The following is a 137,540-nucleotide window of genomic DNA, read 5'->3' as shown; positions in this document are numbered from 1 at the left end:
AAGGGTGTAACATTTACAATGCTCCAGTCCATTCCACCAGCCTGGCTATGTCCTCTTGAATTCAACACTATCCTCCTCACAGTTCACTATACTTCCAAGTTTTGTGTCATCTGCAAATTTTGAAATTGTGTATCTAGGGCAGATTGGAAGATTATGGCAAGCCCTTCCACTATCTGCACCCCCACTTCACTTGGCAACCTGGGATGCAAGACATCCGGACCAGATGACTTATCCACTCTAAACGTAGCCAGCCTTTACAGTATCTCCTATCTATCAATTTTCACCCCATCCATTACCTACACCATCTCCGCTTCTACAGATATTTTGACAGCATCCTCGTCCAATACAAAGTACTCATTAAGTATTCAAGCCTTGCCCTGCACCTCTCAACTTATATCATCCTCTCTAATACCTCCCTAATAGCCTCCACCCTGTCTCTTACGACCCCCTTACTTTTTACATACCGGTAGAAAATTTGGGGGTTCTGTTTTATGTTAACTGCCATTCTATTCTCATATTCTCTCTTTGCCAGCCTCGTTTTCCTCTTCACTTCCCCTCTCAACTTATTGTATTTGGCCTGGTTTTCACTTGGAGATTTCATCTGACATGCATCATAAACCCTCTTTTTTTGTTTCATCATATTCTCTATCTCCCTCGTCATCCAAGGAGTCCTGGGAGTGTGATTCTCCTACCTTTTCCTCATGTTGTAATGTACCTAGCCTTTACCTGAAGTATCGCCGCCGTAAAGATCACCCATTGTTCCATTACAGTTTTCCTGCCAGTCTTTGATTCCATTTTGCCCTGGCTAGATCTTCTCTCATCTGATTGAAGTTAGCCCTCTTCCAATTTAGAAGTTCTGCTTTAGATTGTTCCTTGCTCTTCTCCATTACCAATTTATCCTTATGATACGATGATCACACTTACCCAAGTGTTCTCCCACAGACACTTGGTCCACTTGGTCCACTTGGCCCACCTCATTTCCCAGCACCTGATCCAGCAATGCCTCCTTCCTAGTTCGACTGAGAACATACTGTTCAAAGAAGTTCTCCTGAAGTAATTTTAGAAATTTGTCTCCCTCTTTAACCTTTACGCTAATACTATCCTACTCGATATTTGGGTAATTAAAGTCCCCCACGTGGAAGAATGTTCAGGGTTACGGGGAGAAGGCAGGGGAATGGCACTAAATGAATTGCTCATTCGGAGAGCCGGGAAAGGCATGATAGGCCAAAAGGCCTCCTTCTGTGCTGTAACAATTCTGTGATCTCTGTGATTTCCCTGCAGATTTGCTCCTCTATCTCTCTCTCCCTCTCTCCCTATTTGGAGGCCTATAGAATACCCCCGGTAACCTGTTTATGAGCTTTTTGCTTCTCACTCTAACCAAATAGATTATGTCCTTGCCCCCAAAAGGGCATCCTTTCTTTCCAATACTACGATGCCTTCCTGATCAGTACTGCCACCTCACCTACCTTTTGTCCTTCCCTATCTTCTCTGAATGCTTTGTATCCTAGAATATTAAGCACACAGTCCTCACCATTTCGAAGCCATATTTCCATTATTGCCCCATCATATTCGCACACAACTATTTTCACTTGTAGCTCACCAGCCTTATACACCATACTGTGTGTGTTTACATACATGCATTCTCAATCTGTCTTTGTATCCCTCATAGTCCTTCTTAGTCTGCTCCTATCTAATTATGGTACTACTCACTTCTCTACTGGTCGTACTATCCAAGTAATAATCCAGGTAATTATAGACCGGTGAGCCTGACGTCAGTGGTAGGGAAGCTGCTGGAGAAGATACTGAGGGATAGGATCTATTCCCATTTGGAAGAAAATGGGCTTATCAGTGATAGGCAACATGGTTTTGTGCAGGGAAGGTCATGTCTTACCAACTTAATAGAATTCTTTGAGGAAGTGACAAAGTTGATTGATGACGGAAGGGCTGTAGATGTCATATACATGGACTTCAGTAAGGCGTTTGATAAGGTTCCCCATGGCAGGTTGATGGAGAAAGTGAAGTCGCATGGGATCCAGAGTGTACTAGCTAGATGGATAAAGAACTGGCTGGGCAACAGGAGACAGAGAGTAGCAGTGGAAGGGGGTTTCTCAAAATGGAGACGTGTGACCAGTGGTGTTCCACAGGGATCCGTGCTGGGACCACTGTTGTTTGTGATATACATAAATGATTTGGAGGAAAGTATAAGTGGTCTGATTAGTAAGTTTGCAGATGACACTAAGATTGGTGGAGTAGCAGATAGTGAAGGGGACTGTCAGAGAATACAGCAGAATATAGATAGATTGGAGATTTGGGCAGAGAAATGGCAGATGGAGTTCAATCCGGGCAAATGCGAGGTGATGCATTTTGGAAGATCCAATTCAAGAGTGAACTATACAGTAAATGGAAAAGTCCTGGGGAAAATTGATGTACAGAGAGATTTGGCTGTTCAGGTCCATTGTTCCCTGAAGGTGGCAACGCAGGTCAATAGAGTGGTCAAGAAGGCATACGGCATGCTTTCCTTCATCGGATGGGGTATTGAGTACAAGAGTTGGCAGGTCATGTTACAGTTGTATAAGACTTTGGTTCGGCCACATTTGGAATACTGCGTGCAGTTCTGGTCGCCACATTACCAAAAGGATGTAGATGCTTTGGAGAGGGTGCAGAGGAGGTTCACCAGGATGTTGCCTGGTATGGAGGGCGCTAGCTATGAAGAGAGGTTGAGTAGATTAGGATTATTTTCATTGGAAAGACGGAGGTTGAGGGGGGACCTGATTGAGGTGTACAAAATCATGAGAGGTGTAGACAGGGTGGATAGCAAGAAGCTTTTTCCCAGAGTGGGGGATTCAATTACTAGGGGTCACGAGTTCAAAGTGAGAGGGGAAAAGTTTAGGGGGGATATGCGTGGAAAGTTCTTTATTCAGAGGGTGGTGGGTGCCTGGAACGCATTGCCAGCGGAGGTGGTAGACGCGGGCACGATAGCATCTTTTAAGATGTATCTAGACAGATACATGAATGTGCAGGAAGCAAAGAGATACAGACCCTTAGAAAATAGGCGACAGGTTTAGATAGAGGATCTGGATTGGCGCAGGCTTGGAGGGCCGAAGGGCCTGTTCCTGTGCTGTAATTTTCTTTGTTCTTTGTTCTTTGTTCAATATTCTCACTCCTTTATATACCTTATTACTCTTTTCTACTTCAATATGCTGGTGCTCTCCCCTCTGCCAATTTAGTTTAAACCACAAGCACACTAGTGGACCTCCCTGTGAGGACATTGGCCCCAGTCCTGTTGAGGTGCAGCTTGTCCCTTTTGAATAGATGCCTCCTGCCCCAGAATTGGTCTCAATGCCCCAAGAATCTGCAGTCTTCCCTCCTGCACCATGCCTCAAGCCACGCATTGATCCTCCCTATTTCTACACTCGCTCACGTGGTACTGGGAGTAACCCAGAGATTACTACCTTTGAGGTAGGGTTTTTTTTGCTGAGGATGTTTGTTGCTGAGGCAGGGTTTTATTGAGGGGTTAGTTATTGAGGGGAGGGTTTTAATGAGGTTTCTTTTTTTGCTGAGGCAGAGGTTTTATTCAGGGGGTTCAGTGCTAAATTTGGGAATCTTTTGGACATGAACAGGCATTGCAAGATGGTACCAGTGAAGGAGAAGGAAAGTCAGCGGCTGTTGCTGTGTGCGGCTTGTGTCACCGAGCGACACCGCCACCCCCCCTCCCCCCCAACGGCCCCAGCTACCCCCAAAACTCAAAACGCAGCAGGGCCTGTGCTTTACTCCATCAGCTAGCAGCTAGAAGTCAGTACTCGGACTGTTTCGGTTAGCTGATGGGTTCAATGACCACAGCAAAGCGACTTTCCACGTCTCAGGGGGTGTCGGCTCAAGCATTAAGGAAGCTGATGGCTGGAAACCCAGCTATGGGCAAATAACCCCTCTGTGTTGAGGATAGGCTCTCAAGCTAAAGACTAGGAGAAGGACACTCTGACATTACACCTACAGCTCTGCAGTTACTGCAGCCATCTCAGCCTGCTGAGCCGCTGTGGAGAAACACTTAGCCTAAAGAGCGGGGATTAGTCTGTACGAGCTGATTTCCACTTTAAACAGACTTAGCATCGGTGGGAAGAAAAGTCCTACAGCGATGGGGGAGAGGTGAAAATGGGGGCTGCAGCTGCAGCTTCAATCCTGCATGTAGGTGGCTCAGTAGTATGGCTTATTCGACTGTTGACCTTAGACAACAACATCATCCAACAGATCCTGAGTCACCAAACAGCCTTCCACAGGGGTAGCACTGCTTTCTCTGAATGGAGATGGGCTGAGAAAATGGGGCCCAAGCATTGCATGTCTCAACGCACCTAGTTGGCTTACCGTAGCCAACAGGCATCTCCTACAGTGGTGCAAAAGACAGAAAACAAAAACAAAAAGAGACAAAACATCTTGAAACTTGCATGCTGGAATGTTCACACAATGTCAGATTCAGATGACCACAGGCACCCTGAAAGACTCATAGCCAGAGAGCTTGCCTGGCTGGATAGTGACATTGCAGAGCTCAGTGAAGTTTGTTTCACACTGCAGGGATCATTGACAGAGCATGGAGCAGGTTATACACTTTTCTGGTCAGGGAAAGGTAAAGATGAATGATGCCTCTCAGGTGTTGGATTTGTGATTAAGAACTCCATTGACAGCAGGTTTCAAAACCTCCCCATTGGTATTTCTGATTGATTCATAAACCCTATGATTACCAATCCAGGACAACGAGTTCACCACCATTATCAGCAAACATACCCCTTACCCTACAAGCCAAAATAGTGACTGATGAAGGCTTCTACAAAGACCTTCACATCTTTCCACTGAAGGTTGACTCCAAGAATATGCTTACCCTACTTGGAGATTTCAACACAAGAGTTGGGTATGACCCAGAGCATTGGCAATGTGTCTTGGGCAGACACGGCATTGGCAATTGTAATGACGATGGACGATTTCTGTTGGAATTCTGCACGGAGCATGAGTTGATATCACTAATTCTCTATTCCAGCAGAAAGCCAAATTTAAGACCACCTGGAGGCATCCATGCTCAAAGGACTGGCACCTTTTGGATTATATTCTGATGTGCAACAAGATGTACAGGATGTTCTACACACCAGAGTTCTGCTCAGGGCTGACTGTTATACCGGCCACAGGCTGGTTTGAGCTAACGCTGCCTTCAGAATCAAGCCATCACCCCAAAAAGAAAGACCCACAAACAAGGAAACTACAAGTCCATGGAGTCTATTGACGAGACATAAAAGTAGTTTACCAGAGAAAGCTTGTAGACAGACTCCACAGTGACCCAACACTGGGCAGTGAAATTAACCCAGCAGAACAATGGGCACAGTTGAAAAATCCATCCTATAAGAAACAACTGCAGAAGTGGTTGGCTTTTCAACCAGAGGAAACCAAAATTGGTTTGATAAAAATGATAAAAATGGAAATGCAAGAGCTTCTTCAAAAGAATCGCTCCTGCCACAATAGATTACTTCCATGCCCTGATGACCAGGCTACAAAAGCTGCATGTCGGGAAGCCTGCGGCACTCTACAAACCAACTTCCGAGTCATCCAAAACAACTGGTGGACAATGCTTGCTGTGAGGATACAAATGTATGCAGATATGGGAGATATGAGATCCTTCTATGAAGCCTTGAGATCTGTATATGGACATTTCCACTGGGTGCAGCACCACTAAAATCTTCAGATGCTTCAACTCTGCTCATAAATAGAGTCCATCTTGCACCCATGGTCAGAACACTTTGAGAGCTTATTTGGTGACCAGCGGATGGTGCGGGAGACGTCCATTGCAAAGATCTCCAAGAGGGAAGTGAAGTCTGAGCTGGATGACACAACAACCTGTGAAGCGATCAGCCCCACAACAGCACAATTAAAATCACACAAAGCCCCGGGATGGATGGGATTCCAGCCAAGGTCTATAAACAGGGAGAGATGTGATCCTTGATAGGCTTACAGATCTGCCTATAGCAAGCTGGAAGAAAGGGACAGTGCCTCTTCAGGATGACCTTCTAGTGATTGTCTCCCTCTACAAAAAAAAGGGAGAGAAGTCTGACTGTTCAAACTACAAAGGCATCACCTTACTCTTCATTGCAGGCAAAATCTTGGCCAGAGTGCTTCTAAGTGCTTCGTTGGGCGGCACAGTGGCGCAATGGTTAACACCGCAGCCTCACAGCTCCAGGGACCCGGGTTCAATTCTGGGTACTGCCTGTGTGGAGATTGCAAGTTCTCCCTGTGACCACGTGGGTTTTCGTCGGGTGCTCCGGTTTCCTCCCACCACCAAAGACTTGCAGGTGATAGGTAAATTGGCCATTGTAAATTACCCCTAGTGTAGGTAGGTGGTAGGGAATATGGGATTACTGTAGGGTTAGTATAAATGGGTGGTTCTTGGTCGGCACAGACTCAGTGGGCCAAAGGGCCTGTTTCAGTGCTGTATCTCTAAATAAAATAAATAGATTTGTTCCGACAAGCTGAAGAAAGCCTCCCTGAAAGTCAGTGCAGATTCAGACTCAATAGGGGAACTACAGACATGATTTTTATGATGAAACAGATCCAGGAGAAACAGAACACAAACATGGGCCTGTATGCTACTTTTGTAGATCTCACCAAGGCATTTGATACAGTCAGCCTTTGGCAGATATTATCTAGATTGAGGTACCCTCCAAGATTCCTCATCATTTTCCATCAACTGCACGAAGGCTAGAAAGGTCAGGTGAAGCAGAATGGAGCGCTCTCAGACAGCTTCCCTATCGCCAATGGTGTTGAGCAACGGTGTGTTCTGCCACTGACCCTTTTCTCTATTTCAAGAGGCAAAGGCAGGCTTGACAGAGGGCATATACATCCACTTCCAAACAGATGGCAGTGTCTTCAACCTGTGACGACTACTGGCACATACCAAAACCACAGAAGAGCATATCATGGAGTTTCTGTTTGCTGCTGATTGTGCCCTTCTGGTACACACAGAGGAGACAATGCTGCTCATTGTAAACTGTTTCTCTGAGGTAGCAAATGCCTTTGGCCTTACAATTAGACTAAAGAAAACAGAAGTGCTGTACCAACCACAGCCCCAAGGACGTTTCAATCCACCACAGATCAGCATTGACAGTAGCAACCTGAATGCAGTACAGCAGTTTACTTATCTAGGTAGCATTAGCTCAAATGATGCCGCTGTAAACAAGGACATAGACAATCAACTATCCAAGACCAGCAGCTCCTTCATCATCAGATGGCAGAACTACATCACAAACAATGAAGTCCTCATCATAGCTATATGCCCAGCATTGAGTTCATTCGCTTACAATGCCAATTGCACTGGGCAGGACATGTGTCATGTTCGGAGGATTCCAGAATGCCAAAAGCACTGCTTTATGGTGAGCTATGCTCTGGAAAGTGAGGTTAAGGTACACCTTACAAACAGTTCAAAGGCTAACTGAAAAGACAGCTCTCTCAGGCTGACATTGAACAATAGCGGGTGTGGGGGCAGGAAGCTGCCAACAGAGACAGCTGGTGTACAACAACCAGGAAAGCTGCCTATAAGTTCAAAACACACAGATGCGAGACTGCTGAAGAAATGGAAGGAATTTTCTTATACCAGAGCCCCTCCAAACCAGGAGTTCTTGTGCCCCAACTGCTCAAGAGCCTGCAGATCAAGAATTGGCCTCTTCAGTCACCAATGATCATTCCGACTACCATAGAGACAAGCCTTCCCATAATCTTTGCCTGCGAAGAATCTGCCATCATCATCACTAACTTCGAGGTCATACTTTTTAACTTCCTCCCTCGCTCTAGAAAGTCTGACCGTAGGACCTCAATACCTGCCTTTTCTATTTCTTTGGAGTGGGATAAGGGAATCTAAGCTCAATGGCTCCCTGGATCAGGGCAGGGTAGTTGTCAACAACAAAAACAAGAAATGCTGGATTCACTCAGCAGGTCTGGCAGCATCTGTGGAAAGAGAAGCAGAGTTAACGTTTCGGGTCAGTGACCCTTCTTCGGAACTGACAAATATTAGAAAAGTCACAGATTATAAACAAGTGAGGTGGGGGTTGGGCAAGAGATAACAAAGGAGAAGGTGCAGATTGGACCAGGCCACATAGCTGACCAAAAGGTCACGGAGCAAAGGCAAACAATATGTTAATGGTGTGTTGAAAGACAAAGCATTAGTACAGATTAGGTGTGAATATACTGAATATTGAACATCAGCAAGTGCAAACCTGAAGAAAAACAACCTGAAAAAAACAGTGGGTGAGCAAACTGAACAAACTAAGATGAACTGAAATAAATACAAAAAAAGATTGTAAAAAATGTAAAAAGGAATGCCAAAAAAAAAAAGGAAGAAAAAATAACTAAAAATGAAAGTAAAGTGGGGGGCTGTCATGCTCTGAAAGCAAGCCGATGGAGCAGCTGTGTCATAGTGAGGGGAGGGTGAAAGGAACAGCAAGAGATACATCCATTTCTAAAACTACCAGTAAAACACCGTACCCCCTGCTCCCACTCCTTCATAGTGTGACAAGATTATTGTGGACCTACCTATCTGAGAGATCCTAGGCTTAATGGGTTGAATCTTCTATGAGGTGTGATATCTAGTATATGATTAAGGAGATGCTGTTAAGGCACTGGAGTATACCTAAATGTTGGAGAATCCATGCAAAGGAAAAAATCGACAGTTTATATATGAAAACCTTGTCATGCAAGTTTTTAATCCTAATTCCTGTGGAACAGCAACAGCTAGATTGATTATGAACACAGGTCATGAAGTTGTTTGCAACCTTAGGGACAACTGGGATTAACAAAAAAAATCAAGCACAGCTAAAAAGCGTATTCATGACATTTAGAAATGTGACCTTCGAAGACATATGAGTCATAGGTTTCTCTATCCACCCCCTGGTGAATTATCACACGTTTAAAGTTTATCAGCAGTATTGTGATTTTGGAAGTAAATATTATATCTGTAAGGAGAACATGAACCCGTAGTTAACAATGGAACTAGAGAATCTTTTAGCTAGTTGTATTAAGACACAGATCCACTTTAAAGATGAGGCATTCGCAGCATTGAAGGGAAGGAACAACACGGCAGCTGCTCATGATAGTGATTCAATGCTGGCGATCAATAAGACTGCTCAAGAGGATTGGCAACGGGACGCAACCTAAGAATAACTGATATGGGTAAGATAAAGGATTAAATGCAATCAGACAAAGGAGACCATCAGATGTGAAAATTGGTTGAAGGGACAGGTCTGTGATTATTGATCACGTCCAGCCTTAGCAATAGAGGAGTTGGAAGTGACAAAACCCATCAGATTGTTAGGTAATAGGACATGGCTTGATTTAAATTCAACATTAGATGGGAAATAGTCCGATTGCATCATCTGTATCCAGGGTTTAATACCTGGACCTGTTAGATATGAGTTTATTTTTCATAGGATAACATAGAGTCATAATGGCACAGAAGGAGGCCATTTGGCCCATTGAGTTTTTTAACATGTTGCATCTAAAAGTGTGAAACTATCCAAATCGTTCATTCACTCATTCATTTACTTCAGTCGTACCCGATCCTGAGTCACAGAAACAAGCTTTGATTGACCTATTCACTCTCAGTCTAGCAAGGCATAACAGTGCATGGTGAAAACCCACATCATGAGGTAAAGATGAGGCCATGCAAAACTCTGCTCCCTGTGTCTGAACTTGCACCAAGTCCCATTCATCCATCACCCCTGTGCTGCTGACCATAGGATCATAGGAAATAGGAGTAGGAGTTGGCCATTCGGCCCATCGAATCTGCTCCACCATTGAAACAGATCATGGCTGATCATCTCCCGCTATGCCATTTCTCCCCCACTATCGCCATATTCCTTGATGTCATTAGTATCCAGAAATCTATTGATTTATGTCTTGAACATGCTCAGTGATTGAGCTTCCACAGCCCCCTGGGGTAGAGAATTCCACAGATTCACCACCCTCTGAGTGAAGAAATTCCTCCTCATCTCAGTCTTAAATGACCTGCCCCTTATTCTGAGACTATGACCGGAATTATACACCACCCCAGTGAGCTGGATGGTGGCGGGGTGGTGGCATAAAATTGGGTGGGACACTCCGGGAGGCCTTCCCAGCCCGCTCTTGCCTCCACCCCGCTTTACGTGGGCCGCCGGTGGGAGGGGCGGGGGAGGGCAGGAGAAATAGGCTGCCCGCCCCAGGCCAAACAAGGCCCTTATGTGGGTATTCAGTAGACGTGAAAGGCCACCCAGTGATACCTGGCGGCCTCTCAGCACACCGGGGGGTTGGCGGGGGGCCTGACAATCGGGCACAGCATGCCCGATTGAGGGCCGCCTCTGCTTCCCCACAAATAGCCACCCTTGCCTCGCCAGGTCGCATCCGATTCCCACGGTGAGGCAAACGCCAACTTACCTTCAGTCCTGCCTCCATGTCCTCGGCTGGGCTGCAGTCCCAGCAGTGGCCACCGCTCCCGGTGGTGCTGCTGGGATTAAGAGCTGCCGACCCAATGATTGGCCGGCCGCTCAATGAGGCAGGACTTCCTCCCTCAAGTGGGTGGAAGTCCCACCCTGGAACAATTAAAGCCTGAGGACCCGTAAAATATGTGATGGATCACCGGGCTGAGCGGAAGCGGGTTCTCCATCAACTTTTATGTCGGTGGCTAGCTCCCATTTGCCCGACATAAAATCCAGCCCAATGTCCCCTGGTTCTGGACTCATCAGCCAGAGGAAACATCCTATCTACATCCACCCTGTTATGCCCTGTAAGAATTTTGTAAGTTTCAATGAGATCACCTCTGATTCTTTGAAACTCTGGAGAATACAGGACATGTTCCTGCAACCTCTCCTCATAAAACAATCCCGCCATCCCAGGGATTAGTCTGGTGAACCTCCATTGCACTCCCTCTATGGTAAGTATATCCTCCCTTAGATAAGGAGACCAAAACTGTGCACAATACTCCAGGTGCAGTCTCACCAAGGCTTTATACAATTGCAGCAAGACATCTTTACTCCTGCATCATCTCAATTTTAAAATTCTCATCCTTATTTTCAAATTCTTCCATGAAGTTTCCCCTGCCTATCTCTGTAACCTCAACTAACTCTACAACTCTCTGAGATATCTACACTCCTCAATTTCTAGCCTCTTGAGCATCCCTGATTTTAATCAGTCCACGATTGGCAGCCATGCCTTCAACTGCCGGGGCCCAAAGCTCTGGAATTCCCTTCCTAACCCTCTCCACCTCTCTTCCTCTCTTTCTTCCTTGAAGACGCTTTTTAAAACCTGCCTTTTTGTTAAGCTTTTGATCACCTCTGCTAATTCATCTTACATGGCTTGCTGTTAAATTCTGTTTGATAACGCTCCTGTGAAGTGCCTTGGGACATTTTACTGCTTTAAAGGTGCTATATAAATGGAAGTTGTTGTTTTTGTTATTGTTGTAACTGGATCAAAAGCTTTTAGACATTTAACTTAATGAGAAGATAGCTCTGGTGAGAAAAAAGTAATTTGATTGCCTCCAACAAAAATGCATTGTAGGTTGCAAGTAGAATTACAAGTATTTTTCCTCCACCCTTGCACTGGAAAATAATAAGAAATGCCTCTTTGCCAGAACCATGATGCAAAATGGAACTTCACTGCTTATGTGTTATGCAAACAGTTCATATGTACATATCCTATGGAAACCTGATTTGTCTCCTTCACAAATTTTGACCAAAGTCAATATATTTTTTCTGGAATTCAGTTTCCTTTTCAGCCTTAAACTCACTGGCACCAGATTATCTGGCACACATTTTAAATTTAAATAATTTATTATTGAAGCACTAAAAAGGAGACTCCAATTAGCTCGAAGCAAAAGAACCTAAATTACATCTTGGACTGAAAAGAAATTGCTCATTTATACTCTATTAAAGAAATTACTTCCAATCTGGCAGTACCTGGAAGTAGCATTTATGACAGCCAGCATATAAAATAATCAACATCATCTCTACGAGAACAATTCTATTGAAATGTGGATTATCATAACATTTTCTTTGACTGTTTTTGAAAAAGTTTGATCTTCATTCAAATTGATTATTTGGAACAACATGGTATAAAATGCAACCAAAGGAAAGCTGAGCATAATTAGATGACTTTAAAACAAAGTTCAAACAGATCTCCAAAAGGGACATCACCCATAATGGATTTGAGACTGGCTTCGTGCCATGATCATGTTGTGTGGGACTAGCAACGCCAAAGTAAGTTTGCTGAATTCGCTGAGGCCAGCCACCAGGAAGTCTGAGTAAAAATACAAGCAAATCTGCCAAGATTACTTTGGGGTTGTCACTGGCTGTGTCAGACTTGCACACTAACACTGCTCAAAACAATGCAAAAACAGTTTATATGGAACTCTACACATTGGAAATCATTAGAATCATACACACACCATTTGGCCTATCTGGTTTAAATTTCACAAAAAAGCTCTCTGCCCAAATCCCATCTCACTGATCACCCCCATACCTTTTAATATTTTTCATCAAGTATTTATATAACTTGCCCTTAATTGTTGCTTTTGAAGCAGATACAATAGTCACGTGCAGTAACACATTTCATATTCTAATAACCCTTATTTTGAAAAACTCTCCTAAATTCCTCTTTTATGTTTCTAGGATTAATGCTAAATTTATGACTCCTGGTAGTCAATTCAGCAATCGATTGAAATAATCTTTCACTATTTACCTTCTCAAACCCTTATAAAATTTTGAACATTTTCTTTAAATTCCCCTTAACATTCTCTGCTAAAGTAAATTCAGGCTGGTTATTTTAAGTTCTTAACATAATTACATTCTCTCATCTCAAGGGTCATCCTAGTGAATCTAAGTTGTGTCTTTCCATGGTTCCAAAATCCAATTTAGAATGGAACGTTACTAACTCCAAATAGTACTCCATCTGTGACATAATCATTGCATTCAGTGCTTTACATATAAAACACACAACTCCATTTACTCATTTCATGGTTTTTCTCATCTCTAATCCTACTTTTACAGAGTTATGTATCTATACACCTAGGTAACTATTGCGGGATATTACCACTTTGGGATATTTTCACAATTAGCTAAGAGGAGAGGTTGGAAAAACTTGTATTGTTTTCACTGGAACGACGGAGGTGGAGGGGCGACATGATAGAGGTTTACAAAGTTATGAGCGGCATGGACAGAGTGGATAGTCAAGCTTTTTCTCAGGGTGAAAGAGTCAGTTACTAGGGGACATAGGTTTAAGGTGCGAGGGGCAAAGTTTAGAGGGGATGTGCAAGGCAAGTTTTTTACACAGAGGGTGGTGAGTGCCTGGAACCTGCTGCCAGGGGAGATGGTGGAAGCAGATACGATAGCGACGTTTAAGAGACATCTTGACAAATACATGAATAGGAAGGGAATAGAGGGATATGGGCCCCGGAAGTGCAGAAGGTGTTAGTTTAGGCAGGCATCAAGATCGGCGCAGGCTTGGAGGGCTGAATGGCCTCTTCCTGTGCTGTACTGTTCTTTGTTCTTTGTTCTTTATTTGCCTTTTTCTCAAAACATGCTTCTTCACATTTAATTGTGTTGAATTGTAATTGCCATATATCATCCTAACTTCATAACCTCGGTCCTTCTGCAGTCTCTCATGTTCTTCCTACCTTGCTACCCTGCCCCCCAGTTTGATACCAACAGCAAAATTTGGTGCAATTGCTTCTGCAGTATATCCACTGACCACCTCCAGGCGCGTATCCATTATCTCTCGAGATAAGGAGGCCAAAGAAAGAATGTCCAAATCATAGAGAACAAGAAAAGTCGCGATGCTGATGAGCCATTAGCTGCTTCTTGCTGATCCAAGAAGCAACCATCCTTCAGTGCATGCCATCATTTTAATACAGTAGACTTAATCTGTGGACACTTGTTACCCACCTGTCATTGATGCAAAAAACAAAGCCTACATGATGTACAATGTAAACCCAACAGCCAAGACACTGCATAACCCAAAAGTAGCCAAGACAGCCATGCCACAGAGAGGGAGATACTGCGCAAACAAAGCTTGGATCAGCTTATGTCAAGAAATCCAAACTGCATGTGGCAAAGGAAATCTATGAGCTATGTATGAAGGGATCACGAGGGCACTTGGCCAAAGTTGTTCCACTGAAGTCGTCAGATGGTGAAGTACTCACCGACAGATGTAAACAGATGTCTCGCTGGGCTGAACACTACTGTGAGCTGTACTCCTGTGAGTTGGACATCTCTCAGTCTGCGCTCGATGGTCACCCGCAGCTTCCTGTCATGGATGAGTTCGATGAAGAGCCCTCATCATTTGAGCGCAAGAAGGCCATAGACTCCCAACGAACAGAAGGGCACCCGATAAGGACGGAATCCCAGCCAAACTGCTCAAGCATGGAAAGTCCCATTTATTGCCACACCTTTATGACCTTCTCCTTCTCTGCTGGAAAGTAGGCTCTGTTCCACAGGAGATGGGTGATGCCAAAATCATCATACTATACAAAAACATAGGTGACAGAGGAGACTGCAACAGTTACAGGGGTATCTCACTCCTTAGCATCACAGGGAAGGCCTTTGCAAGGGTCACACTCAAAAGACTCCATTTACCTGCAGAACGAGTGTACTTGGAAGCGTGGTGCGATTTCCATGCCAGCAGATCTACTGTGAATATGATCTTCTCCATACACTAGCTACAAGAGAAGTGTAGGAACAGAGTATATCCGTTTACCTTACTTTTGTAGATCTCACTAAGGCATTCAACACTGTCAGCAGAGCAGGGCTATACAAGATTTTAGGAAAAATTGGCTGTCCACTGAATCTCCTCAGTCTCACCCGCTCCTGCCATGACAACATGCACTCACTGTAAAGTTTGATGGCTCCACTTCCGACAGTTTTGGAGTGAAGAATGGAGTGAAACAGGGTTGTGTCCTAGCCCCCCTCTCTGTTTGGCATCTTTTTCTCCATGCTCCTCACTACAGATCTTCCCGACAGATATGGAAGGAGTCTACTTGCACACTAGGTCAGACGGCAAGCTCCACAATCTATCAAGGCTGAAAGCAAAGACAAAAAAAATCATAAGATCATAGGAAATAGGAGCAGAAGTAGGCTATTCAGCTTCTTGAGCCTGATTCACCATTCAAACAGATCATGGCTGATCATCTACCTCTACGCCATTTTTCCCCACTACCCCCATATCCCTTGATGTCGTTAGTATTCAGAAATATATCGATTTCTGTCTTGAACATGCTCAATGATTGAGCTTCCACAGTTCTGATCAGAGAACTCCTCAATGCTGATGATGCTGTACTAGTTGCTCCCACGGAAACTCAGCTACAAAGACTCATGGACAGGCACTCCCATGCCGTTAACTTGTTCTCCTTGACTATAAGCATCAAGAAACCCGTAGTCATGGGACAAGGTGTTGCATCTCTGCCCCTGATCACACCAAATAATACCCCAGTGGAAGTGGTTGGCAAATTCTGCTACCTTGGTTCCACTGTGACAGACAATCTGTCCCTTGATACAGAGCTCAATACATGCATAGGGAAAGCAGCTACCACCTTTGGTTGACTTGCGAAATTTGGTGTTAACACCAAGCTGAGCCTCAGGACCAAGCTGATGGCTTATAAGGCCTATTGTTGTAGGGTATTCCCAAGCGCAGAGGCACCTGCAGTAAATATCATACTGTTTAAATATTATTTGAGTAACCAGTAACATATAATATTATTGAACAGTGAGGAGGTTGCAAAGCACCATGGGGCTCAGTGAACTTGACCACATTCCACAGGAGCTGAGTAATCCAATCTCAAACAAAAGGCTAATTAAAATGAAAAGCAGGCACCCTTGTGGAATGCTGACAAAGGTGCTAGCCTGTAACGAGGTGAAAACATCATGGGTAGTCCCCTATCTGTGTATGGGCCGGTAACGAGGTGAAGATAAGGGGGTATGGAAAACATCATGAGTAATTCCCTATCTGTGTATGGGCCGGTCATGCAGCCCCTCTATGCCTAGTAACCGCTTCTATTGACTCTAATAATCAATGTATATAATCGATAATCATTGTGATTGGACCATGTCCGGCCGGGATGGGCTGAGTAACTGTTTGAAAATGTATAAGTATGGATGATTTTCCTTTGTTCAGTGGAGAGGCTTCTGGACAGCCCAGTGACCTGCTCCCCGCTGACATAACTAAATAAACTGTTTGGCATTGGAGCAGACCTGAGTGTCGAGTGATTCTTCTAGATTCATTCCCGCTAACACCTGTGTTCTCAGCACCTTGCTGAATGGCTGTGAAACATGGGCAACTTACAGCTACCAGGAAAAGAAGCTTAATAATTTCCGTGTTCACTGTCTGCGGTCCATTATGGGTATAGCCTGGCAGCACAAAATCAGAAATGCAGCAGTCCTCTCAAAGGCAGAGCTCCCAAGTGTGTTGGCACTAATCAAACAGAGGCAGCTTTGGTGGATCAAACATGTCCACAGGATGGAAAACGGTCACATACCCAAGGATCTTCTGTATGGTGAGGTAGCCGGGGCCAGACGACGAGAGAGGCGCTCAAAACTCCGCTTCAAGGATGCTTGCAAATGTGACATGAAGGCCCTAAATGTTGAGTATTGTACCTGGGACACACTAGCTGGTGAAAGAGGGAAATGGCGACACATGCTGTGGTCTGGTCTGCACAGCCATGACGACCAGTTGCTACAGCAATTTGGCAAAAGGCACCAACGCCGAAAGCAATAACTCACAGCGTCACTTGGCAGCGCTTCGTGTGCGGCACTTGTGGCAGAACTTGCCTCTCAAGGATTGGCCTTCACAGCCATCAGCAAAGGTGCACCAAGAGAAGACACCCCACCTACATGGATTGTTTGCTGCGTGTCCATCAACTTTAATAGATAGAAGGATGCCAACCAATCATCACAAGCCACTTGTTTGGCGTGTTTTTGTGAGTCACATAAAAAAAGAAGAACTGGTATTTATGTAAAGCTTTTCATGACCACTGGATTTTTTATTTCCAAAATATACTATATTCATAAAAATCTGTAAAAAATACATTACCAAACAGTTTGAAACACCGAGTCAAAAAATACAAACAGTGCAAAGGAGGTCAGTTTCTTTCAATACAATCATGAGTTGCCTCACAACCCTTCCATTTTATTTGTCATGCCAGATACATTTTTACATTTTACAGCAAACGAAAATTTTCCCGATACAGTTCGAGGGGTTTCCCATGGATCCAGCCCCTCAGTTCAGCTTGGTGGGGGGACCTTACACTGTGGTCTTTCTCCATTGAGCCTTTGCTGCGACTGCCCCAAGCTTTAGTGCATCCCTCAGCACGTAGTCCTGGACTTTTGAATGTGCCAGTCTGCAACATTCGGTCGTAGACAACTCTTTGCGCTGGAAGACCAGCAAGTTTCGGGCAGACCAAAGGGCATCTTTCACCAAATTGATAGTCCTCCAGCAGCAGTTGATGTTTGTCTCGGTGTGCGTCCCTGGGAACAGCCCGTAGAGCACAGACTCCTGTGTTACAGAGCTGCTTGGGATGAACCTCGACAAAAACCATTGCATCTCTTTCCACGCCTGCTTTGCAAAGACACATTCCAGAAGGAGGTGGGCAACCGTCTCTTCCCCACCACAGCCACCGCGAGGGCATTGTGCGGAGGGGGTGAGACTTCAGGCGTGCAGAAAGGATCTGACGGGGAGGGCTCTTCTCACCACCAGCCAAGCTACATCTTGGTGCTTGTTTGAAAGTTCTGGTGATGAGGCATTCCGCCAAATGACTTTGGCTCGGGGAACCATCCGACAGGATCCACCGTCTCCTTTTCCCGTAGGGCCTTGAGGACATTCCGTGCAGACCACTGCCTGATGGATCGGTGGTTAAAAGTGTTTTCCGACAGATACTACTCCACCAGGTGGTACGGCACGGTCCAACTGGATGCAGCGTTCCACGGCAATGTGACCAGGCCCAAGGATCGCAACACCGGGGACAGATAGAACCTCAGCATGTAGTGACACTTGGAGTTTGCGTACTGGAAGTCTACACACAGCTTGATGCAGCCGCACACGAAGGTAGTCATCAGGATGAGGGCAATGTTGGGTACGTTTTTCCCGCCCTTATCCAGAGGTTTGAACATCGTGTCCCTCCGGACCCGGTCCATTTTGGATCCCCAGATGAAGCGGAAAATGGCTCGGGTGACCGCCACAGTGCAGGAGTGGAGTATTGGCCAGACCTGCACCACGTACAGCAGCAACGTGAGAGCCTCGCACCTGATGACCAGGTTCTTACCCACAATGGAGAGAGATCGCTGCTCCTACATGCTCAGCTTGTGTTGTACCTTGGCGACTCGCTCCTCCCAGGTTTTGGTGCATGCCCCGGCCCTTCCGAACCATATCCCCAGCACCTTCAGGTAGTCTGACCTGACGGTGAAGGGGACAAAGGATCGGTCAGCCCAGTTTCCAAAGAACATGGCCTCACTCTTGCTCCCGAGGCCTGTTCGAACTGGTCGCAGATGCTCATCAGTCTGCGCACAGACAGCGGATCCGAGCAGAAGATGGTGACGTCATCCAGGTACAGGGAGGTTTTAACCTGAGTGCCTCCACTACCTGGGATTGTCACCCTATCTTATGCTCGCATCCTTCCTGATAGACTCAGCAAAGGGTTCAATACAGCAAACAAACATGACCGGGGAGAGAGGACAGCCCTGAATGACTCCAGATTGGATCAGGAAAATTTCCGATTCCCACCCATTGATTGAGATTGCGCTACTGATGTTTGTGTAGAGCAGTTTGATCCAATTGCAGATTCCCTCCCCAAACCCTATTTTGGAAAGCACGTCCATCATGTAGGTGTGTGATATCCTGTCAAAAGGCTTCTCCTGGTCCAGGCTGATGAAGCAGGTGTCCACCCTCCTGTCCCGTACATAGGCGATCGTATCCCTGAGTAGCACGAGGCTATCGGAGATCTTCCTGCCGGGTACAGTACAGGTCTGATCCGGATGGATCACCAACTCCAGAGCAGACTTGACTCGACTGACTATGACTTTGGACAGAATCTTGTAGTCAACATTAAGCAGTGAGATGGGCCGCCAATTTCTGATTTCTGCCCTCTCCTCCTTCCACTTGTAGATAAGGGTGATGCTGCCTTTCCTCATGGATTCTGGGAGGCTCTGCTGTCCGTGGGCTTCGCGTCATACAGCCCAGCATGGAAGGATTTGCTGATCTTTAGTATGTCGGACTGCAAAGACGTTACCGAGCCTTCCTCTTCCTTCAGGCTGCTGATCACAGAGCTCTCTCTGTGTACATTTTGGAAGAAGTAACGCGAGCACGTCTCATCCTGCTCAATGGAGCGGACTCTGGACTGGAAGAGGATCTTGGAGGCTTCCGTGGAAAGAGCGAGGCCTGCTGGCTCTTCACCTCTTGGAGGTGCTTTACAGTGAATGAAGTAAAGGCCTGCTCAGGTCTACAAAAAAAAACCCGACCTGAGCCCGACAGAACCACATCTGACCCGACCCAGCCCGACTATCAGTTAACTTACCTTCTGTTTTTCACTTTGTTGCTGATCTGCACAAGCTTAAAATAACTCTAGCAAAACCACCTTTCTAGTGCAAGAATTAAATTAACATTGGAGCCACTTACCTGTGATAGAGCATGTCTAACCCGACCCGAACCGAGTCCGAATGCTGGACCCGGAAGTGCAACCCGATCTGACACGAACCCAACACGTCGTCAGGTCCCGTCGGGTTTGGGTCAGGTAGCAGGCCTTTAAAATTAAGTACTTTTGAAATGTAGTCACTGTTGTAATGCAGAAAACACATATCTACAACATTCTCATTGTGTATGAGGTCTTGACACATTGAGCAAATTAATCAGCATAATTTTCCAGATAGAAATCCATCTTAACAATGCTTGATCAGCACACACCTTTTTAAGTTCTCACTGATGTTATCTTTTATTACGGTCTCTAGAACTTTTTCTGCACTAAACAGGATGCTAACTAATGTATGTTTACCACAGCCTTTCCATTATTTGAAGAGATTTGCAAGTGACTTCAAATAGCAAAGTTGTGTGCAACTTTCTCACCAATTCTGGAGAAGAAAATATAACTTCAGTCTCCATAAAACTAAACAAAGACTCCAATTTCTGTAACAGACACACAGACAAGTACTGACTGTAATAGTACCTTTCAATCACCCACAGAATAAAATTGTGCTTGTGTTTTGGAGGACAGGTTTATAAGATCAAGTAAGTATTTTAATGAAAAGGCATTAAAAATTATCTTAATTTTTTACTGTTTGTGGAAAATACGTTTTCAGGCAGTAGAAAATCATTGTCAAAGGTTTTCTGTTTCACCTCCCATTACAATAAGGTCATTCAGAACAGGATTCAGTCGAAAATGTGATTGACGGCTAATCACCTCTGACAATTGACCTAGTCAAATAACAGTGGCCAGGGTTTCATGCTGGTTCAATTCACAATAGCGCTTGACTCAATTCCCCTCCCCCTCACTTTCCACCTCTACTTTGATTGATGAATAGAGGCAATCCTCACAATGAAGTGAAAATATGCTGGTTGTTATCTCAAATAGAAATCAAAGGGTTTTTTTTCTATATATATATGTCTTTTAAAGTGACACACTACAACTCTAAAGCTACCTTTAGACAAAATTTGAATTTCTTTAAGCAAATAGTTAATGGCGAAACTGAAGAAATGTGAAAAATGAATTTAAACACATACATGAATGGAATGTAATAGGTGTTGGTCACACTTTACGAAGTTAGTACTGGATCACATGCAACAGTATTACAGAATGTCAATTATTTTGATTTCTGTGTCATTGCTATCTATCCCTCTGCTGTCAACTCTTTCCCTGTTCACACTGATCAATATTCCCGATGAGAACAGATACTTTCAAAGTGCAATTTTTTGTAACCACCATCTATAAAAAAATTATTTTCTTAATCATTAGGATTGAGCGAGCCAATGTGTAACAGCCCTGACAACCAATTTTATCTGCAGCGCCTGTGGAAGAGTCTGCCACTCTAAAATTGGCCTTTATAGCCACTCCAGGCGCTGCTCCACAAACTACTGACCACCTCAAGGCACTTAACCATTGTCTCTCGAGACAAGGAGACCAAAGAAGAATCATTAGGAGCACAATTGCTTCCTATTGTATTGGACATTCTTGTAAGCAACTGTACTTTTTGCATCAGGCATTTAAATCCCAACAAGTCATGCTGTTGCCAAGAACATTTGTTTTAATTGCCTTCCCTTTCTCTCCTGAAGATGTTGAGTCCTACTGCGGTAGGATATTGTGGACACAGAGAACTAACTTTCTGGTACCTTATCCATCTTTCATGCAGGATTCTTGACACTGACCATGGGCTGACCACTCAGTCGCTGAAGCCATTGTAACCAAGCCCAACACTGATGTCAATGCACATGATCTTTCCATATTAGGTCAATGCATGGCAATCAAGAATAGTAACTCTGGCATTTCAGCTCCCAATGGTGACAAGCAGGCCAATCACCATCCTAGTTAAAATTACCTAACACCACAGATCTGGGGTAAATAATAGGGTGTCTTGTCTGTAGTTAGTATAGCCAAGTACCACAGTAAGCAATGCACTTGGCCACTATATTAGCTGTGCTAGTCATAGCTTACTGTAAAGCACTCTTGTCTCTGTGACAAACTTTTATTTATTTTATATTTAGAGATACAGAACTGTAACAGGCCCTTCGGCCCACCGAGTCTGTGCCGACCAAGAACCACCCATTTATACTAACCCTACAGTAATCCCATATTCCCTACCAACTACCAACACTAGGGGCAGTTTACAATGGCCAATTTACCTATCACCTGCAAGTCTTTGGCAGTGGGAGGAAACCGGAGCACCCGGCGAAAACCCACGCGGTCACAGGGAGAACTTGCAAACTCCACACAGGCAGTACCCAGAATTGAACCCGGGTCCCTGGAGCTGTGAGGCTGCGGTGCTAACCACTGCGCCACTGTGCTGCCCTTTTGTGGGTTCAAACCCCACTCCAGAGGGAAAAAATCCAGGCTGACATATCAGTGCAGTACTGATGGAGAGCTGCACTGTTGTAAGTATTGTCTTTCAGGTGAGCTTTAAACTGAGGTTCCATCTGTCCTCTCAGCTGGACATAAGAGATCCCACAGCACTATTTTGAAGAAGAGCAAAGGAGTTCTCCTGAGTGTCGTGGCCAATGTTTATCCCTAAACCACTATCACTAAAACAGATTATCTGGTCATTTCCACAGTGCTGTTTGTGGGAGCTTGCTGTGTGCAATTTGGCTGCCACATTGCCTATATTATAACAGTGACTACTGTCATGCTAGACCCCCACCTGCCAAGAATGAGGCACATTAATTTTGTCATGAACATTGATTTTAAACTGTTACTGGAGTGAAGAAAGGACTTGTTAAATAGATCAGCCGTGGCTGGAAAAGGCATTTGCATATTAACAGACAGTGCTTGGAAGGACAAAGGACCATTCGCTGACACGTTCAACCCACAATGGACCTTGATCACCGGGTATTCTGTGTAAGAGGAGGATTCCAGAGATTGCTAAGGCGATACAATCCAAGACATGGTCAGACCAGTTAGTCACATGACTAACCTGCTTGGCAACCTGGGTTTTTCTGAATTGTACAAACAGTTTGAAGAGAGTGTCTGTTTGCTCCTGGACTGAGAAGATCTCTCCTGCCTGCTCCTATCTCTTTCTCACAAGCCTCTGAATTCACTGAAGACACAAGAACCCCAAGACAGAAGAGCCTCCTACAGCGAATAAGGTTTAAGAAGAATACTGGGCCCCAACGAAAAGCAAGATCTACCTACAATCAAGGACTCTACAGTGAGCTCGAAGAACCGTAACAAAAACTCTTCAAATATTGCCTCAAGCTTTTTCTACTTTATTTCTTCTGCTCTTTTCTGTCTCTATTTGCATGTGTGTATCGCATATGCATACTAGTGTGGGCACATCGTGTATCCGTAGACATCAACCGAATTAGAGTTTAAGTTTAATGAATTTCAACTTCTTTAAACCTAAGAAAACCTGTTTGTGCTGGTTTCTTTGCCTTATAATTGGAAAGCGGTGAACAAGGATTCACTAAGGGGGAGCTAACAACATGGTGTGTTTAAAATTACAGCCTGTTACGGTAAAACCAGGTGAGAGCTGAGAGGGACCCCTAAACACCTTTCTCACCTGGTCATAACACTACACTTCAAAAAGTATTCAATTGGCTTTGAAGCACTTTGAGATACCCTGAGGTTTTGAAAGGAGTTATACAAATTGAAGCCTTTCTTTCTTAAGTCTCTAGAGAGTTGACAAACGATATTTCTGATGGATAAATAAATGAAGATACAGTAGCACGGCTTGGCAACTTTGCAACTGAGCTTCAGTAACAGTACACTGCAACATCATATCCCTTTTATAAACTTTTATAAAAAATGTTACATTGCTGTTATACCCTCAATGGCATTACTGCCTTTAGTATTCCATAACCCCTCACCCCCATCGATAGTGACAAAATAATGAACAGCCTTTTCAATACATTAATGATTATGAAAAAGGAGTCTCAAAGGGGGTCATTATGAGTAGGTTTCCTCATCTGAACATGGACCATGCATTTGGCATGGCTATAGTAGTAATGAGTCTTAAGGGAATAGTTTGATACTCTAAGGGACCATGGGGAGACTTTGGATCACACTTTCTGTTTCTATGCACCCAAATCAGTCTTTGACAGGTGCTTGGGTTATAGATTTTACAGCTTAATGGTCCACAGATTCATCAAAATAATTGCTAACCTTATACAACCAGTAATGTTTGGCCAGCAAATTATTGCAAATTATAAAACCTTTCCACACTGCTTTACACATAAGAAGCAGACATGTTTGTGATGTCAAATACTGAAGTATATTATGAAATGTAATCTTTTCATTGCAGATGAATCAGTAAGATCCAACTTGGTTTCAAAGAAAGAACAGCGATTGCTTGCAGAACTAGAGCACAATATGTAAGAGCAAGTCATGGGATGATGCTTGCTGCTTTTGAAAGTAACTGTTAAATGCTGCTGGGTGAAAATCTGGCGAGTTGCATATTTCAGTTATAAATGCTACAGTTAATGAGACTGCTGAGTGAAGGATTTCTCAGTGGGCCTCCTCATTTTAATTGTTTGTGAGATAATCCTGTTTGTAAACAGAAGGACTGAATACTGGAATACTGATGCTGCAAATTAATTTCCATTTTCTTACCAATTGTCTTTAACCTTCACCCCTCACCCATACACTGCATCATCCCCTTACCAACCACTAATTCTCTCCTGAAGGCATTAACTCTTTGCTTTCATTCATCTCTTTGTTACCTCTAGAATTGACTATGCCAATGCACTCCTGATTGAAAACGCGACCGCCCGTGTCTTAACATGCACCAAGTCCCTTCATTCACCTATCAACCCTGTGCTTGCTGACCTACATTGTCTCCCAGCTAAGCAACATCTTGATTTTAAAATTCTCATCCTTGTTTTCACATCCCTCTGTGGTCTCGCCCCTCCCGATCTCTGTAATCTCCTCCAGTCCTCCGAGATATCCGCACTCATCTATTTCTGGCCTCTTGAGCATCCCCGATTTTAATTGCTCCACCATTGGTGGTCGCACCTTCAGTTGCCTAGGCCCTAAACTCTGGAATTCCCTCTCTACACGTCTCTGCCTCTCTGCCTTGCTTTTGTCCTTTAAGACACTCCTTAACACCTACCTCATTGGCCAAGCCTTGGGTCATCTGACCTAATATCTCCTTATATGTGGCTTGGTATCATATTTTGTTTTATAATGCTCCTGTGAAGCGACTTTTATGACATTATGACATTTTCTGACCTTAAAGGCACTATATAAATATAGGCTGTTGTTGTTGTTATTGGAGTATCCTCTTCCCCTTCTTAAACTCTCTGTTCCTCAGGACCCATCAAAGTGCTGCACAGGCAACTACATTTATTTTTAGTTCTGTAGCCAGTGTTGTTATGTAGGCAAATGCAGCAGCAAAATGAATGACCAGTTAATTTGTTTTCAGTGGGGTTTCTTGAGGGATGATTGAATACAAAAGTAGGGAGGTTATGCTTCAGTTACACAGGGCATTGGCGAGACCACATCTGGAGTACTGCGTACAGTATTGGTCTCCTTAGTTAAGGAAAGATATAAATGCGCTGGAAGCAGTTCAGAGAAGGGGGACTAGACTAATACTGGAATGGGCTCATTGTTTTATGAGGAAAAGATGGACAGGCGAGTCTTGTATCCGCTGGAGATTAGAAGAGTAAGAGGCAACTTGATTGAGGGGTCTTGACAGGGTATATTTAGAAAGGATGTTTCCTCTTGTGGGAGAATCTAGAACTAGGGGTCACTGTTTAAAAATAAGGGGTCGCCCATTTATGACAGAGATGAAGAGAATTCTTTTCTCTCAGAAGGACGTGAGTCTTTGGAATTCTCTTCCTCGAAAGGCAGTGGAGGCAGAGTCTTTGAATATTTTTAAGGCAGAGGTAGATAGATTCTTGCTAAGGGAGGGAATCAGCAAGGCAGGAAGTGAGCAGCCGAGAGGGAAACGGCATGAGCGGGAGCAAGAGCTGAGGGGGGAAGCGGCGAGGGCGGGACTGAGTAGCTGAGGGAAGGCAGTGGGAAATTGAAAGCGGGGATGGTGGGAGGTGGCAGGGTACCATTAGGGGGGTTGGAGGCAGCGATTGCAGCTATTGAGGATGAAGACGTCATTGCATGGTGATGTCAGCGTGCATTCATACTGTCAAGCTGGCAAATGTTCGCATGCACTGATGACATCCGCGATCGCCCTGCGCATGCTCTGCGTTGTCAGGAGTCACTGTGTTCTTGCTAAGCAAGGGGGTGAAAGGTTATTGGGGTAGACAGCAGTGTGGAGTCGAGGTTACAATCAAATCAGCCGTGATCTTATTGAATGGCAGAGCAGGCTGGAGGGGCAAAATGGCCTACTCCTGTTCCTAATTCATACGTTCAAGTATGGCTCTTGACTTGATGATGTTCTAAAATGGAAGACCTTAGTGCAGATACATGCTGCGTTTTTTTTAAAAACTGGTTCTTCGCCTTTGTGAGTGTGTTTTGTATGTGTTTTATATCATAATCCTGTGTTGCCTCTAGGTGGTTCTCCATACATGCAAGCAAATTAGGTGGCGGATGGATAACAGTTGATCCTCTGGGATTGAAATAGTTCTGTAGCTCCTTGTGAAGGGTCATAATGGATGGACAACAAATGGTGGTGGCATTCACGTCCCGTGAATGAACAAAACAAAAGACAATGCTGTAACTGGTTCTGCCATGTCCAATGTTGTGGTCGTTGACTGCTGATTGATCCTGTTTGCTCTCGAGTACATCTGTTGTCATTTGAGGTGAGATGGTTGCTGCATGGGTCGGATATGACGTCATCATGAGGAACAGCAGCTTCATCCGTCCTTATGCCAGCCATGCCCCTAATTGTGCCCATTGATCTGCAGGGGAGCAGACGTGGCCGGTGAAGCACAATTAAATGATTTTCTCAACCTGAACTCCCAGCGTGCTGAAGCAGACCAAGATCCCCTGTTGTTGGTTCTTTCAAGAAATGCTGTGATTTGAAACTAAGTATGTGAGGATTGTGGCTTTTTTCATTTTCCATCATAATTTATTCAGTTGTTTGTTGAGGACAACCCACCAGCTGAAACACCTTCGGAAGGGACGTGGAGGAGTTGCCATAATTTCAAGATTCCTGTTACAATGGCTTCAATGATCAGTTTGGAGCTGGCTACAGTCGTGTCAACTCACTACTGGTGATAATTGTACCAGGTCCAAAACCAAAGTAATATGCAGGAGAACCTGGAATTTTTAAATTTATTTCCAAAATATACTTTATTCATAAAAATCTGTAAAAAATACATAACCAAACCATTCCAAACAGCATCAAGTCAAAAATTACAAACAGTGCAAAGGAGGTCAGTTTCCTTCAATATAATCATGAGTTGCCTCACAACCCTTCCATTTCATTTGTCATGCCAGATACATTTTTACATTTTACAGCACACAAAAGTTTCCCGATACAGTTCGAGGGGTTTCCCATGGATCCAGCCCCTCAGTTCAGCTTGGTGGGGGGACCTTACACAGTGGTCTTTCCCCATTGAGCCTTTGCTGCAGCTGCCCCAAGCTTTAGTGCGTCCCTCAGCACGTAGTCCTGGACCTTGGAATGTGCCAGTCTGCAACATACGGTCGTGGACAACTCTTTGCGCTGGAAGACCAGCATGTTTCGGACAGACCAAAGGGCGTCTTTCACCGAATTGATAGTCCTCCAGCAGCAGTTGATGTTTATCTCAGTGTGCGTCCCTGGAAACAGCCCGGAGAGCACAGACTCCTGTGTTACCGAGCTGCTTGGGATGAACCTCGACAAAAACCACTGCATCTCTTTCCACACCTACTTTGCAAAGACACATTCCAGAAGGAGGTGGGCAACCGTCTCTTCCCCACCACAGCCACCTCGAGGGCATTGTGCGGAGGGGGTGAGACTTCGGGCATGCAGGAAGGATCTGACGGGGAGGGCTCTTCTCACCACCAGCCAAGCTACATCTTGGTGCTTGTTTGAAAGTTCTGGTGATGAGGCATTCCGCCAAATGACTTTAGCAGTCTGCTCGGGGAACCATCCGACAGGATCCACCGTCTCCTTTTCCCGTAGAGCCTTGAGGACATTCCATGCAGACCACTGCCTGATGTATCGGTGGTCAAAGGTGTTTTCCCGCAGAAACTGCTCCACGAAGGAAAGGTGGTGCGGCACGGTCCAACTGGATGCAGCGTTCCGCGGCAACGAAACCAGGCCCATCCTTCGCAACACCGGGGACAGACAGAACCTCAGCACGTAGTGACACTTGGAGTTTGCGTATTGGAGGTCTCCACACAGCTTGATGCAGCTGCACACAAAGGTAGTCATCAGGATGAGGGTGACGTTGGGTACATTTTTCCCGCCCTTATCCAGAGGTTTGAACATCGTGTCCCTCCGGACCCGGTCCATTTTGGATCCCCAGATGAAGCGGAAAATGGCTCGGGTGACCGCCACAGTGCAGGAGTGGGGTATGGGCCAGACCTGCGCCACGTACAGCAACAACGTGAGAGCCTCGCACCTGATGACCAGGTTCTTACCCACAATGGAGAGAGATCGCTGCTCCCACATGCTCAGCTTGTGTTGTACATTGGCTACTCGCTCCTCCCAGGTTTTGGTGCACGCCCCGGCCCTTCCGAACCATATCCCCAGCACCTTCAGGTAGTCTGACCTGACGGTGAAGGGGACAAAGGATCGGCCAGTCCAGTTCCCAAAGAATATGGCCTCGCTCTTGCTGTGGTTAACTTTGGCTCCCGAGGCCAGTTCGAACTGGTCGCAGATGCTCATCAGTCTGCGCACAGACAGCGGATCCGAACAGAAAACGGCGATGTCATCCATGTACAGGGAGGTTTTAACCTGAGTGCCTCCACTACCTGGGATTGTCACCCTATCTTATGCTCGCATCCTTCCTGATAGACTCAGCAAAGGGTTCAATACAGCAAACAAACAAGACCGGGGAGAGAGGACAGCCCTGTCTGACTCCAGATTGGATCAGGAAAATTTCCGATTCCCACCCATTGATTGAGACTGCGCTACTGATGTTTGTGTAGAGCAATTTGGTCCAATTGCAGATTCCCTCCCCAAACCCCATTTTGGAAAGCACGTCCATCATGTAGGGGTGCGATATTCTGTCAAAAGCTTTCTCCTGGTCCAGGCTGATGAGGCAGGCGTCCACCCTCCTGTCCCGTACATAGGCGATCGTATCCCTGAGTAGCGCGAGGCTATCGGAGATCTTCCTGCTGGGTACAGTACAAGTCTGGTCCGGGTGGATCACCGACTCCGGAGCAGACTTGACGTGACTGGCTATGACTTTGGATAGAATCTTGTAGTCAACATTAAGCAGTGAGATGGGCCGCCAATTTCTAATTTCTGCCCTCCGCCCTTTCCGCTTGTAAATGAGGGTGATGATGCCTTTCCTCATGGATTCTGTCATGCTGCCGGCCAGGAGCATACTCTCGTATACTTCCAGCAGGTCCGGGCCGACCCAGTCCCACAGGGCCGAGTACAACTCGACCGGTAAGCCGTCGCTTCCGGGAGTTTTACTCGTCTCGAAGGACTCCACGGCCTTTGTCAGCTCGTCCAGAGTTAGCGGCTTGTCCAGTCTCTCCTTCGTGCTGTCATCTAAGACCTCTGTGATAGATGACAGGAAGGACTGGGAGGCTCTGCTGTCGGTGGGCTTCGCGTCATACAGCCCAGCATAAAAGGATTTGCTGATCCTTAGTATGTCGGACTGCGAAGACGTTACCGAGCCATCGTCTTCCTTCAGGCTGCTGATAACAGAGCTCTCTGTGTGTACCTTTTGGAAGAAGTAACGCGAGCACGTCTCATCCTGCTCGATGGAGTGGACTCTGGACCGGAAGATGATCTTGGAGGCCTCCGTGGCAAAGAGCGAGGCCTGCTGGCTCCTCACCTCTTGGTGGTCCTCCTTGACCTCGACCCCCATCGACTGCAGCCGGAGCAGAATTTGCATTCTTTTGGATTCCACACCAATGGTGGCATTATTTTTATTTATTCAGGGGATGTGAGCATTGCTGGTAAGGTCAACATTTATTGCCCTTGTTAAAGTGATGGTGAGCCACCTTCTTAAATACAATGGAGTACCTTTTTTAACCATTTCAGTTGCCAGTTAAAAGTCACCCTCACTGCTGGGGGTCTAATCACATATAAGCCAGACTGGGAAAGGACAGCAGATTCCCTTCTCGAAAGGATATTAGTGAATCAAATGGGTTTTTGCTACAATCCAGTAGTTTCACAGGCACCCTTAGTGATAGTTTTTATTTTCGCTGTGGCTTGGTGCAATTCAGTGCTGTTAATACTTATGCCTTGAATTGCATTCTATAAATTCATACATAAAAGGAAATCATAGAAGAATATAGCACAGAAAGAGGCTTTTCAGCCCATTGAGTCTGTGCTGGCTCTTTCAAAGAGCAGTCCAATCAGTCCCACTCCCCGGCTCTTTCCCCATATCCCTGCATTTTTTTTCTCTTGTCCAATTCCCTTTTGAAAGCTATTATTAAATATGTATCAACCACCCTTTCAGGCAGTGCATTCCAAATCCTAACCACGCGTTGCATACAGAAGGCTTTCCTTATGTTGCCTCTTGTCTTTTGCCAATCAGCTTAAATCTGTAGCCTTTGGTTAGCAACCCTTCAGCCATTGGAAATGATTTTCCTTTATTTACTCTATCTCAAGACTTCATGATTTTAAACACCGCTCTCAAATCTCCTCTTGACCTTCTGTGCTCTACAGAGAACAATCCCAGCTTCTCCAGTCTATCCACGTAACAGTAATCCCTCATCCCAGTTGCTTCTGCACTCTCTCCAAAACCTTGAGATCCTTCCTAATGTGTCATAAAATGTCAGAATTGGACACAATACTCCAGCTGGGGGCGAACTTGTGTTTTATATAGATTTAGCACAACTTCCTTGCTTTTGTACTTTGTGCCTCTATTTATAAAGCGCAGGATCCCATATGCTTTCTTAATGGCTGTGTTAACAGATTACAAAACCATTTTGTTGCTGAAAGTGACCAGAAACAATTGTGGGGAGTGCAGAAATCCTGTTACCATGATCAAAATGCCATGTCGTAACAGGATTTCACCTAATTAGATCAGATCAGGTGGGGATTGTCTTGAATTTAGCAGGATTTTGACAGCAGCAATCAATCAAACTAAAGCAAATGTCATCAAAATAATCCCATTGTTAATGTCATGCAACTATCTGTACTTCCAGATCATCTGCTCGTGGCATGTCAGGCACAGCAGACATGCCTTCTTCAGACCTGAAGTTATCTTATTTTACTTAACGGCCTCAGGCAGCCATGCACGTACCACATTCATGTCATAACAGCACCGAATGCATTTGATAAATTAAGTGGCACAGTTTTTAAAATCTTGTAGTTACGTTAGAATTAGAATTAGAACATTACAGCGCAGTGCAGGCCCTTCGGCCCTCGATGTTGCGCCGACCTGTGAAACCATCTGACCTACACTATTCCATTTTCATCCATATGTCTATCCAATGACCACTTAAATGCCCTTAAAGTTGGCTAGTCTACTACTGTTGCAGGCAGGGCGTTCCACGCCCCTACTACTCTCTGAGTAAAGAAACTACCTCTGACATCTGTCCTATATCTATCACCCCTCAACTTAAAGCTATGTCCCCTCGTGTTTGCCATCACCATCCGAAGAAAAAGACTCTCACTATCCACCCTATCTAACCCTCTGATTATCTTATATGTCTCTATTAAGTCACCTCTCCTCCTCCTTCTCTCCAACGAAAACAACCTCAAGTCCCTCAGCCTTTCCTCGTAAGACCTTCCCTCCATACCAGGCAACATCCTAGTAAATCTCCTCTGCACCCTTTCCAAAGCTTCCACATCCTTCCTATAATGCGGTGACCAGAACTGCACGCAATACTCCAGGTGCGGTCTCACCAGAGTTTTGTACAGCTGCAGCATGACGTCGTGGCTCCGAAACTCGATCCCCCTACTAATAAAAGCTAACACACCATATGCCTTCTTAGCCCTATTAACCTGAGTAGCAACCTTCAGGGATTTATGTACCTGGACACCAAGATCTCTCTGCTCATCTACACTACCAAGAATCTTCCCATTCGCCCAGTACTCTGCATTCCTGTTACTCCTTCCAAAGTGAATCACCTCACACATTTCCGCATTAAACTCCATTTGCCATCTCTCAGCCCAGCTCTGCAGCCTATCTATGTCCCTCTGTACCCTACAACATCCTTCGGCACTATCCACAACTCCACCGACCTTAGTGTCATCCGCAAATTTACTAACCCACCCTTCTACACCCTCTTCCAGGTCATTTATAAAAATGACAAACAGCAGTGGCCCCAAAACAGATCCTTGCGGTACACCACTAGTAACTAAACTCCAGGATGAACATTTGCCATCAACCACCACCCTCTGTCTTCTTTCAGCTAGCCAATTTCTGATCCAAAGCTCTAAATCACCTTCAACCCCATACTTCCGTATTTTCTGCAAAAGCCTACCATGGGGAACCTTATCAAACGCCTTACTGAAATCCATATACACCACATCCACTGCTTTACCCTCATCCACCTGTTTGGTCACCTTCTCGAAAAACTCAATAAGGTTTGTGAGGCACGACCTACCCGTCACAAAACCGTGCTGACTATCGCTAATTAACTTATTCTTTTCAAGATGATTATAAATCCTGTCTCTTATAACCTTTTCCAACATTTTACCCACAACCAAAGTAAGGCTCACAGGTCTATAATTACCAGGACTGTCTCTACTCCTCTTCTTGAACAAGGGGACAACATTTGCTATCCTCCAGTCTTCCGGCACTATTCCTGTCGACAATGACGACATAAAGATCAAGGACAAAGGCTCTGCAATCACCTCCCTAGCTTCCCAGAGAATCCTAGGATAAATCCCATCTGGCCCAGGGGACTTATCTATTTTCACACTTTCCAAAATTGCTAACACCTCCTCCTTGTGAACCTCAATCCCATCTAGCCTAGTAGCCTGAATCTCAGTATTCTCCTCGACAACATTTTCTTTCTCTACTGTAAATACTGATGCAAAATATTCATTTAACACTTCCCCTATCTCCTCTGATTCCACACACAACTTCCCACTACTATCCTTGATTGGCCCTAATCTAACTCTAGTCAGTCTTTTATTCCTGATATACCTATAGAAAGCCTTAGGGTTTTCCCTGATCCTATCCGCCAATGACTTCTCGTGTCCTCTCCTTGCTCTTCTTAGCTCTCCCTTTAGATCCTTCCTGGCTAGCTTGTAACTCTCAAGCGCCCTAACTGAGCCTTCATGTCTCATCCTAACATAAGCCTTCTTCTTCCTCTTGACAAGCGCTTCAACTTCTTTAGTAAACCACGGCTCCCTCGCTCGACAACTTCCTCCCTGCCTGACAGGTACATACTTATCAAGGACACGCAGTAGCTGCTCCTTGAATACGCTCCACATTTCGATTGTTCCCATCCCCTGCAGTTTCCTTCCCCATCCTACGCATCCTAAATCTTGCCTAATCGCATCATAATTTCCTTTTCCCCAGCTATAATTCTTGCCCTGCGGTATATACCTGTCCCTGCCCATCGCTAAGGTAAACCTAACCGAATTGTGATCACTATCACCAAAGTGCTCACCTACATCTAAATCTAACACCTGGCCAGGTTCATTACCCAGTACCAAATCCAATGTGGCATCGCCCCTGGTTGGCCTGTCTACATACTGTGTCAGAAAACCCTCCTGCACACACTGGACAAAAACTGACCCATCTAAAGTACTCGAACTATAGTATTTCCAGTCGATATTTGGAAAGTTAAAGTCCCCCATAACAACTACCCTGTTACTCTCGCCCCTGTCGAGAATCATCTTCGCTATCCTTTCCTCTACATCTCTGGAACTATTCGGAGGTCTATAAAAGACTCCCAACAGGGTGACCTCACCTCTCCTGTTTCTAACCTTGGCCCATACTACCTCAGTAGACGAGTCCTCAAATGTCCTTTCTGTCGCTGTAATACTCTCCTTGATTAACAATGCCACACCCCCCCCTCTTTTACCATCTTCTCTGTTCTTACTGAAACATCTAAATCCCGGAACCTGCAACATCCATTCCTGCCCCTGCTCTACCCATGTCTCTGAAATGGCCACTACATCGAGATCCCAGGTACCAACCCATGCTGCAAGCTCACCCACCTTATTCCGGATGCTCCTGGCGTTGAAGTAGACACACTTTAAACCAGGTTCTTGCTTGCCAGTGCCCTCTTGCGTCCTTGTAACCTTATCCCTGACCTCACTACTCTCAACATCCTGTACACTGGCACTACAATTTAGGTTCCCATTCCCCTGCTGAATTAGTTTAAACCCCCCCGAAGAGCACTAGCAAATCTCCCCCCCCCAGGATATTGGTACCCCTCTGGTTCAGGTGAAGACCATCCTGTTTGTAGAGGTCCCACCTACCCCAGAAAGAGCCCCAATTATCCAGGAAACCAAAACCCTCCCTCCTGCACCATCCCTGCAGCCACGTGTTCAACTCCTCTCTCTCCCTATTCCTCGCTTCGCTATCACGTGGCACGGGCAACAACCCAGAGATAACAACTCTGTTTGTTCTCGCTCTAAGCTTCCATCCTAGCTCCCTGAATTTCTGTCTTAAATCCCCATCTCTCTTCCTACCTATGTCGTTGGTGCCTATGTGGACCACGACTTGGGGCTGCTCCCCCTCCCCACTAAGGATCCCAAAAACACAATCCGAGACATCACGAACCCTGGCACCTAGGAGGCAACACACCAACCGTGAGTCTCTCTCGTTCCCACAGAACCTCCTATCTGTTCCCCTAACTATGGAGTCCCCAATGACTAATGCTCTGCTCCTCTTCCCCCTTCCCTTCTGAGCAACAGGGACAGACTCTGTGCCAGAGACCTGTACCCCATTGCTTACCCCTGGTAAGTCGTCCCCCGCAACAGTATCCAAAACGGTATACCTGTTGTTGAGGGAAACGGCCACAGGGGATCCCTGCACTGCCTGCTGGTTCCCTCTCCTTCCCCTGACGGTAACCCATCTACCTACTTCTTTTACCTGAGGTGTGACTACCTCCCCAAAACTCCTCTCAATAACCCCCTCCGCTTCCCGAATGACCCGAAGTTCATCCAGCTCCAGTTCCCTAACGCGGTTCTCGAGGAGCTGGAGTTGGGTGCACTTCCCGCAGATGCAGTCAGCAGGGACACTCTTGGCAACCCTTACCTCCCACATTCTGCAGGAGGAACATACAACTGCCTTAACTTCCATTCCCACTATTCTAAATTCCCAACAAATCTACTGAAAACCCCCCAAAAAAAGTCAAAACTTGTTAGGTTAGCAATCCAACGGACAGAACTTCTTAAATAAAAAGCTTACCTTATCAACACACCAGAGTCCTTTTTTTTTGGTTAGAGGAGGAGGGCGGGTGGGAGACACTACATGTGTCGTGTCTCGGGTACAGCCACCACCCAAATATATAGTTTTTACTTACCCAGCAATCCCCTGGTCCTCCAAACAGAGCTTGGCAGTTAACTGTCAGTCACCGTAAACTGGTACATTCTCCATGGCAACGCCTCTACCAATCAGAGTTCACTTGCCAACCAATCAGCACTCTCTTTTCATGCAGTATAAGTTGTTGTTTTCCCATACATTGGTTATTCTTGCATATTGTCCTGATGAGTGCAAGACGGAAAGCTTCCTTAGCACACTGTGGATTATTTCGCAAATGTTCTCTGTTTGAAAACAAAAGGGAATTAACTTTTAAACTTACACTGAAATTGACGTTGTTCATAGTTTTGTTCCTCTGCCTTTTGGCACTGTCATATAAATTGTCCCCATCCTTCCCCTGCAGTTAAGCCTTTTTCCGATGGCAATAAGGAGATACCGGCTTGCCCCAGTGCCATCAACAGGAAACCATTTTTTAAAGGTCCCTCCCATTTTTCAAGGGGCATAACTAATCAAGGAACGTAACCATAATAAGAAAGGAACAAAGGAAACTTATAAAATGAAATCATAATGCTACTCACTCCAGAGTCCCATTCCAGAGACTTGAGCACAAAAATCTAGGCTGACACTCCAGTGTAATACTGAGGAAGTACTGAACTATCAGAGGTGCCATCTCTCAGGTGAATGTAAAAAATCCCTTGGCACTATTTCGAAGAAGAGCAAGAGAGTTATTCCCTGGTGTCCTGGCCAATATTTAGCCCTCAATCAACATCACGATAAAGAACAGATTTTCAGGTCATTAATAGTCATTTGGAAGTACAGAACTTGAGTATTACTGAAAATGGAGACATGTTGTCGAAGCTTTCCGTCTTGCACTCATCAGGACAATATGCAAGAATAACCAATGTACGGGAAAACAACAACTTATACTGCATGAAAAGAGAGTGCTGATTGGTTGGCAAGTGAACTCTGATTGGTAGAGGCATTGCCATGGAGAATGTACCAGTTTACGGTGACTGACAGTTAACTGCCAAGCTCTGTTTGAAATTTAAACCAGGCATCTTGACTCTGATTGGTCAAGGCATTGTCCTGAGGAATGAACCAGCGAATGGCTGTCACTTATTTTGTTCAGCTGAAACAGGAGTAATGTTTGTACATATTCTTTCTGTCTGCAAAGGACAGGGCCCTGTGTATTAATAGTTGTAGCTTCCAGTACGCACAAGTGCGCCACACTGCGAGCCCTACTGACAATCTTAAATTGATTGTCAGCGTAATTCTTAGCACACTGTGGATTATTTCGCAAATGTTCTCTAATCATTGAATCACATCTAATGTTTTTGTTGTTTTGAGGTTTGCAAGCACGGGTTGATTGGATACGGCCCGTACCTTGCCCGTTGCGAACAGCGGAAGGGGCATGTTGTCTGGTACGATCTGGTCATTATCACATTGCTGTTTGCGGGAGCTTGCTGTGTACAAATTGGCCACCGTGTTTCCTGCATCGCAATAGTGACCACACTTAAAAGTACTTCATTGGCTGCAAAGTGCTTTAGGCTGCCCTGAGGTCATGCAAGGCACTATATTGATGCAAGTCTTTCTCTTTTTTGCTTTATCACGGTGGCTACTAACCACCCCAGTCCCTCGCAATGCCCACCAGTCATGAAAGGTCTTAAGCGTACTGGTGGACACAGTGTGCTGCCTTGCCAGGGTCACCCAGGCACAGACAGTTGTTTGACCACACTGAATGATCCCACTGATAGCTGCCTCTTGCTGGATTGTAATCAAGCTGTGCCAAGCACCTGATTTGGTTTATTCCGTATACAATCTTACAGAGGTGGTTTGGCCTGGTAAAGCTGCAATGGCTGACAGTCTGAGCTTACTAACTATTCCACTGCAGTCAGATTATTCTCTGTTTCATTCCATTTTTCAAGCTGTCCCTTCCCATATTTTTAACAATGTCGCTCTATTCCTAGCTCCCACATGCTGCCAGTGGAGATATATGAAGGTTCGTACATTATCGTGTGTAGTATCTATAACAGTGTCAGCTAGAATGACTGTCACATCTACATGAAGCAAAGCAAAACCCTGAAGCACTTTTAAGGATAGGCAGTGACTGGAACTTCATCAGCAGCTTCAATCTGTATTCTTTCGAAATCTGGGAATAAGCTTTGTCTGTCACTTGTCCCACTTTTTATTCACGATGCAGAAACCCTCATAAATGAAACTATAATTAGTATTAGTCGGAGAAAGCCTATTTCTGAAAATTGGACACAAACCTAATTACCTTTGCAACTGACAGAGTGACCAGGTCTGGTTAACACAGCTTCGGAGCACAAAGTTATTGTTATTTTTGTTGTGAGGCAATGAGCTGAATTTTGCAGTTAACAGGGAAGTCCCACCGTTGGGTCCGAAAGCAGGAGGGGGCCCCACTCTATCTGGTGGCAGGACCCAGGGCGGCATTTTGCCGGCGGCAGCCAATTAAAAGGTCGTCCCCAAGAGCTGCCAACCGCATCCGAGGGCTGGCAGCTCAGCAGCGCCACTGCATCAGCGATGGCCATTGCTGAGACTGCAACTCCAGGGAGAAGGCATCTCAATAGCCGGGCGTTCTCCAAGGCAGGTCATTTGGGTTGGGGGACGCCAGGCCAGGCAGGCAAGCCCCAGCGATTGTGTGGGGGTGCGCGGCCACTGAATGCCAGCTACCTACCGTTGCCTTGAGGGCAGCTATTGCTGCCAGCGGGCCCCTCCATGGGCTTTGGAATGCCCATAAAAGAGGGGCCCCCATGTCGGAACCCGCTGGGAGACCGCCAGATTTCACCTAGTGGTCTCCCCATGTGATGGTGGGCCCTTCGGACATGGGCAAAATGCCTGCGGAGGTGCGAAGTGGCTCTTAATTGGCCACTTAAGTGGCTCGATTTGCTTTCTGGCGGGTATCCGAGCTGCCAACTTTTCCGCCAGTGGCCAGAAGATATCGAACTTCCCTTCTGACGCTTTCCCCCACCATTTTGCCTGCCCTTCCATCTCCTAGCCCAAATTCAGCCCAATTACTCATTTTTCGTACTGACCCAAGAGGATATTGAGACAAAATGTATATAATTGTGAATCTTCTGTGCCGTTGCTGATGATATATGTCAAATGCCACTTTGTTTTACAACAACAGGAGCCTTATGCCTTGTGAGGTGTCAAAGCAGTATTCTACGTGAGTGGAGCTTATGTCTTTCAAGCCACAATGTCCAATTGCTGTTAAGTAAGCACAGGGTGAGTTTGATCAGAGGTTATTTGTGGACTAGAAGGTACTTTCAGGCTCCAGGTCAAAGTCTGTATTTTTTACTCTTTTTAAAAATATTTTTACTGATGTGTAACATTTGATGTGTGATGTCTGAAGCACACAACATGCAATATTTTTATGTTCATAGATTAGCAGATCTTTTTGTCAGAGTGAGTCAGATGTTATGCTGAGATCCTGTTGCTATAGTGCTGTGGCAAGGAAGTGAAAAGGGATGTACAACCCTACTAATAAAATTCCCCGATCCCTTTGTTGATTTGCAAATGCTTTAACGAGTAAATTCGGGTTTGTGGTGTGGTTAGCCTGGAGCAGGAATGCTGGGTGGGAAGGACAGCGAGACAGGAAAATGGCAAGATTGTAAAGATGTAGCAAAGGATACCTCAGTGGATTGATTACAGAATGTCATGGGAGGCACAGAGGGTAGCTGTGGATTTATTCAAGAGGGATTCAATCCTGGGACAGGAAAGTAAGAAGGCAGAGGAGTAGTGATGGTTGGGGTGGTAGGGATTGGGGCAAGGCAATGTACCCAAAAGGAGGGGGAAAAAAAGTGTCATGGTTAAGTGACAGGAAGGGAAGGAGATGGGGGGAGGGGTGGGGGGAGGAGAAGGGTCCAAATGGGGCCAAGTAAAAGAAAGGAGATAGAAGGAATGGGTTCAGATCCTGTCCAACAGTGAAAACAAACAAGGAGGGAACTTGGATTACGTACACATAGCAGAGATCATAAGAGACAAGCCTAGTCGAAAAAACAGGACTCTTCCCCACATCCCAGGTGCTTCACATCAGATGGATAAAAATTGCTGCACTCCATACCTTCATCTTATGTTGAAACTTTCTGATAATTAACTAATTTTCAGCCCAAAGACGCAGAACTTCATTGGACCAACCATCTCACCAAACATGGAGACACTACAAAGAAAGGCTCTAATATTCAACAGAAGTTGTCCATTTTTTTTAGTGAGTGCACCCTCTGCGGGCTCCATGGGTAAAGGCATGGGACCCTGCTCCATGCTGATTCCCTGATGGTTTTACTGAGTTAAGGCTCAGATCGCTAGCTGTGCTGATTCTCTGGTGGTTTACTGGATTATGGCATTGATCCCTGGTTTGCACTGATTTCCTAAGCTGGGAACTTCAACTCTCAAACTTTGCCTGTGTACAAGCCACATCCAATTTCCACACTGTGATTTTGAATGTTCTGACCACGGATTTTTCTTGACCACTTTAAAAAAAGACTTGCATTTATATAGCACTTATATATTTCACAGCTACAGGATATCCCAAAGTATTTTACACCCAAAATTTAATCACTGTTGTAATATAAAAAAACCCAACAGTCAATTTCTGCACAGCAAAATCACACAAAAGGTCCCGCCGAACCATCCGGCACTGATGCTCTGAGCCTGGACTTGTCAGATAACAATCACAACCAGCAGTTCCTTGCCTTTGACAGTGTGAGGGGGGAAAAAAACCTCTAGAAATATAAATTATGAATCTTTTCAAGATTTCTCCAGTCTGTGTCCATTGCTTCACAAAAAACTGCATTCCTTACTTATCACTTGAGTGGAAATAGGCAACACACATAATGAAATGTACTTATTTGATTGTGATTTGCAATGAGTGGCTTGAGTTATGCTTGAATACTCTAGTTGTGTTCCTAAAGGGTGCTTGACATATAACCATGGCCCACACAATCTGTTCTGGACAGCTGGGAACTATGATTTGATGGCACTTATGGTAATACAGGTAATGCAGTGATGCCTACTTAGGCATAACCGTGTAATCGTTAACAATTTCACTGGACCTGTACGAAATTTTCAAGGATTAGACAGTAATTCCTAAATAGTCATCGCCATTCCCATTTGACACCTAATTGGATATTATTTCAAAGTATATTAAGGCTTCACCATTATGCAAGACCTACTGGGATATAAAGGGATACTTAAGTGGTGACCCGAGTTTAATTAGCCAGAATTCTGAGCAGACAGACTCTGCTCGCAGGATGTAAGCAATAGCCCAGGGTAAACCAGAAGGCTATTAAATGGAAGACTGTGCTGTGGGAATATGGCCCAGTAAACTGCTAGGCCATGTGTTACACTGTGCACAGGCCAGGGAGAGAATTGACTACAGACTGCCATAGGCAGTAAGCAGGTTTCTGACACTTGCATTTTGCCCAAATCTAGGAAGGGTTATAATGAGCTCTGAGACTAAAATAAGGACAACTTTGCAGCAGGAGCCAGAGACAAAGCTAAAGCAGTTATGTAGAGAATAATATAGACGCTACAACACAGAAACTGGCTATTCAAACTCATCTGGTCTACCCTGGCATTTATGCTTTACTCAAATCCTATTCGTGTAGCAAATACTTCTCCTTGAGCAAGAAAAGCTTGCCAGAGTTACAATGGTGCTTGTATAATGAAACAAATGCTAAGAATGTAATATTAAGTCTTTTAGATGTTTACTGTACGGAAGGAAGCCATTCAACCCATCATGGCTCTGCTAGCTCTTTGCTGGAGCAATCTAAAATGTATTCTTCTGCCACCACTTACACTCTGCATTGCTCCGTATCTCCCTCTGCTTCAAATAGTGATCTAATTTTCTCTTAAAAGATACAATGGTCTCTGCCTCACCCACTCTCAATGTTAAAGCATTTCTTTGTGCAACAATCCTGTGTAAAGCAATTTCTCATAACCTCCCTCTTCATTCTCTTACTGACAATTTTAAATTAATAACCCCTCATCTGCACCCAATAAAGTAGTCTTTCCTTATTCACGCCATCAAAATGCTTAAAAACCTTTATTAAATTTCTTCATAGCTTTCTCTATTCCAATGGAAATGCTCCAGTATTTCCAGTTTCTCCTCATAACTGTAGATTCCTATCCTTGGGACCACACTAGTGAATCTATTTTCTCTAATATGCTTGGTATGGGTTGAATAGTCATTCGACAATGTGAGGACCAAAACTGTGCCCAGTACTCTAACTGCGGACTAACTATTCATAACCTCTTTAATCTTGTACTCTGTATCCCTATTTATCTACTGGTATTTACACCTCAGTGGAATTAATTTTGCAAACATGAAGAATACGCAGGAATTCCTCCCTCCCTGAATTTCATCAGTCACTTTTCTTATGTGATGTCATCATTTTACATTTCCCCCCTCGTCTCTTCCTTAAAAAAGTTATTTTGCCCCCTTATCTCCTCTGCTCTCCTAAAATCAAAGACTGTTGTGGAGCTGAGTTTCCATGGACTCTATCTGAGAAGCTGTTCTTCATTTGCAAGCCCAGACAATAAATGTTCATGAGTTATTTGGCCAACCTCTCCTTACCAAACCTTCCAGTGACGATTAATGACATTGAATGTGCATTTTTCATTGCCATGTGGCTTATTCTTAATGACTATTTTTTTCTGAATATTTTTCCAGTTGCATGCTAATAGCAACAGGTACTATTACATTTCATAGATTCATGATGTGTAGAAGGGGCCATTCATCCCATCGTGCCTGTACTGGCTCCTTGAAAGAGCTATCCAGTTACCACTGCACTGCTCTTTCCCCTTGGCCCTGCAAATTTTGCCATTTCGAGTATATATCCAATTCCCTTTTGTAAGTTTATATTGCATCTGTTTTCACCACTCTCTCAGGTAGCACATTCTAGATTGTAACAAACTATTTCTATTTAAATTTATTTATATTGAAAAGCCAAATGTGTTATGTGGGTGGTTTGTAGTTGTCAGCATCATCATTGTGGATGCAGCACAACCACATTATACAGTTGACTTTTCAATAGTTTCCTTTTTGTTCAGATTTCATTTGACTTCGTAGCAGTTAGATACAACTGAGTAGCTTGCTAGGCCATTTCAAAGAGTATTTAAGAGTCAACCACATTGCTGTGGGTCTAAAGTCACACGTAGGCCAGACCAGGTAAGGACAGCAGATTTCCTCTTTAAAGGAACAAAAACAGATGGGCTTTTACAACAATGGTTTCATGACCTCATTAGACAAGCTTTGTAATTCCAGGTTTTTATTAATTGAATTCAAATTCCACCTTCGGTCATGGTGGGATACAAACCCATGCTGCTGGGTTACCAGTCCAGTGACAATACTACTATGTCTCCGCCTCCCCGGGTCAACACCCTGGAACTCCCTTCCGAACAGCATTGTGGGTGTACCTACCCCACATGGACTGCCACGGCTCAAGAAAGGAAGCTCGCCAAAACCTTCTCAAGGGCAATTAATTATGGGCAATAAATGCTGGCCTAGCCAGTGATGCCCACATCCCAGGAATGAACAAAAAAAGAAAAAAATTTACTTTTCAAAATCAAGTCAGATTTTGTCCAGATTCTGATGCCGTCTTGAATTATCACTTTTGTCCGACGATACTGTAAAATACCAGAGCTTCAAAAATGTCAGTAATCTCAGTCTCAAAGTTAGAGTTACACTCATGTGTTTGTATTCTGCTCTCTTGTGCACCCCCAAATTATTTTACCCCACCATTGGCAGCCAGACCTTCAGTTGCCTAGTTACACTTTTGTCCAACGACACTAAGCTGCAGAATTCCTTCCCTAAATCTCTCTGCCTTTCCACCTCTCTCACCTCCTTTAAAGTACTCCTTAAAACCTACCTCTTTGAGCAAACTATTACGAGATATTGCTGAAAATAGAGACATTTTGTTGAAGCATTTCGTCTTGTACCCATCAGGACATTTTGAAAGAATACCCCTACTGTATGAGAAGAGAGTGCTGATTGCTTCTCGTAGCTACATATAGTAATACACAGGGCCCTGTTCTTTACAGACAAAGAACATGTACGCACATTGCGCCTGTTTCAGCTTAACAAAAAAGTTACAGCCATTCGCTGGTTCATTCCTCAGGGCAATGCCTTGACCAATCAGAGTCAAGCTGCCTGGTTTAAATTTCACACAAAGCTTGGCAATTAACTGTCAGTCACCATTACCTGGTGCATTCTCCATGGCAATGTCTCTGTGAATCAGAGTCCACTTGCCAACCAATGAGCACTCACTTTTCATATCGTATAAATTTGTTGCTTCCCCTTACAATTGGTATTCTTTCAAAGTTCTGTAAGTGCAAGACGAAAAGCTTCGACAGTTCAGCAAAACTCAAGTTCTGCACTGCCAAAAGATTATTAAATGATACTTAAACAAGGAGTTCCTGGGTGTTCTTCATGATTGCAAAATTAATTCTCCTTCTTGGCTCAGTGTCAATTTTTATCTGATTATGCTCCTGGGAAGGACTTTCAGACATTTTACTACATTAAAGGTGCTATATAAATGCAAGTTATTGTTGTTGCTATTTACACAACACCTGTAGCATTGGTGTGAAGTGGTTTTGCTTTGTACAGCTTTAGAAACATAGAAACATAGAAAAGAGGAGCAGGAGTAGGCCTTCGGGCCTCTCCGCCATTCAAAAAAACCATGGCTGATCGTCTAATTCAGTACCCTGTTCCCGCTTTTTCCCCACATCCCTTGATCCCTTTGGCATTAAGAAATATAACTATCTCCTTCGTGAATATGTTTAATGATTTGGCCTCCACTGCCTTCTGCGGTAGAGAATTCCACAGGTTCACCACTCTCTGAGTGAAGAAATTTCTCCTCATCTCAGTTTTAAATAACTTTAAATAGTTGTAGTGAAAAGGCAGAGACAAGGTCCGGCCAAGGACATGCAAACTTGATATTGTTGATATTGGTGTCAGCCATGGCTCAATTGACGGTACTCTTGTCTTTGAGTCAGAAGGTTAGGAGTTCAAGTCTCCCATCAGAGTATGAAAATCTAGGCTGACAACCAGTGGAATGCTGAGAAGTAGGTTTTAAGGTCTTAAAGGATGAAAGAGAGACAGAGAGGTTTAGGGAATGAATTCCAGGGCTTAGGCAGCTGAAGGCAAAGCTACTAATAGTAGAGCATTAGAGATGTTCAAGAGACCAGAATCAGAGGAGTGCAGATATCTCTGAGGATTGTTTTGCTGGAGGAGATTACAGAGACAGGCAAAGCCATAGAGGGATTTGAAAACAAGGATGTAAATTTTAAAATTGAGGTGTTGCTTAACGAGGAGGCAGCATAGATCAGTGAGCACAGGGGTGATGGGTAAATGGGATTTCATGTCAGTTAGGACATGGGCTGAAGAGTTTTGGGTTATCTCCAGGAGTGTGTAAGAATAGTCAAGTCTGGAGGTAACAAAGGCATGGATAAGGATTTCAGCAGCAGATGAGCTGAGATAGGAGCGGAGATGTGCGACATTACGGAGGTGGAAATAGGTAATCTTAGTGTTGATGTAATTTTGTGGTTGAAAGCTCATCTCGGGGTCAAGTACGAGACCAAGGTTGCAAATAGATACAACAGTGACTACACTTCAAAAGTGCTTCACTGGCTGTAAAACGCTTTGAGATGTTCTGAGGTCCTGAAAGATGCTATATAAATGCAAGTCTTTCTTCTTTTCTCGTATTGATGTGAATTAAAACAAATTCAAATCACTGCCACATTTGGATTGTTCATGCAGCCTTAGAAGAGTGCAGAACTTGTGAATTTAAATATTCAGAACAGGAAACTTATTTATTAATGCTCAACAGACAATTGTGGCATCTCTTCTGAACACAAAGAGCAATATCATCCCTAGTTCATATCCAATTATATTGTTACTCGATTTCTGATATAGAGCAGCTAGTTATTAACATTGGTTTATATTTAGCTCCCCTATAGGCATATTATCTGATGAATTTTCCCAGCCAATCATAATTTCTTCAACATATTCCCCTTTCCTGGCCACTTGACTCACACTAAAAAAGACGGTTGGCAATCTCAGTATCCTGTTCAGAATCAAGCTGAGCTTCCAGCCCCACATCATAAAAATTGATAAAGAGGAGGTGTTAGAAAGACTGGCTGTACTTAAACTTGATAAGTCACCAAGACTGGATCAGATGCCTCTGGGGATGCTGAGGGAAGTAAGGGTGCATGTTGCGGAGGCACTGCCCATAATCTCCAAATTTTCCTGAGATACAGGAGTGTGCCAGGGGACTGTCGAATTGCAAATGTTACATCCTTGTTCAAAAAAGGGGGTAAAGATACACTAACTACAAGCTATTCAGTTTAACCTTAGTGGGGAAAAGCTCATAGAAACAATAATCCAACATCAAGGGGGACCATAAGGGGTGATGTCAGGAAGCACTTCTTCACACAAATAGTAAGGGAAATCTGGAACTCTCTCCCTAAAAAACTGTCGAGGCTGGGTGCCAACTGAAAATTTCAAAACTGAGATTGATAGATTTTGGTTCAGAATGGGTATTAATGATTATGAAAACAAGGCAGATAAATGGAGGTAAGATCAGCCATCACATAATTGAATGGCAAAACAGGCCAACTCCAAATCCGACATTCCTGTGTTTCTGTCTCTTTTGAGAGAGGAACCTCATGACATTAAAATCCTTCTTGTTTCACCAAACCACACTTGTCAATACAAGAAAGGAGCAGAGCAGCAAATTCTGTCATAATAATAGCAACTTGTATTTATAAAGCACCTTTAAACATAGTAAAACATCCCAGTGTTTTAGAGGAGTGTAAGCAGAGAATATTTGACACTGAGCCAAAGAAAGAGATTTGAGGACAAGCGACCAAAAGCTTAGCCAAAGAGGTCTGTTTTAAAGAGTGCCTTAAAGGAAGACAGAGAGGGAGAGAACTGGAGAGCTTTAGGGCAGGGATTCCAGAGGTTAGGGCCTTGGCAGCTGAAGGCACAGCCAGTAATGGTGGAGCAATGAAATTCCTCCCTATTTATACCATCCCCACAACCAATCAGAGCGGTTTTCTCCGCTCCCACACTCCTCCTGACCTGAAGATTTCACTCTTCCCCCCTCCCCACAGGAGTCACGCCTTGTTTCAAAGACATGGCAGTGCCAGCCGCCAGGATGAAGATCACAACCTGCTGCGTGAATTGCTGCGTCCTGCATGTTACTATAAGCTAAGTGACCACCTGCATATTTTAATGCGGGTCCTGTCACCGAGCGGCGGGGGGTCGGCACGAGGCCTCTCCGCCAAGATCTGGACGGGCCCTGCCGGCGTCGAGGTCAGTGAAAAGCCTCGTCCAGAGTGATCTTCACGAGCCCCCCCCCCCCCCCCCCCCCGCCAACCACCACCACCACCATTCCCGATGTAGAGGGCTCTATAAAATTCAACCCTACAAATCAAAACAAACTAGATACACGTTACCGACTTTCTTCCTTGGGAAATAATATCTGAAGGGGGCCTCTGTAGGGAGCGTGAAGCTTTGGCCTCAAATCTAGGAGTGAAGCACAGCACGAGCCATTGATGCTGAAGGAATCCATCAGGCTGGGCTTTGCACTGGTCCTTTTTAAAATGTTTAGAATTTGTTGACGTTCTGAATTAGTGATAGCTCACATTGTACAAAAATGAAATTAAAACATTTCACTACCTTTGAGCAAAAAGCTATTATCTAAACTATCTTGTAAGCCATATGGTCAGAATTTTAAACAAGGCTGCAGGCGACAGTTTAATCGTATTCCCTGTTTGGCCCACAACATTTTAATATTTTCATTAGACGATGTGAAATTCAAAGGAAAAGAAAGCATTAACTGAACCGTTTGCAAATGTGACAGCCAATAACTGTCAAACAGTTCCCCATATCCAAAGTGAAGCACCTTCGCTATGGTTTATTGCTGACCTACTCAGGAATTGAGTCCACCTGGAAAATAAACATACCAAGAAGATGAACGTCCTCCTTTAAAACTGCAATATGCCCTTCTCATCAGTCCACTTGTCCGTTTCAGGCTAGTTTCATCAATTTAAACTGAATGAGTCATCTGAGCTGTTTAAGAAGCAGGGTTGTCAGTGAACTGATAACTGAATGAAATGTCAGTTGGTGTTTAGTGGAAATGTAATGACCCTCTGCTGCCTTGTGGAACATTTTGGGAGAGGGAAAACCATGGGTGGGACTACAACGTCCTGCAGCATTTCAAGATGTCTCCCACTTTTCTGTTATCATGCACAGCACCAGACAGTCAGTATATATCTGCTGTCAAAGGCTACAGTCACATCGGTTCAATTGGCCTCTACTCTGTCATCTCTTGGGGTAAATCCTGGGGACTAACTAATGGCTCAACTGTTCGTGATACAGTGGGGAATAGATTGGCTTTGGGAGGTGGCACAAGGCAAGCACAGCGAATTGGCAACCTGATTGGGCTGCTGAAAGAAAGAAATAAAGAGCTTGCATTTATCTAGCACTTTTCATGAGCTCAGGACTAAAGGCCTGCTTGGGTCTGCAATTAAAACCCAACCTGAGCCTGACAGAATCACATTTAACCCAAGCCCGACCCAGCCCGAGTCCTTTGATTTTTTTCCCACGCCTGACTTGATCCGACCCAACCGCCGGAATGAAATTGATTATATTAAAGAGGTTGTACTCTACCTTGGATGGAATCGCTCACGGCAGACTATTGTGGAGTCCGGATGCACGTTTCCTGCCTTGACGTCCTGGCTGTCACTGTGTCCGACCCAGCACGACCCAACCCGAGCCTGAATGTCGGATCCGGAAGAGCGACCCGACCCCGACACATGTCGTTGGGTTCGGGTCGGGTAGCCAAGCTCTACTCAGGACACCCCAAAGCACTTTACCAAAACTAATGGAGTACTTTTGAAGTGTGGTTGCTGTTATAATGTAGGAACCATGCAACCAGTTTATGGACAGCAAGCTCCCACAAACAGCAATGTGATAATAACCAGCTAATCTGTTTTAATGGTGTTGTTTGAGGGAAAGGTATTGGCCAGAGAACAGCCCTGCTCATCTTCGAATAGTGCCATACTAAACTGCAATTTCCCCTTTTGCAAAACAGCCCAAGACCAAATTATACCCCAGTTTATCCAGCAGGGAGTCAGAATACCTCAAAAATAAAGAGCAGCCCATGTGGCCTGTGACGGCAGCCAGAATTTTCTTTTGAAATATTGGCTCTTGATGTTCATTACGCTTATAGCGGCCTACAGACTTTCTGTGGGCTTTTGTGTAGCAACCTTTGGTTATTAGCAATGCATTTCAGCATGGTGCCCTATGTAGGGGATCTGGGATCTATGTTTACAGTGTAAGCAACTGTGTATCTCCTTAACCAATCAGATTGAAGAATCCTTACTGAGACACAGGGCCCGATTTAACTTATTCAAAATACATCCACTTTCACAGAGTTAAAATCAGGCCTGCAGAGAAGTGTAAGTTAGAATATTTAATTCAATGTACACAATATGAAATAAAGAGAGGGAAAGAAGGATGGGATTACGGGAGAGAAAGTGATTTAAGAGACAGAAAGAAAAAGTGAAAACATATTTCATTTAAATTTTTCTTTTAACTCTCCAACAATAATTAAAATCTGAAGGAATGGGACTCCACACTTGTAAAAGTAAGTTTTCAGTATCAGAGAGATTGATTGATAGTAATTAAGACTTATTACGCCATTAAAAAATCACTTACACCTCAATGGCAAGCCCTAAATCTTTCTGCTGTGTTTAATGGGTATCTAGTGGGTAAGTATTGTAACTTCACGCTCTTCATGTGTTTGAATCCCAAGTATCTCAGAGAGATACCATTATAGCGAAGCTTGTTGAGGAGCAGGGCAAATTGGGTAGCAACTTTCTGATTTCCACATTTGACTGCATAAATGCGAATACTGAAGTGTCTGTCCAATTTACTTCATAATACTAGTCAGTGCTGTTAATCTCGCAATGATTTCTACCCAAAAAGTCCGAGCCATTACATTACTGTCTGAGTTGTATCTGCCTCACCATTTCTCTTGGACCTCCATACATTCTTTAAATAAAATGTAGTCCCTATTAGCAAGATGAAATTGTACAAGCTGCTTGTAATGCAAGATTCCTGTTTCCCTTGCAATGTGACCTAGATACAACATTATCAAAAAGAGGGAACCCCTACATCTGAGGAAAACCCAGGCTGCCTGTTATTGTCGATCTCTATTTATAATGACAGCATCAAATGTCCAACATGAGAAAGTGACTTTTAGGAAATGAAGACAGAGGGTATATATGAGGAACATGTATGTATATTCACTATCATTCACATCCATGTTTGCGAAATTGTACCAGTTTTTTAGGAAGCCCTGTGTATCATCGAACAAAGGTAGGAAAAGCAATCAAAAAGGCTAATGGAATGTGTCCCTTTATCTGAAGGTGTTTGGAATACAAAAGTGAGGAAGCAATGTTTCAGTTGTACAGAATCTTGCCTCAGATCCCATCTGGAGTATTGCCTTCAGTTTCAGGCACTGAACCTCAGGAAAGATATACTGGCCTTGGAAAAGAGGTATAGCTCAGGCTCACCAGAATAATGGCAGGGCTTAAAGATTGAAGATACAAGGACATGCTGCATAAACTTGATTTGTATTCCTTTGAAGCAGGAAGGTTGAGAAGTGATCTAATCAAGTTGTTGAAAATGAAAAGGAGATTCAATAGGATAGATACAGAAAAAGTATTTCGCTGGTCGGGGAAATCCAGAACAAAGCTCAGCCATTTAGGAGTAAAATCAGGAAGTACTTTTTTCATGCAAAGGGTAATGGACTTCTGTCCCCCAAACAGCTGTGGATGCGAGGTCAATTGAAATTTTCACGACTGAGTAGATTTTTGGAGGTAAGGTAGCAAGTGATATGAAGAAAAGGCAGAGAAATTGAATTGAGGTATAGACATTTTAAAAATTCATTCTTGCTATGTGAGCATTGCTAGTAAGTCTGGTATTTATTGTCCATCCCTATTTGTGCTGAGAAAGTGGTGGACCTTCTTAAGCCACTGCAGTCTGAGTGATGAGTGATGAAAGTACTCCAACAATGCTGTAACTAGTGAGTTCCAGGCTTTTGATCCAGTGACGATGAAGAAACAGCAATATATTTCCAAATCAGATGATGTGCGACTTGAAGGGTAAATTGAAGGTGTTGGTGTTCCCATATATATGCTGCCCTTGTCATTCTAGGTGGTGGAGGTCGTAGATTTGGAAGGTGTTGCCAAAGAAACCTTGGTGAGTTGCTATGGTACATTTTAGATAGTGTACAGTGCAGCAATGGTACACCGATGGTGGAGCGGGTACACCCACAGTGCTGTTAGGGAGGGATCCAGCGACAGTGAAGGTATGGCGATATATTTCCAAGTCAGGATAGTGCGTAGCTTGGAGGGGACTTGCAGGTGGTGATGTTCCCACATGTCTGCTGCCCTTGTCCTTCTAGGTGGTAGAGATTGCGGGCTTTGCAGGTGCTGTCCAAGGATGCGTGGTGAGTTGCTGCAGTACATCTTGTAAATGCTACACACTGTTGCCCCTGTGTGTCTGTGGTGGGTGAAGTGAATTTTTAAGGTGATGGATGGGGTCCCAATCAAGCAGGCTACATTGTCCTGGATGGTGTCAAGCTCCCTGGAGCTGCACTTACTCTGTTTCAGGTTTAAATCCAAACAGGGCAAAAAACCCAAAGATTGATGCAAAAGAAAACCCAGTGGAAACTGTTTTCTCATCATCTATCTTTTCCTTTTATGAGCTTATATCAAAATCAATAAATCATTTGGAAAGATCTGGAGATGAATTTTCATAACTGTGATAATTGGCGGAAAAAGGTTTGTACTAGGAGTAGACTTCATACCTGATGTGTTGTTTCTGACCACCGCTGGAATAATATTTGACACTGAGACAACGGGTTGGATGTATTTGACACAATTATGCACTTGCACCGTACAACCAAAAGTGTTTTTTTATTATTAATATTTGAATTTAGAACAAAATGTTAGTGCGGAAACATCTATTAAAGAAAAATAAAACTTCTCAGAAAAACAATTTATTTGATGTCAAAACCTATCTTCATTTTCAACATCATTGTTGAAAGGGCTGATGTGCAACATGAAAACCCATTCATTGTGGCAGAAACCAATTTGTAAGAAGTTAACCGAGGCTATGTTTTTGCTTTCTGTCACTGGAACATTGTGTGGTGTAATAAATTACTAACCGAAATGGATAATATAGTACGCAGATGCAGTACAATATAAACTGATGATAAAATGGCCAACTGAAGTAAATAAATTGATAGCATACGGTATTTGAAGTATATTTCAGTCTCAATCTTTTGTATTCTCATCGAGCAGCATTCATTCAAAATATTGGTCACATTTTATCTGATGAATGCATTGGAAACTATACAGCAGCTGAAACAGACAGGGGATACAGAATGTAGGTTCTTTAATAGTTTATTTTGACAAACAAGCATATGAATGAACAGCCACTTTCATATCAACCTACCATGTTGAATAAACAGAAACCTGATCATGTAAGGGAGACTTTTATTCATTGATATTAGAATCAGGGTACTGTGGTCAAGTCATGTGGTGTGATATTTGTAATGAATGTGTTTCAAAGTCAGTCCAAAATTTCTTAGTCCGTTATTTAACAAAAGCATTATCATATTGAATGTGAATCGGTCAATGACCAGATAATTTAATTCTTTTGTGGTCATGTTGGTTGAGGGAGGAGGTCAGGCTGAAAATCAGGGCTTGTCGGGGGAGAAAGAGGCCACCGAGTGTGGGTTGTGATCCATTTTTTCATTTTTGACCATGCTTACCCCGATCTCCAGGTCTCGTGGACAGGATAATATAATAATATATTTGTTAACATAGAGGCCTACGGCTGGAATTTTATGCTCCCTGCAGGAGCGGGCTGGAGGCAATGTGGGGAACGTAAAATTGTATGGGAGGCAGGGTGTCGTTTCTGTCGCCTTCCTACACAATTCCCACACAAATCACCAGGGCAGTGGTACTGAGTAAATTGTTGGAGCTGCGGGCTGATAAGTCCTCGTTTCCTGATGGACTTCATCCTAGGGTCTTAAAAGAAATGGCTAGTGAGATAGTTGATGCGTTGGTTTTAATTTTCCAAAATTCCCTAGATTCGGGTAAGGTTCCTTTAGATTGGAAAATAGCGAATGTACCTCCTTTATTCAAAAAGGGAGGGAAACAGAAAGCAGGAAACTACAGGTCAGTTAGCTTAACATCTGTCTTAGGGAAGCTATTATTAAAAATGTTATAGCAGGGCACTTAGATAAATTCAAAGTAATCAGGCAGAGTCAACATGGTTTTATGAAAGAGAAATCATGTTTGACCAATTTAATGGAGTTCTTTGAAGAATGAAAATGTGCTGTGTATAAAGGGGAACCAGTGAATGTACTGTATTTAGATTTCTAGAATGCATTTGATAAGGTTATTGTGGAAAATAAAAGCTCATAGTGTAGGGGGTAACATTTTGGCATGGATAGAAGATTGGCTAGATAACAGGAAACAGAGAGTAGGCATAAATGGGTCATTTTATGGTTGGCAAGATGTAATGAGTGGTGTACTGGCACCTCAACTTTTTACAATTTATATAAATGACTTGGATGAAGGGACCGAAGGTATGGTTGCTCAAATTGCTGATGACACAAAGATAGGTAGGAAAGTAAGTTGTGAAGACGACATGAGGAGGCTACAAAGGGTTATAAAAGCAAAATACTGCGGATGCTGGAAATCTGAAATAGCATTTCTTGTTTTTATTACAAAGGGATATAGATAGGTTAAGTGAGTGGGCCAAGATATGGCAGATGGAGTATAATGTGAGAAAATGTGAAATTGTCCAATTTGGCAGGAAGAATAAAGAAGAATCATATTATCAAAATGATGCGAGATTGCAGAACTCTGAGATGTAGAGGGATCTGGGTGTCCTAGTGCATAAATCGCTAAAGGTTATGTGATAGAAACCATACCTGCCAAGTGGAAACATATTAATTTCGTCATATGGAACACTACTTGAACCTTTTACTGGACATTGATCATAACTTGTTTAAAAGGACCACAGAGCTGAACAGCTAAAACATGGCTGTACATTTGCATCTTAAGAACAATTGCATAGAGCGACAATGGGAGTGCTCCCTGATTCAATTAGCGAGATGGGTTTTGTCAATAGTGATGATGAAAAGCCATTGAGAGCTATTGACTTTGTAAGAGCAAGCACTCCACCCCCTCCACCATCCCCCCCCCCACCGAGTGTGTCTAGTAAGCTTTGAAGAATCAACAACCCTCACAGACGATGCTGTTTCAAACAAAGAGCTGGTCATATGACTTAGCTGCTGACCAGACTGGGAATTGTTGAATTGTGCCTGACAGAAAGGTTTGGGGCAGACTGCAACTTGAAGACAAAAGAAAAGGCCCCTCTCTCTCTGTCTCTCTGTCAAGCAAAGTCCCAGTGACCCACGGAAGCAGCTTAAGCCTCAAGCCAGAGGACCTCTTCAGCCTTCTGGTACCAGAGAAACAAGTTTGAAAGTGTGCACTGGGCCCCAGCGAGAACTGCAAGACTTCAACTCCAATCAAGGACTCTACAGCAAAACTAAAGACAGTAACTGAATTCCATTTACTACATCAAACCCTTCCCCTTTAATTCTTTCTCCTCCTCTATATCTATTTGTGTGTGTTTCTCTCGTATGCATGCTAGTGTGGTTGCATAGTATATTTTTTTAAAATTTTAACTGAGTTAGAGTGTTAAGGCTAATACATTTACATCTTTCTTGTTTAAACCTAAGAAAATCTGTCTGGTTGGTTCATTTACAATTACAATTAGAGAGCAGTGAGCAAGGACTCACTGAGGTGAAGCTAAAAACACTGTGTTTTAAAAGTTAAACCCTGTTATGGCCAAACCAGGAAAGGGGTGAGAGGGGAGCCTGAGATCCCTTCCTCACCTGGTCGTAACAGTTAGTATGCAGGTACAGCTGGTAATTAGGGAAGCTAATAAAATGTTATCATTTATTGCGAGGAGAATTAAATACAAAAGGCTACAGCTTACCGGACTGAACCTTGAGTTCAATAATTTCAGAGCATGACTGGCCCCCTTTTTATTTTTATTTTTATTTTTTATTTTAATTTTATTTTAGTTTGTTTCATCATTCATTTTTTTTACCATGTGCCTGCCTATTGTTTTTGTTTTCATGCTTGTGCTTTTGGCCAGAGCTGTTCATTATTCTGTCATTTAACATCCTCTCTGCACCAGCACTTTGTCTTTCATCACACCATTAACACGCCCTTTGTCTTTGCTCCATGACCTTCTTGTCAGTTATTCTCTGTGACCCTCTCTCCTATCAACACCTTCCCTTTTGTTATCTTTTGCCCCACCCCCACTTTATTTGCTTAAAACCGATTACGTTTCTAACCTTTGCCAGTTCTGATGAAAGGTCACTGACCTGAAACGTTGACTCTGCTTCTCTCTCCACAGATGCTGCCAGACCTGCTGAGAGTTTCCAGCATTTTTTGTTTTTATTTCAGATTTGCAGCATCTGCAGTTTTTTGCTTTTATTACAAAAGTAGGGAGGTTATGCTTCAGTTGTACAGGGCATTGGTGAGACCACATCTGGAGTACTGTGTACAGTATTGGTCTCCTTATTTAAAGAAGGATGTAAATGCATTGGAAGCAGTTCAGAGAAGGTTTACTGGACTAATATCTGGAATGGGTGGGTTGTCTTATGAAAAAGTTGGACAGGCTAGGCTTGTATCCACAGAGTTTAGAAGAGTAAGAGGTGACTTGATTGAAACATATAAGATCCTGAGGGGTCTTGACAGGATAGATGCGGGAAGGATGTTTCCTCTTGTGGGAGAATCTCGAACTAGGAGTCACTGTTTAAAAATAAGGTGTCTCCCATTTAAGACCGAGATGAGGAGAAATTTTTTCTCTCAGAGGGTTGTGAGTCTTTGAAACTCTCTTCCTCAAAAGGTGGTGGATGCAGAGTCTTTGAATATTTTTAAGGCAGAGTTAGATAGATTCTTGATAAGCAAGGGGGTGAATGGTTATCGGGGGTAGGCAGGAATGTGGAGTTGAGGTTGCAATCAGATCAGCCATGATTTTGTTGAATAGCGGAGCAGGCTCGAAAGGCTGAGTGACCTACTCCTGCTCCTAATTTGTATGTTTGTACGTTCCCGCCCCCATTGCAATTTAATGAGCGGCGGGGGAGGTGAAAAACAGCCCGCCTGCCTCAGACCAATTGAGGCCCTTAATTGACCTATTAATTACCACTTAAGGGCCTCCTCCCACCATTGCTGGTATTTTACGAGCGGCGGCTAGTAACTTCAGCACCTGTGGAGGCCGCCCAGTAAAACCTGTTGTCTTATTGCAGGCCTGGTTGTGGGAGGGGGGACCCTCCTGATCGGGCACCCTGTGCCCCACAGAGGGCCCTCCCCAGCGGCACAAACTGACCCCAATGGAGCACCTGCCATACCCTCCTGAACGACCCCCACCCACCTTGCCAGGGCCGAGCCGATTGTCCCCAGCGAGGCCCGAAATCCCACTCATCTTTATGGAGGCTGACGTCCATGACCCTCTTCTGGCTGGATGCAGTCCCAGCAGTGGCCACCGGTCCTGGCGGCGCTGTTGGGACTGAGGAGCTGCTGGCCCACTGATTGGCTGGCAGGTCTTGGAGGCAGGACTTCCCGCCTCAAAGAGGCAGAAGTCCCGCCCGAGGCCAATTAAGGGCCTGGGCCAGGTAAAATTATGGCTTGGCTTCCAGGCCGGATGGAGGTGGGCTCGCCCCCGACTTTGTGGCAGGTGGGCGTGGCCTTCGTCCTGATGTAAAATTCGGCCTATGTCTCTATTTATTAAGCCAATAATCCCCTATACTTTCTAAACAGCCTTATCAACTTGTCCTACACCTTCAAAGAATTGCATATGTGAACCCCCCCCCCCCCCCACCCCCCCCAAGTCTCACTATTCCCACACACCCTTTAAAATTGTAGCCACAGGAGATAAATAAAGAACTGTAGTCAAATGTTTGAATTTACATCGGAAAAAAATAGATAGATAGTTCCAGTGTGGAACTGGTTATGACACAAGAATAAGGGACCATTATTCCTTCCTTTTGTGATTCTATTTGTGATCAGATGTCAAGAATCATTGCCCTATATACATTGGACTGTGGATATATGTGACTAGCAATTTAAACACACACAGCTGAATAGACAAATATTAATCAAAGTGACAGGTATATTGACTTTTAAATATTGTTAAATAAACACTGATGAATGCACAACACAACTTGTCTCTATTCATCCTTGTATTGAGCTATTGTGTATTATCAAAGGCAACCTTTGTTTAACACTCTATACCTTCTTGTTGTTAAAGACAAACATGAGGCATTTATCACTGCATCCTAAGTTGCTGAAGTTTCCACAATGTTGGAACAGATAACATGTCAACTCAGTCACTGACTATAGATTGCCAGAAAACTTGTATTTAATTTCCATTGTTTCAGTGTTACTTCAATTGCTTTCAATGCATTCAAGGCTCAAAATTAATAGTCGAGGCAAGCTCCTGGTTGGATATTCCCTGGTCTATGCTGAGTTAGCTGTTCTCAATCCCTCTTTTCTGGAGAGGTTTACTCATTTCATTTTTTGTTCTCTCTATTGAGAAAGCTAGTTGGATTTAAGGCCCAATGCACAGGTCTTCACAGTGGTTGAAAAGGAGGGAGACAACAAGAAATCAAGAAATAGTGATAGATGAAGGAAAACGTAGGCTTTAAAATCCTGTGGATGATTGGTGGAGTGAAACTAAGGAGAGCTGGGATTTCACAGTTTTGAGGCCTCGGGGAAGAATGAATCAGTGAGAAACAGTCTGAAGGAATCATTTTTTGCAATTAATGAAGGAGAGTGTGAGCCCTCCTACCTGTGGAAAAGGGGCAGTAGCCTCTAACCCACCCCGGAAAATGGTGGGGAATGATTTACCGCTCCCCTTCCCGCTGTCATTGTAGCAACCAGGCATATCGCTGGGCGGCTGGACTACTGAACGGAATCAGGCAGTAGGCCTGGCAAATTTGGAATTCTATGGCACACATAGGACTCCATATGTCATTTTAAGGCAATACCAGAGCACAGCATATGCCGCACACCCTCTGCCCAGGGGCTGGGAGAAGCAGGAGTGCTCCTCTAGGCTTCACCACACCAGCCTAGGCCGCTATCACTTCAGCTCTTCTGCCCCACCCCCAGATCGGAACCCCACCCCGGAACTATCTTCTTCCAGAGCCCAGTTGACACCCGATATAATGGCAGCCCGGAAATAGCGAACTGCCCCTGGGTGCAGCGGATGGACTGGGCCTATTGAGTGTTCAAATTTCGACACCATGTTGGGGCAGGGAAATCTAGCCTAAGGGACTGAATGGTGTGAGAAGGAAGATAGAAAAAAACCCATTTAAATGCAACTGCACATTAAATAGGTGGTAAAAGAGGACTTTAACACTTTAAGGGATATGGTAATGCAGGCCTGGACAATGTATGTCAGCCAAGAGCGACATCTCAATTCATTCCATCTTCGCTGCTTCCGGAGAATCCTTGGCATCAGGTGGCAGGACCATATCTCCAACACAGAAGTCCTCGAGGCGGCCAACATCCCCAGCATATACACCCTACTGAGTCAGCGGCGCTTGAGATGGCTTGGCCATGTGAGCCGCATGGAAGATGGCAGGATCCCCGAGGACACATTGTACAGCGAGCTCGTCACTGGTACCGGCCGTCCATGTCTCCGCTTTAAAGACGTCTGCAAACGCGACATGAAGTCCTGTGACATTGATCACAAGTCGTGGGAGTCAGTTGCCAGTGATTGCCAGAGCTGATGGACAGCCATAAAGGCGGGGCTAAAGAGTGGCGAGTCGAAGAGACTTAGCAGTTGGCAGGAAAAAAGACAGAAGTGCAAGAAGAGAGCCAACTGTGTAACAGCCCCGACAACCAATTTTTCTGCAGCACCTGTGGAAGAGTCTGTCACTCTGGAATTGGCCTTTATAGCCACTCTAGGCACTGCTTCACAAACCACTGACCACCTCCAGGCACTTACCCATTGTCTCCCGAGACAAGGAGGCCAAAGAAGAAAGAAGAAGTGCAGTGATCATGATGCTGGAGTAGTGAATCCAGAGAACGTAAGCCCAAGTCTCACTGTGGTAGTTTGAGAATTTGAAGTTAGAATTTTTTTTTAAAATCTGAATGTATGATCTGGATTTTGCGCTGGAGGCAGGCTGGAGGCCAAAAAGGTGGGGTGACCCCGCTTCTGCCCTTTTGTGTATCCCCAGAGTGATCCTCCAGTCATTTTAAATCAAAGTTTCAGGAGGTGGGATCCCTGTCCCTTTATAGACGAGGATCCCACCTCCAAGAGCTGCTGGCCAGAGGGCCGGCAGCTCAGCTGTATCGGCAGCGCCACTGGGACTGGTGGGCACTGCCAGTACTGCAGAGGCCTCGGACCCAGGCCCAGTGCTGGAAGCCCGGATCAGAGGTAGGTGAGGCAGGGTCGCTGGGGCCAGTTCGGACTGGCACCGGCGAGTTAGGGGGCTGGGAGGTGGTTGTGTAGTCCAGGGGAAGGGATGTCCCATTGGCTAAAGTTACTCCCGGTGGGGGTCCTCCATGGGCCACAGGTTGCCCACGAAGGAGGGTTCGCCCCCCCAAAGCCCACGGGAAGAGCGCCTCATGTTACAAGGCGCCCTCCCTGCATAGCAGAGGCACTGCATCCCCTCCCCCCGCCGCTAGTAAGATCGCAGCAGCAAAGGGAAGACGCCCTTAACTGGCCATTAATAGGCCACTCAAAGGCCTCAATTGGCTTCTGGGCAGGAAGGCCGTCGTCGGCCTATCCCACCCCGGGAAGACCGCTTGGTAATGGGGAGGCGACGGGCCATCCACACCCCGCACCCGCCCACCACCTGTTGCGATAATCCATGCCCCCCACCCCCCAACACTGCCTCAGGGGGTCTCACAAAATCCCGGCTTATAAATCTGGGATCAGTTCTGACCATGAAGCTTTTGGATTTTTGTAAAGATGCAACTGCATCCCTAATATTCTTTAGGGAAGGAAACATGCTGTCTTACCTGGCCTGTCTTACATATGAATGCAGTCCCACATTGATACAGTTGACTTTTAAATGCCCTGTGAATTGGCCTAACAAGCATGTTGCATCACAAAATTATAAAATTCCAGCAGTTCAAGAAGGTGACCCACCAGTACCTCAGGGCAACTAACGATGAACAATACCAGCCTTGCCAGTGACACCCACATCCTGAGGATGAACAATAATACAGAAAACATTTATACACGAGATAAGGAGAGTGTACCCTTTATACAATAATTCTTATTACATGTTGGGAGTATGAATTAGAGCCTTCTGCAATTAACCCCTTAAGAGGGAGCAGGGAGTGAGGGGGTGGTTTGCCATCTCTATTTCTGTTTTTGAGTATAAATTCCTGGTTATAAATAAACAAATGTGGTGAATGTTTGCATCGGAGATAATAACTGTAATTCAAAACCATATTTCTAAATGGTAGATCTTGGAAATTTAATTAATGCACCATTGACTTTCAAAGCTTTGTTTGAGGGCCAGATGATGCAAACTGATGGTAGATCCTGTTTTGGTTTTCTCTTTTATGCTTTTATTTTTCTTGTGGGGCAATTTAACACGCTCTGCAGGGCAAAAACACAGGAGGTAGTGGATCAACTCTTTCCCCTCCAATTGCCCATTTTACACCCCCGCCCCCCACACCTCCCCTCCCCCTCCGATGTTCCTTTCTGTTGAAGCTTCTAGAGTAATTTTTAACTATTTGGCAACTAGCCAGCTGATAGTACCAACAGATCTCCTGGTCTATTTTGCAGGCTGAGCCTTATTACCATGTGCCAGTGGGACTGTGGGTATGAATTAAATGTTCTGCTCGGCCTTTAGTCTGTCTATGTGTCTTTGTAACTTTTTGTTTCCATCGACACAACCTATTGTTCCTCCAAACCTCAAGACTTGGCTATGCAACTCTCTATCCCTGCATCCAAGTCATTATTATATATTGTTAAAAAACAGAGGCTGCAGCACAGACCCCTGGGTGACACCATTTGTCACATTCCACCAATTCACGTATTTTCCCTTTATCCCTACTCTCTGTCTCCTACCTCCCAACCAATTACCAACCCGTGTCACAATGTTCCCTCTGATTCCATGCACTTTCATTTTCCCTAACAAGCTCTTGCGTGGAACTTTGTCAAATGCCTTCTGAAAGTCCATATAGACAGCATCCATAAGCACTCCCCTATCCACAATACTAGTGACGCCCTTCCAAAGTGACATCGGCTGCATTGGGAGCGGGGGATGGGGCGGTAAGCTTTTCGCGCTAGAGACTCCAGTGAAAAATGAAAAATCTCCCACTCTGTATCACACACTGTCCCCATCTGACAGGTTGTGTGAGTGACCTACATCCAGATCCCTCCCATTCTGTAACTGGCTGCTAGGAGATGCATAGGCAGTGCCAATATAGCACTTCCTTATGGAGCAACACCTGACCTCCTCAGTGTACACAACTGAAATTGGACACACGGAGAATCATGTCTGCATCCTACAGCACCAGTGTGTTGTATCACCTTGCCAGCCAGGTGCCATGACAGTAGAGCCCCTTTAAATCAACACTGCAGCATTAACTGTAACATAAAATGATACAAAAAGCCAATTCTTGTTCAAATTATTATAATTATCTCATGCAATCTTATTTTAACATATCAGTCTTCATAATATTACAGGTTATTAACCATATACACTTCGTTGTTTTGTTGAAATCTCAGAATCTGTACCAAACTTGCACAACATTATAGTTACAATTTTAAAAATGTAGCATTTGTGTGCCAGAACTATTGCATGCAAAATTTATGACTAAAAACATGAAATGAAATATTCAGAAATCCATAGCTTTTTAACCTCACTTGTTCATCAGTCTCCTGCTGTGCAGCTGGCGCTAATGTAAATAAGAATAATTACAAGTGGAGATCGGGAGAATGCTGCATAATTTCTATTTTACAGGCTAAACATTTTGTTATCATTTGAAGTTATATTTACGTGAATGAAATTCTTATAAAGAGCTGACTAAACTGTAAGAGGTTACATCGGGACATTGGAGTTCCACGTGTACATCATAAGCACAGCATAAAGAAGCAACATACTCACAGCTATGTTGCATATTGTCTCATAATCCTGTTTTTCAGATAGGACGATAATCTGAGGCTCCCATCTGCCCTCTTAGGTGGATGTGAAAGTTCCCACAACACTATTCCAAAGAGTTCGGAGTTCTCCCTGGCATCTTGCCCATATATATATATCAGGTCATAGTCATATTCTTGCTTGGGAAAGCTGTGCACAAATTGGCTGCCACATTTCTTACATTCCAAAGTGACGACTCTTCAAAATACTTCATTGGCTGTAAAGAGGTTTGGGGGTCCTGACATCATGAAAGGTGCTATGTAAAAGCAAGTTCTTTTTTACATCATGAAATTGCAGGTTGTCTGATTTTCTTCCTAATTAATAGCCACCCAGGAAAATTGCACTTACAGAGTTGTCTGTTGTTAATATTAGAATGAGCTCAACAATAAGCAGATTTTCAAAAAGTTAAAAGAAACACAGAATTTTCCACTCCATGGAAATCTTTAGTGAAAGGCGAAAGAGTTAGATGATCTGAAAGGAAACCAGAACTGTGCATTCTTGTGATTTAACTTATTACAGTGAGCAAGAAACATTCTCCCATTTATCATTAAAAGAGAAATTTCACTTCAATCAAAGGAGCTAAATTGTTTGGCCAGTTTCAAAGGGGAGGTAATTTGCCACTGAATTAGCACCACAATGAGCTGGTTTTGAATCAAAACCATATAATAAGATTGGTTTTGTGTAAGCACATTTAAAGCATGCACTTCATCCGAAGGACCCGGAACCCTCAAATTAAGACCACTTAATGTGATTTACTTCAAATATTTGTAGAATATCTTATAGGTCTTATAGAGGTGCCAAATTTTATGGATTGCTGACTTCAGAATAAAGTGCGGGGCAACAGTCTTTGTTGAGGGAGGAGTGAGAAAATGGAGACAGATTTTGTTGGATTGTGAAAGGTTATACATGTGAGTTATCCAGGGAGATGGAGGAATATCATGAAAGAACAGGTTCAAATTTTCTTTGGGCAGCCCCTGGACTGTCACTTTTGCAAGTCTTACACTGTAATTTCCTGTACAAACATGTGACATTTCTTCTTCAACGGCAAATTTTCTGAAGTATTTCGTAAAGTGGTCATCTCTTGAAGAAAGCTTTCCTTTGTGTTTTTTTTCTTTGCAAGTCTTTATGGTCAATATTTTGTGCTCATCATTTTGAAAAGTGTTGGTTTTGGGGAATGGAACCTTTTTGTCACTTGTCACCCAAGATCTGTATTATGTGTGTTTGTATGCCAGAGAAGCACAGCCAGGAGCACAATTAAAGCTCCCCCTGCTGTGCCTAACAATGTCTTAATCCTAATTTCAGAGAGACAGCCGTTCCCCCAGCACCTGCCTGAAATTCCACTTCTCACACCAGCCATTTTTTGAGAGCTCCAAGTGCGGTTCTGAATTTACTGTCAAAGGGGCATAAATTCATAAAGTCATTACAACACAGGAGTCCATTTGGCCCATTGAGTCCATGCTAGCTCTCTGTAGAGAAATCCAGTCAATCCCATTTCCCCGCTCTAGCCCCATTGCCCTGCAAGTTTATTTCTCTCAAGTACCCATCAATTTCCTTTTGAAATCATTGATCGTCTCCATTTCCACTACCCTCGTAGGCAGCGAGTTCCAGGTCATTAGCACTTGCTGCATAAAAAAGTTCTTCCTCACATCCCCCCTGCATCCCTTGCCCAAAACCTTAAATATGCGTCCCCAAGTCCTTGTACAATAAACTCGTGGGAACAACATTTCATCGTCTACCATATCTAAAACTGTCATAACCTTGTACATCTCCATCAAATCTTCCCTCAATCTCTTTTGCTCCAAAGAGAGAGCAACCCCAGCTGCCGCCTCACTATTGCCCATTTTGCGCCCACCGCCAAGAGCAATTTGTATGCCAATGTCTCCAGTATTGTTGCATTTGTTTTAACTAGGTTGCACTCTTGTTATTTTGGCTGCTATCACTCCAACAGTCTGAGCTGAATGTGAACCCAAGCCCAATAGATGAAAGGCCAATGCTTCACTCAGTCACCCACAGAAAATGCACGTTGCAGTCATTGCCATAAATCCAATCCTGTAGCACAATTGATCTCTTTAGCAACCAACTCGTTCTTTCATACTAAACTCTGTCACCAGGTTTCTTGGAGGCACCCAAGATCACGTCATTGGCACCAGCTGGACCTCATCGTCACAAGGCGAGCCTCTTTAAACAGCGTTCAAATCACACGCAGCTTCCACAGTGTGGACTGTGACACCAACCACTCCCTGGTGTCCAGCAAGGTTAGACTCAAACCAAAGAGCTGCATCACTCCAAGCAGAAGGGCCACCTGCGCATCAACACGGGCAGAATTTCTTATCCACAGCTGTTACATAGGTTTCTAAATTCACTTGAAAAAGCCCTTCAAAACACTCCTACAGGGGATGCAGGGACCAAGTGGGCCCACATCAGAGACGCCATCTATGACTCAGCAATGACCACCTATGGCAAATGTGTGAAGAAACTGGTTTCAATCTTACTTTGAAGAGCTGGAACCTGTCATAGCCGCTAAGCGCATTGCACTGTTGAACTACAAGAAAGCCCCCAGCTAGTTAACATCCGTAGCACTTAAAGCAGCCAGAAGCGCTGCACAAAGAACAGCCAGGCGCTGTGCAAATGACTACTGACAACACCTATGCAGTCGTATTCAGCTGGCCTCTGACACCAGTAACATCAGAGGAATGTATGATGGTATTCAGAGAGCTTTTGGGCCAACCATCAAGAAGATCGCCCCCCTCAAATCTAAATCAGGAGACACAATCACTGACCAACGCAAGCAAATGAACCGCTGGGTGGAGCACTATCTAGAACTGTACTCCAGGGAAAATGTTGTTACTGAGACTGCCCTCAATGCAGCCCAGCCTCTACCAGTCATGGATGATCTGGATGTACAGCCAACAAAATCGGAACTCAGTGATGCCATTGATTCTTTAGCCAGCGGAAAAGCCCCTGGGAAGGACAGCATTACCCCTGAAATAATCAAGAGTGCCAGGCCTGCTATACTTTCAGCACTGTACGAACTGCTTTGCCTTTGCTGGGATGAGGGAGCAGTACCACAGGACATGCGCAATGCCAATATCATCACCCTCGATAAGAACAAGGGTGACCGCGGTGACTGCAACAACTACCATGGAATCTCCCTGCTCAGCATAGTGGGGAAAGTCTTCACTCGAGTCGCTTTAGACAGGCTCCAGAAGCTGGCTGAGCGTGTCTACCCTGAGGCACAATGTGGCTTTCGAGCAGAGAGATCCACCATTGATATGCTGTTCTCCCTTCGCCAGCTACAGGAGAAATGCTGTGAACAACAGATGCCCCTCTACGTTGCTTTTATTGATCTCACCAAAGCCTTTGACCTCGTCAGCACACGTGGTCTCTTCAGACTGCTAGAAAAGATCGGATGTCCACCAAAGCTACTAAGTATCATCACCTCATTCCATGACAATATGAAAGGCACAATTCAGCATCGCGGTGCCTCATCAGACCCCTTTCCTATCCTGAGTGGTGTGAAACAGGGCTGTGTTCTCACACCTACACTGTTTGGGATCTTCTTCTCCCTGCTGCTCTCACATGCGTTCAAATCTTCATAAGAAGGAATTTTCCTCCACACATGATCAGGTGGCAGGTTGTTCAACCTTGCCCATCTAAGAGCGAAGACCAAAGTACGGAAAGTCCTCATCAGGGACCTCCTCTTTGCTGACGATGCTGCATTAACATCTCACACTGAAGAGTGTCTGCAGAGACTCATCGACAGGATTGTGGCTGCCTACACCGAATTTGGCCTAACCATCAGCCTCAAGAAAACGAACACCTGGGACAGGACGCCAGAAATGCTCCATCCATCAACATCGGTGTCCACGCTCTGGAAGTGGTTCAAGAGTTCACCTACCTAGGCTCAACTATCACCAGTAACCTGTCTCTCAATGCAGAAATCAACAAGTGCATGGGAAAGGCTTCCACTGCTATGTCCAGACTGACCAAGAGAGTGTGGGAAAATGGCTCACTGACACGGAACACAAAAGTCCGAGTGTATCAAGCCTGTGTCCTCAGTACTTTGCTCTATGGAAGCGAGGCCTGGACAACGTATGTCAGCCAAAAGCGACGTCTCAATTCATTCCATCTACGCTGCCTCCGGAGAATCCTTGGCATCAGGTGGCAGGACCATATCTCCAACACAGAAGTCCTCGAGGCAGCCAACATCCCCAGCATTGAGATGGCTTGGAAGATGGCAGGATCCCCAAGTAAACACTGTACAGCGAGCTCGTCACTGGTATCAGACCCACCGGCCGTCCATGTCTCCGCTTTAAAGATGTCTGCAAACGCGACATGAAGTCCTGTGACATTGATCATAAGTCGTGGGAGTCAGTTGCCAGTGATCGCCAGAGCCATAAATGCAGGGCTAACGTGTGGTGAGTCGAAGAGACTTAGCAGTTGGCAGGAAAAAAGACAGAAGCGCAAGGGGAGAGCCAACTGTGTAACAGCCTCGACAACCAATTTTATCTGCAGCACCTGTGGAAGAGTCTGTCACTCTAGAATTGGCCTTTATAGCCACTCCAGGTGCTGCTCCACACACCACTGACTACCTCCAGGTGCTTACCCATTGTCTCTCGAGAAAAGGAGGCCAAAGAAGGAGAAGAGCACAATCGATCTCTTCAGCAACCAAATTCCCTTCCCACTTTTTCTTTCATAATGTCAACTTCAAACTTGATTATTTCATGATCCTAAGTATTACAAAGTTCATTTGCATGGTTTTGAATTCGAATCAGTCCATTGGTAGTCTACAACATCCATCCAGTAATCAGTAATGTCTTAAGAACTTCAGAACAGAAGGGTTCTGTACCTTTGAGATCATATGGTTAAGATCCATGTACATGACTACATTACTGATGATCAGTAACTATAATGCATGTAATTTGAAGGAGAACAAGGAATTACCAACTGGCTATCAGTGTGCTGTTCAATCATTGGCTTCAATCCAAGCTCTTGCCAACCTCTCAGAATAATTTCATTTTCCGACAGTTTTTCGTGGTGATCAGTAGTTGTGCGCTTACTTCAGCCCTTAACATAATGTTGTGTCAGCTGAAACTTCATGTATTCTCCCAGTATAGTTAGATTCGATTTTGCTACAGTGAAACAAAGCCTTGGTTAGACCACACCTGGAGTACTGCGAGCAGTTGAAGGAAGGATATATTGGCCTAAAAACAAGAAATGCTGGAAATACTCAGCAGGTCTGGCAGCATCTGTGGAGAGAGAAGCAGAGTTAACGTTTCAGGTCAGTGACCCTTCTTCAGAACTAGCCGGCCCCACCCCCGCTTTACTTGCTTATAATCTTTTACATTTCTAATATTTGCCAGCTCTGAAGAAGGGTCACTGACTGAAACGTTAACTCTGCTTCTCTCTCCACGGATGCTGCCAGACCTGCTGAGTATTTCCAGCATTTCTTGTTTTTATTTCAGAGTTCCAGCATCCGCAGTATTTTGCTTTTATATTAGGATATATTGGCCGTCTTGGATAAAGTGCAGTGTAGATTTAGCAGAATGATACTTGGACTCCAAGAGTTAAATTACAAAGAGAGATTGCACAAAATAGGGTTTTATTCCCTGGAATTAATAAGATTAAGGGGTGATTTTATCGAAGTTTTCAAGATATTAAGGGCAACAGATGGGTCGATAGAAATAAATTATTTCCACTGGTTTGGGATTCGAGGACTAGGGGGCATAGCCTAAAAATTAGAGCCAGTCCTTTCAGGAGTGAATTTAGGAAATATTTCTGCACACAAAGGGTGATAGAAGTTTGGAACTCTTCTGCAAATGGCAATTGATGCTGGATCAATTGTTAATTTTAAATCTGAGATTGATAGATTTTTGTTAAGCAAAGGTATTAAGGGATACGGGACAAAGGCTACAGTGTTAGGTCACAGATCATCCATTACCTCATTGAATGGCGGAACAGGCTCAAGGGGCTAAATAGCCCTATTCCTGTTCCTATGTTTCGATGCCTGAACAAGCAAAATCAACAAAAAAACAGACGTAGCAAGTCTTTATTTTGTATGTTATAATCACAACTTTTGGCTTAAAAGATGTAACCTGATTTGTTATCCCTCACCCTTAAATGGACATCACCTGCTATTACAAATATTACTATCACTGACATGACTACTACCCACTATCATGCCACCCCTATTGCCATTACTAGTAGTACTAACTGTGCCAACTGTGCAACAGCCCCAACAAACAAATTTCTCTGCAGCACCTGTGGAAGAGCCTGTCACTCCAGAATTGGCCTTTATAGCCACTCCAGGCGCTGCTTCACAAACCACTGACCACCTCCAGGCGCGTATCCATTGTCTCTCGAGATAAGGAGGCCCAAAAGAAAAGTAGTACTACAATAAAAACTTGCATTTATATAGCAGCTTTAACATAGAAAAATTGTCCCAAGATACTTCACAGAAATAAACACAGATGCTGACCCAAAGAAGGAGATATTAGCAGCCACGACCAAAGAGTTGGGTCTTAAGTCGGATCTTAAAGAAACGGAGGGCAGTGGAGAGGTAGGGTGGTTTCGGGAAGGAATTCCAGGGAGTGGATTTAAATAGCTGAAGGCACTGCTGACAATAGCAGAGCAAAGGAAGGAGGGCAGAGGCAAATGATAAGAGATTTGGGGGGAGGATTGGGGGTGAGGTGGGTGGGTTGTAGGACCAGAGGATAGTTACAGAGATAGGGAGGGGTGAGGCCATGAATTTAAATTAGCAGATTTCCCAAAAAGGTGTTGGTAATGTCAAATTTCACTGGAAACACAGGTCTCAATTTTAACTCTGGGCAAGTGAATGGATTTTGAATGGGTTAAAATGGGGCCCATATAGTGTGCAATCCCATGATGAAAGTAAATTTACTAATCTTTTAGCTCTTCTCCTTCAGCAAAAACACAAGAGAAAGGAACTCTTAATAAACGCATCTCTCTTTATTTCAATGCCCTTTTGAACTGCCAGGTTCATTGTGCCCACATAATCTCAACCTTTGCAATGTGCCAAGATTACGAACCATCTGCAGAACAAATACAGCCCCCGGTTTTGGAATTTTAGGATCACAACATATGCCTTTCTTCTTCAGAGATGTTGACATTGGTGTCTTATGATGCTTTTTCCTGTGTTGAATAGAACGTCCTGTTGTAACGATTTCATTTACTTTTTTTTTTAAACAGTCAACTTTTATGCAATTGCACACATGGGATATGAGCATCACTAGCAAGGCCAGCGTTTGTTGCCCATCCCTTGGGAAGGTAATGGTGAGCTGCCTTCTTGAACCAATGCAGTCCATCTGGTGCTAATTAAAGCTGTTTAGTGTCTGACTCCATCAATTCATGCTCAGTAGAATACAAAAGAAACAAATTAACATAGAATATTACCAATAGATTTGAATTCTCCTCTAACAGGAGGAGTATGTTAAGCATGTCATTTCAGTAATTCAGTAGTAAAAGATACCCCTAGTGTCTGCTTTACTGGTTTTTAAGAGTTTATATATTATATATGTGTGCTATTGCTTTTCTCTTATGTGCGATACAATAGATAGCCACCAAATGTTGTCACGGGTGGAAATTTTGCAGGAATTGAGCCCGATGTCAATCTTAACCAAACTCTTTGCCCGTAGTTTAGTTCCAGCACTGCATCACCTGTCACAACTCTGTTGCTGGAGGCACCATTGTCCATATTTTCAGACTGAAAGGCCAGCTTATCCACTCCATCAACCACCAGGTAGCCAGACAAATGTGGGCTGGAAGACTCGATAGTGTATTTGAAGACATACACGCCGAGGTAAGGAATCAAAAACTTCCCACTTCCAGGTGCATAGGAAGCACCATAATTGACATAGAGATGGTTAAACTTGATTGGGCCGACAGTATTCATCTCGTAGGTGTGTGCTACAAAGAATGTCACCATTGGGGCGTATCGGTAGGATCCTCTTGAAAAATCTACCAAAAGATTCAAAGGAAAATCAGATGAATGTATTGATAATGACAAAGAGACTTTGCCTGAGGTATTGGATGCTTTCACTATCCACTGCTATTGTAATGTTAAACTGCTGCAAAGAATAATCATTCTGCTTCGATATGATAGCCACTAATGACAATGCAGCCCAGCCCAGCCCTGACGTCAACAGAGCGCTCCCAGATTCGCACATGTACAGATCGACCCTTGCTGTCAGTATGATGCTGCGTATGCGCAGCCTACATCAGAACCCAGCTTGCCAGGGCTAATTCGAGCATGCGCACGAAAACGTCAACGCGTGCTACAACGTCTGCTCGCTGCTTGCTCCACACCTCGCCACTTCTCCCCCCTCAGCTGCTCGCTCCCCACTTCACCCACCCCCCCCACCTACCTGTGGGCCACTTGCTCCCCGTCTCATCACGTCTCCTCCCTCGGTCGCTCGTTCCCTGCTTCACCCTCCCCCCCTCACCTACCTTGGGCCACTCACTCCTGGCCTTGCCACTTTTTCCTCTCTGCTTTGCCTTCGCTTTCCCGTTCCCTCCCACATCTGCTCCTCACTCCCTCCCACTTCTGGTCCCTGCTCACTCCCACGATCGCCACCTTTCTTCCCGGCATGGGGGAAGCGGGGGTGGGAGAGAGAGTGATAAGATAGGCAAGGGAGGGGAGGGAGACTGCGAGCAAAATAGAGCAGGGAGCAGAGGCGGGAGGGAGCAGGGAACAGAGGCAGAGCAGAGAAAATGAAGCGGTGAGGCTGGGAGTGAGTGGCCCACAGGCGAGGGTGGGTGGGTGAAGCTGGGAGCGAGTGGCCGAGGGGGGAGAAGTGGCGCGGCGTGGAGCAAGCAGCGAGCAGACAGACGTGGGAGGTAGCGGCGAGGAGAAGCGCAGGGTACCGTTGGGGGTGGGATGGAGGTGGCGATCGCAGCCACTGCAGGCATTTGGGTTTCATTTGATTTTGTTCTTGTGATAAATTTAGCAGCACCATCTTTCCTACTGGCAGCTGCCAAAAACATTGCAGACAGTGACTTTTCAGTGCATGAGGCTGCATTTGCGCATGTGCAAGTACTGTGTCACCTAATCATTGCATTGTCAGCAAACACAGCCTAAACTCAATAGGGAATTCAGGAGGAACTTCTTTATCCAGAGTGTTTAGAATGTGGAACTCGCTACCACATTGGAGTAGTTGAGGTGAATAGAATAGATGTATGTAAGGAGAAAGTAGATAAAAACAGGAGGGGGAAAGGAATAGAAGAGAATGCTGATAGAGTGAGATGAAGCGGGGTGAGAGGAGGCTCATTTGGAGGATAAACACCATCATAGACTAGTTGAGCTGACTGGCCTGTTTCTGTGTTGTAAATTCTATGCACATTTTGACTTCAGCAACTTGTGTCCTCTAAATCTAAGTCCAAATTTAAGGCAGAAGTACCAGGATTAAATGGAAACTTACTCACAGTGAGCAGCATATCTCTGCAGCTGGGTTGGAAAAAAAAAGCTATATTTAAAGTAAAAGGCAAAAGATATTTCAACTACCTTTGACCTCAACCACTCACCATTACATGAGGGAAATTTAATTACTTGAGTAAAATGGCAAAATGCACGAGGAAAGCATCATTTTACTCCTCCTTGTTGGCACTGACTGCAGCTTCAAAGGGTAAGCGCGTCCAAATATGACCTTTTTTAAAAACTGGACCCAAATGCACACCTCAGCTTAGGAACATGGACTGATGTTCATTCCTGCTTGGTACAGCCTCAGCCTGCTCTGCACCAAACCCCATGTATCATCTCGCTTGGACCAGGAACTAATAGGAAAAAGCGTCAAAAGCAGCTTGCCTAATGACTGGGCTAAAGTGAAATAATTTCACTTTGAATCTTATGATGTTTGAAGCAATTTTATTGTAAAAAAAAAACACACAGCAGGTTCTGCGACTACTACCAAGTTACCCTAAAATAAGCTTCAATTTATTTAGATAGTATCTTAGATAATAAGTTAGAAGAGTAACAACAGAAGGTAAATTCTTCAGTTTGACTCTTGACAGGACTTTGGCTTGTAGCTCAGGAGATTGAGTTCAAGCAGCACTCCAGGATTTGAGCATACAATCTGAGTTGACACTTCAGTAGAGTATTGAAGATTGCATATTTTTGGAAGTGCCTCCTTTTGAATTAGATGTTAAATTAAAGCTCTCTGTGCCTGCTCAGGGAAATGTAAAAGATCCCATGGCACTATTTGAAAAGCAGAGAGTCCTCCAGGAGCCTGCAAATCACTCATCCCTCAATCAATACCATCAATAGCAGATAAACTGGTGATTTATTGTTTGTGGGACTTCAGTGTGTAAATTGGACGCAATGTTTGCTCACATAACAGTGGCTATACTTCAGAAGTAAAGTGCTTTGAGATGTATTGAGGATTGTAAAGGCTGCCGACAAATACACATGTTTTTTCTTATATAAGATGTTTTTGGCAGCTCACCGACTGTCAAGAAGTAAATGGATGACTGCTGTGAGCAACTCTTGAGCTAATGTGATGAGTCCAACCAACAAATTTCTTCTAACCATCTGAGGAATGCTATTTATAACCTGAGAAGTTTGGTCCTGAGCAACATTGACTTGAGACTCACTTCATAGTTTAATTGAGGACAATTGCGAAGTATCCCTACCACCCCCCCCCCCCCGCCCCCCCACCCCCCCCCCCCACCGCCTTCCAAATTTTCAAGGTGTCCTTTTTTTTCAGATCTGAGTGGCAGATGTTGCAATGTAGAGATGTTGGCATATTTAGTCATTTTTGATGCATATATTCTGATTTAAGATACATTTGCAATGGAGCAATTTGGAAAAAAATAGAAAGATTTCAGTTCTGAATACTGGGGAGAGTGATGGTTGCTCTGGGGAGTGCAGCCATTGCCACAGCCACGTCCATGGCACCACGGGTGGCTCAGCTGTGCAGGCAGTGGGAGGAGTAAGTTTGGGAAAGCAGTCGTTGACAGGGGATTCTCTAATTAGGGGAAGAGACAGGTGTTTCTGCGGCTGCAGATGTGATTCCAGGATGGTATGTTGCCTCCCTGGTGCCAGGGTCCAGGATGTCACTGAGTGGTTGCAGAGCACTCTGAGGGGGGGAGGGTGAACAGCCAGAGGTTGTGGTCCATATCAGCACCAACAACTTTGGTAGAAAGAGGGATGAGGTCCTGCAAACAGATTTTAGGGAGCTAGGAAAGAGACTAAGAAGCAGGACCTCAAAGGTAGTAATCTCTGGATTACTCCCAGTGTCGCACGCTAGTAAGTATCGAAATAGGAGGATAGAGCAGATGAATGTGAGGTTGGAGAAATGGAGGAAGAGCTTTAGATTCCTGGATATCGGGACTGCTTCTGGGGAGGTGGAACCGTTACAGGCTGGACGGGTTGCACTTCAAAGGACCAGGACCAATGTCCTCATGGGGAGGTTTGCTAGTGCTGTGGGAGCGGGTTTAAACTAAATTGGTAGGGGGATAGGAACCAAGATGTAGCATTAGATTGGAGAAACAAGGTGCACAAAGGATTTAGAGAGACAGATAGCACTAGTGTAAGAAATAGTAAGGTATTGCATGGGGTCAGACTAAGAGGGAATACAGTAAGATCTAATGCAGGTTTACAGTGTATGTATGTAAACACACAAAGTGTGGTAAATAAGGTTGGTGAGCTGCAGGCACAAATAAGCATATGGGAATATGGTGTTGTGGCAGTAATGGAGACCTGGCTCAAAAAAGGGCAGGATTGAGTAAAAAATATTCCTGGATGCAAGGTGCTCAGGCAAGATAGGGAAGGAAAGAAAGTAGGATGGGTGGCCGTTTGATTAAGGATAACATTAAAATGCTGGAAAGAGAAAGGATGTCCAAGAGGGGTCAAGGACAGATCTATCTGGCCAGAGTTAAAAAACAATAGAGGTGACATTACACTACTGGGTGTACTCTATAAACCACCAACCTTAGGAAAGATATAGAGGAGCAAATTTACAAGGGAATTAGAGAGAGGTGCAAGAATTGTAGAGTAGTTATAATGGGGAACTTTTAATATCCTAATATAGACTGGGATAGTAATAGTGCAAAGGGCAGAGAGGAGGAAGAGTTATTGAAGTGTGTACAGAAGAATTTTCTTGACTAGTATGTTTCCGGCCCAACAAGGAAGAAGCCATTGCTGGATTTGGTTCTGGAGAATGAGGTGCGTCAAGTGGATCAAGTGGCAGTAGGGGAAAACATTTAGGGAACAGTGTTCATAGTATCATAAGGTTTAGATTAGTAAGGAAAAGACAAGGAGAAATCTAGATTAAAAATATTTAATTGGGGAGGGCCAATTTCAGTGAGCTGAGAATGGACCTGTCTGGGTAAATTGGAATGAAAGATTGGCAGGCAAAACTGTAACAGATCAATGGGATGGCTTTAAAGGGCGGATAGTTTAGTCGAGGTACATTTCTATGAAGGGGAAAGATAGGACAAACAAAGCCAGGAGCTCCCTGGATGATAAAAGAGATAGAGAGTAAGATGAAGCAGAAAAAGGGTGCCCATGACAGATGTCAGGTTGATAATATAAGTAAGAACCTGGCTTAATACAGAAATTTCAGAGGGGACGTGAAGAAAGATATAAGAGAGACAAAGAGAGAGTGTAAGAAGAGAATGGCAGCTAACAGAAAAGGGAATCCAAGTCTTCTATCGGTATATAGTAGTAAAAGGGTAACAAGAGGAGGGCTGGGGCCATTAGGGACCAAAAAGAGGATCTAGGCATGGAGGTAGAGAGCATGGCTGAGGTACTAAATGAGTACTTTGCACCCATCTTTACCAAGGAAGAAGATGCTGCCAGTGTCATAGTGAATGAGGAAGTAGTTGTGATACAGGATGGGCTGAAGTTGATAAAGATGAGGCACTTAAAGACACCAGGACTAGATGGGATGTATCCAAGGATGCTGAGGAACACAAGGGTGGAAATTGCGGAGGTATTGGCCATAATCTTCCAATCCTCCTTAGATAGAGGGGTGGTGCCAGAGGACTGGAGAACTGTAAATGTTGCATCCCTGTTCAAAAAAGGGTGTAAGGATAAGCCCTACAACTACAGGTCAGTCAGTTTAACCTTGATGGTGAAAACGTCTAGAAACGATAATCCAGGACAAAATTAACAGTCACTTGGACAAGTGTAGATTAATTAAGGAAAGCTAGCTTGGATTTGTTAAAGGCAAATCATGCTTAACCAACTTGATTGAGTTTTTTTGATGAGGTATCGGAGATGGTCGATGAAGGTAATGAAGTTGATGTAGTGTATATGGACTTCTAAAAGACATTTGATAAATTGCCACATTGTAGGCTTGCCAGAAAGGTTGAAGCCCATGGAATAAGAGAGAAAGTGGTAGCATGATTACAAAGTTGGCTGAGTGACATGAGTGTAGTGAACAGATGTTTCTCATACTGGAGGAAGCTATACAGTGGGGTTCTTCAGGGGTTGGAACTAGGACCACTGCTTTTCTTGATATATATTAATGACTTAAGCCTTTGACGTACAGGGCACAATTTCAAAATTTGTAGGTGCCACAAAACTTGGAAGTATTATGAACTATGTGGAAGTTAAGCATAGACTTCAACAGGATATAGACAGGCTGGTGGAATGGGTGTACATATGGCAGAGGAAATTTAATGTAGACAAGTGTGAACTGATATATTTTGGTAGGAATAATGAGGAAAGACAATACAAAATAAAGAGTTTAAATCTAAAGGGGGATCAGCAGCAGAGTGACGTTGGGGTATATGTGCACAAATCATTGGAGGTGGCAGGGCAGGCTGAGAAACTGGTTAATAAGGCAAACGGAATCTGAGACTTTATAAATAGAGGCATAGAGTACAAAAACAGGGAAGTTATGATGAATCTTTATAAAACACTATTTTGGCTTCAACTGGAGTATTGTGTTCAATTCTGGGCACTACTCTTTAGGAGGGATGTGAAGGCTTTAGAGAAGGTGCAGAAAAGATTCCTGGGAAATGCTCCAGGTATGAGGGATATATTGGAGAAATGTAATTGTTCTCTTTAGAGAAGAAAAGGTTGAGTGAAGTTCTGACAGAGGTGTTCAAAATCATGAGGGGTCTAGACAGAGCAGATAGAGAGAAACTGTTCCCATTGGTGGAAAGGTCAAGAACCAGAGGACAGAGATTTAAGGTGATTGGCAAACGAACTAGAGGCAACATGAGGAAAAGCTTTTTTACACAGCGAGTGGTTAGGATCTGGAAGGTACTGGCTAAGAGTGTAGTGGAGGCAGATTCAATCTTGGCTTCCCGAAGGGAATTGGATAAGCATCTGAAGAGAAAAAATTGCAGGGTTACTGGGAAAGGGCAGGAGAGTAGGACTAGTTAAATTGCTGGCATGGACTCGATGGGCCGAATGGCCTCCTTTTCAGCTGTTTTTATTCAACAATGTTATGATTTTAGTCCATAATGAATGATTTGGATTTAGAACCCCAGTAATTTAAAGAGAAACTGGGGTAGAAATTGTTTTGACCAATTTTCAGGCGCAGAACCAACGGTGCATTTTAATTGTATATTAATTGGGTGTTGAATTGTATTCAGGTGGTGGACATTAACTGGGGATTCACCTGTGCTCATATACATAGGAGTAGGCTGTGGTTGTTGGATTGGAGGTGGTTGAAATGTAAGGTGTGTCCCTGTAAATAAAAGCCTGTATAAGTACGTAAAAGCTAGGCCCCAGTTCTACTCTTCAATAGCTGGCTATCTGAGTTGTAACAGTGTGGAGACACTTGTGCCCCAACCGGGAGGCCTAAGCTTCACCCGAATTGGAGCTTCAGATCTCATTTCAATAAACTGGATAAGTAAGTCCATGAGTGGGGAGGACAAAGGGAGGATTGGATGATTGTGAGCTGGCTGCATCCCTCAGGACTGCTGCAGAGTCATGAGGAGTTCTCTCAGCTCTGCATCAAACTCGAAGAAAATGCTTGCCTTTTTGTTGCTGCCCACTGCTTAGCCACAGCAATTGCTGATGATTCCTAAGTCTGTAAAACTGAGTAGAGGGAGATCTTAAAGAAGGCATTGGACCTTTATTGACATATGTAAGGAGCATGTTTTAGGCGACTGGCGTGACACCAACAGATCATCAAACCCAATATGGTGTCACATGTCTTCAGGCACAAAGCATTGCCTCCAAAACTGTTACCTTTTCCTTTTTTTAGGATTTATAATTTCATTACCCTGATTTTCATCAGCAGGATATGCCATTTATGTGCCCCTGGAAGGTTGCAATCACTCTCCTTATCTTTCAGATAATGGTGATTGGGATGAGACCATAGTTTCCTTGGTGGTTTAGAATTGGAATTGCCTCACCTAAAATGATTCATTTCCTAATAGTGTAAGAGGCTGTTAATCTGAAGTGCCCATTTTGGTGGCAATACACGGATACCAATTACTGACTGTTATGTTATCATACAGTGTTCAATGCACTTGGACCCAAATCATCCCTTTGCCATTTTAATGGAAGCCTTAAACGTTTAAAATATATGCATTAAAATATTAGAGCAAGATATGATACAGATGCACTAAATGTACAATGGAAAGAAATGGCTTTTATTTATATTGTGTCTTTCACATCCTCGGGATGTTCTAAAGCACTTCACTAAAACTTGCATTCAGACAAAGGGTCAGAGCCACACAAGTACTTTGAAAGTGTAGTCATTGCTGTAACTTGGACAAACACATCAAATCCCACTCCCAATAATCAGATAAAGGACCAGATAATCTGTTTTAGTAATGTTGTTTGAGGGATAAATATTGGTCAGGACACTGGGGAGATCTACCCTACTCTTTTTTAAATAGCACCATGGGATTTTTTACATCTCTTCAGAAGGGCAGCACTTGTGACAGTGCAGCACCCCCTCAATACCTCACTGAAGTGTCAGCATGGATTTTTTTTATTGATTCATGGAATGTGGACTTTGCTGGCAAGACCAGCATTTATTTTCCATCCCGAATTGCTCTTGAGAAAGTGGCCACCTTCTTGAACTGCTGCAGTCCGTGTGGTGTAGGTACACCCTCAGTGCCGTTAGGAAGGGAGTTCCAGGATTTTGTCCCAGTGCCAATGAAGAAATAATGATATATTTCCAAGTCAGGATGGTGTGTGACTTGGAGGGTAACTTGCAGCTATGTTCCATGTACCTGCTGCCCTTGTCTTTCTAAGGTCATGGCTTTGGAAGGTGCTGTCAGTGAAGTCTTGGTGAGTTGCTGCAGGACATCTTGTAGATAGTACACACTGCAGCAACAGTGTGCTGATCATGCAGGGAGTGAATGTTTGAGGTGGAGGAATGCAGTGCTAATTATGCGCAGTGCTAATTAAGCAGGCTGCTTTGCCCTGGATGGTGTCAAGCTTCTTGCGTGTTGTAGGAGCTGCACTCATTCAGGCAAGTGGGGACTACTTCATCACACTCCTGACTTGTGCCTTGTAGATAGTGGAAAGGTTTTGGGGAATCAAGACGTGAGTTACTTGCAGCAGAAAACCCAGACTCTGGCTTGCTCTTGTAGCCATAGTATTTATGTGGCTTGTCCAGTTAAGTTTCTGGTCATTATTGACCCCCAGGATGTTGATTGTGGGGGATTCAGCAATAGTAATCCTATTGAAAGTCAAGGAGAGATGGTTAGACTTTGGAGAATGTGAATCCAAATCCCGCACGGCGCTTTGATAATTCAGATTTTTTAAAAACCTGGTAAAGAAGTGAGTATGCTGCAGTCAGATTCTTGTCAAAACCCAGTTGATTCATGAATGTCCTTTAGGGAATGAAACCTGCTATCCTTAACCAGTCTGCTCTATATGTCTCTCAGTTCCACTGTGTTAGATACAAGCTAACCTTTTGTCTGTTAGTATACATTTCTAGAATTTAAATGATGAGTCACTGTGTTTCATTTTGGAAGGGGTGGGAGGACATGAGAAGAGTGAATTCAAAGTTGAATACAAATGCTCAAATTGTAAAAGTTCAGAATCAGCAATATCAATGTCACTAACTGAGCATTTGGAATACATTCAAGATGTTGCTTAATTTGCTTCAGAGTGTGAACAAAATGCTGAATACATAGCATAGTAAAAATGTTGTCTAAAATTTACTGTATGTTTTTTCATACAGAACCAGACTCTATCTGGGCTACTTCCAATGTGATTTAATCAGTTTGCTGTACTTAAGGGTTTGACTGTTCCACAGTGCCTTTGTACTGGAATAGTTGGCGTATTTGAAACTACACACTTGAAATCTTATTAATGGGTATTGAGTATTCTATTGATGCAACAACCCATTGCACTATTGTAAAAAGGGCTCATTTTGGTCCATTCAGTTGGAAAATTCATTAGCTAAAGATAAACTCCTGTTGCTTTCTCCAGGGGCCAGGCCTTGTCTACTGTGCTGGGAGTATCATATAAATGGAAAATCGAAGAACCTCACCTGTCTTCAAGGCGTTTTCATCCAGTAGCTTTATGTCACAGCTGGGACCACCAAATGGGGGACGACAAGCGCACACAAAGCCTTTTCTTTGGTTAATACACGTACCACCATTCTGGCATGGACTACTGTTACAGCTGACAGACTCCACTGCAAATACATTTGACAAAAGTCATTATAATAAACATTAGGATTTGATGGTTCTTCACTTCCATTAGCACAGAGAAGTTTTGAAAACATTCATCTTTCTCCATAGATGCCACCCTCTTCTGACAGCATGCCCCTTGCTCTCTGAAGCAGCCATCAGCATAACTGAATCTGCTGATTATCTCCCCCAAAACTACAGTTACCATGTACTCAGTTGGTTTTGTGTAGAAGCTTAAGTCGATATAATAGCAGGATGCAGCCATTGGAAAGTCTTGTGAAGATGTTTATTTCGAGTTCAGCCTTGTAGTTTCAACATTTACAGAAAGTGTAGTAACAGCCCTGTGCTTGCTGACCTATGTTGGCTGCCAGGCGTGCAACTCCTTGCTTTTACAATTCTCATCCTTGTTTTCAAATCCCCGCATGACCTCATCCACCCTATCACTGTAACCTCCTCCAGCCCTACCAATCTTCATGACCTCTGTGCTCCTCCAATTCTGGCCTCTTACACATCCCTAATTTTCATCGCCTAAGCCCTAAGTTCTGAATTCCCTTCTTAGACCTCTCCGCCTCGCTACCTCTCTCGCCTCCTTTAAGGCGTCCTTAAAACCTACCTCTTAGACCAAGCTTTTGACCACCTGTCCGAATATGGGTCGATGCCAAATTTTGTTTGATAATGCTCCTCTGAAGCATCTTGGGACATTTTACTACATTAGAAGTACTATACAAATATAAGTTCTTGTTTGGTTGAACACAAATTGCAGATTTCCCACAATATAATGCCACCCAACTCCGCAGCCACATCCACCATTAATTACTGCTCAAATTGCTTCAGTGTGATTTCCATCCCTGCCCAGGGCAACAAAACTGGCCTGTTCAAAGTAACCAACAACATCCAACTCTCCATGTTATCCCATCTCGTTCCCTCCACAGCCTTTGCTTATGGTTCAGTGCTCACTTACTTCTCTATAATCCATCTCTGTGTTAGCAGCCTCCCATAGTTCCATTCTTACCTATCTCAGCATAGCCAGCATAGTAACTGGAATAGCTTCTCCTACTGGTCCAGGACCCGAAAGGCCTGGAATAACATTCCAGAGGACATGAGTTGCTGGTAATGGGCCTGCTGTTGCCACTTATACCTCCTCTCAACCCATCTTTCATTTCTGTACTTGTCTCCTTACCACCCCGCTTGCCTTGCATCACCATCCCTTTTGTCATTTAATCACTCTTGTCCTCCTGTCCTATCACAGACCTTCCCCTTTGTTCGTTCCTCCCCATCTCCTTTTTCTCTGGCTTCCTTAAAAACTGTTGAAGCTTTAACTTCTCCCAGTTCTGGTAAAAAGGTAATCAGCCTGAAATGTCAACTCTGTTTCTCTCTCCACAGTTGCTGCCTGGCCTGTTGAGTATTTTCAGCATTTTTTGTTTTAATTTCAGATTTCCAGCATCTGCAGCGTTTGGTTTTGTTTGAAAATTTGAATTCAATTTTGTTAAAAATCTGGATTCAAAATGCTGCTTTTGATCATGAAGCTATCAGATTGTCATAAGAACCCATCTAGTTCAATAATGTCATTTGGGAAAGAAAACCTGCCGTCCTAGACTGGTCTGGCCTGTGTGTGACTTAAGTTGTGCTTGAGTCATCACTGCCCTCTGAAGTGGCCTAGCAAGCCACTTGGTTCTAATAAACCACCAGTGGTTTAAGAAGAAGGCCCACCACCACCTTCTGAGGGCAACAAAGGATGGGCAATGAATGCAAGCAATGCCCAAGAATGCATTTATAAAACTCTGGCCATATACTTCCAGGATGCCCCTATGATCTATCCTTGACCATCTATTCGTCACTAAATTTTTGAGAAAGTTAAATGATTGATGGATGTAACAGCCCGTACAAGAGGTAATTAAATTGGGAGAAGGCTTGTGTGGAGTAAAAATACCAGCATGAAACAGCTGGGTCGAATGGCCTGCTTCTGTGCTGTAGAGTCTGGGTAATTCTATTAAGATTCTTGTTCCTGTTTAGCAACTCACCCATGGCCTCATTTATCCTGATTTTGAAATGTTGTCCAGCCCTACATCCCTCTGCACCATTATTGGTGACAAAGTCTTCCGCCACTTGTATCCTGCATTATGGAATGCTTTTCCTAAATACTTCCGCCTTGTCACACCTCTTCCAATCTTTTAAACCCACCTCCGCCTTTCCCCTGTGATCACATCTTTATTCACATCCCCGAACCCTCTCCTTTTTCCTGCTGATTGTCCAATCTTCAGACTTCTGTCTTTATTAACCTTGCTATAAAAACTATGTAGAGTTGCACAGAGACTACAGCAGAGAAGCAGAAAGAAAGACTTGCATTTATAGGTCACCTTTCATGACCTCAGGACATCCCAAAGTGCTTTTGAAGTGTAGTCATTTTTATAATATAGGAAATGTGGCAACCAATTTGCACACACCAAGCTCCCACAACAGCAATGGGGTAATGGCCAGATAATCTGGTTTTTTTGTGTTGTTGATTGAGGGATGAATATTGGCCAGGATACCGGGGATGACTCCCTGATCTCTTCAAAATAGCCCACTAGGACTATTTAAGTCCACCTGAGAGGGTACACTGGATCTCAATTTGACACCGAATCCGCACGCCTTCAGTCGTGCATTGAAGTGTCAGTCTTGATTTTTGTGCTCAAGTTCTGGAATGGGACTTGAACCCAGAACCTTATTACACAGAGGCTAGAGTGCTACCCACTGAGTCACAGGTGACAAAGGGAAAGTGATGTGGGTTCCCTTCCTTGAGAACATTACAGATGTTGCTCAATGATGTTATTCCTCCATAAAGTGCTACCATTAACAAATCCACTGCTGCTTACTCTGGCAATATATCTTCCTTCCCTGAAGATGCTGCCCTCTGAGAGAACAGGACAGACTAAATCTTAATGATCCCACAGCTTTGTTTCAAATAAGTCAACTCACATATCATATGCAGGCCATAGGCATATATGGTTGGTATTTCACTATTACCAGTCATTAATAATGTATTAACATTAATCAAACTAGCATGAAAGACTAACAATTATGTCTCCTCGCAACAGGTTGACAGAAACAATCTATGACCAAAAGTTACGGATCAGTTCAGTAAATGAACTCTTTGGGTGGAAGCTTCCTGGTCCCACAGAGGTGGGTTTAAGGTGGAACTGGGAGTACGATTGGAGACATGGTGTTGGCTCAGCACCCCATCGCATTCCTGTCTCCCAGCAATCTTGCCGGAGGCTGGTGAACATTGGCAGCAGTTACTCACCCAGCAGCAGCGGTCAGCCACTACTGATCAATTAAGGGACTCACGAAGGGAACAGGGAGGACACCGCTGGGATCTTCCCAGTGTCGAAATGGACACCCGCTGAGTGCCGAGTCTGGCGGCAGGTAGGGGGACATCGGAGCAAAGGATCCATGCCCCAATGATGGGACCTTGGGTATGAAAGGCCATACCCACAACCCAAATGAATCCACCAGAGGAGTTTCCCTTCCAGTCTGAAGGGCCTTCTGGCTTCAGTTCTCTTTACTTTTGAACATTTATGGACGCTTCAGAGCGCACCTCCATTTTGAGGTTCCCTCGCGTTCTCCTTTCTGCCTGAGCAGTGCCCCTCTCTCCCGGTGGGGTTGCCAGCTTTCTAAACCTGCAGGGACTCTGATTGGGCCTGCGGTCTCAGGAACCCACTCACCATCCTTAATTGAACAGTGGACGCAGAGGCGGCCAATTAGGAGGCCCTCTCCCAGAAGATCGCGCCGGAGCTCACACTGTAGACCTGGGTGGGGTCGGGACCCAGAAATGGTCCCGAATCCTGAAAATAAACTATTACTATATGATTCTGCCCTTTGTGTTTCCGCTATACAGCTCAGTACTAACTGCAGATATGATCAATAGTGAGTGCATTGTAATGATGCAATTTATATCACTGCTGTCTTTCTCTTAGAGAGTGCTGCAGGTGACACAATTTGTTATCGCAATTATAATAAAATATGACAAGGCTTTAATATCAGGGCAGCTGCAAAATCCAGAAGTTCTTCAGTAACTCTCTTGTGATGGATCGGTGTACTAACATCTGGTTTCAAAGCAAGGTCAGTCCTTTACAAACTTCACACGGTAACATTGTAATTCCAGCTTCAATAACACTGTGCCTGTGATTTCAAGGCGGATGTATGACAGGCACTCTATCCCGCAGGGAGAATTGAGAGCAGGTAAGATTTTTTTCTTCCATCCCCCAAGAAAAATGTTTTCAAACAGAGCTGTCAGGCAGAGAGAAAAATATTAAAGCACACTGGGATAGATTTTCCTCTTCACAGCCTGGGTGGCAATCTGGTGGAGGAGATCACCTGCTTTTTGGAGAAAATGCCCAATTATTAATTCCATTCATTTATTATTGTATTGATTCCATGCTTGATCACAAGAATCCTTGCAAATTGGTGTTTTGTCTTTGACGGGCATTGTGAATGGTAAAATGGTGCTGGGACTTTATACCAATAACTTGCAATTGTATGAACTAGGAAGAACTTGCATTTATATAGTGCATTTCAGGGTTTCAGGTTTTCATCTGCCTAGGGATTAAACTCCCTAAACCTCTCTGCCTCTCTCTTTTCCTTCAAGTCTCTCTTTAAAACCTACCCCTTTGACTAATCTTTTGGTCAACTATCCATATGTCTCCTTCTTTGGCTCAGTGTCAATTTTTGCCTGATTACACTCCTGTGAGTACTTGGTTAAAGGCGTTATATAAATGAAGGCTGTTGTTGTCATTGCTGGAAATTAATGACCTTTTTTTAGCTTCTTTTTAAAACAAAACTAAACAATTTGCTTATGGTTACGATACCTCATCCAGTCTATATAAGAACAGGAGGAGGTCATTCGACTCCATGAGCCTGTTCTGTCATTCAATAAGATCATGGTTGATCTGCATCCTAACTGCAAATGCCCACCTTTGCCCATACCCCTTAATACCATCAGTTAACAAAAATCTACCAATCCCAGCTTTAAAATTAACAATTGATTTAGCATCAATGCTGTTTGCAGGAGAGTTCCAACTTCTCCCACTCTTTGGGTGAAAGGTCTTACTCTTATTTTTTGACTATGCCGCCGGTCCTAAACACCCCAGCTAGCGGAAATAGTTTCTCCCAATCTACCCTCTCTGTTCCCCTTATTATCCTGAAAACGTAGAGCAAATCACTGCTTACCCTTCTAAGTGCCAGGGAATACAATGCTAGTTTGTGTAATTCTCTCATGTAATTTAACCCTTGTGGTCAGGGTATCATACTAGTAAATCTATGCTGCACTCCCTCCAAGGCCAATATATCCTTTCTAGTGCGTGGTGCACAGAACTGCTCACAGTACTCCAAGTGTGGTCTAAGCAGGGCTTTGTATAGCTGAAACAAGACTTCTACCCTGTTGTATTTTAGTCCCCTAGATATAAAGGCCAATATTCCATCAGCCTCTTTTCCTTGAAGCTCGTACAAGCACTGCCCCATGAATCTCTCAGCCAAGGATGCTGATAATTGTTTATGTTTAGAGATACAGCACTGAAACAGGCCCTTAGGCCCACCGAGTCTGTGCCGACCATCAACCACCCATTTATACTAATCCTACACTAATTCCATATTCCTACCACATCCCCACCTGTCCCTATATTTCCCTACCACCTACCTATACTAGGGGCAATTGCTAATGGCCAATTTACCTATCAACCTGCAAGTCTTTTGGCATGTGGGAGGAAACCGGAGCACCCGGAGAAAACCCACGCAGACACAGGGAGAACTTGCAAACTCCGCACAGTGCAGTACCCAGAATCGAACCCGGGTCCCTGGAGCTGTGAGGCTGCGGTGCTAACCACTGCGCCACTGTGCCGCCCCAATTGCGTCTAATCCCCCTCCCCTCCAACCTGTCTTATGAACTCAACAACAGATGAAAAGAGACTTTTCTTGGAAATGACATAGCAGGACTTGATATTACCGAGGTGAGCGCATCTGTATTCTTTCTGTTAAGGCATTCCGTCACAGAGCGCACTTCAATCACCATCAGTTTGCTGATGGCAAATACGATTTTGAGCTGTAAATTATCTTAAAAGGAACTGCCCGCTGTTTGACACTAATGCTGTTTGCACTGCAAATGGATGACTCTATGTGAATGCAAGGATAATGTGAAGGTTGATTTCTCCTACTAGTAACCTATGGCAGAACTTCCCTCAAGTGGGAGATTTCATTGGGTAAACAGTGCACACAGTAAGGAAGAGTGCAGGGGGGGAGGTGGTCTGAGTCACTGCTATGCTATGTGTTGATAAAACTACTGCAGTCCCACCAGCGTCAAGGAACAAAAACATTGCATTAAAGAATATTTCCTACATTACAAAGTGTCATCTTTCAGATGAGATGTTAAAACAAGACCCCGTTTGCCATCTCAGATGGATGTAAAAGTTAATAAGGTCCTGTTTGTAGGAAAGCATTGGAGTTCTCTCAGGTATCCTGGCCAATATTTATTCTGCAACCAACATCATTGAAACAGATGGTCTGGTCATTTATCTCATTTTTTTTGTTTTTGGGAGCTTGCTGTGTTCAAATTGGCTGCTGCATTTACTACATTACAACTGTAATTACGCTTCCAGAGTACATCAATGCGGTAAAGTGCTTTGGGACGTTGTGAGGTTGTGAAAAGCACTATAAAATACAAGTCTGTCTTTCAAGAAACATTCATTGTGATTGATATGCAAAGAAAATTGCATGAGTTCACCCATCATCAAACTTTTTTTTGGTAACATTCTTAACTTCAAGTCTCGTTGGGCCTTGTAACATTGATAAGACAGACAGCCTACCCCCATTATTCCTGCCAGTTATAATCCAGATGGCTGTTTGAAATACTGGCGTGGGACTGGTAACACCCCCAAATGGCCTAGCAAGCCACTCAGTTAACATGGGCAATTAGGGATAGGCAACATGCTGGCCTTGCCAGTGACGCTCACGTCCCACGAAAGAAAAAAACATTTCTTGATCTTTCCCTTTGTTTTCAAATTCCTCCAAGACCTTACCCCTCCCTACTTCAGTAATCTGCTCCAACTCTGTAACCCTCCGAGATCTCTGCAGTCCTCCAATTCTGGCCTGGGCATCCCGGTTTTCATCATTCCACCACTGGTCGCTGCACCTTCAGCTGCCTCGGCCTTGAGCTCTGGAATTCCTTCCCTAAATCTCTGCCTCTCCTTTTTTAAGATGCTCCTTAAAACCTACCTCGATGACCAACCTGTCCCCACATTTTCTTACAATGCACAGTCTCGAACTTTGTTTGATAATACTTCTTCCAAGGGCCTTGTGGCATTTTACTACCCTAAAGGCGCTATATAAATGCAAGTTGTTCTTGGTGTTGAGATATATTTGGTCTCTGCTCGTCATTTGTTTCTGGTGTTATGACTGCAATTACAAACTCACCTGGAGGTGAACCTATGCCCTGTCACCCCAACCCAGCAGTTTTTTGTCATGATTTGGCAGCTCGGCCAAAAATTCAGGCAAATTTGACATCCCTCAGCTGACCCAGAACAACATAAGAAATAGGAGCAGGAGTAATCCCTGTGGCCCCTCAGGTTTACTCCGCCATTCAATAAGATCCTTGTTGATTTTGTACCTCAACTTCACTTTGCTGCCCTTTCTCAATATTCCTTAATTCCCTTAGTGTCTAAAAATCTATTGATCTCCATCTTGAACATACTCAACAACTGAACATCCACAGCTGTCTGGGGTAGAGAATTCCAAAGATTGACGTCTTCCAGATAGCAACAATCACCTTCGGGACCCATAGATTCCGGGCATTGTGGGAGCCTCCTGGGCACATAAGAATCCAGCATAGCTTTGGGTATCAGTATGCCAAGCATAGTGGCGTCTTTAGTTGTGGAAGTAGGCCGTATTGGGGAGGAAAGGTGGGGGGGCTGGTGGGGGGAGTGTAGTTTGGGATCATGGTCTGGACCCCTGATGAACCCACAATGTATTTATAAACCTGCAGGTCCCTCTTCTGGCCACTGCATCTCAGGAAGGATATGCTGGCCTTGTTGGGCATACAGCAGATTTGCCAGAATGGTACCAAGGCTTAGAGGGCTAAATTGTGAGGACAGGTTGCATAGACTAGGCTTGTCTTCCCTCAAGTATAGAAGATTAAGGGGAAATATAACTGAGATGTGTAAGATGATTACAGTATTTGATCAGGTAGATAGATAAAAACGATTTCCTCTGGTGGGGGAGTCCAGAACAAGGGGGCATCACCTTAAAATTAGAGATAGGTCATTCAGGGGTGATGGTAGGAAGCACTTCTTCACACAAAGTGTAGTGGAAATCTGAAATTCTCTGCCTCAAAAAGCTGCTGTGGTTGGGGGTCAATTGAAAATTTCAAAACTGAGATTGATAGATTTTTGTTGAGCAAGGGTATTAGGGGGTATGGAACCAAGGCAGGTGGATGGAATTAGGATACAGATCAGCCATGATCTAATAGAATGGTAGCGGAACAGGCTTGAGGGACTGAATGGCCTACTTCTGTTCTCACATTCCTATAATGTGACACAGGTGCCAATGGGGTCAGTGTTGAAGGGCACCACTGGCTGTATAGGAGCCGGAATTGTGGCCCATGGGATTTCAGAGCCCTGGTCTTGACTCACATTCATTATCATGATTTCCTAAGAGGATGAGTTTAAGCAAACTTCACCTGGTTATCTACGAAAGAGCAAGAAAAATTGGACCAGGAGAGTGACTTCCTACACTGCTCAAGCGCTCCACCTGGTGGCATGATCAGGAAGCAGCGCTGGTAGTGCACAAGAAGGTTTTCACAGACTGGAATATTCTGTTGGAGAAGGCCAGCTTGTTATTTATTATTTTATTCTCGGCCTTTATATTGAGCAGGATGCCTATTGGAGGATAAGTGGTTCCAGAAAGAACAGAAGTCAATGAAATTGAACAAACTGGGGGAAAAATAGGGTCGAAACTCATTAGTGACCCAAACCAGTCCCAAATCCAAGCAAAGTGCACCAGAATAGGAAGAACCAAGGGGCATCCTAAATTGGTCCTCAGGCCTAGTCATCATAATGCCAGCAAGTTCAAGTGTCAGTTGGGCACCCAGCTGCAGCTCACCAGACGGGGCCTAATAAATTTGAGGCATCCACTGAGCCTGCAATGGGAGAGGAAGGGAAGGTAATTGGGAGAGGGCCAATCACAAATCAACAGCAGCCACAAACTTAATGTGGAGGCAAGAGGAGCTCTCCTGCTCTCCTCGGCTGCACCTTAAGGTAAGTTTTAAAAAAAACCTGCAGGCTTCTTCCTCAAAGAGCAGCTGCCTAGGCCACTGTCGGACCTGAAATATAATTGCTGCATGCAACATCTAGACACTTTCAACCAATTACACAAACAGATTCGGAAATGGGAACAGCAGCCTCATTTCGAAATTGAAACATGACTTGTGCTCACTTCAGGCACCATGGCCACCTAAAGAAAGACCCTACCAAGTTTAACAGACACCACAGCACACATGCAAATCAGGCGTGCACCTTTCTGCCACTAAATTTGGCATTTTTACACCCATTTTATGCCCATAAAACAAACACAACATTGAATTTCTACCCCAATCGATTAAAAGTAGGATGGGCACAAATACTGTATACATAAAGCATTAAATAGTGCATGATTCTGTATAACCAACTACATGTGGTAATAGGGTAGACCAAACAGCCCCTTGTGCCTGTTCTGCCATTCAATTTAGATGATGATGCCTCATCTGCATCTTAACTCCGTCTTGTTTCCATAACCATTAATACCCTTGCCTAACAAGAATCCATCAGTCTCAGTTTTGATATTTTCAGCTGACCCCCAGCCTCAACAGCACTTTTGGGACAGAATGTTCCAGATTTCTACTGCCCTTTGTGTGAACAAGTGCTTTCTGATATCATCCCTGAATGTCCGAACTCTAATTTTAAGATTATTCCCCCTTGTTCTGGAAATTAACTCATCCTTCGCATTGCTGCTATGACGGTTGTCCTGTTATACACATACTTCCTGCCTGCTTCGGTGTATCTTTTGTTCGTCAGTTAACACAATAGAACACAAGAACGCAAGAAATAGGAGCAGGATTAGACCATATGGCCCATTAAGCCTGCTCTGCCATTCAATACGAACATGGACCCTCTGGGACAGAGAAATCCAAAGATTCACAACCCTTTGAGTGAAGTAATTTCTCCTCATCTCAGTCCTAAATGATCGGCCCCTTATCCTGAGACTGGGCCCTCGTTTTTTAGATTCCTCGACCAGCAGAAATAATCTCTCAGTGTCTACCCTATCCAGCCCCTCCAGAATCTTGTGTGTTTTAATGAAATCGCCTATCATTCTTCTAAACTCCAGAGAATATAGACCCAATTTACTCAGCCTCTCAGAGGACAACCCCTTGATCCCAGGGACAAATTTAATAAACCTTTGCTGTACCACCTCCAATGCAAGTATATCCTTTCTTAAATGTGGAGACCAAAACTGCAACACACTACTCTAGATGTGGTCTCACCAAAACCCTGTGAAAATGTAGTAAGACTTCTTTATTCCTGTACTCTAATCCCCTTGTAATAAAGGCCAACATGCCATTTGCTTGCTGTACCTGCATGCTAACTTTCTGTGTTCCTTGTACGAGCGCACCCAAGTCTTTTTGAACATCAACACTTACACGTTGCTCACCTTTTAAAAAAATTCTGCTTTTCTATTCTTACATCTAAAGTAAATAACTTCACACTTCCCTATATTATACTCCATCTGCCATCTTGTTGCCCACTCACTTAACCTGTCAATAACTCTTTGCAGCCTCTCTGTGTCCTCCCCACAGCTTACCTTTCCACCTACCTTTGTATCATTAGCAAACTTAGATACATTACTCTCTGTCTCTTCATCTAAGTCATTAATATAGATTATAAATAGCTGAGGCCCCAGTAACAATAACTTGGGTCTCAATCACAGAATGATCTGTGCCTCTCTTCTCTGGCTCAGTAACTGCATAGACATCAGTAGTGCATGAAAGCAAGGAACAAAAATAATAAATTATCGTGGTTACCTGGATCGATATTCTTGTCAGCATATCGTTGGCTTCTCCCAGTACTGATTGTGATGTTGGTTTTATTAATGGCTCCTGATCTCTTGTACAACTGCTTAATTTGTTTCTGTATCTTTGTAATATTTCTGACAATATTAGAAATGGCCCTATCCATAAACACTGTAATATTAGTGAAAAAGAACTCCACAGTGGCCTCACTGATAGACTTCATGAAGTCTCTTAGGTCTTCTTGAAGGGCTGTGATGTTTGGCTTTGCCATCGGCATTGCAGTCTGTGGAATACTGGCATTGACCTGAGCTACCAACAGAGACAGGTTCTGACAAAATCCCCAGGTTTGCCCTGTTGCCTCTTTCATTCGGGAGAGCCTGTCATTCAGGTTAATCCATTTGGACTGCAATCCTGACACTTTGCGGCTCAGCTCCTGATACTTTGGAGGAGCGAGCTGGACTTTGCCTTGTGCTATTTTGGGTTTCTTAGTCTTCAGTAAAGATTTGGATCTCGCTGCTAAAGAGCTCAGCTGTGACTCAAGTGTCAGAATACGTGATTCGTAGTCTTTTGTGTCTGGAGGGGAACGAAGGATAGTTTCCTCCAGATGGTGGATCATCTGTTGGTGATCTTCAATTCTGGCTACAGTTCTATTCAACAACTGAGACAAAATCATTAGGTTTGGAAGCCCACTTATCTCATTGTCTCTTATATCCTGAAGGGCACCCATCATTTCCAAAGCATTCTGGTGTCTTACCATGTCATCCAGCAGCACCATAAAGGAGGCATTCAACTGAGTAAATTGTGGGATCACAGCCAAAACATCACTCTGCTTTTTAATGCTCTTGTGATACAGTTCCAAAACATATCGCCTTAGATCAGTGACATTATTTTTCAGGATGTAAAAGTCATCTCTCATGGAATCTACAGCATCGTTCATAACCATCATCGTATCATTCAAACCATCCTCAATTTCAAGGCGGCATTCATCCAGAAACCCCCTGAATGTTTCAACTCCAGCTCGGTTTTGATTTCCAAGCGGTCGACTTTCAGCTGCACCTTTGACAAATGCAACTAAATCGTCCACAGTGAAATTGAGATTGTCCAATCGTTCTATGAGGGCCACAACTTCAGCACCACGGTCAGCGGTATCTGTTTCAACAAGAGGCACTTGCCCTTCAATGACAGGCTGAAGGATTTCGATATCGTATGACAAATTGCTAATTCTCTCATTCATTGAGTTCAGGATGTCATCTAAGGAAGTGAAGGTGTCAGAGAATGTCATGTTTAAGGTGTGCACTTGACTCTCTATTTGGAGCAGCCGGATGTCCGAGTTACTTTTGCATTTTTCAACCATCTCTTGGCAAGCTCCAGTCACCATGTCCTTCTGGCTGCTTACTGAATGAGTTAAGTTGACGAGCTGTAATTCATGTGCATTTACTTCAGCATACAACTGGAATATTATACGGCCCTGCATTTTGACATTTTCAGTGATATTGAACAAATACTTTTGGAAGGTTTCCTCTCTCTGGCTTCCTTCTTCCTCGGAGATGGTGACATCTGGGAACATTTGATTGGAGACTAGCATCCCCTGAACTTCTCTTACCTCTGAAAAGGTATGGTTCATAGTTTCAAAGAAAGTGCCAAACCTACTGCGTTCCTTTTCCAATTCTGTTTGAAGAGACTTGAGCTTTTCATTTAGCTCCTGAGATGAGTTATTGCATGCCACTGATACCTCAGCTCTGAGCACTTCCATTTGCTCTCTAATTTGTTCGAGTTCAGTACCAGTTGCAGGATTTTGCTTCAGTGTTTTGGAGTGGGAATTCTCAGATAGTGACAAAATGGTGCCATTTAACTGACTGATAGCTTCTTTGGTGCTTTCAAGTTCCTCAGTTAAACCTGAAATGGTTGTGTAGAGCTGAGCTACCGTCTCCTGCATGTTGTTTTGAAAGGACTGAAGTTGCTGTGTTACAAGTTCTTTCACCAGCTCCTGAATCCCTTTCGATTTTGTTGCTGAAACAAAGAAATTAAAGTCGATGTAAAGGAGTGGTTCTTCTCTGACAAGTCATTGGTAGAAAAATCACTAATATGGTGATTGTGTGTCGATTGCCAATCAAGCAAAATGAATCAGGTTTTACTTCATTGCGTCAACTTTATCTCCCCAACACAGGAAATCCCTCTTTGCCATCCTTAGAGGCGAAACTCATGTTTTTTTCCCCCTAATTAACAACTTTCCTAATGAAATTGGATTCTCAGAAATGGTCCATTTCAAAGCTGTGCCTTTCTCAGATTCTATCATTACAGAGAGGCACACACGTGTTTCGCTTAAAGAGAATGCTACAAGTTTGGAGTCTCGCCTTAGATATCCTCGCAGATACAGCAATGCTGGTTGCTCCCCTAACTGGGCCAAGCATCTCATATCAAGGGGCTATCCAATAAATAACTCAGTGATAGCATACAGGTGTCAGCCATGGCTCAGTAGAAGCATGCTCATCCCCGATTCAGAAGGTCATGGGTTTGACCAAAGCATTAGAGAATTGAGCACATAATCTTGGTTAACACTTCAATGCAGTACTGAGGGAGTGCTGCACTGTCAGAGGTGACATCTTTTGGGCGAGACGTTAAACTGGGGTCCCATCTGTTCTCTCAAGTGGAGATAAAAGATCCCCACGACACTTTTTGAAGAGCAGGGGAGTTCTCCTGGTTTCCGGCCAGTAATTATCCCTCAGTCAACAGATTATCCGGTCATTATATCATTGCTGCTAGTGTAACAAACTACTAAACTGACTATAGCTTACAGTATTTGGGGAAATTAATGTTTTAACTATCCTTTATCTCTCTGTTTATTTTTATCACTTGTGTGAATGCACTTTGCTTTAATGCTAAACATTTAAAATTAAGACTTTTCCCAAATTCTTTCTGTGAAAAAGTGGTTTAAAAACCTCAAAACATGACAAAGGGATTTCAGATCTTTGCAGTATGTCAGTTTTCCTATCACATTGTTGGAATTCCTATATTTTGAAGGGAATTTCTTGTGACAAATCAGTTGATGCTTGCACTACCCCCCTTCCCCCACCCTCCGAAGGAGCGACTCATGCCTACAGGACACTAACAATGACTGAACCACCCCCCCACCCCACCACCCCTGTTTGTTTTTCCAGTAATTCTCATTAAATAATGTTGCACTGTCTGACTGGATCAGAATAGGTACGGTCCCAAAGCGTCACCAACCAGCTGCTGTAAATTTTTGGGACTCTCTCAATTATTCAGCCTTTGTCGTAAACCTCAAGTTTAGCCTTCTTTTTTTGCTTAAAAATACTGCCTTATCTCTTCTTTTTTGTCCGATAGTGACCTTTGTATATTCCTCTCCTTCATTTCCTTCCCACTTGTTCCTATTGTGACCCTGTTTGTTCCATTTTGTTTCCACCTCCCCCCACACCTTCCACTCCCTGTGATGCCTGTTTTGGTTCCAATCTCCTTCTACTATATTAATTCTGCTCCAGTTTCCTCTTTTTCTCCTTTCCCACAAACCATGCTCATAGCTTGTCTATTCCAATGTGTTTCCGGTCACCTTGAATGGCACCGTGTTTCAAGGAGATGAAATAGATTTGATTTTGTGTTTTCCAATTTATATACCACACCTTATGAAGCAATTGAGTCAGAATGAGTACATTCTGCAAAAAAGGAGCAATCTCCACAACACAATGTTGAATGTCTCTTAAATCAAATGAGGTACACACCTTCTTATCTTAGGAATTCTCTAACAATGAAAATCTTAGTCAACAATTTCCAGTTCCAAAGTCTTTTGATAGCCCAGCCCTTTTAGAGCCCTGGGTCACAAACATATCTGACTATGAAACGAGGCAATGTCGGCTCTGTGCTGTGGACTCAATTGTATTGGGACCAGACTGAGTCTGATACATAATTTAACAAAACACCTTTGACCTTCTCTAGCTGCAGAGCTCAGTCAATTTCCATTGATTGCATGGGGACCCATGTATCTGCGGGGATGGGCAAAGCACATTCGCAGTGCAGGCCAGCCGGGCTAAGTGCACCACATTTTAAAAAGAGGAATGAGTTAATAGAGCCATGTGAGGTTAATAAAACTGACAGCAGCATACATCAATACTGCAGCTCACTGTAAAATTTACAATCCATTTGTTTGCTGTCAGGGTAGGCATGTCAGAACTGGACACAGGCATCTTTCTTGAAGGTGGAAAAGAACCTCACCATAAGAGGCCTTTGTTATACTGGAAGCAAACTGGGGGTGGGGGAGGGAGGGGGGTTTGGGGAGGGAATTCCCTCAACTGTATCACCAGACTCAAGTCACAAATTCGACGGGGTTGCTGCAGGACCGTTGGGAAGGAGGCCAGGACCTAGATGCACCCAGTGCCAATTTTAGTTGGAGTTCCTCCTTGGCTTGGTAAGGGGTGGATCCTCCTCCAGACTACAGCAGCCAGGGTGGGGATAGTGGTGACTGCCAAAGCTGGGAGTTCCCACTTTTTGCAGCCTCTAAGGGAGCCAATCTTGCACAAAAGGCAGAAATAGGCAGGGAGGGGGTGGGAATGAAATTCTTAATAAATATCCACCCAGGAATTCCAAGTGTTTGATTCGGATATTCAGGATAGTGTGGAGATGAAATATTTCCTGGCCTGAGGTAAATAGGGAACCGGTGTCAATAATGATTGTGTAAAGAGGGAAACAGCAGTTTAATAATCTCTCTGGACCATCTTGTGATTGATGGGAGGGTTTGCTTTTTTATATAATTTCACGTGACTTAATTTTCTGACTTGATTTGATTACTTGAATGGTCATATATTTAACTTTGGCATGTAGATGCATGTCCAAGAATTGTCGATGGGGGTGGGGTGGGGGGGGGTGCGGTTTGGAAGGATGGGCAAATAGATGGGAGCAGTGCCTGCACTTGCAAGATAATCTTGAGGAGGCAGCTCCCATTCACAAGAAGGACTTTGTCACCTGAACTGCAGATTCAAAACAGAAAAAGAGAGTTGCATTTATATTGCACCTTTCACGACCTCAGGATGCCCCAAAACACTTTAGAGCCACTGAAGTGCTTTTGAAGTGTAGTCATTATTGTAACATCAGAAATGCAGCAGCCAATTTGTGCACAGCAAGCTCCCACAAACAGCAATAGGATAATGACCAGGTAATGTTTTTTTTGTAATGCTGATGAAGGAATCAATATTGGCCAGGACACCAGTGAACTCCCCTGCTCTTCTTCAAAATAGTGCTATGGGATCTTATACATCCATCTGAGAGGGCAGACGGGGCCTCAGTTTAACAACTCATCCAAAAGGCAGCAGTACTGCACTGGAGCGTAAGCATTGATTTTTCCTTTTGCTTAAGGTGTGGTGTGGGATTTGAACCCACAACATTATATCTTTGAGGCAAGAGTGCTAGGGTCACCCACTGAGCCACAGCTCGAGCTTAACAGCTTAGCTGATGATTCAAAGTAATTTAGTTTAGTTTAGAGATACAGCACTGAAACAGGCCCTTCAGCCCACCGAGTCTGTGCTGACCATCAATCACCCATTTATACTAATCCTACACTAATTCCACATTCCTACCACATCCTCACCTGTCCCTATATTTCCCTATCACCTACCTATACGAGGGTCAATTGCTAATGGCCAATTTACCTATCAACCTGCAAGTCTTTGGCATGTGGGAGGAAACCGGAGCACCCGGAGAAAACCCACGCAGACACAGGGAGAACTTGCAAACTCCACACAGGCAGTACCCAGAATTGAACCCAGGTCGCTGGAGCTGTGAGGCTGCGGTGCTAACCACTGCACCGCCCTAGGACTCCAGGACTCTCAGAACTTGAAGTCTGACTGCTCACCTCCAATGGCACCACTTGAATATTGGCCATTCTTCACAAACAGATAGATATAGTTTATTTTTTGTCTGAATATCATTGGTATCTATGTTAATGAGGCTGATCTGACTCTTTAGCAATTCGAAAGGTACATTCCTGTTGCAAGCTTGAAGCATTCACCGTACCTTTTGAAGTTGACTGCAGATCTTTCCCTTTATCTTCATTTATCTTTCCCTCCAGAGAGTACATCACACTCCTCACATCATTCATGTTGGCAGAAATGTTTTCCACCTTCTTTCGCAGTAGGCCCAGTTTAATTTCCTGATTATACAACTTGTCACTGAATTTTGCTGTTAATGCTTTAAAACATCAAAACGAGCCATTAAAGTTATAATTCATTGGGTGAAGTCTGCACATGTATTTCAAGCACAATATCTAATTATATAAACAATGGCAGAAGGAGGATTACCTCCTGTGAGAGATGCTATATTTACTATTATTAAAAAATATCTTCTTTTCAGGTCAAGAGCTCTTCTTCAGCTTTTGTGCCTTTTATATATAAAGCTGCGACACCTGCAATGTGAAATTTGCATTTTGAACATATTCTCCAAGTGAAGCACAGACGTCCTCCCGAACATTGCAAATGTATTTGATTTGAATGTCAAGATACTGTAAGGTGAAATATTCCCTGGGGTGCATTGAATAAGAGTCTTGCTGTCAATCACGATTACGTTGGAAGGGACACAGGACATGGAAGCAGCTGGTTAACTGTTTAATTCACTGACATTCTCCCAGGACCTCGTTGTGATGGATTGAAGGGCCTCCGTTATCAGATAATTTAATTCTTTTATTGATTTTTTTAAAGTCACTTATCAAAAGATATTATCAGCTCCCCCAACTCAAATGTTTCAACATGGGGGAAAATCAACCTCAAAAGTGTCCACAGAGGGTATGAAGAAATGGCAGATTTAGGAATTTCTAAAGACAGATGCACACACCAAAGGGACGATATTTATTTTTTGAGATGCATTGAGGATTTTGATTTTCAACATCGGATTTGGTTGTGTTTCAGGCAGCTTGGAGCTGAAATTATAATTTTATCTTTCAAGCAAAAATGAAATGACCCAAGTCGGGTCTATTTTTGTCTGATTATACTACTGTACAGGGCCTTGAGATGCTTTTCTATATTAAAAGCACTATATAAATGCAAATTGTTGTTGTTGCAAATCTATTGGCCTAGATTTTGCTGTCAATATAACCGTGAGGCTAATGGAGCTCTCTGTTATTTATGCACAAATGGTACAGTAACTTCAGGCGAGGAAAAGAGGTGTGGTTAAATGGAGAAATCCAAAAGTTGCAGTCCAGGATGTAGCACTTCACCATTAACTTCCTGAAAATGTCATCTCGCTACTGCCTCACGATCGAAATGCATTGAATGGCGGGAAGTTGCTGTATTTGTGCGGTACATATGAATGAAACTCATCACAGAAAGTTAAGTTTTGTCCATTCCAGTCTAAGTACCATTTCAATGATGTGATAAGTATTACTTCTAATCAACCTCTCTGGCTATGAAAATTAACTATTACAAGTGTGGAGTCTCATTCCTTCAGGTTTTAATAGTTGGAGATTATAAAAATGTTAAACTTTTTATTTTTTTCATTCTTTTCTTATTTTTTTCTCTCTCTTAATCCAATCTTTCTCTCCCTATTTCTCTTCCTGTACCTGATTTGACATAAAATTCACCAAATCTACTTTACATTTCCTTCTCAGTCCTTGTGCTGTTAATTTCACAATCCTTCAATCTGATTGGTTAAGGGGATGCACAGTTGCTTTCCCTGTTCATTCATGTTGCAGTTTCCCTTGCTGCACTGTTACCAGTTCACAACTTGACAAGCAAAACATTTTAAAATCCTAAGCATGCAAGACTCAATTAGATGCCCTGCTACAGCAAATTATGGCCCATTGTAACAACAGTTTCTTCCAATGAAGGAGCAGAAAACGCAGCCCACAAAATAGTCCAGGTACAGGAATCAATTTCACCTATCTTGTCTGACAGAAACAGAGTAGGTTCAGGTTGGGCACTCAATTTAACCTCCACACAACCTTCCCCTCTATTGACTTCAAGTTTAATGGGGGTTAAAGCGTAAGTCCCACTCAGATCTGGTAGCTATTGTGGAATCACCCTGTATTCACACTGGTAATGCCTTTAATTTTACTGGAAGAGAGTGACCAATTTTTAAAAAAGAACTCTATAGACTCCTGTGCCTATGATCTGGGATGCAAAAGTTAGATTTAGCTTGCTTAACATGTGAGTTTTTTGTTGTTGTTAAAATGCACAGATGTATCCCTTTGACTTTCTGTGTGCATTGCTTTAATGCTGCAACTGGCTTTACCAGATAGTTTTATGTTGACCTTCCATGGCCCTGTAACCAAATGTTTCCAATTTGTTTTGTGTCTTAATGTTGTTTTGGTCCAAATCAAATTAACAGTTTGAAGAAAATTGCTTTCAGAGCCAGATATGGATGTATCGACTCTTTGTGTAAAGTTTAGCTTTTAATCAGTTTTTATAGAGTATAAACTTGCTTTGCAACAAGTCTGGGAATGAGTCACAGAATCATATTGTACAACTATACAAGATATTTAAGTTTTATATCAGAGTTCTTCATGACTTAACTCCCTCAAGTCTTTTTACACCATAACTTACCTGCTGAGCTTACAAACTCAAATAGTGATGACCCAACCCGATGCAGCAGAGGAAATTTGAGTAGGGTGAGTTGTGTGTTTGAACAAGAATATACAAAGCAGTGCTGATCCTAATGCTGACAGTCTACATAGCAACAGGAGTAGCTCATTCAGGCCCTCAGGCCAGTTCCGTGCTTCAATTAACTCGTGGCTGATTTGTATCTCAGCTCCATTTATCTGCCTTGGTTCCATATCCCATAATATCCTTCCGCAACAAAAATCTATCGATCTCAGTTTTGAAATTTTCAATTGACTCCCAGCCTTAACAATCTTGTGGATGAGTGAGTTCTAGATTTCCACTACCCTTTGTGTGAAGAAGTGCTTCCTGGCATTACCCCTGAATGGCCTAGTTCTAAGGTTATGCGCCCTTGAACTGGACTCCCCCACCAGAGGAAATAACTTCTCTCTTTCCACTTTATCAACTCCTTTAAACATCATAAACATCTCAATTACAGTACCCCCTTAGATTCATCTACTTCGAACATGAGAGATTAACTCAGGCCCTGGCAGTGAATAATTCTAGCAAACAGTCCACTTCTGCAAAAAGGTCTTTCTCTGTAAAAAGGTTCCGAATAACCACAACTAATTATTAAGTCTCGAGATAAAAAGATAATGAGGAGTTTTCCAGACCTGGATCTTGTTGCAGTTGAGGTTCCTGGGGCATATCAGCTCCAGTAGTCTGACTCTCAGCTTGATTCTCTTCTGCTTGCCTCCTTAAATATTGGTCTACGAATGACACAGAAATTTGTAACTAATCTTAACAATCTGTTGTGGAACTAACTTGAGATAAAGCTATCTTAGATCTAGCATTGTGCAATGAAGCAGGGTTAATTAGTAATTTCATAGTAAAAGATCTGCTGGGAAAAAGAGATCATAATACAATTGAATTCCATCTTAAGTTTGAAAGCAACATGCTCCAGTCCCACATACAAATCTTAAACTTAATGCCAATTACTTAGGTATGAGAAGAGAGCTGTGTAAGGTTGATTGGGTAAATAGACTAAAAGGTATGGCAGTAAATAAACAGTGGGAAACATTTGAAGAAACAAATTCAAAATGTTCAACAAAACTATATTCCATTAAAAAAACAAAAGCTCAACAAGAAAGATCCATCTGTAGCTTACTAAGGAAGTAAAGAATAGTATTAAATTAAAAGAAGAAGCATATAATGTTGCAAAGAATAGTGTAAGCCAAAGGATTGGGATTGTTTTAGAAACCAGCAAAAGGCCACCAAAAAGCCAGGAATATAAGAACAGGTTGTAAGAGCTGTTTCAAGTGTATAAAAAAGGAGGAGAGTAGCTAAACATTTGTCCCTTGGAGGCAGAGACAAGAGAAATTATCATGGGAAATGAGGAAATGGCAGAGACATTGAACAGATATTGAGCTTAATTTTACTGGGCCCCTCAACGCCGTGGGTCGCGGCGTGGGGGCTGGAAAAATGATGCAGGGAGAGGCCCACCTCGACCCGCGACGTCGAGAAGGGCCCGCCACATATTACCGGCGGCGGCGGGACCTCGGTGCAGCCCCCCCGCCGCACCGGCACTACAATCAACATTTGGTAATAATTACTTACCTATGCTGATTATGCTGCCCGCCGCCTCTCCAGCGACGCTGCAGGATTTTTTGTTGAACGGGCAGCTGTCACGTGCCATTCCGTTCACGATCGAAAAAGCCGGCGGGTCCTCATTCTGCATTCTGGAAGGGAGGGGGGATACACAGAGGTCTAACTCTGCATTCTTAAAGGCAGGAGGGAGGGGGGATATGCAGGGGTCACACTCTGCATTCTGAAAGGGAGGGGGTCTGGGATTACTGGAGGGAAAACTGTGCTGGCATGTAGGGAGGTACTGTGTACCCTCCTTCCGTTAACAGTGTACGCTCTGTGTTTGTGAAGGGACAATGGCACACTAGGCACCCTGTATGTGGGGAGGGTGCCAAAAAGGGCAGGAGCATTAAGGTTTTATGGATGGTGGGGGCAATCGATTCAGCTGGTAGGATCACGATGTGGTCATGCTGTGTCACTCTGAGTGTTGGCCAAGATGGGCAATACCATGGCACGCCACATAGTTGATCCAGGAAAGCAGCTGATGTACCCGTCAACACCAATCTCTGCCCTGTTAGGAACTTTCGAATACATGAAGGGTTCAACTTTATTTATCACATGGAAATAGATATGGCTCATCCTACATTGTGTGACCCTCTGCACGTGAGGATCCGTATGCGCCAGAGGCAATACCAACAGGCAGGTGCGATCCACATAGAGGCCCCCAGCTGTGAGCAGCAGCCCCCCAAGGAGAGCCCACCATTACGGTTGCTGTGCACCTACGGGGCCCACATGACATGCCATCAGATATCAGAGCACCAGTATCAGAGGAGATTGCGCATATAGAGAGGGTGGTGATACGTCTCTGTGCCCTGCTCAAGGATGACCTGCAGCCCATGGGCTCTGGTGGACATCCCATGCCTTTGTTCCTCATAGTGGTAGTGGTTCTCAAGCCTGATGCCTCTGCAGCCTTTTAGAGGCCCACCAGAGACCTTTGTGGGGTCGCACAGGCAGCAGTGCACCACTGCATTAGGGTGGTCACCAATGCCCTGCACCGGAGGGCCAGTGAGTATGTTCGCTTCAGGACGGACTCTCACAGCCAGGCCCAGAGGGCCATTGGTTCTGGCACCATTGCCGGAGAACCACAGGTTTGAATGTTCATAGACTGCACTCATGTGGCCATCAGGCTTACTGCCAGGCTACCACCTGCAGACGTCACCATTAAAGGAGCCCTCTCGATCTAGGTGAAGCTGGTATGTGATCACCACAGATGCTTGCTGCGAATGTGTGACCACTTGTCAGGCAGCTGCCATGACACCTGAGTCTTGCGTCAGTCCTGGCTGCCACTGCTGTTCACTGAACTGGCTCAGATGAAGGGGTGGCTTCCTGGAGATAAGGGCTATCCTTTGCAGACATGGCTCCCAACACTGGTGAGCAACTCCACCACTGCTGCAGAGGAGCGATACAACACCAGCCACTGAGCTACATGAGCCACCATTGAGCAGGAGATTGGCATGCTGAACGAGCGCCTCCAATGCCTGGATGGATAGGGTGATGCCCTGTACTATGAGCTGAAAAGGCCAGCTCCTTTCTTTGCTGCTCTGCACAACTACGCACCCAATAGGGGCCAGGCCTGGCATGATGATGAGAGGCGTCAACAGGATTCCTCCTTGGACTATGAGGACGCTGAGGACCTACAACATGACAGATGCATGGGAGGGCAGATGGTACCCAGGCTCTGCACGCAGGGCTAGCAGTGAGGCAGGGATGTACGTAAGTGGCTTATCAGACAAAGGCTGTCAGCTCCATAGGAACTGACATGAGCTCTGCAAACCACACATCACCCTCATTCACCTGCTGTGCACCAGTCCACATCTGCAGCATTCTTGTGTAAACCATTAGAGGCAGCAGCTGACTGAGCCAATGTCCATGTCACTGCTTCCGTGGAGACGCTCACGAGTAATGGTGGCATGGCAATGACGTTATTGCATATGTTGGCTCTTCTGAAGGGCCAACCATGCAAAGGGATTGTGCTACATGCTGGCACACATCATTCGCACAGAGAAAACGGCACACATGTTGGTGAGGAACATTTAGTGAAAGACGTATTTGCATTGCTGTGGCACCTGTGCATTCCTATTTGTGTCAATGTGTTCTCTGTAAACCTGTGTAATACCTCTTATAGTGTATTGAAGTCTCACATCCCAGAATGTGCAAATTTAAGATTATTCACCCAGGTGTGGCACACCTACAAGAAGGAATGTTACACTTGAGTGGGAGAAGAGGATCACAACTTCACAGGACACTGGGACACAGCAGGGTGAGTATGTGGCAGCAAAGCGGAAAGTGCTGAGGTCACTCAGCAGCTCAGGCAGCATCTGTAGAGAGAGAAGCAAAGTTAACTTGCAGGTCTGTGAACTTGGACAAGTTAACTCTGCTTCTCTCTCTCCACAGATGCTGCCTGACCTGCTGGATTTCTGCAGCACTTTCTGCTTTGCTGCCTGATTGACAGCAGCCCCACTCTTCAGCAGTCAGGTAAGTATTTCTTTGATATCTGTCAGGAAGCAGGTGCTGGGGTGTTTAAAATAGAGACCCAACACCTGCCACACAACTGTCAAAAACTCTCGCTACGCCGAATGTCCCGCCTCTCCCCACGTAATATCGGGGTGGAGGCTTGGCACAGTGATGCTAATGAGTCCCCGTGTGTAATATCGCGGGGGCTCTCCGGCGGCCGCTAAATGCGGGCACCCCGCTGAGTTGAAAGGGCACCGCCACACAGCGAGGCGCCCAAATAAAATTCAGCCCATTGTGTCCGTCTTCACAGGAGAAGACACAAGTTTCATACCAAAAATAGAGGGTAACCTAAGGGCTAACAAGAGTGAGAAAATGAAGGTAATTGATACCAGCAGAAAACAAAATACTGGAAAAACTTAAAGGACTAAAATCCGACAAATTGCCAGGACCTGATGGCCTACATCCTAGAGTTCCAGAAGAGGTAGCTGCAGAGATAGTGAATCCACTGGTTATGATTTTCCAAAATTCCCTAGATTCTAGAAAAGTCCCAGCAGATTGGAAGCTAGCAAAAGTAACACCACTATTCAAATAAGGAGGGAGAGAGAAAATTGAGAACTACAGGCCAATTAGCCTGATATCGTCATCGGGAAAGTGCTGGAATCTATTAATAAGGAGGTCTTAACAATGCGCTTAGCAAATCATTGTATGATCAGGAAAGTCAACATGGTTTTACGAAAGGGAAATCATGTTTGACATATTTATTACAGTTTTTTTGAGGGTGGAACTAGTAAGGTAGATAAAGGGGAACCAGTAGATGTCGTATACTTGGATTTCCAAAAGGCATTCAATAAGGTGCCACACAAAAGGTTAATACACAAGATAAGGGCTTATGGAGTTGTGGGTAATATATTAGCATGGATATAGGATTGGTTAATGGACAGGAAGCAAGAGTAGGGATAAACAGGGCATTTTCAAGTTGGCAGGCTGTAAGTAGTGGAGTGCTGCAAGGATCAGTGCTGGGGCCTCAGCTATTTACAATCTATATTAATGACTTAGACGAAGAGACAGAGAGTAACAGATCTAAGTTTGCTGATGATACAAAGGTGGCAATGCGAGCTGAGGAGGACACAGAGAGGCTGCAAAGCAATATAGACAGGTTAAATAAGTGGGCAACAAGGTGGCAGATGCAGTATAATGTGGAGCAGTGTGAGGTTATTCACTTTGGTAGTAAGAATAGAAAAACAGAACATTTTTTAAAAGGCTTGAAACTTGTAAATATTGATGTATTTTTTTTTAGAGATACAGCACTGAAACAGGCCCTTCGGCCCACCGAGTCTGTGCTGACCATCAACCACTCATTTATACTAATCCTACACTAATCCCATATTCCTACCACATCCCCACCTGTCCCTATATTTCCCTACCACCTACCTATACTAGTGGCAATTTATAATGGCCAATTTACCTACCAACCTGCAAGTCTTTTGGCAGGAAACCGCAGCACCCGGAGAAAACCCACGCAGACACAGAGAGAACTTGCAAACTCCACACAGGCAGTACCCAGAATTGAACCCGGGTCGCTGGAGCTGTGAGGTTGCAGTGCTAACCACTGTGCCAAGAGACACTTGCGTAGCCTGGACAACGTATGTCAGCCAAGAGCGACGTCTCAATTCATTCCATCTTCGCTGCCTCCGGAAAATACTTGGCATCAGGTGGCAGGACCGTATCTCCAACACAGAAGTCCTCGAGGCGGCCAACATCCCCAGCTTATACACACTACTGAGTCAGCGGCGCTTGAGATGGCTTAGCCACGTGAGCCACATGGAAGATGGCAGGATCCCCAAAGACACATTGCACAGCGAGCTCGCCATTGGTATCAGACCCATCGGCCATCCATGTCTCCACTTTAAAGACGTCTGCAAACGCGACATGAAATCCTGTGACATTGATCACAAGTCGTGGGAGTCAGTTGCCAGCGTTTGGCAGAGCTGGCGGACAGCCATAAAGGCGGGGCTAAAGTGTGGCGAGTCGAAGAGACTGAGCAGTTGGCAGGAAAAAAGACAGAAGCGCAAGGGAAGAGCCAACTGTGTAACAGCCCCGATAATCAAATTTTTCCGCAGCACCTGTGGAAGAGCCTGTCACTCTAGAATTGGCCTTTATAGCCACTCCAGGCGCTGCTCCACATACCACTGACCACCTCCAGGTGCTTACCCATTGTCTCTCAAGATAAGGAGGCCAAAGAAGAAGTAAGAAGTACTTGTACAAAGAACACAGTAAGTTAGCATGCAGGTAAAGCAAGCAATTATGAAGGCAAATACTTTGTTGGCCTTTATTGGAGTACAAGAATTAAGAGGTTTTACTACAATTATACAGGGCTTTGGTGAGGCCACACCTGGAGTGCTGTGTGCAGTTTGGGGCTCCATATTTAAAGAAGGATATACTTGCATTGGAGACGGTACAACCAAGGTTTACTGACTGGTTCCTGGGATAAGAGGGTTGTCCTATGATGAGAGGCTGAGTAAATTGCATCTGTACTCTCTGGAGTTTAGAAGAATGAGAGGTGATCTCATTGAAGCATACACAATTCTGAAGGGGCTTGACAGGGTAGACACTGAGAGGTTGTTTCGACTGTCGGGGGCATGTAGAACACGGGGGCAGAGTCTCAGGATAAGGGGCTGATCATTTAGGATTGAGGTGAGGAGAAATTTCTTCATTCAAAGGGTTGTGAATCTTTGTAATTCTTTATCCAAATGGGTTGTGATGCTCCATCGTTGAGTATCTTTAAGCCTGGGGTGGACAGATTTTTGGTGTCTCAGGGAATAAGGGACATTGGGAGCAGGCTGGAGAATGGAGTTGAAGCCGAAGATCAGCCATGATCATATTGAATGGCAGAGCTGGCTCGACAGGCTGTATGGTCTACTCCTGCTCCTATTTCTTATGTTGTTATATTCTTATGTTTGTAACAATCGTAAAATAACACTGCTTTATGGAGGAAGCGCTAATATCTTTCTATCACCATTTGCAAATGCTGCATGAACACAGGGCACAGAGCAAGCTTCTATCAGCATCACCAAGACCACACTGTTCCTGTCAGCCGGGGGTTGCCAACCCTCCAGGGTTGTCCTGGGGTCTCCAGGAACGAAAAATTAATCACCAGGACACTGCTGTGAGCAAGCCAGGAGAAAAGCGTGTGTAGTTTTCATTTTCATTTCTTAGTTATTAAAATATTAGAGAAGGATCAAAAAGAAAGGTTGTTTGACTTGGCGGTTGGAGGCAGGATGTCAGGAATTGATCCAATCAGAGTTGGCAACCCTCGGCACAGTGAAGCATTAGAAAAGGGTCCAGTAGCACAAGGAAGTCATCAGAAGCTGCAGCTGGTGTTGGACCAGCTTGACTTTAGAAACTGGTGGCTGTAATTTAGCCAGTAAACATAGAACTAGAAATGCGCAGCTGGTGCTTGTTGGAACGGTTTGTAGTCTGGCCCAACAAATAGAGTGCAGCTCAAATTAGATCAGTAAATCAGATGAATATTCAGTGCCCTAATTTTCAGCTGGAAGTGTGCCTGATTTGTGACAGACTTAGGACGGGAAAATTTGGCTACAGAGATATTCCACTGGCTCCCACATTTTACATTTGAAGTAACTGAGCCTCCTCGAATACATCCACCCAAATATTCAAACTGTGCCCTCCAGCATTGCTATGGCGGGCAGGAAAGGAATACAATTTAAAAAGTCCCCCCACAAAGGAGTACAATCGACCACCACACAAAATTCGCAACTTCTGAGAGAAAGGAAGAAAGGACTGCAAATTAGGCCGCATCCTCCCCTTCTTTGGGAGTTTCCACAGGGGCCTAGGGAGCAGAGCTTCTGCCTACCCAAGCAAGCGCAGCAACATAAGATGGGGAGTGGGCATGGACGTTTCCATGTCATTTAACCGAAAGAAAGCAGGCGAACTGGCTTTCTGATCAGCGGAAATGGAATCCACCTTTAGGTCTCCAATGTGGCCTCAATATCTGCAGATTTTGTAATTCTATTCTTGCCCTCCTGGTAAAACAAACCAATGACTACAATGCAGTATGATCATGGCAGGACCCCCATACAATAATTCCACTGCCAGCAGACCAAATAACCAAAGCCACATTGCATGGACTATTTACCATGGGTAGGAGTGTGTGATTCATCTCTGAGGACACAGGAGCCCACCCAATTTTTATAAATGAGGAGATCCCCCTGATCCCATGGGATCAGTGCAAGAGTTCACTGACGGGCAAAGGCCAAGATCAAAAGTCGCTGGGATTGTCAGTGAGTAGCACAGCAAGAACATCCAAAGGGAAAAGCAGGGAAAAAACAAAACAAAAAAAAACATGCAGCAAGAGTAAAATTACTAGATGTTAGCACTATTGTTTATCTTGACTGAAAATTGCATTGATCTCATTATCAATCTCATGGGAAGGGACTGAAGACTGATCTCGCTAATACTTGCTATTATCTGCGGAGCTGGTTTAGCATGGTAATTAGAGATAGCCTAGTGAAAGCTAAAGTGTGGATGACAATAATTAGGCAAACAGCAGGGAGGAATACAAGGCTATAAGAGGTTACTAAATCTGTCCTGCCTCCCTTTCTCTTTCTCACACACACACGTTTCTTCCTCATTCTTATCATCCTTATGTGAATTACTTGCAGACAGAAACCAAGTGAGTCCTGAGTCTTTACCCTAATATAACATGGCAACACACAGTTAATGCGTAACAAGCAATTTGCCTGCTGAGTACTGTGTAATGTATTGTGTGAGATCAATGAATTGTTGTGAAATCTGGTCACACATTTATGCTCCAACTTATGTGCAAGACAATGTTGAATGACACCATATCAAGCCTAGTTTTCAATTTCTACAGCACTCCTTGCGGTAGATTTTTGTCTTCACTGCCCAGATGTTAATCATGTGGAGCAGATTTCAGGCAGTTTATAGAACCCACTGAATTATTACTCCATTGATTTCAAGAAGAAACCTACCTTGTCATGTTCAGGCAGAGTGCTTCACATCAAAAGATGGGAGAAAAAGAATTGTGGATGGCATGTGTTATGACCAGGTGAGAAAGAGGTCCAGGGTTCCCTTTTAGTCTTCACCTGGTCTTACTGAACAGGGATTAATTTTAAACACACCGTGTTTTTAGCTTCCCCTTGGTGAATCCTTGTTCACCGCTTTCCAATTATAAGGCAAAGAAACCAGCACATACACAGATTTTTTTAGGTTTAAAGAAGAAAGATTGAAATTTATTAACTTAAACTTAAACTCTAATTCGGTTAACGCCTACGGATACACGACACGCCCATGCTAACATGCATACGCGATACTTCTTTGGCCTCCTTATCTCGAGAGACAATGGGTAAGCGCCTGGAGGTGGTCAGTGGTGTGGAGCAGCGCCTGGAGTGGCTATAAAGGCCAATTCTAGAGTGACAGGCTCTTCCACAGGTGCTGCAGAAAAATTTGATTGTCGGGGCTGTTACACAGTTGGCTCTTCCCTTGTGCCTCTGTCTTTTTTCCTGCCAACTGCTAAGTCTCTTCGATACGCGATACACATATGCAAATAGGGACAGAAAAGAACAGAAGAAAAATAAAGTGGAAAAGTTTGAGGCAATCTTGAAGAGGGATTTTTTGTTACAGTGCTTTGAGCTCACTGTAGCGTCCTTGATTAAAGCTAGGTCTTGCTGTTCATGGGGCCCAGCATTCTTCTTAAACCGTGTTCAATATAGAAAACTTTTGTCTCTTGGTTCCTGTGTCTGTGGTGGGTTTTGGAGTTCCGTGCGGAAAAGACAGACATGTCTGCTTCAGTCCAGGAACATTCTGCTTTCTGCCCAAACAGTTTGTACAAATTCAAAAAATTCAGGTTGCCCAGCAGGTTAGTCATGTGACTAGCTGGTTTGACCATGTCCATTTGTGTGTTTGGCCATCTTAGCAATCAATCTGGAATGCGAGCTCCCCCACCTTCAACATCTGGTGATCAAAAGTCCATTGTGGGCTGAATGTCAGGGAATGGCTGCTTTGTCCTTCCAAACACCATCTGTTAATATGCAAATGTCTTTTCCAGCCAGGTGCCTGGCAACCCCCTTCTCTTCTTCCCAGCAACAATTTGAAATTTAATGTCCATGTGACAAAATTAATATGCCTCATTCTTGGCAGGTGGGGGGCCTGCATGACACATGCAAGAGGAAAAAGTAGGTCAGAGAGAAGGGCCAAGTGCATCATCAGGGAAAGGAACATGCAGGAAAATAGACAGCGAGTTCCAGAGGACAGAAGTATCATGGTTAGACAAGTGGCTGACTGGTAAATGTTGGAGATTGAGGAATGGCTTAATATTAGACATGGTGCATGTGGCGATGTAAGGCTTGAGGGGATCTGTGAGGCAAGATGAGGTGAGATTATAGAGAGATTTGAAAGCTCGGATGGGAATTTTAAAGTCTGCTGGAGGGCAGGGGGATGAATGATGAGAGCGCATGGGTGAGGTGGTGTTTTTGAATGGGTTGTAACCTGTGGAGAGTTGAGGTGGGAAGCCTGGTCGGCAGATCATAAAGAAGACCAGCTTTGAGGTGATGAAGATGTGGACGAGGATCCCATCAGCAGAGTGGGGAAGAGAAATAGGTAAGAGTTGGGGAGTGTTAAGGAGACCAAAGAAAGCAGTCTAGATAATGGAATGAATGTCGGAATGAAGTTGAGCTCAGAATCAAGCAGTGTGTGAAGGTCCCTTAGCTCTTGACTCAAAACCTTCCTCAAAATGGCAAGTTGAAATAGAAGAGTGTCTGAACCTGTTTATAATGGATTTTATGCTGAGGGTTCAATTCATTTACCCTGCATCCTGCAACAGAACCCACAAATATCTGCACTAACTGCATGGAGTGCAATTCTCTGCCTGAGTACAGTAACTTTGCATAAGAAGTCCCAGAGGCAGTGAAAAGACTGGCCCGGTCTCCCACATTCTACCTTCCATAAACCTGAGGTCATCCAAAACCCTGCTGTCCCTTAACTTGTACCAAGTCCCGTTCCCCTATCACCTCTGTTCTTGCTGACCTACATTGGTTCTCAGTCAAGCAACATCTTGATTTAAAAATTCTCATCCTTGCTTTCAAATCCCTCCATGGCATCACCCCTCCCTATCTCTGTAATCTCCTCCAGCCTCACAACCCTCCAAGATATCTGTGCTCCTCTAATTCTGGCCTCTTGAGCCAGATATTAATTGCTTCACCTTTGGTGGCCATGCCTTCAGTTGTCCAGGCCCTAAACTCTGGAATACCTTCCCTACACCTCTCCACCTCGCTTTCCTCTTTTAAGACACTCCTTAAAACCTACCTCTCTAACTAAGTTTTTGGTCATTTGACCTAATATCTCCTTATGTGTCTCAGTGTCATAATTTATTTTACACTGCTCCTGTGAAGCACCTTGGGACGTTTTATTGAGTTAATGGCACTACATAAATATAAGTTGTTGTAACTGCTGTTGTTGCTGAGTGATAAGTAAACACTTGTGTTATTGCTTGATCATCTGTGTGCTTGTGTTAAAAAGCTGCTTTGATACATACATTTGTGTCCAGCCTTTTATTTAGATCAAGGGGAAGAGTTGTGTTTCACTTATGTGGCAGGACAAGTTCATAAAGTTGTTGAAAATAACTATAGAGGATGCTAGTCTTTTTTAATAGAGGCATGGAGTGCAAAACCAAGGAGGTTATGCCGAACCTTTAGAAAATCATTGGTTAGGCTTCAGTTATGGAAATTTGTCTGATTCTAGACACCGCACTTTAGGAAGGATGTCTTGGAGAGGGTGCAGAGGACATTTGCCAGAATGATACTAAGGATGAGGGATTTCACTTATGTGGAGAGACTGGAGAAACTGGCATCCTCTGGGTTCAATTGCAGGACCATCGAACAAACGCTAGTGTCCTTCTTGAAGCCAGCTCCACAAGCATTCAGGCAAAACTCCTGAAAAACAAACTTCGATGGACTAGACACTGTGTCTGGATGGCCAAAAACTGTCTCCCCCACCAGGTCCTGTTTTCTCAACTCTCAAATGGCCAGCGTTCCAGGAGAGGACAAAGAAAATGCTTCAAAGACACTCTGTAGCTCTCTTTGAAGTGTGGCAGCATTGACATTGATGACTGCAAAGAGCTTGCTACCAATCGTTCAAAATGGCGACAACTTGTCCATCAAGCTGCATCATGCTTTGAGTCCAAATGCCTTAATGATGAGACAGAGCGGCGGCAGAGAAGGAAAGAAAAGGAAGCAAATCCACACTCTGGATCCTTCTATCTTGTGGGACATCCTGCCGCATGTGCCCAAAGATCTGTGGGTTGAGAATTGGCCTGTTCAGCCACAAGAAGACCCATGGCAGAAACTCGCGGCCTTGAGTAGATGTCATCCTCAAATTGAGGGACAGCCAACGACGAGGAAAGAAGTTAAAGAGGTGGAAACAGATGATTGAAGGCATGGTCAAAGAAGGAGGTTTGCAGAAAACCTGAAGATGAGGATGGAGGTAACAAGGCACAACCATTTGGGAAGTGAATGCCAAATGAGTAGTGATGTAGATTGAGGAGATTGGTAGTAAACACATATTTATAGGCCCAATTTTAACCCATTCAAAACCCATCCATTTGCACAGAAATAAAATCAGCTCATATATATATAAGATCAGAGTTGGTAATGGACCAAGTGTATGCTAGGTCTGAGGACTGGCTGAGATTACAGGGGTAGGCAGGAGTAAGGCAGCGGTAGGATTTGAAAACAAGAAGGATGAGTCATTATCAGTTAGTGACAAAAGCTAAATATGTGCCTTAAATTTGTGCCTGTGCCGGGCGCTCTGACTGATGAGCTTAACACTGACCTTTGGGTTGGCAGTTACCTCCGGTATATCCAGGACAGCACTTCCATTCCAATGACGTCACTATCTTATGCCTCATTCTGTAAGCTGGGTGGTTCAGGATCTGGTATCTATGAACAGAAATATCCAGAAGGTTTAATGTGGACAACAGCTTTTGATTTTCTATTTTCTTTAACAAAGCAATCTATTTTTTTAATATTAGCAATAAGAAGGATGCAATTCTTGATCAACCATATGGCGCACAACCTGACATACCAGGATCTAATGGTTATCAAGCATGGGCCCCTCATCCATGTCTTTGATACCTCTGGATTTGACTATTCCAACGCATTCCTGGCCAGCCTCCCACATTCTACCCTTTGTAAACCTGAGGTCATCCAAAACTCTGCTGCCTGTGTCCTTATTTGCACCAAGTCCCATTCACCTATCACCCCTGTGCTTGCTGACCCACAATGGCTCCCGGTCAAACAACGTCTTGATTTTAAAATTTTCATCTTTGTTTTTCAATCTCTCCATGGCCTTGTTCCCTCCCAATCTCAGGAATCCTCTCCACTCCCACAACCCTCTGAGATATCTGCGCTCCTCTAATTCTGGCCTCATAAGCATTCCTGATTTTATTCACTCCACCATTGGTGACCTTGCCTTCAGCTGCCCAGGCCTTCAGCTGTGCGATGGACTTCCCTCCCTAAAGCTCTCCAACACTCAATTTATTTTTTCTCCTTTAAGACAATCCTTAAAGCCTACCTCTTTGACCAAGCTTTTGGCCTAATATTGCCTTAAGTAGCTTGGTGTCTAATTTTGCTTTTATAATGCTCCTATGAAGCACCTTGGGATGGTTCATTACGTTAAAGACACTGTATAAATATAAGTTATTGTTGTTGGATGGGCGTCGAACTGGTGCCTGAGGTATAATGGAGGGATAGGAGGAGAAATTCTGTAAGGACCCATTCCCTGCTTGGCATGTGGTTTGATGGGAGTGTAGTTGTAGAACTGGAAGGAACTTGGACACTGCAGCTGGGTTCAGCTAATTCTACATAGATGAAGGATCAGCACTGGGATCTTCCTGGTCTGCGTAGTCCATACCACATCAAGTGGTACAATTTATCCTGTGAGCCATTGAGTGGAAAGGTTAGATGAGGATCTGCTGCAAGTTACTCACTCCAGGCCTACCAAAGCCTTCCCACCACCTGTAAGGCATAAGTCAAGAGTGTAATGGAATACTCTCCCTTTACCTGAATGAGTGCAGCTCCAACAGTTCTCGAGAAACACAATACCCTCCAGGACAAAGCAATCTGCTTGATAGACACCCAGTCCACCACTTGAACATTCATTCCCTCCACCACCAATGCACAGTGGCAGCAGTGTGTACCATCTATAAGATGCACTGCAGCAACTCATCAAGGCTCCTTCGACAGCACCCTTCCAAACCCGTGACCTCTACCAACTAGAAGAACAAGAGCAGCAGATGCATGGGAACACCACCACCTGCAAGTTCCCCTCCAAGCCACACACCATCCTGACTTACGAAGACACGAACATATGAATTAGGAGCAGGAGCAGGCCACTTGGCCCCTCAAGCCTACTCCGCCATTCAATAAGATTATGGCCGATATGATTGTAACCTCAAGTCCACATTCCCGCTTATCCCCAATAACCTTTCACCCCCTTGCTTATCAAGAATCTATCTCTATCTTAAACAGTGACCCCTAGTTCCAGATTCTCCCACAAGAAGAAACATCCTTTCCACATCCACCCTGTCAAGACTCCTCAGAATCTTATATGTTTCAATCAAGTCACCTCTTACTCTTCCAAACTCCATCAGATACAAGCCTAGCCTGTCCAACCTTTCCTCATAAGACAACCTGCCCTTTTCAGGTATTAGTCCAGTAAACCTTCTTTGAACTGCTTCCAACACATTCACATATTTCCTTAAATAAGGAGACCAATACTGTAAACAGTACTCCAGATGTGGTCTCATCAATGCCCTGTATAACTGAAGCATAACCTCCCTACTTTTATATTCAATCCCCTCGCAATAAATGATAACATTCTATTAGCTTTCCTAATTACCTGCTGTACCTGCATACTAACCTTTTGCAATTCATGTACTAGGATATGCATTAGGTACCAGAGGACTGGAGGGCAGTGAATGTGATGCCATTATTCAAGAAGGGTAGCAGGGATAAACCAGGTAATTACAGGCCAGTGAGTCTAACATCAGTGGCTGAGAAAATATTGGAAAAATTTCTGAGGGACAGGATTAATCTCCACTTGGAGAGGCAGGGATTAATCAGGGATAGTCAGCATGGCTTTGTTAGGGGGAGATCATGTCTAACTAACTTGATTGAATCTTTTGAGGAGGTGACTCGATGTGTAGATGAGGGTAAAACAGTTGATGTAGTCTACATGGACTTCAGTAAAGCTTTTGATAAGGTCCTGCATGGGAGATTGGTTAAGAAGGTAACAGCCCAAGGGATCCAGGTCAATTTGGTAAAGTGGATCCAAAATTGGTTTAGTGGCAAGAGGCAGAATGTGATGGTCAAGGGTTGTTTTTGCAAGTGAAAGCCTGTGACCAGTGGTGTACCGCAGGGATCGGTGCTGGGACCCTTGCTGTTTGTAGTGTACATTAATGTTTTAGACATGAATATAGGAGGTATAATAAGTAAGTTCGCAGATGACATGAAAATTGGTGGTGTTGTAAATAGTGCAGGACGATATAGATGGGCTGGTAAGATGGGCCGAGCAATGGCAAATGGAATTTAATCCTGAGAAGTGTGAGGTGATGCATCTTGGGAGGACTAACAAGGCAAGGGAATATACAATGGATGGTAGGACCCTAGGAAGTACAGAAGGTCAACGGGATCTTGGTGTACTTGTCTATAGATCACTGAAGGCAGCAGGACAGGTAGATAAGGTGGTTAGGAAGGCATATGGGATACTTGCCTTTATTAGCCGAGATATAGAATATAAGAATAGGGAAGTTATGATGGAGCTGTATAAAACACTAGATAGGCCACAACTGGAGTACTGTGTACAGTTCTGGGCACCACACTATAGGAAGAATGTGATTGCCCTGGAGAGGGTGCAGAGGAGATTCACCAGGATGTTCCGAAGAAGGGTCACTGACCCGAAACGTTAACTCTGCTTCTCTTTCCACAGATGCTCCCAGACATGCTGAGTGATTCCAGCATTTCTTGTTTTTGTTTCACCAGGATGTTGCCTGGGTTGGAGCTTTTCAGCTATGAAGAGAGACTGAAAAGGCTAGGGTTGTTTTCCTTAGAGCAGAGAAGGCCAAGGGGGACATGATTGAGGTATACAAAATTATGAGGGGCATTGATAGGTTAGATAGGAAGAAACTTTTTCCCTTAGTGGAGGGGTCAATAACCAGGGGCATAGATTTAAGGCAAGGGGCAGGAGGTTTAGAGGGGATTTGAAGAAAAATCTTTTCACCCAGAGGGTGGTTGGAATCTGGAGTGCACTGCCTGAAGAGATGGTAGAGGCAGGAACCTTTAGAACATTTAAGAAGTATTTAGATGAGCACTTGAAATGCCATAGCATACAAGGCTATGGGCCAAGTGCTGGAAAATGGGATTAGAATAGTTAGGTGCTCGATGGCCAGCATGGACACGATGTGCCGAAGGGCCTGTTTCTGTGCTGTATAACTCTATGACACCCAGATCCCTCTGCATCTCAGAGATCTTCAATCTCTCACTATTTAGATAATATGCCTCTATTTTATTCTTCCTGCCAAAATGGACGATTTCACATTTTCCCACATTATACTCCATTTGCTGGATCTTTGCCCATTCACTTAACCTATCTATATCTCTTTGTAGCCTCCTTATGTCCTCTTCACAACTTACTTTCCTGCCTATCTTTGTGTCCATCAACAAATTAAGCAACCATACCTTTGGTCCCTTCATCCAAGTCATTTATATAAATTGTAAAAAGCTGAGGCTCCAGCACTGATCCCTGTGGCACAACACTTGTTACATCTTGCCAACCAGAAAATGAACCATTTATGCCTACTCTCTGTTTCCTGTTAGCTAGCCAATCTTCTATCTATGCCAAAATCTTACCCCCCTACACCATGAGCTTTTACTTTCTGCAATAACCTTATCAAATGCCTTCTGGAAATCTAAGTACAGTACATCCACCAGTTTCCCTTTATCTACAGCATGTGTTACTTCTTCAAAGAACTCCAATAAATTGGTTAAGCATGATTTCCTTGTCACACAACCATGTTAACTCTGCCTGATTCCGTTGAATTTTTCTAACTGCCCTGCTATAACATCTTTAGTAATAGCTTCTAACATTTTCCTAATGACAGATGTTAAGCTAACTGACCCGTAGTTTCCTGCTTTCTGTCTCCCTCCCTTTTTGAATGAAAGAGTTGCATTGGCTATTTTCCAATCTAACAGAACCTTCCCCGAATCTGGGGAATTTTGGAAAATTAAAACCAACGCATCAACTATCTCACTAGCCACTTCTTTTAAGACCCTAGGATGATGTGCATCAGGACCCGGGGACTTGTCAGCATGCAGCTCCAACAATTTGCTCAGTACCACCTCTCTCGTGATTGTAATTGGCTTGAGGTCCTCCCTTCCTTCCATTTCCTGGTTTATAGCTATTTCTGGGATATTACTTGTATCCTCTATGGTGAAGACAGATGTAAAATACCTGTTCAATTCATCTGCCATCTCCTTATTCTCCCTTAATTCCCCAGACTCACTTTCTATAGGACCAACTCTTTTCTTTTTAAGTATCTATAGAAACTCTTACTATCTATTTTTATATTTCTCGCCAGCTTTCTCTCATTCTCTAATTTTTCCCTCCTTATTAATCTTTTAGTTGTTCTTTGCTGCTTTTTATATTCTGTCCAATCTTCTGACCTGCCACCCATCTTTACACAATTACGTGCTTTTTCTTTAAGTTTGATACCATTGTTAACTTTTTAGTTAACCACAGATGGTGGGTCCTGCCCTTGGAACTTTTCTTTCTCATTGGAATGTATCTATTCTGTGTATTCTGAAATATCCCCTTAAATGTCTGCCACTACATTTCTATTGATCTATCCCTGAACCTACTTTGCCAGTTCACTTCTGCTATCTCTGCTTTCATGCCCTCATAACCACCCTTATTTAAGTTTAAAATACTAGTCTTAGACCCACCTTTCTCTCCCTTAGACTGATGTAAAATTCAATCATACTATGATCGCTGCTGCCTAGGGGCATCTTCTCTATGAAGTCATTAATTAATCCTATCTTGTTGTGCAATATTAGGTCAAGTATAGCCTGCTCTCTGGTTGTCTCCAGAACGTGCTGTTCTAAGAAACTATCCCAAAAATATTCTATTAACTCCTCATATAGGCTACCTTGGCCCATCTGATTTTTCCAGTCTACATGTAGATTAAAATCCTTCATGATTATTGCCATACCTTTCTGACAAACACCCATTATTTCTTCCTTTATACCCCGTCCTACTGTGTGATTCTTGTTAGGGGGCCTGTACACCACTCCCACAAGTGACTTCTTTTCTTTATCATTTTTCATCTCAACCCAAACCACTTTTACATGCTGGTTTCCTGAACCTAGGTCAACAATCTCTATTGCACTAATGCCATCATTAATTAACAGAGCTACTCCGCCACCTTTTCCTAGCTTTCTGTCCTTCCAAAATGTCATGTATTCTTCAATATTCAGGTCCCAATCTATGTCGTCCTGCAGCCATGTCTCTGTAATGGCTACGAGATTGTACTTACTTATTTCCATTTGTGCTATCAGTTCAACTGTTTTGTTTCGAATGCTATGTGCATTCAGATACAGAGCCTTTAGTTTTGTCCTTCTATTATTTTTGTAACCTCTAGCCTTATCTGTAAATTTACTCTTAGATTTGTACTCACTGTTCCTTCCTGTCACGATTTGTTTATCTTTTCCCATATTAATAGCTTTCTCTCTTGCCTTGTCTCTACTCTTTGATTTACCACATCTCCCCAAATTTGTTCCCTTGCCCCCACTATTTAGTTTAAAACCCTCTTTACTTCCCTAGTTATGCAGCTCGCTAGAACACTGGTCCCTACACATTTCAGGTGTAGACCATCCCAACGGTACAGCCCCAACTTTCCCTCGTACTGGGCCAGTGCCCCACAAACCGGAACCCACTTCTGCCACACCAGTCTTTGAGCCATGCATTCATTTCTCTAATCTTATTTGCCCTACTCCAATTTGCACGTGGCTCAGGTAATAATCCAGAGATTATTACCTTTGAGGTTCTGTTTCTTAATTTGGTGCCTAGCTCCTCATTCTGACTATGCAGAATCTCTTTCCTTGTCCTGCCTACATCGTTGGTATCTACATGGACCACGACGACTAGATCTTCCCCCTCCCACTGTGAGTTCCTCTGCAGCCCTGAGCAAATGTCCCAAACCCTGGCACCGGGCAGGCAACACAGCCGTCTGGACTCTCGCTCTTTGATTCAGAGAACAGTGTCAATCCCCCTCACTACTGTCCCCTACTACAACTACTTTCTTTCTTGCTCCCCCCACTTGAGTAGCTTCCTGTACCATGATGCCATGGTCAGTCTGCTCATCCACACTACAGACCTCGCTCTTGTCCATACAAGCTGCAAGAACCTCGAACTGGTGGCTCAATTGGAAGGGCTGGAGCTCCTCAACCCCCACCTTCTCGATCCCCTAACCTGCCTAACTCACAGTCACACCCTCCTGCCCCTGATCACTGGCCAAAACAGATGACCCTATATTAAGGGGTGTGACTGCCTCCTGGAACAAAGTGTCCAGGTAACTTTTCCACTCCCCGAAGCATCGCAGTGTCTGCAGCTCAGCCTCCAGATCACTGACTCTGAGCCGAAGCTCCTCAAACCACAGACACTATGGGTGTAGTTTCTATGGATTGGAGCGGCATCCAGGTGCTCCCACATACTGCAGTCGCAACGTATCACCTGTCCTGCCATTTTTTTTGTGTTAATTTAATTAAATTTATTTTTCTTAATTAACTTATAGTTCCACTGCTTACTGAACTCCTTCACTTATCAAACTCCCTTCTTCACACTCTGTGCCCTCCAACAGCATTCAGTGCAGACAAGCAGCACTGAGCATCCCCTGAATTTATACTCTCTGAAAACAATGATGTGTCAGCTTTACTAGAGCTCAGACACCAGTTTAAGCTAACTACCTAATTAACTAGCGACAGCTACCCTCAGAAAGCTTGTTTCAAACTGTAAGAAAGTAACTTGCCTCTTAAACAGTAATTTCAGATAATTGCAAAATGTAAACAAGACAAAAACTAGATGTCAGAGAGATTAACCTTTAAAATCCCCTCACTTACCAAACTTCATACTCTGTGCCATCCAGCAGCACTCAGGGGTTGGGGCTGGGATCGGAGGTCAGCGGGGTCTAACAATCACCCCGCCAGCTGGTGTGCCGGCTCCTCAACTCCATCCTGCCTCCTGGATGTAGGATCGGGGGCTAACAGGGCTATCCACCCACACGCAGCGGGTATCTGACACCGCTCATTAAGAGCCTAATTGAGGATAATTAAGGGAGGCCAACAGGAATTTTCCAATCGGCCTTCAGGTTCTTGTGGGCAGTGAGGGCCTGTTTAGGTGCCTGGAGGCAGCCTCCCAGCAGCAGACTGGGGTGGGGCCAATGCTCCAGGCAGGCCTAGAGGGCCTCCCTGCCTGTTGGATGCAGGAGCATCCGCCCTGTAGAGGGGTCCCCCTCCCCCACAGTGGCGGCCTGGCTGCAGAAGCTATTTTTTAATGAAAGATTTAAAAACGTTGGAGAGAGAGAGAGCGCCTGTTGAAGCACCCGTTACCTTAATTACTCTTAATTGCAGCCTGCTTCTCCTTTCAAGTTGCAAGGCCTCTAGCCCTCCAGCTTCAAGAGCCCGCCCGCCATTCTTAATTGGACAGAGAACCTGTCTCCATTCAGGGGACGCCCCGTTGAAAATCACAATGAGTGATGGCTTCCACCACCCCCCCACCCCCCCCCGACCCAGAGGTGGGTTTGGAACCCAGAACAGTCCTGAGCTCTTTTTCCCATCCCGGGAGGCAAAATCCAGCCCTAGAATCATCCACAATTCTCATGATTTTAACAAGGAGATAGAGAAAACTGGGAGGGGCGGTTAATCTTCCATCTGTGTACTTTTTAATATGCAGAAAGGCTTGTAACTTATGAAAGGAGGAGAAAGCAACTGAAAGACACTTGCAAAGAGAGATATTGACTGCCAGTAGCATTTTGGTATATTGCACAATATTTTTTTAATATAGTGCAGATGTAGAAATATATTGATTAAGACGATATAAAGGATTTAAAGAAATTACTTCACTAATATAATAAGAGTTCCGACTGTACCATAATATATACTTATGGGAAGATTTGGGATAATAAACATTGTATGAGGTTCTGTTCAGTGTAAGGATCAGTAGATGCAGATGCAGCAACATCTGGCTAATGTGGATGATGGAGGAGTAAATGATGCATCTGTCTGCTTGATATTTAATTATTACCTCTTTATTCAATTTCTGCGGGAAGAATGCTTGATTTGATAATAACTGCTTTTAATTTCTGTCTCGGAGAATAGATTCAATGCTTTTTATTGTTTCAAAGTGAATGGATTATGATTGCATTGCGAGAGGAAGAGTAGAAAGCGTAATTTTGGTCAGACAAATATGTCAGTGTGGCTGATGATATATTGTGTTTTGAATAGCGTTAACACAGGCAAGCCGATTGCCAGGGTTTCTACATGACTTCTCCTCTCTTCCCTCCTCTGACAGAAACATCCTACTGGGCACAGTCCCACAGCCAGCAGGCTGTTATTCACATTTGACACGTTCACAGAAAGAAAGAGCTTCCATTAATGACCTCAGGATGTGCCAAAGTGTTTTACAGACAATCAAGTGCATTTGATATGTAGTCACTGTTGTAATGCAGGAGACGTCAGTCGGAACCCAGCAAGCTCCCACAAACAGGAACGAGATGAAGGATCAATGCGTTTTAGTGCTGGTGGTTGAAGGATAAATATTGGCCAGGACACTGCTCTTCTTCGAAATAGTACCATGAGATCTTTCATGCCCATTGCACTGGATTTAGTGAAGCTGGTTGGAGCGGAAATGGAGGCATGAGGGCTGGAGAATCGTGTCGGATGCATTCGCCCAGAAATGTGGTGGGAAAACTCCAAGGCGGCGTTGCCACCCCGACGTGATGGGACTGTCATTTAAATTGTTGAGCAGATAATTATAATACATTTGCTTGTAATTGATGGCGATTGCTCTATCAGGTATCGCAGCAGCTCAGTATGTTGGGCCACCAGGTCACAGCATCAAGACAATGAATGAGAAGGTAGGTTACAATCCCCCACAGTACTGAGCTCCCAGTCGCACCCCTGCAGTTGTGAGGTGGCAACAGGCACAGAGTCGTACAGAGGAAAAAGAACGCAGCACAGAGGAAGAATTCTCTCTGGGGCTGGTATTGCATACCATCTAGTGGAGAAGCAGGATTGATGGAGTCCTTGAATAGAAAAGCTACCTGATTCCTTGGTCACAGGATGTGTGTTGGTTGGGCAGGACATGCAGCACTCGAACCCAGGATCCTAAATATTCCTTCTGCCAAAGGAATTGTCAGTCAACCATATCGGGCCAGATTTTCAAATGCTGGCAGGATTGGGACTGAGTGCAGACATGATTTAAAAATTGCAGTCCCGGTGGCCTTCTCTGGATTCCAATGCCTCTGGGACAGACTCCAATTTTTAAAGTGAGGGGTAGGGGGAGGAAACACGGAACCCGCTCACCTCCAATCGACGACCCATTCTAAAGGAACTTGTTAAGGAGCCAGGGAGGTCGGGATTGCAATTTTCAAATGGGATTCCAGCGAACTTGAACAGTCTGGTGCACATTAGTGCATGACTGTCAGGGTCATAGTGGGGCGAAGGGAAACTTTTTTTTTTGAGGTTGAAAGTTATGGGGTCCTCTTAAAACTTGCACCAGATCATGTGCATTACCTCAGGTTTGGTTGTTTGAACACCGTTTTATTCTTTTATGCTGAGCCCCTTAAGGAGCTGCCTGCTCTCTTCGGCAAGACAGCAGCTCGCCCCATCATGGCTGCCATCTGGCTTTGCCACTTGTGCTCTCCAGGCAGCTCCCACCTCCTGGAGATGCTCGGCGCCACTAATTGGGCCCTGAGCTTGCCTCCTTCCCAATTAGGGCATTAACATTGTTGAGAGAGCAGTTAATAAAGCGTACACTATCCTGGGCTTTATTAAGAGAGGCATAGAGTACAAGAGCAAGGATGTTATGTTGAAATTGTGTCAGACATTAGTTCAGCCTCAGCTGGTGTATTGCATCCAGTTCTGGGTGCCACATTTTAGGAAAGATGTGAAGGCGTTACAGAGGGTGCAGAGAAGACTAATGAGGCTGGTTCCAGAGATGAGAAACTTCAGTTATAAAGATAGTTTGGAGAAAGTAAGGACTGTTTTCCTTGGAGAAAAGAAGGCTGAAGGGAGAGTTGATAGAGGTATTCAATGTCATGAGGTTCTGGACAGAGTAGATGGGGAGAAACTGTTCCCACTCATGAACGGATAGAGAATGAGAGGGCACAGATTTATAGTAATTGGCAAAAGAAGTAAAATCGACATGAGGAAAATCTTTTTCACGCAGCGAGTGGTTAAGGTCTGGTATGCACTGCCTGAGACTGTGATGGAGGCAGGTTCAATTGAAGCAGTCAAAAGGGAATTTGATGGTGATCTGAAAAGGAAAAATATGCAAGGTTATCGGGAGAAGGCAAGGGAATGGCAGCAAGTGAACTGCTCATTCGGAGAGCCGGTGCAGACACGATGGGCTGAATGACCTCCTGCGCTGCAACAATTCGGTGATTCTGTGAACATTTCAAAATAGTGTTGCATGAGTGACTCAGTTGAGGCATGGGGTCGGGACCCAGAAATTATTGGGGGGTCGGATTCCTGACCTGGTTTTAAGAATCCAGCCCAATGTGTCAGCGCAGTCTAACACTTCAAAAAATAAATTAAATTCAGCAAAAAGCAAATGGTCACTTTATAAAAATAACAACAGTATGTAATGCGATTAAAAATGCTGAAGAATCAAGAAATAGTTTAGTAAACTCATGGGAATAACATTTTGAAATTTCTTTTTCTAACCCATAAGAATGAAGATACAATTCACTTCCATAATGTCAAACAGATTGATAAGTAAATTTTAACAGTTTTCCTTGACGATTTATCTATTTGTACATAGTGCTCACAAAGACACAGTAATTCACTTTATTCAAAGTGGAAAATAAACTTCTCCTATTGTACTGATGTGAAGGACATGTGGGACAAAGTGCTCAGAGCGGGTCAGAGTCTGTGCACAACTTGGTCTGGATGCCACTTGTCCAAGTGTCTTTTCATTTTCTCATGGACAGTTTGGCTAAAGTATAAAGGAACTAAATAGCTCCAGTTTATTGAATCAACTAAGGCCACAAGAGATTTATAGACACAGGCAACAATTGTTTTAAAGGTCATGAAGTTGTATTCGTAGAGAGATCCTGTAGCATTATAAAGAGATTCATTTTATTCGTAGAGAGATCCTGTAGCATTATAAAGGAATTCATTTTATGTAACCAAAGATCCAAGGGTAAATGCTTTTTAAATATAGCCTGAGTTAAACGGAATGTGTTCTTTCTGACTACATCCAAAACAGAGAGTGGAGTTGAGTTGCCTATGACGTGAAGTTTCGGCACAGCCCCTCTTCTCATCTCCCCTACTTGCATTCAATCTCACTTTTCACAGAAACTCTCCTAACCATACTCATGGCTACCATCATAACCTCCCCATCTCTCATCACCTCTCTGCTCCTGAGGTCTTGATCACCAGCAAGCCCATCCCTAACCACTTCCCTGTTTCTCTTTACGCCCTCATCTCCCTACTTTCTCCCAGCTCACCATCGGAATTTAAGAAACATTATCCCCACACTCCCAGAGTAATTTACTCACAACTCTCGCCTGGCCCCACTACCCATCATAACACCTCCCCTGTTGAGCTATTCCCATGGTACAGACCCATCATCTCGACATTCAAGTTACAAACTCAAACGTACCTGTAACAACGGTCTAGTCATTCATTGCCAGGATTGGTCCAAATACATTCCCAGTCACAACCACCCACTATTCCGGGATTATCCTGATGTGAAAAGGAACCTGAGACTTTTTGCACCTGGAAATGACTGCCACCTCCACACTCTCCTACAATATCTAGTGTGAAGAGCTCATTTCTTCATCTCGAAGACTGAGATCATTCATGCATTCCCTCCATCACTCTCACCACCTTCCCTTTCTCTCACCCTGCTGTTGTTCTCCTTCACATGATGTCCTGGGCTGGTGTTTCTGCTTTGGGTACAATCAGAGATTCTGACACAAATGACGCCCAAAATTGTGGCCATTTTGAAAAACTTTTCTCTCAGCTTTCTGCTCAAACTAATTTGCATATCACCAAATTCAAAATCTACCTGAATCGGTGGAATCGGGCAGCATTTTAAAACTTTACTTTTTTCCCCCAAAAAATTTTGCTTTAAAAAAATATTCCTTGCTATATTTAGGCATGATACCATTGTCCAATTTGCTTAATACAGCTGGAAATGGGTTTATCACAAAAAGTGTTGTATTGTGAGTATGCCGATTTTAAATGACTTAAAAAAATACAAAACTGTTTTCTCGTTACATTGCTGTACAGAAGGGAATTCCTTAGTAAAGTTTAAAAAAAAAATCATTCAAAGCCTTTCAGAGCATATCTTTGAGTGCCTTGCAATCAAAAGGTCCAGATTAATTTTTGAAGCCTCCTTGAAGGCCTGCATACAGGGTCAATTAGTGTAGACTCCCAACGCTGATTAATTCACCCTAGGGCTGTGGCCAGTTTTGGGGGAGGGGCCCGCTTCTAGCACATACTTTAAAAACTAGTGCAACACATTGTGGAAACTTGAGTTGCACTGAACACAATCTGTGCTTAAAACTCTGCTTTCTTTTACACCATTACGCCAATATCGGGGGTATTGTGCCAAATAAACCAGTGCAATCGCATGGAAACTCCAGGCCCCTGTCTCCAACCGGTACATGAATGTGATGAAAGAAAATGAATAAAGCATATTTTTAAAAATACATCTTATGATCTTCTGAGTCACTCACAGCTATGTCCCTGGGATTAAACTTTAATTCCTGGAGACTCCAGAACAATCCTGAAGGATTGGCAACCTTAGGTCCATGTTGATTTTACTTTTCTCTTTTAATTCTTTTAATTCATTGTGGGATGTGCGTGTCGCTGGCAAGGCCAGCATTTACTGCCCATTCCTAATTGCCCCCCGAGAAGGTGGTAGTGAACCGCCTTCTTGAATACATCTCAGCGGCTGGCTAGGCCAGTTCAGAGGGCAGTTCAGAGTCAACCACATTGCTGCGAGATTTAAATTAAGAGACTTCTGCCAATCATGATAAGGGGCATGATCTCATCAGTTGCTTCATTCCATAAGTGAAGTGCACCACAAACTATAATCACACCTAATACATGAATGAACTGAAAATAAACCACTTGTATTGATATGATAACTCACTTAGGAGTATAGGAACAGGAATAGGCCATTCAGCCCTTGAGCTTGTTCCACCATTCAATTAGATCATGGCAGATCCGTGGCTTAATTCCATTTACCTGCCTTGCTTCTATAACCCTTGCCTAAAAAATAAAATCTATCAAAGTTTTGAAATGTTCATGCAATCATACAAACTAGCAGCAGAAGCAGGGTATTCAGCCCCTCAAGCCTGCTCCACCATTCTATAAGATCATGGCTTTCTTGTCTCCCCCCGATACCCTTTGACTCCCTTGTTTGTCAAGAATCTGTCTACCTCTGCCTTGAAAACATTCAATGACCCTGCCTCCATCGCTCTCCGGGGAAGAGAGTTCCACAGACTCACAACCCTCTGAGAGACAAAACTTCTCCTCATCTCTGTCTTAAATGGGAGACCCCTTATTTTTAAACTGTGTCCCCTAGTTTTAGTCTCTCCCACAACATCCTTTCAACCCACCTTGTCAAGTCCCCTCAGGGCCTTATATATTTCAATAAGATCACCTCTCATCCTTCTAAACCCCAATTGACCCTCAGCCTCAAGAGCTTTTTGGAGGAGAGAGTTCTGGATTTCCTCTACCCTTAGTGTGAAGAAGTGTTTCCTGGCATCACTTAGCCTGGCTCTAATTTTAAGGGTATGTCCTCTTGTTCTGGTCTCCCTTACAAAAGGAAATAGTTTCTCTCTATCTACCTTATCAATTCCCTTAATCTTCTTAAACACCCCAATTAGATCATCCCTTAGTCATCTTCATTTCTGTGGCGAGTGTGTTCTGGTATGCACTTAGTCTCAATTAGACTTGTTGTTTATTATTCTCACCGATAAACAGATCAAACGCTTTGCACAATAAGTAATATTGCAACATCAATAAAGATAGACAAGCAGTGGTACATACCTCGGCTGGCAGTGTCCCACATTCAATGGGCATGGGTTTGTTGACCGTAGCACATATGTCTGCACATTCTCTATCGTCACGGTTGGCGAGAGTCTTGTATGGACGTAGGCACACCAGTTCCTTTGAAACAAAACAGGAAACTTAAGATTGAACTTGGAAAGGGTTCATGAACTCTTTCAACCTCCTGCACATTCCACAACAGGGACAACCTAAAAAGGCAAGACCAGCAGAGGTAAACATGGGGACAACTGAGGGATAAATGGCACTGGAGATCGGGACAGTCTTCCCTCCAAAGGACTGTGTTTTTTTTTTATTTGTTTGTGGGATGTGGGCATTGCTGGCCAGACCAGCATTTCTTGCCCATCCCTAATTGCCCTTGAACGGATTGGTTTGCTGGGCCATTTCAGAGGGCATTTAAGAGTCAACCACATTTGCTGTGGGTCAGGAGTCACATGTGGCCAGACCAGGTAAGGATGGCAGATTTCCTCCTCTAAAGGACCATAGTGAACGAGATGGGTTTTTACAACAATCAACAATGGTTTCATGGTCACCAGTAGACTAGCTCTTTAATTCCAGATTTATCAATTGAATTCAAATTTCACCATCTGCCTTGGTGGGATTCGAACCCATATCCCCAGAGCAGTAGCTTGGGCCTCTGCATTACTCTGTACCCCTAATACTGGAGGAAAGTTGGAACTTTCAAGACTGAGATTGATAGATTTTGTTGGGTGGGGGTATTAAGGGATGTGGCGCAAAGGTGAGCAAATGGAGTAGAGGTACAGACCAGGCATGATCTAACTGAATGGCAGAACAGGCTCAAGGGACTGAACAGAATCATAGAATATTTGAATGGTTACAGCACAGAAGGAAGCAATTTGGCTCATCAAGTCTGTGCTGGCTCCCTGCAAGCGCAACTCACCGAGTCCCTCATCGAAATGTCGCATTGCAATGGCCTCCTGTTCCGATGAACCTGCTTTCCTCTGCCTTCATTTTGCTGAAGAAATTTCAAAAAAGCTGAGCTTTTGTTCGACTAAGACCCGGTTTTTCTTCAATTAAGCATAAAATAAGGAAGAACTGATTGCTTTCGATTAAGCTGCCCGATTGTGCCGGTTCATGGAATATTATCCATTTGTGATGATCTAAATGAATTTTAGTGGAAACTTGATCTGTAAGCTAACCAGCACGATTTCAAATGCATTTTAGGTGCAGTTTTCAGATTGCGTCCACAGCAGAAACTCTAAGCTATTTAAGTTATCTAAGTTAAGTTATTTTTAAAGATAGCTGAGGTTTTACTTTACCCTAGTTCTCTCTCCCTTCGTCAGATACAGGAGAAATGCCGTGAACAACAGATGCCCCTCTACATTGCTTTCATTGATCTCACCAAAGCCTTTGACCTCGTCAGCAGACGTGGTCTCTTCAGACTACTAGAAAAGATCGGATGTCCACCAAAGCTACTAAGTATCATCACCTCATTCCATGACAATATGAAAGGCACAATTCAACATGGTGGCTCCTCATCAGAGCCCTTTCCTATCCTGAGTGGTGTGAAACAGGGCTGTGTTCTCGCACCCACACTTTTTGGGATTTTCTTCTCCCTGCTGCTTTCACATGCGTTCAAATCCTCTGAAGAAGGAATTTTCCTCCACACAAGATCAGGGGGCAGGTTGTTCAACCTTGCCCGTCTAAGAGCGAAGTCCAAAGTACGGAAAGTCCTCATCAGAGAACTCCTCTTTGCTGACGATGCTGCTTTAACATCTCACACTGAAGAATGCCTGCAGATTCTCATCGACAGGTTTGCGTCTGCCTGCAATGAATTTGGCCTAACCATCAGCCTCAAGAAAACGAACATCATGGGGCAGGATGTCAGAAATGCTCCATCCATCAATATTGGCGACCACGCTCTGGAAGTGGTTCAAGAGTTCACCTACCTAGGCTCAACTATCACCAGTAACCTGTCTCTAGATGCAGAAATCAACAAGCGCATGGGTAAGGCTTCCACTGCTATGTTCAGACTGGCCAAGAGAGTGTGGGAAAATGGCGCACTGACACGGAACACAAAAGTCCGAGTGTATCAGGCCTGTGTCCTCAGTACCTTGCTCTACGGCAGCGAGGCCTGGACAACGTATGCCAGCCAAGAGCGACGTCTCAATTCATTCCATCTTCGCTGCCTTCGGAGAATACTTGGCATCAGGTGGCAGGACTATATCTCCAACACAGAAGTCCTTGAAGTGGCCAACATCCCCAGCTTATACACACTACTGAGTCAGCGGCGCTTGAGATGGCTTGGCCATGTGAGCCGCATGGAAGATGGCAGGATCCCCAAAGACACATTGTACAGCGAGCTCGCCACTGGTATCAGACCCACCGGCCGTCCATGTCTCCGTTATAAAGACGTCTGCAAACGCGACATGAAATCGTGTGACATTGATCACAAGTCGTGGGAGTCAGTTGCCAGCATTCGCCAGAGCTGGCGGGCAGCCATAAAGACAGGGCTAAATTGTGGCGAGTCGAAGAGACTTAGTAGTTGGCAGGAAAAAAGACAGAGGCGCAAGGGGAGAGCCAACTGTGCAACAGCCCCAACAAACAAATTTCTCTGCAGCACCTGTGGAAGAGCCTGTCACTCCAGAATTGGCCTTTATAGCCACTCCAGGCGCTGCTTCACAAACCACTGACCACCTCCAGGCGCGTATCCATTGTCTCTCGAGATAAGGAGGCCCAAAAGAAGGTTCAATTGCACTGAAGGACGTGTCCATTATAATACAATAAATTTGTACCTCAGAATTAGTACAGGGCCTTAAAGAGTTGAATTTCCATGAAGGATCATCCGACATAGCTTCAGTACAAAACCCTAAATGCTATTCGCGCTGTTTCCACACAACTTCTGTCCAGGAAATATTTCCATTCCCCATTCCACAAAAATGCAACCTATAAATTTCCAATCCTAGGAATTATCGTCTTACCTCAGTGGTTTTTACAGCAAGTGACTGAACACTACACATGCAGTTTAAACCTTATGTGCAGCATGTGCTGTTAACTGGACTGGGCGATGGGGCTGTGCATTTGGCCTCAGTACCCTGGGAAGTGGTGGGGGGAGGGAGGGAATCATCCAGGGTTCCACTCCTGATCACTGTCCAGGCACTTTTGTTAGAAGTGTGCATGTCAGGGTGTGAGAGAGCAGGACTGGTCTTAGCTGAAGTGCCCCCCACAGTCAAATAGCCTGTTGTTGAGCACAGTCACAGCTGGCGCATAAGGAGCGTCCATTTGGACACTTGGGTGACCAGGGTATCTGGAGCTGGAACTCCGTAACGAGTAAGGTGGGGGGGGGGGGGGGGGGGGAGGGGAGTAAATTAATCAAACAGAAACATATTTCTCAACCCTAGGGATTCCTAAAGAACGTCACAAGCATCTTTCAATGTTTACTCACGAGTGAGTTTTGCATATCTTTTGAGAAGCTGTTCCATCGTTTTAGTTGTGTTCATGCACCCACTGACCAGCAGATGGTAGCATCTTACTGCACAAACCAGGTAGGTTCCTTTGGCATTGACTGAAATTTCCGTGTCTGGGAGTAACCATTTGTGCTTATTCTCACTCTGAGTGCATCCCAAACTCATGCCTAGAGTAGCAGGACAAGTGAATGCGCTGTCATATATATCACTGTACTTAATGCTGAGGCACTGCTGAAATTGCCTATACGAAGTATTGCATAGTGCTGTGGGTTAGAAATCTATCTTTAATAAATATTCTTCAGTCCTTACTAGCCAAGAAAGAATTTACACGTGTACAGCACCTTTCATTACCCCACGACATTCCAAAACAAGGATAGGCACCAACATGTTGCACCATGGACATGTGACAAAATTATTGACTCAGCCACAGACTTGGGGGCAATTAATCAGTATATAAGGTGTATAGCCAACTTAATGCCATCAAAACACAGTCCGATTTAAAACACATTTCTTCCTTTTACCTGGCACTTTTTTTGCTTGCACAAGTAATCAATGTCTGCCCGCACACTTGACATAACAAAGCAGATAGATGTCCATCTTGCAAGAGTGGTCTTGATCTCTTTCTCTCCCCTCTCTGTGTCCAACTCTCTTCTCCCTTTCTCTCTCTTCCCTCACTGCATCCCTCTCTCCCCACCCCCCTGTGTACCTCTCTCCCCCTCTATGTGTCCCTCTCTCCCCCTCTATGCATCCCTCTCTGTGTCCCCGACTCTCTGTGTCCCCGACTCTCTCTCCCATTGGACAGTGCCTCCTGATTGATGGCACCATCTTTCCATAGAGTCCCACCTCCCCCGTGCTCCTATTTGATGGAGGTCCACACACAGGCAAACCAGTCACACTTTTGATTGGTGGATTGGCTGACTGGATGCAAAACATCGGCGGGCCGTAAGACCTAGCCCGATGATCCCAATGATCCCAATCCTTTGTAATTACTTTCACTCCTGGTAATTTTAAATGTCTTGCTCCAAGCCTTTAAACTTGTGTTTTAAAATAACCTAGCTGCTAGCTTATTCTAAAGTACAAGTTTAATGGCTTGGAGCAAGACATTAAAAATTCCCACGGACCTCAAATTTTTTACCACGGACACTGGTGTCTGGGTGCAGACACGTTGCCAACCCCTGTTCCAAAATGCTTTACAGCCAACGTAGCACCTTTGAAGTGTAGGCACAGTTGTGATGTAGGAAACACTGTAGCCAATTGCCGCACAGCAAGATCCCCAAAACAGCAATGTAATAACGACCATCTAATCTGTTTTATTGATGTTAGTTGAGGGATGAATGTTGGCCAGGAAACTGAGAAGAACTCCCATGCTCTATTTTGAATAGTACCATGACATCTTTTACATCTACCTGAAAGGGAAAATGGCTGTGTGTGCTGTGACCTCAGGTGTACAGGCTAGAAGGAGCAGTTTTGATGAAGATCAGGCAATACAGAGGCTGCCCACATACACTGAGGGGAGGCTGTTGTCAGCAAGGTAAGTCCAGGAGAGGATGGTCAAAAGAGCAAGGGAATCCAGGCAGCAGGCCCAGTCCTGCCCCACCTGCACCCATGGGTGGTCAATCCTCCCCCTCTCCCCACCTCACCACACGAAAACATTTCATCGGGATTCTATGTACCTCATTTATTTCGCAATTATGATTGAGGCTCCCTCTGGGCCCCTTAGGCCATAAAAAGCAGCAGTGTTAAAATGGAGTGAGAAACAAAATCACTACATTTTAACAGCTCCCCCATTGCTGGCTCACTGTGATGACCTCCAAGGTCAAATAGCCCATCTACACTTACTAGCTCGACTCACATATGAAGAATAACCATTTGGAGAAGGTGTCAGAGAGGCACTGACACCCTGTGACACTGGATCTGAGCGAGATCAGTGTCTTCACGAGAGGAGAGGAGAAAATTAGCAGAAAGGAATGGAAGAGATGAAAGTGAAAATTTGTTCTGTCTCTGGAGAAGTAACAACTTGTGTTTATATAGCTCCTTTAATGTAGTCAAACATCCCAATGCACTTAACAGGAGCATTACCAAATAAAATTTGACACCAAACCAAATATTAGGGCAGGTGGCCAAAAGCTTGTCAAAGAGGTAGGTTTTTAAGGAGCATCTTAAAGAAGAGAGCTAGAGAGACAGAGCTTAGGGCCCTAGCAGCTGAAGGCCACCAGTGCTGGACCAATTAAAATCAGGGATGTGCAAGAGGCCAGAATTGGAGGTTTTCGGAAGGTTGTAGGGCTGGAGGAGGTTCCAGAGGCAATGGAAGGATTTGATTGATTTTATTGACCCATTCATATTTTCTCTGAGGAGGTGCTGGTGGGCCTTCTCCTTGAACCACTGCAGTCCTTGATGAGTTAGATAAAAGAATTAAGAGCCAAAATATCCACGTTTGACGATGACACGAAGTTAGGTGGCACAGTGAGTGGTGAAGATGAGAGCAGAAAGTTGCAAAGAGACGTTGATAGATTAAGTGAGTGGACTAAACTGTGGCAGATGGAGTTCAATGTAGGGAAGCCTGAGGTCATCCACTTTGGACCTAAGAAAAATAGATCAGAGTATTTATAGTAAGAAGTGAAAACTGTGCTGAGCAGGGAGATTTAGGGGTTCATGCACAGGAGTCAATTAACATTAGTGGACAGGTCAAAAAAAATTTTTTAAAGGCTAATGGAATTTTAATCTTTATCTCAAGGGGGGCCTGGAACTCAATGGAATAGAAGCTGTTAGTTATATAAAGCCCTGGTTAGACCTGCGTTCAGTTCTGGGCATCGCACCTCAGAAAGGATATATTAACTTTGGAGCAAGTGCACTGCAGATTCATCCTTTTTCCAGGGCTAAAAGGATTAAATTATGAGAACAGTTTTCATAGACTAGGCTTGTATTCCCTTGAGTATTCAAGATTAGGGGGATCTAATTGAGGTTTTGAACATGACAATAGGATTTGATAGGGTAGAAAGAGAAAAACTATTTCCTCTGGTGGGGTAGTCCAGATCAAGGGGGCATACCCTTAAAATTAGAGCAAGGTTGTTCGGGAGATGTCAGGAAGCACATCTTCACACTAAGCGTAGTGGAAATCTGGAACTCATTTCCCAAAAAAACTGAGTTAGATTTTTGTTAGGCAGGGATAATAAGTGTTACAGAACCAAGGTGGGTAGATCGAGTTAAGATCTAATTGAATAGCAGACCAGGCTCGAGGGGTTACTCCTGTTATATGGTCCTAAAAAGCTTCATGGGATGTTGGCGCAGAGGCACACCGTTTTTGAGCTTCAACGTGCTTTGCCATGGAGTATGAAGACCAGAGCTTGTGTTTCTCTTCCCCATCTACTGATCTCAGCAAGCCATTGTTGGGGAGTTGCTGACTGGAGGCTGTGCACACACCCAAGGCAAAAGCAGGGAACCACCCTGGATGGCTTTGCACTTCTCATGGGCGACTAAAGTCCTGCAATGGAAGAGATTTGGAAGCTAGGGGTAAGGTAACACAGGGGTTACGTAACTGGACGAGTAATCCAAAGGCCTGGAATAATGATCCAGAAATATAGGGCTGAATTTTATCAGCAGACCGAGCTCCGTGGCAGCACTCTGTGTAGTCTGCGGCCTTCCGACACGGAAGTGCCACCACACAAGCCCCCGTGATAAATATGCATGGGGGCTCATTTAAGTGGAGAGGCAGAGTGGCTGGCCCTGATGAAGAAGAGGGGGCGACTGCCACGTCCCCGGCAACGGCGTCTGGCGCCACTGCGCTGGTGCCGGCACCATTTTTAAAGGGCTTCAAGCCCTTAGATGAAATTGTAATATTTAAAGAGGAATTTGTGCACATTTGTTGATAAAATTTATTGAAACCTGGTGGCCCTTTCAACCTCCCCCTCCCCCAATGTCTGTTTTAGGGCCACCGACCCTGAATAAACTCTATTGCCATCGCAAACTTTCCCCACCAACCTCGTGACATTTGCCCTTCGCCTTGGAACTCCAACGGTGTTCTGAAGGAGCACGAGTTTCAGCCGATTGGCCGTAAAATCGGTTTGGGACAGCCGCCGGCAGCAGATAAGTTCATTTGCATTTTAATTTATCTGATTTCAATATTTTAATATTGAAATATTAAGGCCTCGCTGCCGCCGCTAAAATCTGGTGGGTCCTTCTCGGCATTGTGGGTCATGGCAGGCCACTCTTGCTAGCATTTTACAGGCCTCCCCGCCACGACCCACGGCGTCGAGGGACTGGTAAAATTCAGCCCATAAGTTCAAATTCCACCAGAGTAGCGGTGGAATTTAAATTCAATTAATTCAATAAATCTGAATAGAAAGCTAGTATCAGTATGGTGACCATAAAGCTACCAGATTGTCATAAAAACCCATCTGGTTCGCTAGTCCCCTGCCGTCTTTCCCCATTAACATTCTGTGGGTTACTATTGACCAGAAGCTTAACTGGACTAAACATATACATACTGTGGCTACAACAGCAGGTCAGAGACTGGAAATTCTGCAGCGAGTAACTCACCTCCTGACTCCCCAATACCTGTCTACCATCTACAAGGCACAAGTCAGGAGTGTGATGGAATACTCTCCACTTGCCTGGATGGGTGCAGCTCCAACAACACTCAAGTCGCTCAACACCATCGAGGACAAAGTAGCCCGCTTGACTGGCACCTAATTTACGCCTTTAAACATTCACTCCCTCCTTCACCAATGCACAGTAGCAGCAGCGTGCATCGTCTACAAGATGCACTGCAGCAACTTGCCAAGCCTCCTTTGACAACACCTTCCAAACCCGCGACCTCTACCACCTAGAAGGACAAAGAACAAAGAACAAAGAAAATTACAGCACAGGAACAGGCCCTTCGGCCAAGGGCAGCAGTTGCATGGGAACATCATCACCTGCAAGTTCCCCTCTAAGCCACACACCATCCTGACTTGGAACTATATCGCCGTTCCTTCACTGTCGTTGGGTCAAAATCCTGGAACTCCCTTGTTAGCAGCAGTGTGGGTGTACCTACACAACACGGACTGCAGTGATTCAAGAAGGCTGCTCACCACCACCTTCTCATAGGCAATTAGGGATGGGCAATAAATGCTGGCTTTGCCAGCAATGCTCACATCCCATGCCTGACTATATGTAACGCTAGAGCCACAGCAACCTCTTGACTGCCCTCTGAAATGGTCTAGCAAGCCACGCAGTTGTTTTCAAGCAGGCAGTTCACTACCACCTTCTCAAGAGCAATTATGGATGGGCAATAAATGCTGGTCTTGCCAATGATGCCCACATCCTATGAATGAATGAAAAAAGATGATTGCCTGTCCACATACTCAGCATGTGATGGAATATGGGAAATAGAAAATAAATGGGAAGAAAACAAATTTGCTTCTCAATCATAAAATAGAGCATGGCTCATGCAGTTGAACCACGTAGTTTTCAATGACACAACATTTTCTCATGTGCACTGTCCTGCATCTCTTCAAACGTTTTTTTTAGAGTGTTACATCAATGTTATATGATGCCTCTACAAATCTCACATTTTCAGTGATTAGTGAGATTTCTATTGTTAGATCTGTACATAGTTTTTGAGGGAAGGAGGGGCATTCAACTTTAGATAAAAATCAGCAGTTAGAACACCAACAGTCTTCCCGTTCACTAGTCCGGGACTAGTGATGTCAATTGTGGCATCCCAGTGCTACTAGACCAAGGACTGAGCATCAGAACTTCCTGCTCCTTATGATTCAGTGCCACACTGCACAATATGTTTAGTTGTTGAGTCATTTGGGGTTTATATACACTCTCACATTGAGAATTAAACTCTAAAACATACAAGATAAAGCACTGATAATGTTTCTTACATATGTGCCTATATATGGATGACAGTAAATAAAATGTGAATAATACAGAGTGCAATGCAGGGACCTCACTACACATGGACAAATAGATAGGGATTGTTAATACAGATAGATATATAGAGAGAGATACTTGTAGATTGTTTAGTACGGAGAGAAGCAGACAGGTAAAGATATGGAAATATGATTCCAGATTGCTAATTACAGTTGGATAGTGAAATAGAGAGATAACCTGAATACAACATGCCCTGTTATATAAAGTTTTCGTTGCACTTACTTTCCCCTGGCTGTTTCAAAGTTTGGTTTTCTGTTTCCAGGCTTGCTGTAGAAAGGAAGTTTCTGACTGGAGCTGGATTTATAGACATCACCTTCTGCATTGTAATCCACCTGCCTTGGAGATCTGTTACCAATAGACACACTGTTGGAAGATGCATTTCTAATCATCTCCTTTTCAAGCCCATTGCTCCCATTTTCTGCTGTGTTAAAATTGTTTCCATTCTTGGTATTCCCAAACGGTGTTGACTCTACTGGGGATTTTGCATCAAGAACCCCACCGCAAACTTTCAAAAGAGGGAAGACTATCCCTAAAACAATGAGGCCTCTCATTTTTACTGAATTGAAAATAACGTTTTGTCCTTGTGAGTAACACATCTCTGAGTGGGGATCTCCTGCTCGCACAAGGCTGCATTAACAGGATGAGCTTGCTCCTTTGGCAGCTTTTATGTCTTGTTAGAAAGGAAACAACATCTGCATTTTGGAAATGACATAAGGAAACAGAGGGGCCCTTCCCAGGAAATTTGAAAAAAAAGGTTGATGCTGTTTCTGTAAGGCCAATTGAAAGAAAATATCATTGATTTTGTGAGGGAAATGAGGAATTTTATTCATGTTGTTACATCAGAGATGAAAGGTGAAGATGTTCAAGTCCCTTTTTGTCTGAACTGCAGCAGCCTTTTGGAAATCAAAATGTATGAATAATGTTCTTGATGAATTTAGGTAATTATTCTAAATCTAAAAGACAGAAATCTAGTTTCTCCAAGGCTCACTGCTGTCTCAGTCGCACATAGATCAGTTCTTTTTCAAATGTTTGGAAAATGGACCAGCAGTTCATGGGGAAAATGAAATTTGGAGACAATAGATTCTTGAGTTGGGAGATGCACAACTTGATGGAGTAACTTTTCACCTGAGCGCCTGGCATAAAATTGGTGTTTGTGGATGGACTGCCCATTCTAGAAACTGGCTGATTTGAATTTCTGCTGAAATCAATGAAGAGGGTGGAGAGATTTGCTGAGAGAAAAAAAGGAAAGAACACAGCTAATCCGAAGCCTTTTACTTTGGAATGGTCTTAACGAAGCTGAACCAAGGATTCAGTCTCTCCCTCACAGTGACCATCAGCACCATTAAGTCTTATGCCCTTTCATTGTAAGTGACACATTTTTATTCTATTAACCATTAAGATGAATAATCTTTCAAACCAGCATTAGAAAATGGCCATTTGATACATTGGCAAATGATGCCTCTTCAATTTTGCCCATTATTAAATTGTTTATGTTGCAATTCAGCTTTGAACCAGAAGGATGGTCGGACATGACTTGGTTTGGAGAGCACACATTGTTCTCCAACCTCTTTCAAAGAACAAAGAACAAAGAACAAAGAAAATTACAGCACAGGAACAGGCCCTTCGGCCCTCCAAGCCTACGCCGATCCAAATCCTCTATCTAAACCTGTCGCCTATTTTCTAAGGGTCTGTATCTCTTTACTTCCTGCCCATTCATGTATCTGTCTAGATACATCTTAAAAGACGCTATCGTGCCCGCGTCTACCACCTCCGCTGGCAACGCGTTCCAGGCACCCACCACCCTCTGCGTAAAGAACTTTCCACGCATATCCCCCCTAAACTTTTCCCCTTTCACTTTGAACTCGTGTCCCCTAGTAATTGAATCCCCCACTCTGGGAAAAAGCTTCTTGCTATCCACCCTGTCTACACCTCTCATGATTTTGTACACCTCAATCAGGTCCCCCCTCAACCTCCATCTTTCCAATGAAAATAATCCTAATCTACTCAACCTCTCTTCATAGCTAGCGCCCTCCATACCAGGCAACATCCTGGTGAACCTCCTCTGCACCCTCTCCAAAGCATCCACATCCTTTTGGTAA

General features: G+C 44.1%; 1 protein-coding gene and 1 non-coding gene across 2 annotated transcripts; both read right to left on the bottom strand.

Moving 5' to 3' along the window:
- Window positions 1-61,807: 61,807 nt before the first annotated feature.
- On the bottom strand, window positions 61,808-61,921 carry LOC137377885 (U5 spliceosomal RNA). The gene has a single exon (XR_010976504.1). It is a non-coding gene; the product is annotated as a U5 spliceosomal RNA (small nuclear RNA).
- A 4,950-nt stretch (window positions 61,922-66,871) lies between these two features.
- Window positions 66,872-136,082, bottom strand: LOC137376922 (multimerin-1-like). The gene is made up of 8 exons (XM_068045880.1): window positions 135,664-136,082; window positions 126,077-126,196; window positions 111,570-111,676; window positions 99,278-99,373; window positions 96,091-96,264; window positions 90,082-92,079; window positions 78,860-79,006; window positions 66,872-69,407 (listed from the first exon to the last, which is right to left on the bottom strand). The coding sequence occupies exons 1-8, from the start codon at window positions 136,035-136,037 to the stop codon at window positions 68,986-68,988; spliced, it is 3,438 nt and encodes a 1,145-aa protein (XP_067901981.1). The 5' UTR covers window positions 136,038-136,082; the 3' UTR covers window positions 66,872-68,985.
- Window positions 136,083-137,540: the final 1,458 nt, after the last annotated feature.

Source organism: Heterodontus francisci, chromosome 1 (assembly GCF_036365525.1).
Source record: "Heterodontus francisci isolate sHetFra1 chromosome 1, sHetFra1.hap1, whole genome shotgun sequence".
Lineage (NCBI taxonomy): Eukaryota > Metazoa > Chordata > Chondrichthyes > Heterodontiformes > Heterodontidae > Heterodontus > Heterodontus francisci.
The sequence above is the reverse complement of the archived record's forward strand: the minus strand, read 5'-3'. Positions and strand labels throughout refer to the sequence as shown.

Coding starts and splice junctions, on each gene's coding strand:
- LOC137376922 (XM_068045880.1), bottom strand. CDS start 136,037: ATGTGTTACTCACAAGGACAAAACGTTATTTTCAATTCAGTAAAAATG. Junction 92,080..96,090: donor TCTGCAGTCAACTTCAAAAG/GTACGGTGAATG, acceptor TCTTTGTTTCAG/CAACAAAATCGAAAGGGATT. Junction 79,007..90,081: donor TGACAAGAATATCGATCCAG/GTAACCACGATA, acceptor ATGTATTTGCAG/TGGAGTCTGTCAGCTGTAAC.